This window comes from Sminthopsis crassicaudata, chromosome 1 (assembly GCF_048593235.1).
Source record: "Sminthopsis crassicaudata isolate SCR6 chromosome 1, ASM4859323v1, whole genome shotgun sequence".
NCBI lineage: Eukaryota > Metazoa > Chordata > Mammalia > Dasyuromorphia > Dasyuridae > Sminthopsis > Sminthopsis crassicaudata.
In genome coordinates, this window is record NC_133617.1 from 246,577,149 (window position 1) to 246,680,029 (window position 102,881).

A 102,881-nucleotide genomic window follows, 5' to 3' on the forward strand; every position below is an offset into this window, starting at 1 on the left:
AATATCATTTTCTTGTTGCACAATAAACATTAGAATCCGAAGGTACATGCAACCTGGGCAGACAGATATTAGTGCTAACAATTTTCATTCCCCTCCCAGTGTTTCTTCTCTGGGTGTAGCTACCTCTGTCCATCATTGATCAACTGGAAGTGAGTTGGTTTTTCTTTATGTTGAAGATTTCCACTTCCATCAGAATACATCCTCATACAGTATTGTTGTTGAAGTGTACAGTGATCTTCTGGTTCTGCTCATTTCACTCAGCATCAGTTGATTTAAGTCTCTCCAGGCCTCTCTATATTCCTCCTGCTGGTCATTTCTTATCGAGCAATAATATTCCATAACCTTCATATACCACAATTTACCCAACCTTGAATTACTTTCTATATAAATTTTTTTATTATACTAAACTACACACATGTATTGCAGACATTCTTAAAAGTATTAAAGAAAATAAGCAGATTTTTGCAAGTGCTATTAATAACAATAATATATATATTAGCTAGTATTCACTTTGTACCTACTATCTTCCAGACTTTATAAATACCATTTTATTTGATCCTCAACCATCCTGAGAGGTAAATTTTATTATTATCCTCATTTTATAGATAAAGAAACTGAGGCAAAATAGGTTGAGACTTCCTCAAAGTCACAGAGCTAGTAATTATCTTGAAGTCAAGTTTGATTTCAGATGTTCCTGAGTCTAGGTCCAGTGTTCTATCCACTGTGCTGTCCTGCCTCAGACTACATCTTTATTAGTCACAGAACTGGCTAAAAAATGTAGAGACGAAAACATTTTATTCTTACTTTTTGTTTTTCACAAAAGAACATTTGGTTTGGTAGGAAAAAATACTCTATTGCAGCAACCTTAAAAGGTTTCCTACAATAAGATGTCTTCTATGCACCTATAAAAAATGATATGAGACTCCTTTAAATATATAATAGAAACCTAATTTAATAATTCCCTGATTATTAATATCAAGAAAGGCACAAGAAGGGAAAACATGTACAACAAAATTGTTCACCATCTCCGTGGAAGAGATTCAATACACAATATGAATTGAAGGATTTGTTATAATCAGGTCCTCCAGATGTTCCTTGAATCTAACTCCAGAAAGCTGCTGAGTCATCTAAAGCAAGGATACTTATTGTTTGTTTATTTGTGTGTCATGGACCTCTTTGCCAATGTGATGAAGTCTGTTGACTCTTCACAATGTTTTTAAATGCATAAAACAAAATGCAATGAATTACAAAGGAAATCAATTCTGTTGAAATAGTTACCAAATTATTTTTAAGACAAGTTTGTGGACCCCAGGTCAAAAATTCCTGAAAAAAATCCATAATCTTTTAGAAACTGGTTTATTCACAATTGGTTTATTATTACCTGAGGAAATCCAGGTAAATAAAGAATTCCTGAAAAAAATCCATAATCTTTTAGAAACTGGTTTATTCACAATTGGTTTATTATTACCTGGGGAAATCCAGGTAAATAAAGAATTCCTGAAAAAAATCCATAATCTTTTAGAAACTGGTTTATTCACAATTGGTTTATTATTACCTGGGGAAATCCAGGTAAATAAAGAATTCCTGAAAAAAATCTATAATCTTTTAGAAACTGGTTTATTCACAATTGGTTTATTATTACCTGGGGAAATCCAGGTAAATAAAGAATGCCTACAATTCAGACAATGATTTTAAATTAGGGTCTCTCGGGGCAGCTAGGTGACGCAGTGGATAGAGCACCAGCCTTGAATTCAGGAGGACCAGAGTTCAAATCTGGCCTCAGATTTAACTTAACACTTCCTAATTATGTGACCCTGGGCAAGTCACTTAACCCCAGCCTCAGGGAAAAAAAATAAAAAATAAAATAAATTAAGATCTCTCTTTGTAGCTGAGAGCTTTCTAGATAAGTTGTTATGTTGGTGACAATGACCTTTCTAAATGAATTATTATGTAAGGTAACTCCATATTTTCGGGGAGGGCGGTGGAGTTAATTTACAAGATGATGTGCCCAAAAGAGTTTTGGAAAGCAATTTGAAATGGTTGCTCCAAAATTTACTAAAATGTGTATACATTTTTTATCAATAATACCTAGGCCTATACCCCAAAGAAAAAGAACAAAAGTGTTCATATGTACAAAAATATTTATAGTGGCTCTTTTTGTAGTGAGAAAGAACTGAAATCAAGGGGATACCCATGCTTAATACTGTTATGTGAATTTAATGGTGTTCTATTGTATTATGAAATGTTGAAAAGGATAGTTTCAAGGAAGTCTAGGAAGGCTTTTAAGAATTGATGCAGATTTTGGATTTCCTTCACAGGCTAATTGTACATTATTTTAAAGTCCGATTCTTTTTGTACAGCAAAACAACTGTTTGGACATGTATACATATATTGTATTTAATTTATACTTTAACATATTTAACATGTATTGGTCAACCTGCCATCTAGGGCGGGGAGGGGGGGAGGGAAGGAGGGGAAAATTAGAACAAAAGGTTTGGCAATTGTCAATGTTATAAAATTACCTATGCATTTATCTGGTAAATAAAAATTATAAAAAAAAAAAAAAGAATTTATGCAGAATACAGAGAGAGGACTGTGGGGACTAAATTTGGATCACAACATAGTATTTTTACTCTTATTGTTGCTGTTTGCTTATATTTTGTTTTCTCTCTCACTTTTTCCCCTTTTTGATCTGACTTTTCTTGGGTAGCATTGATGGGGGTTGAGGTCCCTTTAAGATTCCTTTCTAATTGCCCAACCCATGACATTGTGGACATATATATAGAACAATTACACATATTTCACATATATTGCATTACTTGTTGTCTAGGGGAGGGATTGGGGGAAAGGAAGGAGAAAAATGTGGAGCACAAGGTTTTGCAAGTGTGAATGTTGGAAATTATCTTATTTTGAAATAAAAATCTATTATTTTTAAAAAGTAAAATCACAGATGTACTAAAATATCAAAAATATCAAAGCAGCTCATTTATAAGAAAATTTAAGCATTTTAAAGTAGATTTCCCAAAATTGTTTCCTCAAAAAAGAGAAAGCAGAGGGAAATAGTATTGCTTCTACTAACATGGTACTGGTGACTGGAAAACAGTTTTACCTGAGAGAAGAGATATATAAATAAATAAAAATCCCTTGTATATTTGTATTCTCTCCTTAAAAAAAACTGATGCAGAATGAAGTGTATAGAATCAAGACTGTAAATTTGTTTTACTTGACTATGCATATTTGTTACAAGGGTTTTGTTTTTGCTTTTTTAACAGAGGTGGAAAAGAGGAGAGAGAGAGAAAATAGATTTTTAATTAAAATAAGTTAAATTAAAACTATCTAGATAATTATCCTAATCAATGACCAAAGGGTGGCCTATGCACAAATAAAGCAAATATCACAGGTCTCTGGTGGAAATGCTTATAACTTTTCTTTCCCTTTGTATTCTACAGATGAATAATAACCCAGATTCTATAAAGGAAGAAAGGGAATAAATTTCTAATGCTCAAAAGTCCCATCAACGAGAGAAAAGGCCTTAATTATTAATATAGCTGTGTATGAATGTGTCCATTCTTATATATATTATCTATCAATCAATATAATTCCATTTTTATTCTCTAGAAAATAGATGGAACTTTCAGTTGTAAATTTCTAAGAAACAAATACATCCTTATAGAAAACCATAAACCATTCATTATGGAATTGCAGCAGTAACAGTTCAATAAACCCTACAATAGATTTGTAGTTGGAAAGACAATGGATTGGCTTCATCCATCAGAATACATACAAAGAGATAGAGGTATATGTATATATCTTTGACAGACACTGCAAATGAATAAGCTAGGTCAAGGATTGAACAAAAGGAGAAGAGAAAGCTGAATCAATTTTGGGAGACTACAAAGATTTTTTTAATGATCTCAAACATTGCCCTGAAACAAGTTTCATCTTTTAAACATCAATATTATTCCAGTGATAGCCTAGTGTTGTGAGTTATGGACCATTAGAGTTTCTAAAGAATTCCATTTGAGAATCACCAAAAAGATAATGGGGAGATGTGCAATTGGATGGGAGCTGTAATATATTACTATTAATGGATTTGAAGGACAAGCAATATTAAGTATGTCAACAAAGAAATATTTAGGGGTTTGTGTCTGTTTGTTTTACATTTTAACAAATGTTCACATTGAATTGAAAAACTGAAAAAGATGGACTAGCCATGTGTTGAAAATGGCACATAACCAATAGAGAGCCCACAAACTCCAGGGCTTTCCTTGATATGTCAAAGGACTTGAAAGATGGCTTTTGGCAAATTATTCTGACCCCTTGTGGTGAATTTATGGAAAGAAATATACAAAAGTTAGCTGGAACAGTAGGAATGGATGGGTTGTGATCTGCTACACTGGAGGGGAGCATCCACATTAGTGAGATCATCTGTCCATTTGAGTATTGATTTAAGATCTTTCTTTATCTGACCTTATTAGCATAGTTTTTACATAGGTCCCCAAGGCTCAGGCATTATTGATAGCTCTCAGATTGTCTTTGGTTAATTACTAATTATCTATGAATAACTTGTGATTCTGGATCCTACCTCTTTTGTTTCTCTTGCTGACTTCCTCAAGTGCCATGATTTTCATTAGCATCTCCATGCATATATGACTTACAGATTTATATAACTTACATTTATATACATCCTACATCTTTCTCCACAGTTTTAGTCCCATATTACTAACATCTTCCTCCTGGACATTTCAAACCAGATGTCCCAGAGACTCCTCACTCAAATGTCCTAAACAGAAATTATCATCTTCCCATCTAAACTTACTTTCTGCTATTCTTCTCTATTTCTGTGGAGGGAGCCACCTTTTTCATTTCCCAGGTTCATTATCTCAGCATTATCATCCATTCCTCACCTCCTCTTCCTCTCAAGTATATAATCAATGGCTAACTCCTGACATTTCTTCCTTTAAAATACCTATTACATCCATACCACTTTAGTTCCAGCCCTCATCACCTCTGGACTCATAATAGGTTTCCTTAACTCAAATCTTTCCCTCTCCAATCTATTTTTCAGTTTGCTACCAAACTAAATCACTTAGTCAGTTTTATTTGTCTTTTTATTTATTTGTTTTATTTATTAAGGGCTTTACTAGTCACCAGGTATGGTGGATATGAAGAAAAGCAAAAACAGACCAGGATCCCAAAGAGCTCACATGCTCTTTGGACATAGCGGACATGATATCAAAAGATCACTTAGGAGAGAAGGTACAAGCAGAAGGGAAACCTCAAAAGACTTCTTGCAAATGATGAGATTTTAGCTGAAAATTGAAGGAAATAGTGGAAGCCAGGAGCCAGAAGTAAAGAGGGCAAGCATCCCAGGCAAGGACAATTATCAGGGAAAATGAAGAGGTGAGTAATGTAGGATCTTGTAAGAGAAAGAGCAAAGAGATCTATGTCACTGGCTCATAGAAAATGGGAAAGGAAGAGCAATATGAGAAGTCTGGAAAGGTGGGAAGGGGCTAGATTTATGATGAGTTATAAAAAAGATCAAACAAGATTTTATATTTGATTCTGGAAGTAATAGGGATCCCCTGGAGTTTAATGAGTAAGAGGGATTTATGCTTTAATAAAATCATTTTAATGGCTAAGGAATGAGGTGACAATGATCTGCAGTGGAGTGGTAGAGTCAGAGGAGAGAGAAGAAGGGTTGCATTCCAGATACTGCAAAGAGAGAACTGGCAGAACTTGGCAACAAATTAAATGTGGAGGAAGTTAAAAAGTGAGAAGCTAAAACCTACCTGGAAGGATGATGGTGCTCTTGACAATAATAGAGAATTTTAAAAGAGGAGAAAGATTTGTGGAAATATTCAGTATGGAGCATGTTGAGTCTAAGACATCTATGAGATATTAAGTTCAAGACGTCCAAGAAGTACTTGGACTCTCCTCTATTTATTAAACTCTAGTGGTTCCCTGTTGTCTTTGGGATAAAATATGAACTTCTCTATTTTGCCCATAAAGCCCTTCAGAACCTGGCCCAAATGTAACTTTCCAACTTCATTATACTCCACTTCCCTCTCTCTACAGTATAACCAAACTGGCCTTCTTTTATTTCAATTTCTATCTCCATATTTTTATATTGGTTGTCTCCTGTCCCTGAAATGCACCCTCTTTTTGTTGTTACTTCAATGAAATCTCACTTCCTTCAAGACTAAATTTAAATATCACTTTCTATAGGGTCTGGTACCCAATTACTAGTGCCATCTGTACCTTGTTAATTTGTGTTTAATTATCTTGCATTTATTTTTGTATATATGAACTAAACACAATTTTTATTCTAATATACCTATATATGTAAATGTTATTTTTCCTGATATAAATTCCTTGAGCCAAGAATTGTTAAATATACATATATAAATATATACACAGATATGTATATGTCTTTATATTCTTAGAATTCAGTACAATACCTGTCACACAGCAAGTGCTTAATAAATGCTCATTGATCATCAGGTTTGGCAGGTATGCATGGATAGTTTTCTCTCCTCTAACTTATTCTATCTTATTCTCAGTTTCTATATTCAAAGGCCTTGAGGCTTTTTTCTCATTGGCTGCCATCATATATACTTCACCTACATTCAGATCATTCATGTATTTTAAGCCATAGCACAAAAATCCAAATTTTGTTCTCAGATGCTATTTTTTTTAACTTAGCTATTTACATCTTTAATTCATACTCCACCTCTGGGGTCCCTTCTTTTCAACCAGAAATAATAATGAAAACACCATCTTTTAATGAAGAATTCTGGTTTCTTGTCCAGGAGAATAATCCCAAAAATCTTACTAGAAGATTCCTCCTTCACGTAGTAGCACTTGTATTCACATGAATCATCAGGGAAGGAGTTGTCAGGTTTGATAATCAATCATTGGCAAATTGGAAACTTGAAAATCTCTTGAGGTTCTTAAGATTGGGAATTCCCAAGACTGAATTAATCTTAGGAAAGTATGGCATTATAGTGTGGTAGAAATACATTAGATCTGGAGTCACTGGACTTAGATTTGTGATATACATTAGCTGTATGATCTTGGGCAAGTTGAATTCTTCAGGCTTTTAGGTTTAAAAAACAAAAACAGAACACAAATGCACCATTTAGACTAGATCAAAGATCTGAACTACTTGAACTTTCCCTAAACCAGATTAAAATGAAATTGGGAAATATTTAACAAACAAACAAACAAAAATTTAACAAAATAAATAAATAAATAAAAAGAACATTAATTTTTTATATATAATTTACTAAATCAACATGCAGCTGTAGGGATCTTTGTGTAAAGGCTGGTCTCCAAGTTTTCTGGGTTTGACAGCACTGGACAAGATGATTGAAAAAGCTCCTTTCCCATTCTAATTGTTAAAGTAGGAAAATATAGCTCTCTTATGATTTAAGTTACATAACCTTTTGATTGCCTCTCTTGCCCCAATGGCACCATTATCATTAACCATCATCTCCTCTGACTAGTAGAAAACGCCTTCTCATTTGTTGGAATCTGTGAATTTACATACTCAATCCTTGAAACACAATAATAATTTAGGGCATTATGTTTAAACAGTTTCCCCTAACCATCATAAAAAATTCATTTTCCAAATGAAATCTTAAAGCTCAAATAAAAGCAGATTAGAATTTTGAGTAGTAAAATTGTATATGTACATATATACACATATATTGTTCTATAGGGTAATTGGAATGAATAAAAGTAATAATATTTGAGAATGGGAATGACAGTAGTTTGGGGAGAGTAAACAGTATAATGAAGAGTCTTGGATCCAAAAGAAATACATTCAAGTAAAACATGGCTCTGTGAGTATAAACAAGTCAAATGACTTTTCTAAATATCAATTTCCTCACTTATATAAATAGTGCTACCCATGTCATAGGATACTACACAAATATTAAATACCATAAAATGTAATTATTACTACCTAGCATGTAAATCATCTAAGTCTCTAGGTGTACAAGCACTGTCACCTAATTTAGACCCAAATCTTGTCACTTATCAACAATGGGAAAAAAATACAATAAAGGACTCAATGTTTAAATAATGCCTTAATATTTATACTACTTTTTATGTGAAAGCCAAGAAGTAAATATAAAACAACTTGATATACTGAAGTTTATAAGAAGATAGAGATGCATTAAGACCTGGGCAAGACACAATATTTTGATGGCCCCCAGACTAGATCATTCTCTAAGATTGCTAAGTTTTAGGGCAGGCACCTGTCTGCACTGAAGAAAATTTTCTCCCTGGGAGTTACCTATACCAATGAAATCACAAGTCTGGTAATACACAATCTCTTCCTTTTCTCTCTCTTTCTCTCCCTCTTATTCTTTCTTCTTTTTTTCTTCTTCCTCTTCTTCTCTCTCTCTCTCCCCCTCTCTCCTTCTCTCTCTTTCTCTCCCCTCTCTCTTTCCCTTTCCCTTTCTCTCCTCTTTCTCCCTTTCTCCTTCCTCCTCTTTCCCCCTTTTTCTCCGCCTCTGTCTCTCCATATATTAAAAAAATAATAAAATAATAGATGCCAGCAGAACTAAAAACAATAGGACAAAAAACAGATTCTAAGATTTAGAGGTATACCAATATGGACTGGCCCGTCTTAGGAGCTACACGGTTCTCAATACTGAGGTCCTCAAAGACTGGGTGACCACTTCTCAGCAGTGTTGTAGAGGGGCTGTTCTCCACATACAGGTTTCACTAGTTGATCTCTGAGGTTCATTCCATTTGTGAGATTTGCGATCATATGCCTCTTTAGAGATATATGATCAAGTTGAGCTCTTTCCACTTATTTAATTAAAACTACAGATGCAAAGAGCTATTTAGCTCACATTTATGTTATTTTTCATCAGATTATGTACAAAAAAGTTCATCTGGAACTTAGAAAATGAGAATAAATCATTCTGATAACCCAACAAAAAGCATCTGTGAGAAAAAAATTAAAGCACACAAAATCTTTAGAACATTATATTTCATAAAAGACAATGATAAAAAAGTACAAACATTTTCATGAAGAGCAAAATAAAAATCAGAACATGATAGTACACAGTAAGTTCCCAGCATTTCAGTGCATTTTTGTAAAAGCCTTTCACACTTTTATAAGTAAAAGTCTTAAGTACACTTTCTCTTGCTATACACTATTGAATCCTTTTTATTTTTCTTCACTAACACACTCATGATTCCACTGCAACAAGACTAGTAGTTTATTATTTAGTGAGAAAGACAGAAATGAAATATAATGCAGACCAATAAAGGTCAAATAAAATGAGAAACATTTTGCATTCACTTGTCAGAATATCCTCCCCAAAAAGGGAGGAAGTTCTATTGATTTTTTTCCATTTTGTTAAATGGAAATCAACAATTTGGCTAGGAGAGTAGTAGAGACAGTCTCTCAAAAAGCAATCACTTTTCCATGCAAACTGAGTGGATAAGGTACAATCATTAATCCCCCACCCCCACCCCTCCAAATATAAGGAAAAAAAATTTGAAAACTGGATTTTTCAAGTCCATTTCATCTTATATTTGGCATAGGTTTGTTTTACTATTTCTGTTAAGAGTAGAAGTCAGAAAAGATGGAACTTATACTTAAATTGTGAATTAGAAAAGAATCTCAGCAGCAGACAGACCACGTGTACAAAACTTTGCTTACAAGTATGCACACCAGTCTTTACATTTCCTTTTTGTAAAAGGCACTGTGTTAACTCCTGCTATAGTGCAGTGGGCACTAAGGACAATTTAAAATCATATCCTCAAGATAATCTTTTTAAAAGATCCTGGATCAGTATTTAGAGTTTTTCAATTAATGAGCAATATCCTTTATAATCTTTTAATAAGACAAACATGATTTAAGCTTAAGCAAAATTGGCTTGACGGAATTAAGAACATTGTTTGACATGAGTACATTTGTATACTATTCTAATTTCTCTGGTATAAATTAGTTTGTATTTTAACTATAATTAAGCAACTGGGCAAAATTTGATCCACTAATACTGAACCATATCCATGTTCACTACTTAACTGTAAAATTTATAATCTAGACTTTTTACAAAAAGGTACATACGATTTCCAACTATGTGTACCTGAATGTTTTCAAACATTCAGCTTCAAAACTGAAAAAAATTAAAGTCGTGTCAAAAAACATATGTAGTGCAAATAAACATGCCAAGCATGTTACAGTATTATGTTTTCCTTAATACTGCAGCAGATGCATTTAAATGAAAAGACCAAAATGTGAGCAAGTCTCAACTTTTTAAAGTTATATTTTTTAAAAAGCAATTATAAGATTTATACTTCCTTAACACATTCTAAGAAAAAGAAATGTTTCTTTAATGGGAAATAGGAGCCTGCATTCTCTCCATCTGCAATTTCATTCCATAATTATCAGTGTATTTACTAATTATACTTTTTTTGTTCTTAAAAAACAAAAAATTGAGTGTGTTATAGGTCTTAATAAATACTATTTTTTCATCCAGATTCTTTTGTTTTATAACAGTAAGAAAATATATTTGATACAAGAGAAAAATGGCCAGAGAATAAAATTCTCAAAGCATTTTAAACAATCATTTTTAAAAGTTTGGCTGACATTTATTTATGCCACAGAAGGAAGTGAAAAAGAAATATATTAAAAATAAAATTCATTTCTAAGCAACATAACAGAAATAAATTTATCTCATATCCTAATTTTATGGCAAAAAATTTTCTCTTTTATCAAAGTTACAGACAAGCTAATGATTTTTAAGATTTTGGTTATGATCCTTTGTGCTGTCAAGGTTGCCAGAGCAAAAACAACTTTTAAGTTACACTCACAACCTGAGATGACCCAACGATGGATCTTTTCAGAGGAATCCATGAAGCAAATATTCAGTTGTAAATAAGGTTGCACATTTTCTAATTCTACAAATATTTATTTTATCTGACATTCATCATAACATTTAGGATTAAAAAAAATCTTTGGTTTAAGAAATACTAAATGACTATGATTGACACAGCTGTCAAAAGAAAAGATAGCATGTTGGTATAATTTGCTTTAACAATGAAAAGTTCACTTAAAATTTAAACTAAATATATCATATTTCTAAATAAAGCGGGACATTTTTTATTACCTTAGTGTTAGAGACTTGACTAACACCTACTTATGGACTGATTTATATCAGGCATTTTCTAAAAGTAGTTATGGGGGAGAAAGAGAATGGCATAATTTGACTCATCTCTAAATAAATTTCATAACAAGCTCTTTTATGAGTTCTGTCCATGAATGCTCTTTGTTGTTAAATGGAATCAGTAATACCATGTGAGTGATCCTTAAATGATATAGAAGAGGCAGTGTGGTAAAGTGACTCGAGGACTGGACCAATGGTCAGGAGACCAGGATCTGATCTTGATTCTGCCCCTAGATAGATGATTTGGGGCAAGTCAACTCATCTCCATCTGTCCTCATCTGTAAGATGGGCAAGTTGTATTGAATGATCTCGTAGGTCCCTTTCCAGCTATAATTTTCTGAATATATAAAATGTAGACTGAATCAAATTTTGAAAATATGATAATTCCTTCTAATATTTATCTCCACAAAATAGAAAGTTTAATTCTTTATTTAACCCCCCAAACTGATTAGCATAATACAAGCATCACGGTGTTTCCCATAATTCATTTTTAGAAACAAAAACAAAACTATAATGGGTGGTGGTTTTTCTTTGAAACGAAGACTTTTTTTTGGCTCTTTTGGGAAGAATAAAAGTGCTGTTCACCAATAGTAAAAACAAGGAAAAAAAAAAAACCACTACAGTATACAAACACCCAGGAACTTGAGAACATTGTTTTAGGCACAGAATCCCTGACACTAACACTAGTGGCACATGTGAAGACACTTAAAATAAGAGGTCCTTTATATTATGATATATAAGAACTTTTAAGATTTTCTTGGTATTATACATGCAATATGCATAAATGATATGGTTGTGATTCAGCAAAACTAGATGAGAAAGTAAGCAAGGAAATTATCTAAACTTAGCAGGAAGGGAACTACTTAATTTCTTTCCCTTTACCATTAATATCTGATGAAAACTATGAATCTATCCAATAAAAAAGGCTGGAGGCCTAAAGCTCAAAACTAGTATTACAAGTTACTATCATAGCTGGCCATCAATTATTGACAGTTCCTTCATTTCACACAAGGGTTTACCTCTGCTTGGTAACAAATGTACATTGGTTCTTCCATGCAGACTAAAAAAAAATCCTACAAAAAACAAATAAGGGCATGCAGAATTTCAACATATTATTTTTAAAAGCTATTTGGCCACATAAATTTACATCATATATATTTACAAAACATTTTTAAAGGAAATAAAGCATTCACTCAAATTAAAATCATAGTTTTTAGTATAAAATGTTTTTTCTGATAGAAGAGAGCTCTCACTCCTAAGCAATGGTATCTGTTTTCTGCAGTGTTATCCATGTATACAGCTGAGTGGTTTCTTAACACAGAGAATATAGTGAAAGAAGGCTTGGCTGTTAAAAGTTCCATGCTGTAAACATTGAGTATTGGCTGCTGGCATTTCTTCTTTTCGGCAAACAGTGCACTGTCATGTACTTTACTTTCACATATCTCTCAATAGCCAAAGAGCTTCTATAAATATTTCCCACCAGTGCACACCAAGAGTCCAGTCCAACAGTTCATTTGGTCTTGAAGTAAGATCCATATCTTTCAATAATCTTGAACAGGAGCTAAATCTGGAGTGAGGTTTACAGTGATATTTTTATACAGCCTACTGATCAGTATTTTAGGAGTATATTTTAAATTGTTCAACCCATCAATATACTGACGCTCTCTTGAATACCGTAGCAACTTATATCTGCAGGACAAGAAAGTAGAGGAAAATATGGTGAAAAGTTTATAAAGAAATATAGTGAAGAGTATCTTTAGATATATTTTACACTGAAGATATGAGAAGTATTTGATATATTAAAAATCTGTAATAATTAAAAATTCACAAATATTTTAAGTCCAAATATTGTAACTATAAACATTTTGCATTTTTAAAGTTGAAAAAAAAAAGTTGTCCTTTTGCAATGTGATAATTGTAGGTAATTAAATGATTACTATTCTTTCTCATGGCATTAATTTTATCGGATTTACATAGACCCTATAAAAAATATTTATATTTATACTTTTTCCTTTGATTGAAATTTACTTGTTCCTTAACACTCAATACCAGATTGTCTTTTTATTTAGAAACTGTGTTAGTGTCACATGAACTTAAAACAAAAGGAACAGAAATTGGGAACTTTCTCCAATCTTGATTTATAACCTACTCCAGGGGTTCTCAAACTATTGCCTGTGGGCCAGATGCAGCCTTATGAAGCCCTTAGGGTTATGGCAAATGGGCTGAGGGACAGAGACAGAGTGTGAGCTTTTGTTTTTACTATAATCCGGCCTTCCAACAGTCTAAGGGACAGTGAACTGGCCCCCTATTTAAAAAGTTTGAGGACCACTGACCTACTCTAATGAAAGAGGTATACTTTACTTCACACATTCTTGAGAAATCAGGGTACAAGATCAAGTTTGGAAAGAAAATAAGAATCAATAAAGCATTATGAAATTTTTCTTAAATGTTGAGGAATCATTTTCACTAGAAGCAAATTGAAGTCTTTAATAACATGTGTTTTTACATAAAGGGGGGGTATCAATTTTCATTTTATAAATAATAGGAATTTTTAAAGCAAAATCTTTTTTACAGGATTTTATCAACATACCAATAATTCTTAAAATGCTTTATATAGAGTACAGACCATCTAAATGTGAACATTTTATATTCAGATTTCTAAATATGAACTTACCGTCCTAAAAACTGAACTTCTCCTCGATGATGATGAGGAATGGACTTGTATTTTCCTAAGTCTCCCTCAGGTCTGGTAACATTATATCCAGCATAATGAACTCTACAATTCAAAATATGTGAAGAGAGGAAAATATAAGGAAGGCAAACTTTACACATGTGCTCAATTTAAATATATAAAGCAATTCTGAAGACTCTGTTTAAACTTCTGTGAGTAATACTAGACTGACTCTGTATTGTATTTTACTCTTCTTTTTACTAATGGTTCAGAAAGGAGAAAGAAAAAGGCAGTGGCCGAGTCAGGAATCAGTTCATGGCAAAACATTTATGAATAACCACCTATAGAATGAATTCAGAAATACTGCAAAGTCTGCCCAATGGATATTAGGAGACAAAAAGTATAATAGTCAATTACAATCAATTCAACAAAGATTTTATTAGAACACTGTAATTTTATGAACAATTTGGTTCATTCTAATAATAGTCTAATCTGACTTACTTCTATATCTGCTTTGAGCCTTCTGTATGCCATAGAAAAGAACTAGACCATTTGTCTTACTACACCCAACTAATGATTACAGTAATACAAATTCCCTTTATTGAGCCTAAGTCTATAATTTTTTGGTATAGTAAGGAATTTTCATCTACCAATGTAGACAAGCATTTTTCCTACAATAAATAGTCCTAAAGAGATACCCAAGGAACTGTAAGAAATTTAAGTGACTTGCTTTGGGTCACACAGACAGTATGTGTCAGAGGAAGACTTTTTGAACCTTGAGTTTCCTAGTTTCAAAGCCAACTTTTTATCCATGTCTACATCATAATGACTTTCATCTCAATTAGGCCTCTAGAAATTCATAAAAGCAGTCCCAAGAATAATTTAATGAACAAAAATCCTTTAATTTTCCATATTTATGGCTAATTTTCTGTCAAGATAGCCAGTATATATCTTTTTTGCTCCAAAAACATTTAAAATACCTCTTTTTGCAGTGATGAAAAACTAAATACTAAAGAAGTAGCCATCATTAGAGGGACAATTCAATAAATTATGGTATATGAATGCAAGGGAATGCTTTTGTACCATAAGAAACAGCAAAAGTTTCATGGAAACCTTAGGAAGATTCATATGAACTAATGCATAATTAAGTGAACAGAACTAGAAGAATAAATTATACAACTCTGAAAGACAAAAATTCTGATCAATGAAATGACTAACATTGGTAACTGATGATAAACTATGCTACTCACCTCCTTAAATAGAAGTGATGTCTACTTTACTATGCATATTTGTTATAAGGATTTTGTTTTTCTTTTTTTTCTACTAAATGGAAAATGGTTGGAGGGAAATAAAACAAGTGCTCATTAACTGAATAATAAAATGAAATTTTAAGAAGTTATACCAATTTGAAGAAAGAAACTATTTTCATTTTTATATACATATTCCAAGGACTTAATACAAATATCCAGTAAGAGTTGGGCTCCTCCAACTTAATTTTTTATTACACTAGGGGACAGCCAGAGGGAGATCTGACAAATTTCACAACTATTAGTATCCACATACAAGGTCTAGTTCTGTGCTCCTGCTGGGTTGAGCCAGACAAGTAAAGAGGCAAACTTGTAAAGATTTATTACAAGATTTAGTTGTGAACTGACTAACTACACAGAGTAAAACTGAGGTGTGTGATAAGATACTTAAATGATAGAAGGGAACATTAAGTTTTATGCCTTGACAGATCCAGTAGGTTAGGTCTAGCAAGCAGTAACCTATATGAGACAGTCTAACTTTCCTCCTTAAATATTATATTTGATCAAATGGAGAGTTTAGGTAATCATGGGTAATTAGAGGATCACTAATTATAAAGTCTTTCTGCAACTGATTTGAGTATTGGGATGGAAAAATGAATTTTATTCCCTCCCTTCATTTTTTAATGTATTTACTGTTTAAACAATCTCTGGGTATTGAGCCAGGATAAGGATTCCAATGCTTTAATACATTTACTTCTATGGCTTCTGGTTTTTTCTAAGAGTAAAAATCTCTGTATACTAATTATGGTCACAGGCCACCTTTACAGGTTGAGGAGGGGGACAGACAAGAATAATTAAGGCAAGAGATAATGAGATCTGGAACTAAGGATTTTAGTGGGGAATAGAAAAGAAAAGAGACATTTGACTAACAGTGGAGAAGTGTAATTGGCAATATTTAGTATCCGTGCTGCCGAAGCGAGCACTGGAATTGGCAATATTTAACAATTGACTGAATGCATCAGGGTAAATCAGAGGGAAGACTGACTTAGAAATTGAAATGATATATGAGATTCCTAGTATGTGAAAGGATAGAGATACCATCAACAGAAACAAAGAACATGGTCAGAAGAAAGACAATATATTGAGTTAGGAACAGGCTAAGTCTAAAGTGCTGGCAGAATGTCTTGGAGAAAAAAAATCTAATAAATGGAAAAGTGGATCTGGATGTGTGGAAAGAGTCAGAGATGCAAAAATAGGTTTGGAAGATTTTGGAGTAGAAGTGATAACCTGAAGTCAAAATACTGATTAAATTCTCAAAGGAAGAGAAGATAACCAAGGACATAAGAATGACCATATTTAGAATTCAGATGAATATGCAAGGAAGACAGATTATAGAAGTATGATTGTGAAATAGATTTCACATATTATACATATACAGATTTCACAATTATACTTCTATAATCTATCCTATATATCTGCCAAAACAGATAGTGATTTTCATTAAAATACACTTGGGTTTTCTTCAGGAACTCCCTCTTCTCTCCTCTTTCCTATCTCCTATTATTCAGATGCCTTGTGCCTCCTTCCCATGATAAAGTGGCCTTGTTCCTTACCAAAGCGAAGTCCTCTACTGGTTAAGCAATCTCATTCCATCCCATTTTTCCCAAAGATTGTCCCCTCTGTCATTCCCATCTCTCACTCATTTTCAGTCTCCCCCTCTTTACTGGCTCGTTTCCTGCTGCCTACAAACATGCCCATGTTGCCTTCATCCCAAAAAAAATCCAAATCACCCTGATTTGATCCTCCCATTCTTGCTAACTATGGTCCTATATCTCTTCTGCCCTTTGTAGCTAGAAAAGCCATCTACAATAGGTGCCTCTAATTTCCTCTCACTCTCAATTTAATTTACAATCCAAATCCCAACCTCATCATTCCACTGAAGTTGTTCTCTCCAAAGCCATCAGCGGATCTCTTAGATGCTAAATCCAGTGGCCTTTGCTCAATTCTTATTCTCCCTGAGTTCTCTGAAGTCTTTGACAGCATTGACGCTTTGGTACACTATTCCTTCTGGCTCTCCTCCTACCTATTTGACGACTCCTTTTCTGGATCTTCTGCTGCATCTTCTTCCAGATCACACTCTCTAACACTAGATGCTTCTATTCTGGACTTTCTTCTCTTTTTTCTCTATAATACTTCACTTGGTAATCTCATCTCATGGATTTAATTGTAAAATCTATGCTGATGATTGTCACATCTACCTGTTTTGTCCCAGACTCTCTGCTGAGCTTCAGTCTTACACCTCCAAATATCTTTTAGACTGCACTGGATGTGCAGTAGACATCTTGAGCTCATTATGTCCAAAATGGAACTTATTATTTTCTCTCCATATCAACTTTCTCTATAACTGTGCAATCTTCCCAGTCTTTCTAGCTCACAACTTAGGAATTATCTTTACTATTTCTCAACCCTATATCCAATCTATTGCCAAGATCTGCTGATTTCACCACTTCAACTTCTTATGAACTTGATCCCTCCTCTGTCATTGCAATCACTCAGTGCCCTCATCACTAGATTATTATCTAGATTATTGCAATAGTCTATGGGTGGGGCCTGCCTGGCTCAGTTTTCTTCCTATTCTAATCCTTCCTACATTCAATCACTAAAGCGATTTCCCTAAAGTTCAAGCCAATCTTGTCACTCTATTCAATAAACTCCAGAGGGCAAAATATAAGTGCTGTTTGACATTCAAAGGCCTTCATGACCTATCCCTCTTCTATATTTCTAGTCTTCTTATACTTTACTCCCCAACACATAATCATCAATCCAGGGACACTAGTCTCCTGGCTATTCCACAAATAATACACTCCACTCTCGATTCCTGGCATTTCTCTGGCTGTTTCCCATGCCTGGAATGTTCTCCTTCCTCTGCTGTAACTACTGACTTCTTTGGTTTCCTATATCTCATCTTCTACAGGAAAGCTTTTCCAAGCCCTCTTAATTCCAGAGCCTTCCTTCTGTCAATTATTTCCTATTTATGTCAGGTATAGCGCCTTCCTTCTGTCAATTATTTCCTATTTATGTCAGGTATAGCTTGCTTTGTATGTATTTATTTACATATTGTTTCCTCCACCCCTTAAGGGCAGAGACTCTTTTGCCCAGCTTATTTAGCCCAGGGCACATAGAAAGTACTTAATAAATATTGACTGATTGACTTTCATTAAGATAGCGGTCAATGACCTCCAGGAGGATTAAAGAAAGATCATTAAATTTGGTAATAAGGAGGTCATTAGAAATCTTAAAGAAACCAGCTTCTGACCATCAAAAAAGGACTGATAAGTAATTGTGTTGTTAAGAGGAAGCAACAAATAGACTTGCTTTTATGAAACAAACCATTTCTTCATTAATAGCAAAAGAGATTTGAGCCTTTGCATTAAATAAAGAATTTCTATAGTCAAGATACATACCTATTCCAGAGATCATCATCTTCTCCTCCCCATCCCCAGAAAGCATTAGGAAATCCATTGATCTTTTCAAACTGCTCCACTGTCAGTCCACTTACACCACCAAAAAACTCATTATATGGAAGACTGAAAAATAAAGGAGGTAAAATTTCTTCTAAGCATTAAAATTTACCCAGGAATTTTACATGCAAGTAAGAGTTTTCATTTTATAAATGCATAAGTATAACTTGGGGGAGGCGAATAACCTTATTTTCAAGATAAAAATTTACTTTGAAAATATCAGTCTTGGACAGCGAAAGGGCACAATGGATAGAGCACCAACCCTGAAGTCAGGAGGACCTGAGTTCAAATATGACTTTGGACACTTAATACTTCCCAGCTGTATGATAGTGGGCAAGTCACTTAAACCCTATTGCCTCAGCAAAAAAAAAAAAAAAAACCAAGCCCACACACATACACATACATGTATATCTATATTTATAGATATATAGATCAATCTTCATGATATTAGTTCTAGAATAAAAGAGTTGTTAAAATGTCCATAAAAACTATCATTGTCATTCTAACATATAAAAGTTTATGGTATTAAGACATATATAAATTTATAACTAAAAATTATCAATAAATAGAACATTTTAATACTACAGTGAGAGGGGAAAATGCTCTTCAAAAGTACTTGTTAAGTCACAGAAATAGAAGTGTAAAAACTAATTTTTAAAAATTTTAATTTCATTTTTATTTTATGGAATAAAACATTTTCATAACATGGTCTAATAAAAAAGATGATAATACATGAAACTGCAAAGATATTATGTACAACTTGTTATTCCTTTTAAATATATAACAGTTATCATGTAAATTTCTTATTTTCCCCTTTTTTTCCCTCTCTCCACTCTACAGATGGCTACTATTAGACACAATTCTACACATAATGTGTGTAAAATCATTATACACATGCTTCTATTATTATTCTTTCTGTGGATGCAGATAGCATCTACTTTCATATGTCCTTTGGAATTCATTTGGGTTTTGAAAATAGGCAAAATGACATTCACTTAAAAGTTGTTCTTAAAACAATACTACTGTCATTGTATACAATGTTCTATTTCGTCTATTCATTTTGCTCTTCATTATTTTGTACAAGACAAAAACATCTATTTCCAAGGTCCTTAAGCTCATCATTTCTAAGTAATGATGCTAATACTAATATTCCCAACTACTACTAAATAGTATTTATTAAGTACTTATTAAAGGATTCAAACCCAGAGATTTCTGACTCCAAGTTGTCCTGCTATGCCATAATGTCTTTATACAAACTTGAGCTGGTTATTTCTTATTTACTTTGAAAAAGAAATTTTGGAAACAATATAATGAAGGAATTTTTCAAGTGTACTTTAGTGCTTCTGGGAAAATTGTTCTCTATTTCCTCATTATGGCATTAAGGTAACCCTGGGTTTTTCAATTCAATAAATATTTATTAAGGCCTACTACATACAAGACACTAGGGACAGAGAACCCCCCCCGCCCCACCCCTTCCCCCCAAAAAATCCCTGACCTCAGGAAGCTTATATTCTACAGGGTTGACTAAGATGAAAAAGCAAGAGACCAGCAAAAGACTATACATGTAGTTTTCTGAAGGCCAGCCGAACCATAGGTAAAAAGGGCTCATTCCCAGTAGAATGGCTACTATGAGATGAAATTCTTTGGTCACATCAACCCATGAAGCAACACAATGGCTCTAAGTTCCTTTTTTGTTTCTTAAGCCACAGCAATTAAGAATGGCCAGAGCATTTTCTAGCTCTTTGGCCAATCATAAACTGAAGTATTCCCATTTCCTACTTCTTCATTTGGGTGGAAAATGGCCTCTCCTTTATTTTATCAAGTCAAATAAGCATTTAGGCAAATATTCTGCATGGGCAACAAAAATAGAAACTAAGATTCATAGTTGCACACATAGTAGTGACAAAGAAGTTAAAGTAGATCAACTGGGGAACGGATGAGCAAGCCTGAACAAATGTAGTGGGATGTTATTTTGCACTAAGAAATTATTAATATAAAAATTCAGAAAACATGGGAAAATTTTACAAACCGAGAGTAAGATAGAATCAAAATTGCAATAGAAGTGACTATGGCAACATTACAATGAAAAGATCCTTAAAAGGAAACTGAACTCTTAAGTAACTGAAAATCCCCTAATGTTCTAAGAGAAACTAACAACAAAACATAATTCTCTCTCCCCTGCAAAGAGGCCAAAAGCTAGCACTATTTATATTAGACAATATATCTAGTATTTCCTCCTTGATTTTCTTTCTGACAAGTCATGATTCAATGTGGAAGAAAGGTAATGAAGGTATTTCCAAAAGTGACTATTTAAAACAAAAGGCATATATATTTTTAAAACTTAAGGTGTTTTTTTTTTTCCTCTGATAAGAAATTATAGTAGGGTTTTAGTGGAGATGCTAGGACAGAGTAAATGTTTGTAAATTTAAAATGTCTGGCCTTACTTTCCTAAATTTTTCTTCCCCTGCTAGAAATTTGCAATGTATTCTATCCACCTGCACATACAAGTCTTTTGTCCCACTTTGCATCTTGTTGGAGGTTTTTTTCATTTGTTTTGTTTTGGTTTTGCATCTTTTATCATTCTCTCAGGTAAAGCAATGAAAGGCTCTAGGGTACTAGAATTAGTGCTGGAGAGTTGTAGTGACAAGGCTGAATTCAGAGTTATTTGAATTATCAATTATCAAGCCAGGCATCTGACTCCTTTTAAATCATCCAGCATCTTCTCAGAAGGATAAATGGAAACCATTTCATGACATGAATAGTTTATTCTGTTAATATAATAATCATGCATAGTGTATTAAATTTAAAAGTATGGCTTATTCAAACAGTAATTCCACAGTGGCTAAACAAATTTATCTTTGAATATTTTTGCTATTTTTTGGTTTGTGTCCAACTCTGTGTGACCCCATTTGGGGTTTTCTTGGCAGATGCCACTTCCATCTCATTTCACAGATGAAAAATTTGAGACAAACATAATTAAGTGCCCAGAGTCACACAGTTAGTAAATGTCTGAGGCTGGATTTGAACTCAGATCCTCCTGACACTAGGTCTGGGCCACTTCCCTTCCCTTTGAATACTTATTTTTTGTTAGAAAGGGAGCTACAGATTGTTCAATTTCAATAATAAGAATAGGTCACATTTGTAGACAGCTTTATGGTTTCACAAGATAGTCTCCTCAAAAGAACACTATGAAGCAGGCAAAGAATTATGATCTCCATTTTATAAACTGAGGTTTGTAAAGGTTTGGCAACTTACCAATGGCCATTCAGTGGTTAAATATCAAAACTGGAACTTGAAACAGATTTCTTGGCTCTAAGATTCCACTACACACATTTACTACTACACATACACTTGTTCCACTATACCAAGTTGCAATGTTAGATTTATAAACTTAACTGAGGCCCTCAAACATCTGTATTAAAATCACCAAAAACTGAAAAGGATCTTAGACATTCTATCAATACAAATTCCTCATTTGAGAAGCTGAATGATTTGCCCAATTTCATGTAAACAGTAGGTATCTAAGGCAAGAATTCAAGTCCTTTAGTTCCAGAAGGAGTGCTCTTTCACTGCACAAACAGGGAACTGTGCCCTGCTAAAGTATTTCAGTTCAGCTAAAACATGTCATTTTATACAAGCTACCTTGAGAAGCCCTTGTTCACAATGTTAGGTACAACAAAGATCCAAATCTCAAGACAATTATAGTCTAATAGGGAGCCAGTACACATATACAAAGAACTATATTAAAAGGAAAAACATAAATTAAAATTTTAATTAATTAATTAGAAACATAATTAAAGAAAAAGTCGAAGGAATATTCAATGAGAAGTTTGCACAGGGAGGCAGGTTTCAAGGCCCACAGTCTCATAGTCAAGGCTTAAATCCATATCTCCAAGTCTTTGGAGATGCTCTTTCCATATTTGTTTAACAGTTGAGCATCTTACTTATTTTCATAAACAGGAATCACAACACATATGACCTCCATAGAAATGTTTCTTTAAACCCTATTTATTAACAAAGTCTACAATTTAAAAAGAAAAGGGAAATTTTGAACAGAATGCAGAAGAAAATCCCTCTGTAATGAAATGACCAGATAAAGAAAGATTAAAGAAACTAGGACCACGTAGGACCAGTAAGCCTAAAATAATGAAGAATAATGAACAGATAATGTGTGGATGATAGATAACCTGCTAGTCTTCATCTTCAATAAAGACAAGCAAAGGGAGAAAAGATCTAAATTAGATAGGAGGAAGAGCTTTTCTGGCAGAAACTTGCAGAGTCACTAAAATAAGCTCAATTTAATTCAATATTTACTGAGCTTCTAAAATAGCAAAAACTAGATGGTCCCTGCTCTGAAACAGATTGCATTCCACTGGAGGGAAACAATACATAATACAAAAAAAATTACAAAATTACAAATTACAAAGTAATTCACTTGCATGTGAAGCTGTGGAGAGAAAAATTAGAACAGGTTTTCTATGGGAAGTAGCACTTGAACTAAGCTTTGAAGTCTGAGATGTAGAGAGAAGGCATTCCAAGTGTGGTAGATAGCCAATGCAAAGGCACAGAAATGGGAGATGAAATGTTATATATAAGGAACAGCAAGTAATTGGTTTTGCTGGAGCATAAAGAGAACAATAGTGTGCAGTAAATGGAAATGTGGGTGGGAGGCAGATTGTGAAAGACTAAATGCCAAACAGGAGGTTTATTTTATCTGGAGGCAACTGGAGTTTATTGAGTAAGAAGATGATGTGAATACCTCAGGAATACCAATTTGGCATCTGTACAGAGGAACAATTGTTGAAGAGAGACAATGATTTTATATAAATATATATGTATATGTATATGTATTACACATACATATACATAAAAATACGTACATATATACACATATATATATATTCATATATACACATATATATATATTCATATACATAAAAATGCTTTAAGGTTCAGAGCATTTTACAATTGTAATCTTTTCGCAGCTGGGAAACATATAGAATGCTGGACTTAGGAAATCCAAGTTCATATTTTACCTCAGAAACTTACTAGTTTTCTCACCTTTAGCAAGTCACAAACTGTATAAATCTCAGTAAAATAAGGATAGTCATAGCCCCTACCTCACAAAATTTTTGCAGTATTTGGCACTGCCAATCTTCTTGTCGTCTAGACATAACTCTTTTCCTTTTCCTCCTGTCTGTCTGCTGCTTTACAACATTGATATAATGCATGTAATAAATTCTAAATACTTATTGAATTGAATACTCCCTAGAGAATATTGGGGCTCTTTAAGATGGACAATATTTTGGGGAAAAGCGACTCTGCTTAAAAAGTACTACCTATTCACCTCTTAGAATCCCTGATTTTCGAGTAGTAAATAGAGCGCCAGCCCTGGAGACAGGAGGACCTGAGTTCAAATGTGGCCTCAGACACTTAATACTTCCTAGCTGTGTGATTCTGGGCAAATCACTTAACCCCAGCCTCAGAGAAAAAAAAAAAAAAAAATCCCTGATTTCCTTGAAGATTCCTTGGTAGCACCTTATAATATTGACTTTTTCTCATAATTGATGATAAAGGAATTTTAGAATTTCTAGTGTTTTAGGGATTCCATTCTGCATTATTCTTTATTAACTTTAATCAAGTGATATGGCATTCACAGTTTCCACGACCTGTACCAAGTACTGACATCATCTTCTAATGCTTGTCCACAAAATTTAAATAGTTTTTCAAGTTCACATGGCTGCCAAAATCATATCATTCTAAAACAGTAGTGTGATAATATCATTCCCCACTAAAGAAACTCCCATGGCTCCCTAATGCCTTTAGGATAAAACTCCTAGTTGTGTGACTCTAGACAAGTCACTAAACCCCAATTGCCTCATCAAGGAAAAAAAAAAAAAAAGCTAAAACTCCTCTGTTTTCCTTGGAAGTCCTTCCGGGATATTCAAGTGAAGAAAGTAAGCCCTGGAGTCAGGAGAACCTGAGTTCAAATTTGACCTTACTAACTGTACGACCTTGGGCAAGTCACTTAACCCTATTTGTTTCAGTTTCCTCCTCTATAAAATGAACTGGAAAAGGAAATGGAAAACCACTCCTGTATTTTTGCCAAGAAAAACCCAAATGAGATCATAAAGAGTCAGACATGATTCAAATGACTGAAATAATCTTTCTAGGCTTAATATTTATTCTTTTCCTTCACTCATATATACTATATTCCAGTCAAATTAGCCCATTTGTTGCCTATTGCTCATGATCATCTCCCTCTTTATCTTCCCACCTTCAAAAAGTCTGTCCTCTGTGCCTCTTTCACATTCACTCTGAGAATCCCTCTTGAGAGCACAGCTCCAACTCGTCACCCATGTGTGGTTTTTTCTGATCCCTTTATCTCCTAGCATCTACAACACCCAATTACCCTGCATTATTTACCTTGCACTTAATTTGTATGTACATTATATACATATATACAGTACATACACAGAAACACACACATACACAAATATTTACAATCTACCATGCTGTGCTATTAGGTAGATTCCTCTTTTTGGTGGGGGTGGGGAGGTAGGTTAGATAAACTCTAAGGTACCTTCTACCTCTAAGATGCATTGTCTTCCGTGTCTGGACTACTCTATCTTTTTACTGAGATCTCTTAGAATCCCTGACTTTCTTCAAAATTCAACTTAAGCCCAACCTTCTGAAGGAGACTCTTCCTAGTCCCCTGCCCTCAGCTGTTATCTACATGGATTTTCTAAATACCTATTTATGTAAATACTGTCTGCTCCCATTTGAATATGAGCTCCCCCATGCCAGAAACTAAATTTTCTTTTTTCCCAGGACTCCGTATATAGTAAGCATTTAATAAATGCTTGTTTATTTATTGACTAAAGATTCAATTCAAACATTATGCGGACATCTTCTCTATCCCAGTTGCTAATGCCTTTCTGCCAAAGGCTATTTGTCATCTGCTTTGAATATGTGTTGTAGATATCTACATCTCTAGAGTGTCCCAAAAGTCTTAGTATAATTTTAAGTTTTAACAGGTTAATGGATTTCTGAAGACATAATTGTAGGACCTAGAATTCTAGTCCCTAGTAATTGCCTGCTGATTCATCTGGAAGACTCAAGGCTCCTGAATATGCAAAGTGCTGGACAAAAGTCCTAAGTAGATGTTAAAATGTTAATGCCTTTAAAAACTGCACAAAGACTTTTGGGACACCCTGTAAATGTGAGTTCTCTTTCCCATTTGAATATATGCTCCTTATATAGAACCAAAGGGCTATCAAACTGCAAACCTTTTGATCCAGCAGTGTCTCTACTGGGCCTGTTTCACAAAGAGATCATAAAAAAGGACCCACATGTGCAAAAATGTTTGTAGCAGCCCTTTTTGTAGTGGCAAGGAATTGGAAATTGAGTGGATGCCCATCAGTTGGGGAATGGCTGAATAAGTTATGGTATGTGAATGTTATGGAATATTATTGTTCTGTAAGAAATGATCAGCAGGACGATTTTAGAGAGATCTTGAGAGATTTACAGGAACTGATGCTAAGGGAAGTGAGTAGAATCAAGAGAGCAATGTACATGGCAACATCAAGATTATATGATAATCAATTCTGGTGGATGTGGCTCTTTTCAGCAATGAGATGATTCAAGCCAGTTCCAAAAAATGTGTGATGGAGAGCCATCTGCATCCAGAAACAGGACTATAGGGACTGAATGTGGATCACAATTTAGTATTTTCACCTTTTTTGTTGTATACTCGCTTTTTGTTTTCTTTCTCTTTTTTGATCTGATTTTTTGGTGCAACAAGATATTTGTGGAAATGTGAACAGAAGAATTTCACATGTTTAACCTATACTGGATTACTAACTGGCTAGGGAAAGGGTGGAAGAAAGGGAGAGAGAAAAAATTTGGAACACGATTTTGCAAGCATGAATGTTGAAAACTCTCTGCATATATTTTGAAAATAAAAAGCTATTTTTTTTTAATTACAAGATGACTATAAAATCTGAAAAAAAAATATGCTTCTTGACGTCAGGTCTGTTTCACTTTTGTATTCATAAACCTAGTACTCAGACAGTATCTCCTGGTATGTTGTAGGCACTTAATAAATGCTTGTTTATTGTTTGTTAAGAGACTAGGATGCTGTGGAACTGGCAATCAGAAAAGTACATAGTCTTACAAATAGAAAGTGTGACAATTCAGTTTCTTATACAACTTCTACTGCTGAAAGAACAGCTAACAATAAATTAGTTGATTTCAGGGAATAGTGCTATTAGGAGAGTATTTGGCAGAGCATGAAACTAGCCCTTATTTGGAATGGAGGATGAGTGTTACTGAGTATGGAAAGAACATTTTGTGTGAATTGGGGAAGAGATAACAACTGGGAATTATAGGGCAGCTGTGATATTATCCATAATATTTTCTTTGATATACCTCTTTGTAAAGTGATCATTATTAATGGGGTGAAGGGAGGAACAGAAGTAGGGGTCTCAGATAATAGCAATGGTCCAAGAGGCATCTTGTCATTCTACTGAACAATCTCCAATAGTACAGATCAGTGTAGAGTATGAGAGCTATTGAAGCTATTATTTCAGTAGTCTAATGCCTGCCTAAATTTTATCAGTGAAGCAGTTGCAGCTTCCCATGTCTAGGAAAAAATACTAGTAATAGTAATCAATTTAAATGACTTATCTGTCCATTTCCCAAATCCCAAGAGTTCATATTTCTAAGTAGAGAGCTTCCTGGCAAAATAAAACAATGCCATTAAATCTGTTCATGGACTAAATTTATGGCTTAACTCTTCTGAGTCAGTTTTTACCCTTTAAAGCAAGGGTTCTTATTCTAGGTTCCATGGAACCAAGAAGTCTATAAAGTTAGATAGGAAACTAATTACATCTTTATTTCAATATGACTGGTTTCCTTTTTGGTTCTCATGTCCTATAATGTAGTAAACAAATTTTGTGACACAGGGGAAGAAAGAACTAGTCTGGCAGAGTTTAGAAGAAAGATAAGGGAGGTGGATGTCATGAACTAAAGTTTTACAGGAATAAGTAAACCAAAAACGGGAAGTTATCAAGAATGAAATTCTGAAGACTCAACTGTGGGCTAGAATAGTCTCTAGTAGCTGCCTGCTGATTCATTCCACAGAAGCAAGGCTTGTCAATAGACAAAATACTGATCAAAAGCCCTGCATGAAGGTTAATTTCTTTATTATTTTACCTATAAAGTGCTTTCTTAAAGTAACTGTTCTCAACTTCTGGGGAAGCATGAACATATGGTGAGAAACTTAGGGACTACTCAGAAAAAAAGTTTTTACACATGTAAAATTAATTCTAAATAAGAACAAATGAAATTAATTCTATTGAAATGAAGATGTAATTATTTCCCCATCCAAATTCATAGATTCCCTGGATGAATTAATCATAATTCAGTTCTAGGGACAATGACGAGTTCAAGTTAGCTTAGAATCAATTGAAGAAATTTGAGACATTTGATTTGAAAAAGAGAAGGCTCATGGTGAACATGATAGTGAATTTTCAAGTCTGAAAGACTACCATGTGAAAGAGGGATGAGATTCATTCTGTTTAGTCCCAGAAGAAATGGCTAAGAGCAATGAACAGAAATCTCAGAGACAAAAGTAAGGTTGCTATAAAGAAAAACTGGCTTACATTAAGAGCTATACAAAAATGGAAGAACCTGCTTCAGAGCATATAGGGATTCCTTCTTATTGGAGTTCTTTAAGGAAAGGCTGATTGACCATTTTGTCACATAAGTTGTAGAGGAAATTCCCTTGTTAACTAGATGGAAGAGTGGATAGAGTATTGGATTAAGAGTTAAAAGTCCTCACTCAATTCAAAACCTCTCTCAGATACTTTCTAACTATGTGAATCTGGATAAATTACTTACTTAATCTTCTTTCAGTCTCAGTTTCTTAATCTGTAAAATGGGATAAAAATGGCATCTATCTCACATGATCATGTTTGACATAAGGACCAAATGAGATAATAGATGTAAAGTTTTTTTTTCAAATCTCTTAAAGCACATTATAAATGGTAGCTTCCTTTTTATCCCATGTATGAGCTGGACCATTAATATCTTTTCCAACTTGAAATTCTTTGTTACAAGTCAAAAATTGCTATAGTTATTATTAATATTTTATAAATATATTGTCCCAAGGAAATGGTATATTACTTACATGTACATGTATTTGTCCAGCTTTGCTGCAAAATGACGTGGCATTTCCCCACATCCATAATAGTTTCGGTCATTTTCTGGTAAATGATCCACATCATGAAAAATTATGCAATCCCACATCATATCTTTCATAGCTTCTTTAAATCCAACATTAAAGAGCATCGCACGATTAAAAGGTTGAGTGCCAGTCTTTAAGGAGAGAAACCAAAGAGAAGACAAATTATAAGAATAAGAAAAATAGACTGATCTCATCATACTAAAGAGGAAGCAAATTTATTACAAAGTCCCAAGGTCAAGATCTTTATTCCTTGTAAAACTCAATGACATTAAATGAAATGACAAATAGTAAGAAAAGTTAAAAGAGGTGCCACTGATTGAGTGAAATATAAAAATAATAAACACTTTAGAGTATAAATTTTAAAGTACAAGTTAAAATTACCTTTATTATATTTGAGGATTTTGATAACATCAAATGAAATGGAATAAAAGTATTACTGCTATCTGAATAATTAGATGATAATATATATATGTGTGTGTTGTGTGTGTGTGTGTGTGTGTGTGTATATGTGTATATATATATATATATATATATATATATTATATATATATATATATATATATTTTTTTTTTGTAAAGTCACTATTGGGCTCTTTTGAATCAAAATGGAGGGCTTTATTTTCCCACCAAATTTTCCAAAGCATCTAGTTTATTCATAACAGAAATTTTTATTTTCAACTTGAAAGTATAATTAGGAATTAAAAGTGGAATTCTTTTATAACAAAGGCACAACGATTTTGGATTTAATTACTTATACTATCAATAATTACTTACACAATCAATACACTTAAAAGCTAAGATAATTACTTTGTATTATTGAAGATATTTTATATCAGTGAGCATTTATCAAAATTTCAGGGCACTATGTTAAGCACCAGGGATTAAAAAAAAAAGTCAAAAAACGGGCCCAGCTCTTAAGGAGCATTCACTCTAATGGGAGTAGATAACATGAAAATATCCAGGTTCATATAAAACATAAACAAAGTATATGAAAGTAATTTCAAAGAAGTCTCATGTAGAAGGTAAGATTTATGTTGACCTTGCAGAAACCTAGGAAATAAAGAAGAAATTATGAGGGGGCAAATAATTTCAGGGATTGGGGATAGTTTTTTAAAAATGGTACAGAAATGGGAGAAGAAGAAACATGTTTGAGGAGCTGTAAGGAAGCCAATGTAACAGAATGTAGAATACATGAAGAAAGTATAACATTGGATGGTCAGAAAAGTAGGAAGGACCCAGAATATGAAGAGCTTTAAATGCCAAATGAAGGGCTTATTATTTGATCATGAAGCTAACTGAAAGCCACTGAAGTTCACTAAGCAAAGTTTGACATAGTTGGGCTTGTGCTTTAGAAAAGGCAGCTTGGCAGCTGAGCAGAAGACACACTAGAATAGAAAGAGACTTAAAGCAGGAAAACTAGTTGGAAGATTATTGCAGGTAGTCCGGGAAAGATATGATGAAGGTCTGAGCTAGGGTTGTAAATTTCTGAGTGAAGAGAAGGGGACATATACAAGAAACGCTGTAAAGGAAGAAATTACAAGATTTGACAATAAATTGGATATATGGAGTAAAAATCAACTCAAAGTCAAGAATTGTAACAAATTTGTGGACTGGATTACTAGGCAAATAGTAATACCTTTGGCAATAATAGAAATGGGTTTTTTGGGGTTTTTTAATTGCCAAAGAAACATTAAAATATAAATAAAGTGTCCCAAAAGCTTTAATCCAGCTTTAAATTGGGGTAAGACTTTTGGGGCATCTTGTATATTTAGTGGATAATTGGCAATAATATTGTGCTTTAATGATATGCTTTAAATTTTGCTGTAAATTTGCAAGCATTTGGTAATTACAAAATATTGTCCAAAACATTTGTTGAAATATTTGCCCTCATGAAAGCAACATTGTTCAAAAACATTTCCTGATGAAAAATGGAAGAAGTTACAAATGAATAAAATAGAACACATAGTCAACACTAAAATCACTGGACCAAAGCTAAGATACTCACATAAGTTCATTTTGGCTCTTATCACAAATCTGTGTGCCTGGAAGTTACATAACTTTTGTAAGCCTCTTTCTTATAAAACAAAATTGTAAAATGGACAAATGAGTCATACATGATCCATTGTCTAATTATTCTGATAACTTACATATGATAAAGATCATGGATAGAATAAGGTTACATACTACCAGTTAGAGGGTTCTAATGACTAATAGTCACCTTATCTATGTCCAAACAACTGGCTATCACACCTCTTGATTGTTTCTTAAATTATTTCCCAATGTGTCTGAATTGATCACAATGACTGCTGAGTCTCAAAAGGACCTACCTGTATAAATGTAAAAGTTGTTGCAGTAGAAAATAACGTTACCTTGAAATTTCACCTCACATCCTGCAAATTGGCAAAAATGAACAAAAAATGGCAATGGTCAATGGTGGAAGGGTTGTAGAATGATAGGAATGCCATCATATTGGCACTATGAAATGGTAAAAAAGTTTGGAAAAGATATTTTGAATTATGAAAATAAAATTATTTAAATGTCCATACTCTTTGAAATTGAAACTTTATTTAGCCCATAGCAGGCTACTAGGATGCCATAAATTAGAAGAAAGTCCTCAAATATCTGAAATATTTAAAACATCATTTTTTTTTGCAACAGCAAAGAATTGGAAGCAAAGTAGATTTCCATAAACTGGGGAATAGCAAAACAAGATGTAGTATGTCAATGTAATAAAATATTAATATTCTATAAGAAAAAGAAATGAGAAAGAGAAGCAAGGAAAAATCTATTTGAACTTATGAAGAATGAAGAAAATATATATAGTAACTACAACATTGTAAATGGATAGAACTACACACCAAAAATCCAAATACAAAAGTGACAAAATTTTAAAGACCAACAACTTCAATGAAGAGATATGAGAGGAAATTCCCAGCCCACCCTTTTGTGAAGATGAACTCTACAAATGTCACACATAGCATGTGTTTTGGAATTTTTTTCAATTTTTCTTCTTTTCTAAAAAAAACAAACAAAACATGTGTTTCAGTATATACAATGGTTTGGTTTTTTTTGAAAGGAGATGAAGGAAAGAAACTTGGAATAACCATGATGATGTCACAAACAGAAGATATCAATAAAAACTTATTTTAAAAAGCAATGATATAAAGGGCTGGATTTTCAAGAGAAGCAAATAGCAGAGATTGATGAATATGATACAGTATACCGACAGAATATTATGGCTACTTCCACAGCAGAGAAGGAATTGTCTTCCTTCTCTAGAAGGAAATAGACTAGAACATGATAATGGTAGCGATGACTATGAAATGAATGTCAATATTATTACAAGCTGGTTTTGTATAAATAGAAAGATGCGCATTTCATTTGAATTAGGAACACAATTTAAGAAAGAAAAATAAATGTTTGTACAAATAAGGAAGAAGTGATAGAAGACCCTGAGTTTTTCTAGGGTGAAGAATAAAGTTGAAAGATATGCATAAAGGGAAAAAAATAGAGAAGAAAATTAAGTCATGAAGTAGTAGATACTAAGGAGCTTTGTACATGAGAAATTTGAGTTTTTTATTGTTGTGGAGGAAGTCTAATACTAGACAAAGCCTAAAACTTGTGATTTTCAAAGACTGAATGACTGCTTGTCATGGATGATATAGAAATACTCCACTTTTCAAATGAAGTTGTACTAGATGAATTCTGTGAGTTCTCTTCCAGCTCTGAATTTTATAATTCTATCTTTGACAATCAGATTTTGTATAAGAAATAAAAGGTGAGATCAGAAGAGAAGCTGTCCAAAAATTAGAACCAAAAATATCCAGAACACAAAAAGCATTTCTATTTGGAATAGAAATGTACCATTTTAGAAAGACTGTGCTATATTTTAGCAATTGGTAAAATAGTTGGAAGGGAAGAAAAAAATAAAAATAAAAGTTATATCATCACAAAATGGTAAAAACAAATTATAGACAGAGAAAAAATACATGTTTATCTACTATGTTCAAATTCAAGATACTGAACTTACACCATATCTAAAAGGATAGCAGATAGATAGAGTCATGATTCTGGGAAGAAATTTAAGAGGTTTAAAAGCAACTGCCAGATGAATACAGAGAGGCTTGGAGAGACTTACATGAACTGATGCTGATTGAAATGAGCAGAACCAGGAGATCACTATACACTTCAACAACAATGATACTGTATGAAGATGTATTCTGATGGAAGTGGATATCTTCAACATATAGAAGATCTAATTCAGTTCCAGTTTATCAATGATGGACAGAAACAACTATACCCAGAGAAGGAACACTGGGAAATGAGTGTAAACTGTTTGCACTATTGTCTTTCTACCCAGGGTACTTTTACCTTCTGAATCCAATTCTTACTGTGCAACAAGAAATTCGGTTTTGCACACATATATTGTATTTAGTATTTACTAATACTATTAACTATTTACTAATACTATTAACTATTTACTAATACTAAATACTATTGTATTTAGTATTTACTGTAACACATTTAACATGTATGGGATTGCCTGTCATCTAGGGGAGGGGGTAGAGGGAGGGAGGGGAAAATTCGGAAAAGAAGTGAGTATAAGGGATAATGTTGTAAAAAAAAAATTACCCATGCATATGTACTGTCAAAAAATTATAATTATAAAATTAATATAAATAAATAAATAAATGAAAGCAACTACCATGTAAACAATGGGAGAAAAATGTGATTACTCCAGGAGGTAAAAACATAGATGTTGAAAAAAAGGGGATAAAAATTAAAAGGACTAAGGCACCAAAGAAGTGACAGAATCATTACCATAACAGTGAAAGGGTTTATCTGAATAGGGATTGTTGGTGAGAGTTAAAGTTAAATGATATGTCAAAGACAAAGCAGAACATTAAAGGAGATATAATTCTGGAAGTCTGAGAAAATTGAAATTCTTCATTCTGATTCCCTATGTAATCAAAGTATAACAAACCTAAGGGAATGAAAAGCATGAAGAGGGGAGAAATGATTAAGTAAGAAACCACAACTAAGACCAGAAAAAAAGATGACCAGAAAACAAAAAGTAGACAAGTTATCAAACTCTGGAAAAAAAGAACTAGTACTTTTATTTTTTAAAGACCATAATTATGAAATGATACAAGATGTAACTACAGGGCATTGAGAATAGTTTGTACTGTCTTAAGGTAATCAGTTCCATTGCTTTGTCATGCATTATATTACTTGGTTAGATTTCTAAAACAATATCACTTGAAAAATTTCAGACATTCCATAAAATTAATTATGGTCTTTTTAAAAAGAACACCTGCTCCCTAAAAAACAAACAAAAAATGTATATAGTCATTAAAAACATCAAGGTCAATTCAGCTACTACCCATTTTCATAGCTGAAGTCACACTTGCAATAGCTTTGTAAATAGTGTTCAAAAATAATTATACCTTCAAATTGTATAAGAACTCCACCTATATTTATCTGTTCAACTGTCTTCTAATCCTAAATACTGCTCCCCATAATTAATAGGCTAGGAAAATACAAACATCTGCCTACACTGTAAAAAAACCAGAATTCTGTTGTATATCCACAGCATTCCCAGTAAAATAAAATAAAATGGAAATCAAAAGAATAGAAAAAGTACATTAATTCACATTTAAATTGCCTATTATCTGATTTTCATTTGACAAATCTTGAACTAGAAAACAGGTATAGTATTTATTTATATGGATGGTCTATAGCACTCTAAAAAGATAATACATTTTTATAAATTATATATTGTCAAAAATACTTTTAGATAATACATTCTTTCTTTATATGTGGCTATATATGGGGGAACAAATATGCATAATTAAACATACATAACATAATATTCTCCCAGTGATGCTATATGTCTGTGAATGATGAAACACTACAATCTATGAATAATTAATATTGTGTTTAACCTAAAGTACAATGTAAAGAACTAGGTGAGAGCCCATATCAAAAATGGCTTGCTTTAAAGTAACATTAAAGTGCCAAAATGTTTGTGGCAGCTCTTTTTGTAGTAGCTAGAAACTGGAAGATGAATGGATGTCCATCAGTTGGAGAATGGTTGGGTAAATTATGGTAATGAAGGTTATGGAATATTATTGCTCTGTAAGAAATGACCAGCAGGAGGAATACAGAGAGGCCTGGAGAGACTTAAATCAACTGATGCTGAGTGAAATGAGCAGAACCAGAAGATCACTGTACACTTCAACAACAATACTGTATGAGGATGTATTCTAATGGAAGTGGAAATCTTCAACATAAAGAAGATCCAACTCACTTCCAGTTGATCAATGATGGACAGAGGTAGCTACACCCAGAGAAGGAACACTGGGAACTGAATGTAAATTGTTAGCACTAATATCTGTCTGCCCAGGTTGCATGTACCTTCGGAATCTAATACTTAATGTGCAACAAGAAAATGGTATTCACACACATGTATTGTATCTAGACTATATTGTAACACATGTAAAATGTATGGGATTGCCTGTCATTGGGGGGAGGGAACAAAAGGAGGGGGGGATAATTTGGAAAAATGAATACAAGGGATAATATTATAAAATATATATATATAATAAAAAATTATTAAGTAAAAAAAAATAAAATAAAGTAATATTAAAAAAATACCATTAAGGATATATATGATCTAAAAAGAAGATATAACAAAAATATGGGTAACAGAGAGTTCAAGTATGGAACTTTTACAGATGAACCCCAAACATTGGTGACAAATATAGGCTCCAACATGGTAGGTAGATACACTATGAAGGATTTATGGAAGGAGATAAATATGTATTTTATAGGAGAAAAAGACAAAATAAATTCCCCCAGTAGATATACACAAAAATACAGATTTTATTCTGCACCTAAAAGCTATCATCACTTTATAAGCAAGCATGTTTTATCACCGATATTCTAAAATTATAAGTGGTCATTATACCAACAATAGTTGTTACAATTTTTAAAAGTTTTTTTGTTTTGTATAATATTATTGCAATTGTTTAAAAAGTATTGTTCGCCTGCTTATTTCATTCTTGATTAGTTTATAAAGTTCATAAAAAGTCCATTTTTATAATATTAATATTATGGTATAAACTGTTATAGTTCTTCATTCTGTATTAGTTCACATGTCTTTCCATGTCTTTATGAAACCATCTATTTTTTCCCCTCTGAGGCCGGGGTTAAGTGACTTGCCCAGGGTCACACAGCTAGGAAGTAAGTGTTAAGTGCCTGAGACCAGATTTAAACTCTGGTCCTCCTGAATTCAGGACTGGTGCTCTATTCACTGCGCTACCTAGCTGCCCCGAAACCATCTATTTTTTTATAACCTAATAATTAACTCATATACACAACTTATTCAACCATTCCTAAATAGTTGGAAGTCCTCTTAGTTTCCAGTGATCACCACAAAAGGAGCTTTTACAAATATTTCCATACATAATGACCTTTTCCTCTTTCTTTGATCTCTTGGATATAAGTTTAGCAGGGTTTAAAATTAATCAGAGGGTATTATTGTTTACTAAGTTTTTGTGTATAATTCCAAATTGCTTTCTAAATTGGTTGTTCCCATTCACAGGCTTATATACAATGTTATCAATATGCTTATCTAACTACAATCCATTCAATATTATCATTTATCTTTTTTGTTATTTTGCCATTAATGTAAAGGGTGTGAGGTGGAATCTCAGGAATACTTTAATTTTAATTTTCTAATTAGTAATAATTGGAGATTTTTTTTCAAATGACAACAAATAGCCTAGATTTATTTCCCTGATAACTATTTGTTCTTATCCTTAGATCATTTGTCAACTGGAGAATGGCTTTTTTTTTTAATTTATTAATTTGAATCAATTCCTTAAATAAGCAAGACATTTATTGAAGAAATCTGCTATAAATAATTTTCTTGGTTAATTATTTCCTTATTGGCTTATTAGATTTTTCATGCAAAAAAGTGTTTAATCTTATGTAAACACAATTATTTATTTTATCTTTTATGATCCTTTCCATTGCTTGTTTGATCATGAACTTTTCAATCATCTATAAATCTGATAGGTAATTTTTTCTCATGCTTCTCTAATTGTTTAATGATGTAACTTTGTATGTCTACATCATGTATCCATTTGGAGTTTAATTCTGAATAAAGTATAAAGTACTGATCTAAATCTAATTTCTTCTACATTGCTATTAATCAATTTTCCCAGCAGTTTTTGTCAAACACTGATTTCTTAACCCAATAGCTGGGGCCTTTGTATTTAACATATACTTGAATATGACACCTTTGCTTGTTATAAGCCTAATCTGTTCCACTGATTGACCTATTTAATCAGTATTGTACTGTTTTTAATGATTGCTTTTTAGTATAGTTTGAGATCTGGCATAGCTAGACTCCCTTCATTCCTATCATTTCTTTTAAAATTGTTGAACTTTTCCCATACGCATTTCATTATCTTTTTTTAATTCTATAAAACAATACTTAGTCTGTTTAGAATGGCATTGTATAAGTAAATTAATACAGGTAGTACTGTAACTTATACTGAGTTATACTATCAATTGCTCATTTTTCTAATTACTTAGGTTTATATTTCCAAAAAACAATTATTTATAGTTGTTTTCATATTGTTCTTGTACATATCTTGATTATCAAATAATTTATAAATACTGTATTCAATGCTTAACCTCTATTGTATTACTTGTGTCTAGGAGGAGGAAGAAAAATTTGGACAAGGTTTTACGATGGTGAATGTTGAAAACTCTTTGCATGTATTTTGAAAAATGAAAAATTATAAATAAAATAAATTCAGTATACAATGAGAATAACTAAGAGAAAAAATCTTAAGAAGATTAAGACTTTAGGTATCCAACTTCTATAAAGAAAGAAAAAACACTTTGAATTTAATTCTACCCAAAAGCAAAGGTTTTTCAGTAAATGTGGCAATATAACATAGGTTTTTTTAAAGAATACAAATGATGGGGGAAGGAGATAGTGATATTAGCACTACAAGTTAATATTGGCTGTAACTTACAAAGATTGTTTTATCTTAAAATAATATCTAAATAAAGAGTTAGTGATAAAGCAATTCTGCAACTTGGAATTTAAACTATATCTGAAATAAAATTTTATGTTAAACACTATGACCACTAGTTGTCTTTGATAAATAATGTAAATCCTAATCCATTTCATGAACAAGGTCTCAGAATTCAACACATTTACCACTATAAGTAAAGAGTCTCACCTGTTCAATGACATAAAAAGCAAATTCCAATCGCTGCTTCTGTAGCATTGGTATTAGATGCAAGAAAAAAATTGGAAGATGCTCATGGCGATTACGAAAAGGAATGAGAACTGCCACCTACAAAAACAAAAAATAATGAAAATCTCAGGTAAGTATAAAAAAGGTATAAAGATAAAGAATGAAAATTCCCAAATGATTTAATATTTAATGTCTGATGCAAATTCTGCCATTAATGATAATTTTTGAGACACTTTAGTTTAAAAAAGAAAAAAAACAGCTTAAAAGGTGACCCACTTAAATCTATATTCCTCAATGGAACTCTTGATTTATGAAGAAGCCAAAATTTGAGCATCCTCAATATTTGATCACCTTATGCCACACTCATGAATTATCTTAATACACATTAATTTAATTTTGACATGTATGTTATCTTTTACAATTTTTAATTTAAAATTTCTAAATTTTTTGCTATTACTGCAATATTTCAAAGATCTGTGATTTCATTGCTATGAATCTCAACAGAGATTGCCAATATCACAATTTCTCTGACTCAGTAGCAGTCTTCAAAACTTGCTGTGGCAAAAAAATATAAAAATCATCTTCCCATGGTCATTAGAATAATCAGCTTCTTAGAACTTAACTGAGCTAGAGCTCAAACAATAGATACTAGATCAACATCAAAAGCTTTTCTAGGTAGGGTGATCAATAGAACATTGAGCTGGAGTCAGGAAGAATTGAGTAGAAATCCAGCCACAAACATTTCCTAGTTGTGTGATCCTGAACAAATCACTTCATATCTGTTCACCTCAGTTTCCTCAACTGTAAATGGGGATAATAATAGCACCTGTCTCCCAGACTTCTTATGAGTCTATATGAGATAAATGTAAAATGCTTAGCATACTGCCTGACACATACTAAAGGTATTATGTAAATATCAGATAATGATGATAATAATAATACTAATAATCATACTGTCACAACCTCTCTGACCTTTAACTTGCTCATCTATTAAATGGGAATAACTATAGTAACTACCTACCTGGATTGTTGTGATACTAAAATGAGGTGATGTATGATAAGTACTTTTTTTTACAAACCTTGTAAAGTGTATTCTTTTATTATTAAGTTCCACAGACAGTCTATTGGTTAGTAGTTTTTCAGTCATTGCTAACTCTTCATGATCTTTTTTAGGGTTTTCTTAATAAATATACTGAGTTAGTTTGCCATTTTCCAAGGTCATGCAGCTAGTATCTGAGACCAGATTTGAACTCAGGAAGAAGATTCTTTTTGACTCGCCCTTTAATCTACCCACTGCCCCAGCTAGCTGCCTCCTCAGATAGTCACTGTCTAAGAGTTCCTCCTCCAAAAGAAACCTTGGAAAGGTTTGGGGGCAGTGGAATGAGTAGAACATTAACAGGTAAATAGCAATTGCATCTATTTTGGCTAGAAACTCTGAAGGTCACCCCCCTCCCTAACTGATTCTTTTGTGAAAGTTAACCAGGTCATCCTTTGCCTCCATTTTTATCTAATCTTTAATTGCTGAACAGGTGTTGCCTCATATAAACTGGGACCTGTGAAAGACCTTAGCTTTAAAAGGCTAAAGTCTCTTAAGCATTCTGGACCATCACCAATCTTCCTGACCTAAGTCTTGCTACTGGTCTCTGATGACGCTGGAGCTGATGACTTTGCCCAACACTGCATGCCTTAAATCCAATTCATTTGCAACTTAAGACATGACCCTCCTGAGGTCACTGATCTTCTTCCAGATGAAGGATAAACAAAAGAATAATCACACTGATGATAATAATAATATTATCTAAAATCCATCAGAGCTTTCATTTTGCTGTTAAATCCTCTAAAATCCCTTAGTCACCTCTGTGTCATTAAAAAACATCAAAATAGGATTTACTTCTGGATGTTATTAAATAATACATAAATAAAATGTTATTATCTTTACAGACAAATGGATGACTACTTGTATTTATGTATGAAGAAGAGATACAGATAGACAAAAATGTGCAACTAGACACCATCAAACTTTTAATTTCTTCTGTTAGTATATTGCAGCACTGTTGAGATTTCAATAAGAATTATTACTAATTAAGGTTATTAATTGACAAATTCTGGTGAGAACAATATTCTAAACTTTCCTGTTTCCCCCTCCCAGCAAATAAAGCTAGGTTGTTTGCTGGAGGTTTTTAAGAGAGAAGAGTAGAAGAGGGGGGAACAGAAGGAAGGAAGTATTTAAAAAAAAAAAAAAAAAAAACTTCTCCAGATTTGACCACTTTCTGGCCACTTGAGTCAAAAGCAGTCATCAGATTCCAGGCAGTCCCTAGGATGGGCTGGTGGAAAGTTATGAATAACTACAGCAAAGAAGCTTCGCTCAGCTCAATTCATTCAAGGTTTAATATCCTCTTGCTATGGCTAAATAAATGTTTTTAAAACTGCTAAATGACATACAAGTGTCTCATTCTGTCCTAATATCAAACATGAACTATTAGGATCAGGGCTAGGTCAGAAAATAAATCAAAGCTACTACAAGTAATCACTTGCTGTTTCAAATAATTTCATGTAATTGGAAGTCCTATGAGACACTCCTATGTAATCAGAAACAAGGAAAATATAATGTAAAACTACTAAAGTAGCCGCTTTATAAATTTATCAAAGTATGAAATATTCTATTTTTTTAAAACATGCTAATCTTCTTAAATTTTTAAAGACAATTTAAAAAGCCCAAGGCTTACTCAACTTTTTTAATGTACCAAGAAAGTGACCTTTGGTTCTCACAGACTATGATAGCTAGTGAAAATTCTCCCTATTCCAAAATGTTTCAGCCTGAAAAGGCCCATCTGAGCCCTCTGGTACTGACGATCCAAAATTAGCAAATTTCATTTTATCTCAGATCACTTCCTCTGCTCCATCTTCTGGCATTTACTGAGACTCACTTGGCTCTCTTTGGATGAAACTGCATCCCTGGCTCCCCTTTTTTCATCAGCATTTGCACTGTTAACTACCTTTTCTTCCTGGATATATTTTCTTTATACTTGACCAGATCTATATCTAACACCAGTATCTCTCCCAAGAGCCAATACCACATCAGCAATTTCCTGAACTCAACATATCCAAAAAAGACTCATATTTTCCCCCAAACCATCCATCTGCCAAACTTTCTTATTTCTGCTGAGTGCATCAATACCCCCCTAGACACCTAGGATCACAATCTCAGTGTCATCCTTGATGCCTCACTTCTGCTCACTCCATGTATCTAATAAGTTTTACAATCCTATCAGTTCTACCACGTCTCTCAATTGTCCCCTTCTCTTCATCCACATGGCCACCACCCTAGTTCAAACTTTCATTACTTCTCACTTGGACCATCTCAAAAGTCCCTTAATTGGTCTCCCTGCCCTAGGTTTCGCCCTTCTCTAAACCATCTTCCACAATGCTACCAAAGTAGTTTACCAAAAGTGAAAATCCAATAAGTGGAAAGTAAAGAAGAATTTAAAAGCCTCTTGATGAGTGAGAAAGAGCAAATTGTAAATGCTGGCTTGAAGTTTAACATGAAAAAACTAAGATCTTGGCAACTGGTCCTACTTTTCAAGAAAATGGGGGGAAAAGAAATGTAAAAACTATCATATTTCATATTCTTGGATTCAAAGAGAATGGCAAATGATCTTAGCCATGAAATTAAAAGATGCTCCTTTGAAGGAAAGCTGTGACAAATTTGGATTGCATAATGAAAAGCAGAAATGTCATCTAAAGTCACCTAAATAGTCAAAGCTATAGTTCTTCTAACAGCAAGGTATGGTTATGAGAGTTGGACTAAAAGGAAAACTAAGAGCCCCAGAATTGATACTTTCAAATTGTGGTGCTGGAGAAGATTTCTGAAAGTCCCTTGGAAGTAAATCACTCAATACTTAAAGAATTTAATCCAAACTATTCATTGGAAGGACAAACACTGATGCTGAAGCTTAAATGCTTTGTCCACATGAGAAGACAGGATTCATTGGAAGAGTCCTGATATTGGGAAAGACTGAAAGTAGAAGAAGACAGCAGAGGATGAGATGGTTAGATAGTGTCATAGAAATAATGAATATGAAATATGAATTGGATAGGCTATGGAAAATAGTGGAAGTGTTTAACCACAATTAATCAGAAGGAGAAGAATGGGAAACTTGAGGATACTATAAAACTCCTTTGATATCTCCAACTTCTCCCAGAAACAAACATTCATCTTTTTAATAATACTCTACTTTTGGTGCTGTACGGCTATAAATCATAAACTACTACAGTTGCCAAAGAACTGAAAATGAATATAAGACAGACAACAACAGAGATGGGCATAGTGGGTATACACAGGCTTAAGTATATAACAAAAAAGTCGTTTTAAGGAACTAGGGAAATATGAGAGGGAAAAATGTCTTGGTCACATGAAAAAAACAAAGGATCACAGGTAGAAAGCACAAGTGTTCCACAAATGTTTATCTTTGTATCAGAAGACGGTGAGGTTCCCAATTATATACATGGATCTGAGTGCATGGGGGGAAACCAACAAGATTCACAAAGATTGATCAGGCATGAAAGAGTTGTAAACTGCATCACTGGAAAAAAAACATCCAAAGCAAAGAGATTATAGAACTATTTGACAATTTGAAATCTGAATGTGTGAGGATAAAATCTTGGGAAGATAAAACTTATTAGCATCTGCAGTTGCTGAAAATGTAGAGCAGAAATAAGGCCATTGACACTTTGGATTCAAATAGTAACACCTGAAGTAAAGATGGCTTATCAATGAAAATGGCGTTTTAAAAGATGCATTAGCACATAAGCTTTGCTGTTGTGCCCTAAACACCATTAATCCTTTTCCACTCAGTTCAGCTGACCTCTTCTATATGTTGTCTCCCTCTATAAAAATGTGAGTCTCTTGAAGGCAGGAACTGAGTTGCTTTCCCATGTGAATTACCAGCAGTTAGCAGTACTTTGAACATAGTGCTTAGTTAAGTGCGTCTTTTTTTCATTCATACATCCATATGTTTCAGAGATACCTGTAATTTAATTAGCATAAGAATTTCCAAGTAAGAACTCTTAGCCAGAACAGGTTAGCACTTTTTTCTGCAAGTTTCAGTCTTAGAGAGTTCCTTGGGACACTAAGAGGTTAAAATATTTGTCCAGGGTTCCAGAGCTAGGATGTGTCAGAAGCTGGACTATGTCTTTCTGGATCCAAAGTCATAAAGCTAAATTACTATTGATAATAGCGATGATAATAATGATAATAACAACTAGCATTTATAAATGTCTTAAGTGCTTTTTAAAGCACTTGATAAATATATCTCATTTTATCTTATTATTCCCATTTTACAGATGGGCAAACTCAGGTAGATAGAGGTGAAGGTACTTATCCCAGGATCATACAACTAGTATCTGAGTCTAAGTTTAAATTCACATCTTCCCAACTTCAGGTATGGTACTCTATTCTTTGATAGTCAGCTACCTCTAAGTAAAGAATCAAGATTCAAAACCAGTTATCCAAATTTGTTTCACTGTATCAGAGTATATGATCATCATCAATTTACACTAAATCTTTTTTACTAGGAACTTTAAAGAACATGGATAATATTTACAAATATGATTCTGTCACATCACAGCTGCCAATGCCCTTCTCCTATCACATGAAGATAAAGATATCCATTGATCAAAGGAATAAAGATTAATCTGATCAATTCCATGCTTTGAGTCTAACATACTTTCACACTCAAAACATAATAATATTACTATGAAAGAGTGTCTCTCACCTTCCATCGGGGTTTGCAGTCTTTGGGCCTCCAATGACCACCTGGACCAATGTCTAAATCCTTAGAGAATACCTGCTGGATTTCATCTAAACTGATTTCACTCATATTGACGTTGATAAGGCCCCCTAGATAGAAAGAAATGCAAGGAAAACATTTTAATGTTTTTTACAATAAAAAATCAAATATACTAAATATCAAAATGACTGAAAATAAATTCTTTACTTGAATTGAACATTCTTATTTGGCATACTAGATTAAAAAATTACTCATGTTTGCAATAAATATTCTAATGTCACTTGAATATTAATTAAGCACCAGGTGTGCACAGAGCAGATATCATGAACTCATAGTATATGGATCACTTACCTTTCTTTGATTGAGTTAACTCTCTAAAACAATAATCTGCATAACAGTCCTGAATCTTCACTGGCTTAGGTAGTTTCCTCACCAGGAAATACTTAAACCAATATAATGAAAAGTCGGGACCATTCCCTTCTTTGCTGATGGAAAAAAAAATTATGCAACAGAGATACAGGGAAAACAATAATCAATAGGACAAGCTTCTACTTCATATAGAGCTTATTACAATCTAGGAGAGGGATATATACCACATGTACAATTAAAGGCAAGGGAAAAAAAGGACAAGAATAATAAATACTAATCTCTATATAGTGTTTATTATTCAATAGGACCTTGGGAGATAGATGCTTTTATCCCCATTTTTCAGATGAAGAAACTGATTTGTCCAGAGTCACACATAAGAAAGTGTCTGAGGCTGGATTTGAAATTAGCTCTTCCCTACTCCAGCTCTCATGCTCTATCTGTTGTGACACTTAGCTGACTACAGAAGTCTAAAGTGTTATATTCATTAAAGAAGAAAAGATCATTTCCATCTTGAGGATCAGAAAAGGCTTGAAAGAAAGTTTGGCATTTTGAGTTGGGTCTTAAAAGACATTCCATATACAGGAAAGTGTGAGAAAAGGCAAAGGAATAAAAGTACATAAATTGGATAATCTAGATTGGCTAGGAGGTGAAATTCATGGAATAAAGTAATATGAGATAACGCTAAAAAGTAAAGCTGGTGCCAGATAGTGGAGGGCCATTTGAGGAAGACTGAGAAGTTCAGATTTTATTCAGAAGGTATTCAAGTCATTGAAAAGTTTTGATTGGAGAAGTGATATGATTGATCAATTTTTCATAAATATTTATCTGCTGGGAATATGAAATACGAATTGAAGAGAAAAAAAGACTGAAGGTAAAGATCAATTAGGAAAGTAGTCCAATAGCCCATGTCAGTGATAATGAGTTATTTACAAAATTGGCAGTAGTAGAAAGAAAAAAGAAAAAGACGCAAAAAAATACTGAAGAGACAAAATCAACCAGATTTAGCAACTGATTGGGAGTGGGAAGCAGCAAAGATGGAGGAGTAAAAGATAAAGTGACTGTAAATAATAGGGCAAATGACAAAAATAAGAAACTGAGAAGAAAGAACAAGTTTGGAGGGAAAAGTTCAGTTTTAGATATGGTGTAAAAGTGTCCAGCAGAGCAGAGATAGAGATAGAGATATAAAATACACAAGTGAAAATGCTGCTCAAGAACTTGCAGCTATAGATTTAGGAGTTATTTTCACAGAGGTGCTAGTTAAAGTTGTGAGAGATAACAAGATTGCTAAAAGCATAATTTACCATTTAATATTTAGATAGACTTCTGGGTAGAGGACTAGACTTTTCTCTAATACTAACAACCTCATAAATTTCTCTAAGAATCATTTGCAAGAGGTAAAATGATTTCACTTGTTTCCACCATGTAGAATACCACAAACCTAAATCTCTTTTACTAGGAACTTTAAAGAACATGGATAATATTTATAAATATGATTTTGTCACAAGGTAAAACCCAACTACTAAACAGCAGAGAAAGCTAATCTCCAATCCATATGGCACAGCTTCCTCCATTAACTACCATGCTCTGACAGGATTGTAAAAGAATTAAACTCTAACTTATATTTCCCAATGACTCTGGCGAGATTGCAGTGCTCTGCGCTGCAATGGTACTCAGTTACAGAACTGAGGAAGAGAAGGAACTGGAACAGGATGCCAAAATATTATGTATCCACCAGGCTTGTCCAAAAGGCCCAGCACCCAAATGGACCAGTTCTTTTCCCTCCAGGTATATCTTCAGACAGAATTTGAAGTTGACCAAATGTGAATTATCCTGTGTAGGAGGAGGCTTAAAAAGCTTTGAGGTCTAGTCTTCAGGACACTGTCAAAGGGTAAAGTCAGAAAACGAGCAATAAGAGAATATGAGGAAAAAAAACTGAAACTACCAGATATCTCAGAAGGAAGAAAATTCATCAGCTAAAGACCTTGGGCATAAATAGGTAAGTCAATGGAAAGATATAAATAATGGAAAGAAATAGGGTCTCCAGATAAAAAAAAAATCTGATGAAAAAGATTTATGAATAAATATCTGACAAAGAAAAATTAATTGGCAAATGATGAGGCTGGCTGAAGACTTTGTGTATTTCCAAGACAACAGGGACCACAGCAAAATGACTTCTCTTTTAAAGAGTTCAGGAATATTAAGACAGCAGAATTTATGATTTGCACAGCGGAAGTTGATAGAACACCCCTTCTCTGCTCCTTGAACAAGAGACTCTATATCCCAAATCTGGGCATTTTCACTAGCTGTTTCCCATGTCTAGAATATTTTTTCTTCTCATATATGTCTCCTGCATTTAGCCGCAGCTAAAATCTCATCTTTTACAAGAAGCTTTTTATCCAATCCCTTAATTTTAGTGCCTACCCTTATCTCCATTTTATTCTCTATATACTTTGTTTGCATATAGTTATTTTACGTGTCTCCCTGATTAGATTGTGAATTTTTGAGAGCTTTATATCTCCAGAATTTACATAGCACAATGCCTGGCATATGCTATGGGTTTAATTAATGCTTACTGACTGATAGAATAGCTCCCTATCACCAGAAATACATTATACTTGATGAGCACAAATTAAGAAGCCTAAACACCATAATGCAAAAAAAAAAAATATATATATATATATATATATATTAATTTCATAATGATACTGAGAAATTTCTTTGAATCAAGAATCAAACAAATATAAAAACTCAACTCTCCTTTTTCTCTAATCTCAACTAATTTTAGTCATTGCATTAGTTTCACTACCTCTAATATTATTTTGGCATCTGGAGTTTGATTCTAGATATTTGTCTTCTAAAGGTAATCATCTCCTCTTGTTACTAGGTAATCTTATCTTTTGACATAAGATTAAATTACCAATATGCTGTGCCTGTTAGTTTTTTTGAAATATCCCTTTAACAATTATTTTTCCTTTCCTTTCCTTTCAGAACCCAAAATCACATAGAAAACTTAAATTGTGTCTACTTCACACATCTTTACTTGGATCTGACTCCAGGAATCACTGTTTCCTCAAATCAGCACATAGTTACCTGAGTAAGCATGCTATTAATCAATCTTATTCTTTCAAGTACAGTGCTAATATGCAAGCTAATCTGCATTAATACTAAACACTATATTTTAAATATTTCAATTTGAGATGGGATAGTTATTAAATTTGTGGTTGACAAAAAAGCTGGGAAAAAAGTTATCTTCTTAGCTGTAAGAATCAAATTCAAAATTATTTTGATAGATTGAAATGAATAATAAGATGAAATTTAATAAAAGTAAAAATAAAATCCTGAGTTTAAGTTCCAAAAACCAATTTATAAAAATAGGTTGGGAAAAACTTGACTTTTGTCTTTAAATCAGTTCACATGAAAGAGGTTTACCTAGAGATTTTAGTTGACCGAAAGCTCTATGAGAATCAATATTGTATGTTAATTTTATGTTATGTCAATCATAAGTCAATCAAAAGTATAGAGTCCAGATCAAGGAAAATAATATTCCATTGTATTCTTTACTGATCAAACCATAACCAGGAGAGAGTCAATTTCTGAGTACCATATTTGAATAAGGACATTGAAAAATTGAACCATATCCAGTTAAGGGTAATCAGAATAAAAATAATAACTAATATTTCTATAGCAGTTTAAGGTTTACAAAGTCCTTTACAAGGGGAAGCTAGTGCAGTGAATAGAGCATTATCCCTGAAGTTAGGAGGACCTGAGTTCAAATATAGCCTCAGACACTTAACACTTCCTGGCTGAGTGACCCTGGGCAAGTCACTTAACCCCAATTGCCTCAGGGGAAAAAAAGTGCTTTGCATACATAACCTCTCTGATCTTTAAAATAATCCTAGTGTTTGAATACTAATGCAAACAAGATTAGAAGGGAAGTAACAAATTGGGAAAATATTTTTTAAAGTAAAGGTTCTGACAAAGGTCTCAAATATATAGAGAACTGACCCTGATTTATAGGAAACCAAACCATTCTCCAATTGATAAATGATCAAGGGATATGAACAGACAATTCTCAGATGATGAAATTGAAACTATTTCCACTCATATGAAAGAGTGTTCCAAAACACCATTGATCAGAGAAATGCAAAATAAGACAACTCTGAGATACCACTATACACCTGTCAGATTGGCTAAGATGACAGGAACAAATAATGATGAATGTTGGAGGGGATGTAGGAAAACTGGGACACTGATACATTGTTGGTGGAGTTGTGAAAGAATCCAGCCATTCTGGAGAGCAATTTGGAACTATGCCCAAAAAGTTGTCAAACTGTGCATACCCTTTGACCCAGCATTGCTGTTATTGGGATTATATCCCAAAGAAATACTAAAGAGCAGAAAGGGACCTGTATGTGCCAAAATGTTTGTGGCAGCTCTTTTTGTTGTAGCTAGAAACTGGAAGTTGAATGGATGCCCATCAGTTGGAGAATGGTTGGGTAAATTGTGGTATATGAAGGTTATGGAATATTATTGCTCTGTAAGAAATGACCAGCAGGAGGAATACAAAGAGGCTTGGAGAGACTTAAATCAACTGTTGCTGAGTGAAATGAGCAGAACCAGAAGATCACTATACACTTCAACAACAATACTGTATGAGGATGTATTCTGATGGAAGTGGAAATCTTCAACATAAAGAAGATCCAACTCACTTCCAGTTGATCAATGATGGACAGAAATAACTACACCCAGAGAAGGAACACTGGGAAGTGAATGTAAATTGTTAGCACTAATATCTGTCTGCCCAGGTTACTTATACCTTCGGAAGCTAATAATTAATGTGCAACAAGAAAATGGTATTTACACACATATATTGTATCTAGGTTATATTGTAACACATGTAAAATGTATGGGATTACCTGTCACCGGGGGGAGGGAGTGTAGGGAGGGAGGGGATAATTTGGAAAAATGAATAAAAAAAATAAAAAAATTTTTAAAATAAAATAAAATTCTCCAATCAAGAGCAAAAAAATAAATAAATAAATAAATAAATGATCCTAGTGTTTGTGTTGAGAAACTACTTCACCTAAAGTAATATAATATATAATAACATAAAAGTTTAGCTTGGAAAAGATTTAGAGAGGCACAAAAGAGATTTTCAGATATATGTAGAATTATCATATGCAATAAATATGTTTATGCTATATGAATTCAAAAGACAGAACTTGGACGGATAGAAGTTATGGGGAAGAAAATTTGGTTTCAATAAAAATGAAAGACCTTCAAGATCTGGAATGTCTTATAAGATTCTGAGCTCCCTATAACCAGAAATACTAAAGCAGAAATTAGATAATCTTATCTATCCATCAGGGGATAGACATTTAGATTAATAAAGTTATAATTCCACAAAGGTCAGGCTTTCTCTTTCATTTTCATTAGATATTTTGCTATGAATCTTCTACCCTTCACAAGTTCTGCAGTCAACTTTCACAAATACATACACTCCCATGCTATTTTCTTTTCTTTTAGAGTAAACATATATTTAATGATCCTTACCTGGATTGCTTTCAGTTTTCCACAGCAAATTTATTATTGAAAAATTATTCTCTTTCCTTTCTTCGCTAGTTTTGAGTTATTTGATTTGATTTTGAGTTATTTGAGTTATTCCAGATTGGAAACAACATAACTCCTTTAAGACAGAACACTGTAACTCAGAGCTTTGCTGTATTACTCATGTTAGAAATGGTAAACATCTTTAAGGTTGTACACTAGAAAAAGTACTGCCCCTTATGTGACCAAAAAATGCATAAAAACAATTATAAATCAAAACTGAATTCATAGAAAGAATAGGGCCCAAAATGAACTTTATTTGGGTAATTTAAAGATTAAAATTAGGAAAGATAAATTAGGCATTTTAACATTAATTTTAAAAATTGCTTCAAACAATTACACACATTTTTACACCCACCAAAAAATAATTCTAAGTATCTTTTACTTCTTATATCTAGGGAAAAAAACAATTTTTCTATAATTTCTAGTTGGATAGAACAACTTCTTAAAAATGTAATGAAATCCAGTTCAAATTTGACCCTGAAATATCTATAAATATTAAAACTATCAACGATTAATCTAAAACCTTGATATTATTGCTAAAAAAAATTAACCAAATATTTCATCTTAACTTGACCTTGAAAATCAAATTATATTTTGATAGAACTCTAGGGACAGTAGTCACTACTACTCTAGGAAAAATTTTAAAAAAACACGTACTCCATTTTTTCTGTACTACTGATGAAGCTAATTTGAAAATTAACCTGAATAATTCTATTATCAATAATTTCTATTATATATATATAGTATAATCTTCAGAGATTTGTCAATTTTTTTCTGGTTGTTAGAATTTTTATGTAGATATTTTATTATAATGTTCTCAAACAACTCTTAAAAAATCTATTAAACTTTATTTTTTAATGAGTTTTAGCCAAATGTAAAACTTTTTTTATGATAATTTCAACTCTACCCATTTATTCTATTTCTCATGTATTAGAACATCATCAGGGAAAAACAGATGGACAGAGTATTGGGCCTGGAGTTAAGAAGATCTGAATTCAAATGTGGCCTCAAACACACTTAACTTGTGTCATTTAATCCTATTTGTCCTAGTTTCCTCATCTATAAAATGAGACAGAGAAGGAAATGGCAAACCACTACAATATTTTTGCCAAGAAAACTCCAAATGGTGTAATAATTTGGATTCAATTGAAAAACAACTAAAGAGCAATAAAAATAATAAAACGTTATCAAGATTAATTTAGTCTTGAAAACAGATTTGTGACTTGCATGAAGTGACCAGGCCCAGAGAACCAAAATTTATAGAATGCTTAAAGGTCTTGTACTGTTGTGATATCAGAAAAGTTCAGCACAGAATTTGCAAAATTAATTAAAATAGGAAACTCTCCCATACTATATTGGGGTTTCTCTGTCCCCTCCAATATCAGATTTCTCCCCTTCAAGGGCCAGTGTCTCAAGATCTCTTTCTTACAAAACAGTTCCTACTGAACTGTCCCCAGTGCCAACATTACTGAGTATGACCCAAACCAGATTAAAAACTGTAACTGGGAAATAATTAGCAAAATAAATAAAAATATAATAAATAAACACAGATAAACTTAATTTTGGTCTTTGAAGTCAATATGCCATATGTAGACTTCAGTATTCCCCATTTCTATTTAAATTTGACAGAACCACCTGAGAATATAACATTCAAATCTCCTTAGAAGAATCTCACTAATGGGAATCCCATGGTAGCTCATTCTACTTCAAGACAGATCACTTAGAAAAGTTTTCTTTATTCATAGCTGAAATAGGATTCTTAACATTGTAGGGCCATACAGAACAAACCTATTTCATCATTCTTATGGCAGCCCTTCTAACATTCAAATGCAGCTGTCATGTCCATCTTGAGTCTCTTCTCTAGGGTGAATATTCCCAGGTCCTTTGACCAATGGGACTGGAGCATTTCGTGGAGCATATGTGAAGATGGGCTTCCCAACACCATCTTACAAAATAGAAATGGAGCTGAGCCAAATCCCCTTACCTCTGCTTGACACTGAAGGATTCCAAGGTGACTCAGCCTTCCCTTGGTCCTCATGATGGCAGGAGGGGAAAGTCACTGAGCCAAGAGTAGTAGTAGATTTAGACCATCTTAAACTCCCAGCTCTTTCCTACAATCTGTAGAGTGTGGTGAAAAAGGGGAACTAGCCTATTGCTATTCCACCATCTTGATTCTTATCTCCCCTCTACAATATTTGACATCGTGAGTCACCTTCTCCTAAATACCAAGCCCTCCAAGGGTTTTTGTGATACTGATCTCTCTTGGTTCTTTCTTCCTTCTTTGCTGGATCATCATCATCCATATTGGGTCTTCCCTAAAACTGTTCTAGGTCTATTTCTCTTCTCTCCGCATTACAACTCCTATGGCTATGCAAATAACTCCCAGTTCTATGTATCTGATGAATAAATAAATAAATGAAAAAGCATTTAGTAAGCATTTACTATGTGCAAAGTTTGCTCCAAGAACACAAACAGAAAATAAAAGTCACTACTCTCAAGTAATACACACTCCAATTGGGGCACACATCAACATTTAGAAGGTGTTGGGTACAAGTCAAATGAAAAAGTCCAGGGGTCCTTAGGATACAATGGCAAAGCAAATGTTGATGCATTTTAAGATCATCTCCATTAATAAAACCAGTGGTTTCTGATGCGAAGCCATTTGAGAGTAACAAGGATTTGGATGGTGATAATTTTCTTTTCTGGGTCTTCAGTAGATGTGGCACTATATTATAGATATATACTTATATATATATAATGTTATATATATATATTATATTATACAAATAATATATTACACACATTTATAGGTACATATAAACATGTTTATATGTACCTATAAATGTGCATAATGTGTGTAATATATTATTTGTATAATATAATATATAATATATTGTTTTATTTGTACAATTTAATATATTATACACACTCATAAATAAATAAATATATATATATGCTTTAGTATAGTGGCTATAGCAATCACCACAGAAATGATTGCTAAGTCATATCTCCAAAAGGGCTATTCTCCCAGGTAATGGCTGAGAACAGAGAAGGTGGTACATGGTGAGAAGTCTAAGTGCTACTGTTCCCAATACTTGTGAACTAACCTCCCTGTTGATGGTACTTGGTCTGCAACAAGTATTGCTCAAACATTCAACATATCCAATTTTCCCAAATACCTTTCCCCAAATACCTCCCTCTCCATCTTCCAAACTTCTTCATAGATGTGTAGATCATCACTATCTTTCCAGGATCCCAGGTCTGCACCCTTTCTGTTATCTAATTTCCTCAATACTTACACAACCATCACCTTAATACAGGTCCTTATCATCATTTGCCTATCCTATTGCAATAGCTTTCTGATCAATCAATCCTCAAGCATATACTAAAAACTATGCTCTCTTGCTTCTTCTCCTACTTACTTTTCCACTCCTCAGTATCCTTTGCTGGATGGATCTATTTCCTACTCCCAATTCCTCTTATACTTACTCCATAAATCCCAAGATAATGTCCTGAGTCCTCTCTTCTTCTTACCTTATTAGCATTAATTTAATGATCATTTCAACGCAGATCACAAACAGACCTAAAAATAGTTTATCTCTAGTTTATCTTCTGAGTTTAGTATTTTATCATGAACTATTAAACATTTCAAACTGAATATGTTCTATGAACATTTCAAACACATGTCCAAAATAGACCCTTCTTCTTAATTTCCTTATTTCTGTCAAGGTCATCATCATCTTTTTTAGTCTCCCACTCTTTCTTAACCCATGTATCCCATAAATCACCAAATCTTCACAATTCTCCACATTTCTCACCTTCCCTCTTCTATCCATTCACATAGTTACCATACTACGTTAAGCTTTCATAACCTCTAACCAGGGTAACTTTGATAACCTCCTAATTAATATCAAGTACCTCACTCTAATAATTCAAACACTTTACTTATGTCAAAGTGATTTCCCTATTTTTAAAAAAAGTCGTCACATGCTACTACTGTAGTCAATAATATTTCAGTAACTCCCAAGTATCTCTAGGGTTAAATATAAACTCCACTATCTGGTTGATTTAAAGCCTTTCACAACTTGGCTCCAATTTACCTTTCCAGGATTGTTACCCATTATTTCCCTTTTTTTAATGCTCCAGGCTACCTGATTTTTTAATGTTCCTCTATGTGACAATCCTTTTCCCAACTATTTTTCCCCTATACCTATAATGTAGTCCCTCTTCTCATCTGCATGAGGACAGAAATCCCTAGTTCCTTACAAAGTTTAGTTCCACCTTCAATAAAAGGCCTTTCCTGATCTGTCCCAGACTTCTAGCGCTTTCCTAAACAAATTACCATTTTTTGCATATCATCACCTGGTTTTAAAGTGCAATTCTATCGAGTATGACCTGCATGATTTTGAAAAAAAATAATTTCCTCTCTATAGGTCTTGAGATTTCCTTATTTTTAAAATGTAAAGGGTAGAATAAAACAGAGACTGATCTTTTCTTATGCTATGACCCCTTTGGCAATCTGACGAAGCCTATGGATTTCTTCTCAGAACATAGTTTTAAATATATAAAATAAAACATATAACTAAATGAGCTGATTATACTGAAATAGCCTTGGAAGGTCTCGATGCAATTCAATAGAAAGAGCACAGGATTTATCGTAGTATGAATTAGGTTCAAATTCCAATTTTATCCATGAGACACTGATCAAGTCAATTAAACCTGACTTCATCTCAGTTTCCTATTCTGTTAAATGAAAGTATCTCTATTGTGCCTTTCCGGACCCTTTGTGAAGGATCTAAGGAAGAACATGGACAAGAATTATAGAGAATGAGAAGGCATGAATAGATTGCAATTTTCACTGATGGAAGAAATTCCCACAGCAATGAGACAATGGCTCCAGTGTAGCACGAATTGTAGCACAAATAAACATTTCATTGAATTAACATAAGGTTTCACTTACTCATGTAAGGCAGCTTTTCTGGGCATGGATGGTAAGGAGAATATGTGAAGTTTTCTGGAAGATACATTGTTGTTTGGGCAAGATAATCACTTGAATTATTGCCTTCAGGGTAATCTTTGAGGGAAAAAAAAAAAGAAAAATTAGAGTTTTCTATCTCTATTAAATTACTTGATGCTTATATTACCAGTTTTTTAGCATATGTATTATTATCAATGTGGAAAAAAATAAAATACACAGAATTCACAGTAGCAGTCCCAGAAATTATGTGCAAAACTACAGTTAGGGAGAAGGAGATGTAATCACCTTGGATAATGTCCTTAAAGCCACAGGATCACAGATTTATAGCTTGAAGCAAACTTAAAAATCATCCAATCCACCCCCTCATTTTACTGATAAGGAAACTGATGCTAAGAAAAGTTGAATGACTTGCCTCGTGTCTGAATCAGGATTTTAATTCAGTTTTTCTTGAATACAAATCATATGTTCAATATCTGTTCTCTGGCTGACTTTACAAAGATTACTAGGGAATCCTAAAGATAGCATTTAGAAAGGAACGGATCCATTTTCATAAGAACTATTTTTTTGCCTGTCTTATATCCCGATACTTTATTTCTAGATAGTCTAAACTATGGCAAACCAGGGATTTTTGATCCCCATATTCACTTTGTAAAGGGACAAGCAAGTCTACAAATGGTTGGAAATATAGCAGGGAAACATACCACTTAGCTATCACCCCAAACAACTAGAATAGAATATGCCCAAACTCACAATAAAGCTTCATCTATACAATCTATAAAGTGAGTTCCCATATATCATACAGGGTCTTGAAGATTAAAATGAAAATAGTACTTCTTATATCATCTGTAGTAAGTTAGAGTAGATATTTGACACTTTTGTAGATAATATATTAAGAATCTTTTCATAACCCTCTTTCTACTATTAACAGATTTTTAAAAGCATGTGCTAACACAAAGAAACATTATTTTTAATGAGATTTTATTTATTCCCTTTAGTATTTTGGCCAAGTGTATCTACCTCCCATTAATATGTACAATAATCCCAAGACCCTTTAACTACAATAACACCTGTATCAGATGTGTATTTGATAAAATTGCAACTCAATTGTCAGAGAATCATAGTCCTAAAATTATCATAGGAACAAAACAGAATTAGAGATTAATGAGTCTTGAAAGGTTATCTACTCTAAACCCTAATTGGGGAATATAAGTATGAATCTTCTCCTTTCATCTTTACTCACAGGTTAGTCATTCAAAGTGGACTGTAAGAATATTTTCTTATATATTTCATGTGAAATTTTAGGTGAATATTCAAGAATGAAAGCCTTTATATTCACAGAAAAGTATGGCTATAAAACATAAATACTAATTAAGAGACTATTCTAAAAACTGTATAAGTCTGAAAAAAATAAACAAGCATTTATTAAGATACATTCTACCAGCATCATGTACGCAAATGAGGCAGATGCAGTGGGGAGGCCTTTAATACAATATACCAGGAAGAAAGCATGTTTACATATAAATATGTGCAAAAATAAAAAACTAATACAAAGTGGTTTGTACAGGAAGTAACTAGTTGCTGGAAGAGAAGGACAGACATTATGGAGATCATACTTAGATCTGAGCTTTGAATTATAATAAGTATTCTAAGAGGCAGAGGAAAGGAAGACTTAAATTCCAGGCTTGGGGGATATGCTCTGCAAAAGCAGAAAGATAGAAGATGAAATGTCATTATGTAAGGAACAACATGAAAGTCAGTATACATGAAAGGAATGATAAGTGAAAAGTTTGACAGGGTAGTTTGGGGGAAAGCTGTGAAGAACTGAAATGCTGAACAAGAGGCTAATAAGGAAGAGCTGAAGTTTAAGGAGAAGGGGGGTCTGTACTTTAAGAAAATCACTTTGGAAATCATACAGAAGGAAAGACAAGATGGGAGCTCAATTAGGAGTCTACTGCAATACATTAGACAGAAGTCATGAGAGATTGTACCATGAAATGTTATTGTTAATATAGACTCAATAACATATGGTAACTAAATGGACAGCTAAAGGAGAGCCCCTATAAAATATAATGCAGTCATCTCAATTTTTCAGGGAAATTAGCTTTTTCTATTTAAATATAATATAAAGAATTACTTAGGTACAATATGAGTATACTCAAATCAACATAAAAATTTATATGCTAATATATAAGCAAGAGAAAAATAATCACTTAGACATATATATATGGCAAATATCACAGTTATAAACTTTATATACAATTAAAATAAAGAAGGAACTGGTAAAAAAAAACTGAATGGCAACCCTTATTCCCCAGTGGATAAATGATCAAAAGACAATTTATAAAAGGAAAAACAAATTTATAATAATCACCTGAAAAATGCTCAACTTCACAAATAATAATCAAAGAAATATAAATTAAACACTTTCAAGGTACCAGCTTATACAAATCAACTTGAAAAAAAAATAAAAATAAAAAGCTACAGTGATGCTGGGGTAATCATAAAATTTGTCACCACCTAAACTGCCAAAAAATTCTGGAAGTAAACATTGACCCTTCATTGTATGTTATCTCCTCAACAGGGAAATATAAGCAATCTTTTTCACATTTTTTAATAAATTGAAATGACCAATTATTTTTCTGAGGCAATTAGGGTTAAATGACTTGCCCAGGGTCACACAGCCAGAAAGTGTTTAGTGTCTGAGGCCATATTTGAACTTAGGTCCTCCTAACTTCAGGGCTGGTGCTCTATTCACTATACTAAGTAGCTGCCCCTGAAATGTATATTTTAAAGTTAGTCTCAGATGTAAGAAAACTTCATTTATATAAAATTTTAGCTTTTCAACCAGCTGTTATAAGTTTCATAAATCAGTGACGATATTATTAATGATTTTTTAAAAAACTAGGCTCCATTTTATAATTAGACATTTTTCCCATAATGAATATATATTGAATGAATTTAGGATTTCAAACACAAAAGAACATCAAACACATTTTAAACAGTCTACTTTGCATTTTAGTTATTTCTCTTCTAGTACATGTTTTATCAGCCCTATTAAATTATAAGCAACTTGAGGACAAGGCCAGTATTATATTTAAGTTGGTAATCCCATACTAGGCATAATGTTATTTACAACACAGGAACTGAATAAATGGATGTTTAATGTTGTTGCATATTAAGAAATAAAGTAGTTGATCGGTGGAATAGGCTAGATTCATAAGACACAACAGTCAATGACTACAGTAATCAAGTGTTTGACAATCCCAAGACCCTAGCTACTGGAATAAGAACTCACTGTTTGACAAAAATGGAAATTAGTATAGCCAAAATTAGGCATTGACCAACACAACACCATATAGCAAGATAAGGTCAAAATGGGTTCATGATTTAGACATAAAGATATGTCTTTATCATAAGCAAATGAGAAGAACAAAGGATAGACTACCTCTCAGATCTAGGGAGAAGTAAGGAATTTATGGCCCAAGAAGAACTAGAGTATATTACGATAGGCAAAATGGCTAATTTTGATTATATTAAATTTAAAAGGTTTTATACAAATAAAACCAATGCAGAGTAGAAGCCAATGTGATGATTAGAAGGAAAGCAGAAAATTAGGAAAAAACCTTTATATCCAATGATTCTGATAAATGCCTCATTTCTAAAATATAATAAAGAACTGAGTCAAATTTATAAGAATACAAACCATTTTCCAATTGATAAATGGTCAAAGGATATGAACAATTTTCAGATGAAGAAATAAGACCATTTCTAGTTATATGAAAAAAATGTTCTAAATCACTATTGATCAGATAAATGCAAATTAAGACAACTCTGAGGTACCACCACACACATCTCAGATTGACTAAAATGACAGGAAAAAAAATTATGACGAATGTTGGAGGAGATATGGAAAAACTGGGACACTAATACATTGTTGGCGAAGTTGTGAACTAATCCAACCATTCTGGAGAACATTTGGAACTATGCCCAAAGGGCTATCAAACCGTGCATATCCTTTGAGCCAGCAGTGGTTCTACTGGGTCTGAAAGAGATCACAAAAAAGGGAAAAGGATCCCCATGTGCAAAAATGTTTTCAGCAGCCCCTCTGAAGTGGCAAGAAATTGGGAAACTGAGTGGATGCCCATCAATTGGAAAATGGCTGAATAAATAAGGATATTGAATGCTATTGAACATTTTAATTTTAGATAATTTTAGAGCGGCCTGGAGAGACTTACATGAACTGATGCTAAGTGAAGTAAGTAGAACCAGGAGCACATTGTACATAGCAAAAAGATTATATGATGATCAATTCTGACAGACATGATTCTTTTCAATAATGAGGTGATTCAGGCCAGTTCCAAAAGACTTGTGATGGAGAAAACCATCTGCACCCAGAGAGAGGACTGTGGGGACTGAATGTGGATCACAACATAGTTTTTTTTTCATCTTTTTTGTTGTTTGCTTTTTTTTCCTCATTTTTTCCCTTTTTGATCTGATTTTTCTTGCACATCATGATAAATGTGGAAATATGGAATAAATGTACATATTTAGCATATTTTAGATAATTTGCTGTCCAGGGAAAGGAGTAGGAGAAGGGAGGGAAAAAATTTGGAACACAAGGTTTTGCAAGGATGAATGTTAAAAACTATATTTGTATGTATTTTTAAAATAAAAGGTTATTATTTTAAAAAAACAAAATTGGCAAATGCTACAAAAAATTTGTTGTACATGAGTGTAACCCAAGTTTATTAGCCCAGTCTGTAGCATTTTACATGAAGCCTATTAATTGGTGGCTAGTATGTTGATATGATGCTGTGTGATTCATGAGGGAAAGAGTTGAAGGAGCTTTGGAGAGGACAGACATTCTTTTTTCAGAAGAAGTTCAGATATCTTCCCCAATCTTACACCCTCAGTCTTTTCTCTACCAATCAGGTAATTCCTGTCATCAGGAAGCTTAGAGCATAAAGCAATCAATTCTATGCAAGCAAACACTATACCAGAGAAATTTGGAGACAACAGGGAGAAGTTACTGGCAACAATATGAATTGGAAAAGGTTTCTTGCAGAGAAAGGAAATTGTCACTGGGATCTGAAGTCACATCTACCAGATCTTTTAATACCTTATAGGATATAATGTATCTTAGCCTGATAACATAAAATAGAGCTACATTCTCTCCTATTTTCTCCTCACTCATCATAATGATCACCTCCCTATTATCATTTTTTTCCATTTTCTAATTTGAAGCTTATTTTCCTTGGGAGAAAAAACTAAACCAAAACCAAAAAACCCTAAAACTACACAGCAACTTATTAAATCAGCAGAGTATTTTATTTTTAACTAAATAATAGAGTATTCTATTGATCCCAACATCTCTTACAAATCATGCCATGATTCTACAATCCATATAACATTCAAAGGCTGAACTACAAAAATGATTCTAGTTCCATATAGTAACCCCATATTGTTCCAAAGGAAACAGAAAAGATACTTATATTGTTTACAAAAGATTCCCTCTCCCACATTTTATCTACATAGTCTCCCTAAAAGACCAATTAGTAATTCTCCATCATTTAACTGCCAGTCAGTTTGTCAAGTAGTCTCTCTTACCAAAGAGTGAGACAAAGGTAATTAACTGTCTAAGCTTCTAAAGAGATGACACTATAATAAATTCATAAAACCACTACTCTCTCAAGAGATTAAAGAAATGGTGAGATAAGTAAGAGTATTATCTATTAGAATCACAACTTTCACAGAAAGGTATGATGTATGATGGATTATTTGAGACTGATCCAATCAATCAATAAATATTTATTAAGTGTCTTCTATGTGCCAGGCAGTGTTGGAACAGCTGGGAATCCAAAAAAGAGTTTATTAAAGTTAGTCCCTACTCTCAAGGATCTTATAATCTAACTGTTGAAATAACAAAAAACAATAAGTCAATCACATTTAGTAAGTACCTCATTCTTCAGGTACTATCCTAAGTGCCGGAGATAGAAAAAGTAGCAAATAACAGTCCCTGCCCTTAAAGAACTAATAAACTCAGTACTGAGAATGTCTGCATTATATATGTGGATATCTAACTTTGTTCCTTGGAGGCAAGGACATTTTACTTTTGTTTATATTACAAAATACAGAATGCCCAGCACACAGTCCAGTTTAACAAATGCTTGTAGAATTTAAATAATTATAGCACAAATAATAAATAATTCTGAAATATGAGATTCCAGGCAAAAAAAATCATTATTTTATTAATAAACAGATAATTTTCACTTGACATTTAGAAGCCTAGTAATAAAGAATTGAAAAATAATATTGATTTTGAATATGTTTATATTGATGGGATGAATTTAGATCCCAGCAAAAAAAAGGCCCTAAGTCCTTAGTAGTTAAGTAATCAACAGGAAGGAGCATTGACAGGAAAAAGCTTCTATTGAATTTAAGCGGAATTTAAATAAGCAGTGGGCCCTTGTTGAATTCCTTGTTCCAATTCCTTGCACTGACAAAATTATCATGACCTCACCATCACTGTATCCAATCAGAAGGCCAAGTTATAGATATCAACATTTCGGGTCATTTTTCCTCCTATAAAAGAACCTAGGAGTGTCTCACTTCTTCACTAACTCCTTTTAAGAACTTAGCCCACTTACTAAACTCCCAATGGCTAGTTCATTAGGAACTGCCCATCTTGGAGCAGCAAGTTCTCAAGGAACTTTGCCTGAGTTATGGTAGCTTCCTCCTTTCTGCTAGGGAATTTAGCCTGTATCTTTTTCCCTTGTTAGTTGCTAAACTCTTTTTTGGAACTTAGCCTGCTGCCAATAGTGCAATAATATCTTAGCCTCTTAATTTGGAGATAGTGTAAGTCTACAAATTCTTTTGAGAGATCTCATGACACTAATATGAAACCCCAATATATTTTGGGGTTCAACCCTAGCACCCCAGGATTATACACATTCATATATAAATTATCTTCTATATCCTATTTTTCATGGAAATGAATGTTTTTTCCAGTAGGCAGAAACAAGCTTTCTCAAACCAGCTCCTTATAAACCATTTCCTCTCACGAATGGTTTAAATGTCATGCTAAGCTTTTTTTTTTTTTTTTTCAATCTAATTAAAGATATTTATTGCCTGGAATTTTACCTTTTTTGCTATTACACATATGTCTGATTCCTTATTGGGGTAAATTTTTTTAAAGGAGTTCAGAGGAGAGAAAATGAGGTAATGAGAAAAATTGGGGAAAGAAAGTCTAAGAAAACTGATAATTGATTGCTTGACTCTAAAAATAGGATTTAAAAAAACCTAAGCTTGCCAGATTGAACAAAGATTTGAGAAAGGTTTTTTTCAAATAAAATTTTTGAATAAAAAATTATGTATGCTAAAAATAAAAAGAACTCTACAATATATTTTCAGTATCACATACAAGGAAAAAATGTGTAAGAAAAATTCAGGTTTGGAACTCTGCATATGCAGAGTTGAGGCTGCATATGCAACTGTTTCCCACTCACCTAATTGTGAATTTACAATATACCTTTTCCATCCTAGGAAAAAAAAAAGGGGATACTTTCACCTTCACCCCAATCAGACCACAAAATAAGAAATTTATTTATTTAGAATTTTATTGTGGAGAAGGTTTTTCTTGTAATTTCCTAATTTTTTCTAAGCTTTATTAAATTACTTGAAGGAGAAAACAAAAAAAAAAAAACCTATTTTCTAAGATGGTATTAAATCTGACATGCTTGACCTAGGACAAAGCCTACATTTGGCAGAGAAATCTACAGGAACACAAAAGAAAAACCACTGAGAATACCTAAACAAATACCTGCTTCCAAGATTTATTAAAAACACTTGCCCTTCTATCAATAATCCTTTGCTCTAGACACCTAAGTAGAAAAAAAAATTCTATCCCCCTCCCTTTCCAATAAAGGAAAGCCATGATAGCAAACACTATAATAGCAATTTTTAAAATAACAACAATCCATATTCTTTTACTGATTCATAAACTTATTGGACAAATATTTACTGGGCCTGTACTACTGATCAGTAACACTGACAAAGTAAAATGAACTACCAGATACATGGATGATTACTTCCCATTTAGACAAGGCTCCTTTGTTCTTTTACCAATAAGCCCTTGTCTTCAGTGGGCCCTGACTTTCACAAAAGATTCAGATTCTCTAAATAGTACTCAATTATATAAATATGATAATAGCCCAAATGTGTTTAATGGATGTTTTCTTTCCAATTATGTGAATTCTTTCCTCTCAAGAACAGCTGGGAATTTTAAACACTTCTATTTGTTGAACAGCAGTAAACACAATATATAAAGTACTTACAAGCTTAACAATTAACCTTCAATAGAATAATGAAAATTCTGAATTCATCACATTTTTTTCAATTTTAAAGAAAAGTTTAAGTGTTTTTGAAAAAAAATAATCTTCTGGTCACAGAAATTTAAACTGCAGTCAATTACTATAATTTTTTCTCTACTATTAAGAAAGGTAAGAAATATTTGGAAATTTTAATCTAGAAGCCAGAAAGGTGAAGAACAATAAAAAAAATTCTTGCTTTTTGATTTGTTGCATCACAAATTAAATTGGAAAAATCATATTGAGGATTTTTAAAATTTATATGACATATATATAAACATATACATATGTAAAAAGGACAAAAAAAAGGTTTTTCAGACCTTTAATTTTAACAATGTGGGGTACTCCCAGTAAGGAAGAGAAATCTCTCCCTTGAATAAATTGCCAATTTAAATGGAACTCAGAGTCTCAGAGTCACCCAGAGCATGGTAAGGCTTAGTGTTTTGCCCATGGTCACAAAGCAAATATATGACAGAGAGAAGATTTAAACATATTTCTTGCTCTGACATAATGCCTCCCATGAAAATTGTGATAGACAGAAAGATATATGTATGTATATATGTGTGTGTGTGACATTGCATGAAGATTCAATTGAGAGACAGCTGAGTAGTATAGTGGATAGAGCACCAGCCCTGGAGTCAGGAGGTCCTGAGTTCAAATTCAGCCTCAAGACACTTGACACTATCTGTATGACCCGGGCAAGGTAATTAACTGTGATGTGTGAGAGAGACAGAGACAGAGACAGAGACAGAGAGAAAGAAGAGACAGACAGAGATGGAGAAAGAGAGAAAATTGTTTTGAATGAAACCAAATCTATATATAACAAATCCTTAGGATTATCTAACTACACAACTTTAGATCTCAACATATATTTTCAATAGAAATTTCTCTTCTTAATTTTATAGATAATGACTATGGAAAGTTATTGCACTCCAACTTATACTCCATATTCTTTCATAGAATAAGCATATAGGAAACCCACAGCCCTTTGGAAATTATGAACAGAAATATCTTTATGTGGCTAATTCCTTCTTAAAATAATAGGTAAATCAAAATTTTGTCCATATAATGCTTTTATTTTATTTTGTTGTAAGAATTAATATTTTTGTACTTAACATAATCACTTTACTAAAATTTGCCTTCATCTTCTAAAATGCATATGACATACAATACCTAGTTTGGGAAAGTTAAGTTATTTCAAAAGAAGTCAATAATAAATATACAAGAAGATATTTTCAACTTTAACAAATATTCATATGGGGGGAACCTAGAGTTTAATTATTTCAACTACTGCTTACTCTAAAAATAGAAATCAATGTAAAGCAAAATATTCTAAGCAGGAAATATTCTTACCTGTACCATTGAGAGTAGCATTTTTATTTGTGTATAGTCTGATCATATGTCCTATTGTTTTCACATTTTCTTTCAACATTATACCTCGGGCTTGTACCATAAACAGATAGGTGTTGACTATAAAGACAAGAAAAACATAAAATAACATACTATAAATATTGTATTTAATATAACAATTTCTCAAATTGTTAGCTATTACAACCTAAACTGATTTTATCTAGTTTGCTAAAGAGAAAACAAAGAAAAATAAAACACTAGAAAATTACTCTCCACATTACCCAAATTACCTACTTAGTGTTGTTTAAACATAAAGTAATAATGGCAGGCTGACAAATGAGTTCTGATTCAATCAATGAGGGATGGAAAAAATATAATCTCAATCAACCTCAATGATTGCCCAAACCACACCATTCTAAGCACACTTGCTCCTTCTACCACATTTTTAATTAAATTAAAGCATGAAAAATATTTTCTGACTCAATGTAGCATAATTAACATTTTAAAATTCTTGCTTTTTCCTTAAGTCCTTTAAAAATTTCTCACAATTTATAGAGTACTTTATAGTTAGTTCAATTAATTGATCCAGTGTTTTCAGATCACTATTTCCATTTTACATAAAAGTTAAGTCAGAGAAGTTAAGTGACTTGCACAAGATTCATAGAAATTAAATAACTGAAAACACTTAATATCAGCAGCCATTGAGAGAATCAAGATTAAAACCCAAAGTCTTCTGCCTGCTCTGGCTTCTTTCAAACATACAAATATCTACCCTAACCCTGTAAAATACTTTGCACATAATGTTTATGTGTGCATATTGTTTCTCTAATGTAATTGAGGGTAGGGATTGTTTCATTTTTGTCTTTGAATCCCTAATCCCCAGAAAAATGCCTAGCACACAGCAGGCATTATTTCAATTAATTAAAATTATAGATAGAATGAAGATAAACTAGTTGATTAATGACACATAGCATATATATGTATATGTATACATACATATGTATGTGTATATACACATATATATTCCTTTAAATTTGCAAGGTACTTTATATGTTATTTGATCTTTACAACAAACTTGTGAGGCAGGTATTATTATTCCTATTTTACAGATGAGGAATCTGAGGCTGAGAAATGTTAAATGATTTGCCCAGTCAAACTGCTAGTAAATGTCTAAGGCAGAATTCACATAGGCATTCCTGATTCAAAGTTCACCACTCTATCCACTATTCCATGGAGCCGGAAAAATATTAATTTGCTCTGCTTGACCTGCTTACAACCTTCCCTTTTCCACATATTAAATTGAATTTCCCAAAACCCAAATGGGAAAGAGTACAATGAAGTACAATCTTCTTTAAAACAAATGGGCAGCAATGAAAGATGATTAGTAAAGAAACAAAGTTATATGTTTCATTTGCTTTCCAGTCTTTCAAAATGGAAATAAAGAATCTGATTTCAATCCAGTTTTACTTCAGGCATGGACACAATGTTTCTAGAAACCTGAACAGTAAATACATTTTATTTATTCAGACAGGATTTCCTGGTTTATAGAGAGCAGATTTTTCTTCTAGCTCTGGATTTTTTTAAGCCATAGACTAAAGAAAAGGAATAATCACCAAAAAAAAAAAAAAAAAAAAAAAAAAAGCTTCTTCAGTGAAACTAAAAATAATTTCTGCTGAAACAAGTGACTTACGTAATACCACACCTAATACATTCAATTTACAGAATACAGGAGAATTGCACTCCTAAAATAAACTAGCAATGTTTTTATTCTGTCTTCAAAGACCTTTATAGCATTTCGATCGTTCTATTAAAATCAAGCATTAGCTTCTAACTTCTTTATTAATTCACTTCACTTTGTATCTGCTGTCCTGGAACAAGATGTTTCTCCAAAGCTAAGCTCATAACTTCTAAACTCACCACCAGGATGCTAACTCAAGCCTTGATTGACAACACTTCCTCCACCTTCCTCTCCCCCTGAATGATAAGAGTACCAAAGCCTCCCAAAGCTTTCCTTTATAAAGGAAAGTAAGTGGATGCTTAACTCACTCTCTACTTTTCATCTGCTGCCTGATTTCAACCCTAGGAAACAAGATGTCCCCACATCAGATAACTCAGATATCTCCCCCTCCCCTTTTTCTTCCTCTTTTTTGTATGTTTTCTTCACTCCCCCAATCAGATGTCAGCTCCTTGAAAGCAAGGATTGTCTTTATTAACTGCATCTCCTAGTACTTAATATAATAATGTCTGCTATATAATAGGTATTTATTTAATAAATGTTTTGATAGTAATGATTTAATCTTAAAATAGATGTTAAATTATTACTTTGTTTAATATGTGACTGACTCCAAACTCATAAATCCTTCTAAATTCTAAAGAAACTATGAATTTGAACATACACACACACATACACATACCCTTCAAAAATTAAACAATAAAATGATAAAATGTTAAGACTGTTGAAGTTTTATCATACATCCAAACTCTTTTAAAAATCACAAAAGTTGAAAATATTAATGTTGACAAACTAATATAACAATAGTAGGTAAAACTGAATCATCCAACTATTGTATTTTTAATTATAACTACATTTTTTTTCTTTTTTTCTGAGGCAATTGGGGTAAAGAGACCAGGGTCACACAGCCAGGAAGTGTTAAGAGTCTGAAGTTATATTTGAACTCAAGTCCTCCTGGGTTCAGGGCTGGTGCTCTATCCACTGTGCCACCTAGCTGCCCCACAATTACATTTTTAAAAGTGACTAAAGTACCACCTCACATCTATTGGATTGGCTAATATGACAGAAAAGGAAAAATAATGAATTTTGGAGGAAATGTAGGAGAATTGGGATACCAATACATTGTTGATAGAGTTGTGAACTGATCTAGCCATCCTGCAGAGCAAAATGGAACTCTGCCCAATAGGATATCAAACCAAACCTACCTTTTGACCCAGCAATACCATCACTAATACTAGGCCTATATCCTCAAGAGATTAAAAGAGGGGAGGGATCTAATTGTACACAAATATTTACAGCAACTCTTTTGAAGTTTAGCAAAACAATTTGGAAATTGAGGAGAATAAGCCCATTAGGGGAATGTCAAGCTTTGGTATATGAGTGTAATGGAATAATATTGTGCTAAAAAAAAATTATGAGCAGAAAGATTTCAGAAAAACCTGGAAAGATGTATATGAACTGATGCAAAGTGAAATGAGAAAAACCAGGAGAACATTATACACAGTAACAAGAAATACTTTGCAACAATCAACTGTGAATAACTTAGCTATTCTCAGCAAGACAATTGGAAAGGCCTCAAGATGAAAAATGCTATCTACTTAGAGAAAGAACTCATGAAGTCTGAATGCAGCCTGAATTAATGCTGTTTTTCACTTCCTGTATCTCTGAGGATTTTTTTCCTTTTGTTGTCTTCTTTCATCATATAACTAATATGGTAATGTGCTCTGCATGATTAAATATATATAACCTATATAAAATTGTTTACTGTCTCACAGAATGAGGGAGGGAAGGAGGGAGAGAGAAATGTGATATAGTAATAAAAATGATAAACATATAACTTCCAAAAGAAAAAAAGGTTAGAACTGGCCTTTAAAATCACTTACTCCGACCCTATCATTTTACATAAGACAAATATTTGGAAACAATGAGGTCAAGAAATTCCTTTTTTATGTTTCTAAACAAATTCAAGGTGATGTGAGATTATGGCCTAGATGCCAAAATTGATGTGCTAAGTGGGATAGAAGAATTCTAATTCACTGACTTAAGCAAAATAGGGATAACTAAGAAATTATTCATATAAATTAAGACAAAAAGGGAGAGAAATATGTCCAAAGCTATTTACAGTTGTCATGGATGAGATTCAATTCAGAATCCAAATGAAAGAAGGATCCTTTGTAGGAAAAATAAAGTGTTCCTATTTAAGAATGATATTGTGATGACTGCATCAAATTCCCAAGCGAGCCTTAATTACTCAAATGAGTTTAGTCTAACTATCCACATAAATGGATAAAGGTCTATTATTCAGATTATGTGATACAGTTGGACAATTAGAGATATTACATAACTCTTGGATAGACACCACAGAAAGATGACAAACTATAGGCTGTTAGTTGAACAGAAGAAAGAGGTCAGTTGAATTACATCTGATAAATAACAAAGACATTTCAATGAATAGAATTGTTCCCTGAAATAAAATCCCATTTATTTTACATAAATATTCTCCAACAATGTTATGTGGCTACAATATCTAAAAAATTAAAACTGTAAGGAGCTTTTTAACAAAAACAAATTGAATTCTCAAAGTGCTATAAGAGATATAAAACCAATCTGTTATCAGAAAAGGAAGCAGTAAAAGGACAATAGATAATAGATGCACTAATACTTATTACAGTAATGTTAGGAGATCTAGAGAAAGGCTTCTACATTAGGTAGACTCATTCGTATTTATTTATACACATATGGACAAGGGTTGCAAAGAATGAATGGATTACAATCAGAATTTTTGAAGGTAGTATCCATCTTTTAAACTTTTAATATAATAAAACATTGAAGATAAAGTATGGGAAGTTCATATTAAAACCAGAGTTCATGTGATGACAGTCAATAAAGAGCAAGAGAACATGAGAGAAAAAAATTCTTTACAAGGAAGGGAAATTTGGGGGTCTTTTCTGGGTTATCAGCAGAGAATTCCAATTGAAAATTAAAATAGCATCAGTCATATTCTGTTCAGTCTAGATTTTCAATAATAAAAAATATCCTTTAAAATACAGAAAAAAAAACCTTTTACATAAAGTACTATGGCAATATGATAAAACACTAAAATTTTTCTATTATTTTCTAGTCTTCCAGAAAGAGCTGCCTCTGCAATTATGAAAAAAGTGGTCAATACCCTGATATTAACCTCTTTGGGAAAGTAATTTTAATTTAATTCAAATGTTTATTACACTAATAAATGAAATAAGTAGTCTGATGGAAGGGTTAAAAGGCCTTCCCAGGAGTCAAGTCAACTTGTATTAAAATCTATTCTGTAGTAAAATAGTTCTGTAGCATTGGACAAAACACTTAACTTTTCAGTGTCCCAGGAAACTAAATTTTAAGTGGCAAAACAGCTGGAGATCTGCATTGCTAGAGGAAATTTCATCTCTTAAGAGTTTAATACACTGAAAAAAATCACAGGGCTAGCCTCCATTCCCCATCCCAATACCTCAAAAAACATGCGTGTGGATTTGTATAATTATTTGGTTTCCTCCTATGTAAAATAAAATAAAAGGATAAAGTAGACAGACTATCTAAAGTGCCTCCAGTTCTAAATCAATGATTTTAGGATTCTAAATGATAGAGACTTGATTGATTAAATCCCCAATAGAGGAATTCAAAATGATGACCAGTTGTCAAATTGCCTTCATCAAATCTATAACATGAACTTCTGAAAATCTTACCCTTTTTTAATCAAGTACCATTTTACTTACTGTCTCAGGGATTGAATGAGGGATATAGGATCATAGGATCATTAAGACACCTTGGAGATCAAGTTTAAATTTTTATAAATAAAGGAAACTGAGGTTCAGAAAGATTAAGTAGTCTGGTAAAGGCTAAGTTGCAAGGACTACCTAGTTTAAACTGTACAGAAATATTCTCAACAATATAATAGACAAATGGCCATTGAGCCTCTGACTGAAGAATTCCAAGGAAGTGGAACCCCACTAAGTTTTGAGGCAGTCCCCAGATTGTTTTGATTTCTTGCAATTTCCAAACATAATTCCTACATTCTTCCCTATGAGACAGTTTTTCAAATAAAGAGAGCTATCATATTCCTGCTAAATTTTGTCCTCATTAGGTTAGACATCTCCATTTCTTTCAAATGTAGGACTACTGTCACGCAAGTAACAACTTTTAGATGCTATCTAATCTTCTGATATGAAGAAACAGCTAACTAGCACAGTAGATAGAGTGCCAGGCCTGAAATCAAAGAGATGAATCTTTCTGATTGTGAAATTGTTGTGAAATGGAATTGTGAAATGATCCGACCATTCTGAAGAGCGATCTGGAACTATGCCCAAAGGGCTATAAAACTTTGCATACCCTTTGACCCAGTAATCCCGTTACTGGGTCTGTATCCTAAGGAAATTATAAAGGAGGGAAAAGGGCACACATGTGCAAAAATATTTGTATCAGCTCTTTTTGTAGTAACAGAATTGGAAAATGGGTATATGCCCATCAATTGAGGAATGCCTGAATGAGTTGTGGCACATGAAGATAACAGAATATTATTGTTCTATTAAAAAAATGATGAACAAGCTGATTATAGAAAGGCCAGGAAAAATTTACACGAACTCATGCTGAGCAAACAAGCAGAACCAGGAATACATCATACACAAAAATAGCAAGAATATATGGTTTTTATGAAAGACTTGGTTCTTCTCAATGGTTCAGTGATCCAAAATAATCCCAATAAACTTTGGACAGAAAATGCCATCCGCATCCAGAAGATTGAATGTAAATCAACACATGCAATGTTCACTTTTTTCTACTTTTTTTCTCTCCCATGGTTTTTCCCTTTTGTTCTGATTATTCTCTGCTAACATAATTCATAAAGAAATGTGTATTAAAAATAAAATAAAATAAATTTTAAAGGGGAAAAGACGTACACATCCAAAAAAGTTTATAGCAAATATATATATATGTATATATATATATATATATATATACACACATATATATACACAAACATATATGCATATGCTTATATATATATATATATATCATATAAACCATAGAAAAAAATAAGTCTACCCTTGATTACCAGATTCATACAGCTATGTTTTTCAGAATACTGTTTTCAACCCCCATGCTTACATCATATTTTAAAATTTACAAACAGCTTTCTTTGCAACAATATTGCAAGACAGTATTCTATCATCTTTATTTTATAAAGTAAAAAACTGAGGCAAAGAGCAGTTAATTGATTTCCTAAGGGCAAAGTAAGCATCAAACTAAAATCTTTTAATGTAAGTAAGGCTAGGGGCTGTTTTCAATTCAACACACTGGGAAATAAAGGAAATAGAAAATTGTTAAGCTCTGAGCACTGTAGATTTTACCAAAACTAAATCATCCAAATATAGCAGAAAACTGCTGGATAATGGAAATTTGGAATTAAATGTCAAAATCATGCTTTTTTTAATATCCCAAGATGTCAAAAATCAAAAACCGATGAGAACACATGATCTTGAAATCACCTGTGACAAAGTTTTATAATAGTTTCCAATATTATAATTTTTAGAATGCATGGTGAGGTGGTGGATGGATAAAAATGTATCATATTATACCCTTAGAAACCAATATAAAATCAATTAGCTATGTTAAAAATAATTTCCTATTCATTAAACAGCCTTCTTTAAATTATTATCCTTAGAGATCTAATCCCTGAAGGTGAAAAACCATTTGAAAAGACAGATTTCTTAATAAGAAAGTATCAAGAAAAACAGCACAAAAATAATATCTAAGGAAAACAACTAATTCATTATTGTTTAAAAGTGTTTCCATGGCCTATAATTACAACTTAAAATCACAAATCTTGGTTAACCTACCCTTGAGTAATTGGAACTCATAATTAACAGGTTCCAGAAAAAAAGACAGGGCAAAAAAGTGAATACCTAAAATTCTTAAAAGCCATGAGATAACCTGCCAAGAGACATTGCAACTAATAATCACTTATTAAACATCTACTATTTGCCAAGCACTATTTTCTGTCTTCAGAACAAATACAAAAAGGAAACACTTCCTGCCTTCAAGTGAGGAAACAATAAAATGCAGCACAGCCACTGCTGTCCTGCTAGTGCCTTGCTGCTGCCGCCTTCAGTCTGTAGAGGAAGCTTGGTTATACCATGCAGCCCCCCCCCCCAAAAAAAAAGTGGAGCATTTGTTTTTCTTGTTAATTTGTTTTCTTTTATTCTTCTTTGACAAAATGAGCAAAAAATTAAAGCATACTCTAACTATTTATAACTTCTATATGGATAGAGAGCAGACTTTAAACTCTGAGGAGACTAAAAACAGACTGTCTTCAAATGAATCCCCAATGGAGGAAATCATCTGGGTCCTTGGCGCACAAGACTCTCAAAGAAGAAATTAAAAAGGCTCTCACAAGAGAGCTAGAAGAAAAATGGAAAAAGGAAAGGGAAGCTTGGCAAGAGGGTATGGATAAGTCATCCCACTCACTTAAAGATAGAGTGGATAAAGAAATCAAATTCTTGAAAAACAGAATTAGTGAGTTGGAAAAAGAAAACAGCTCACTAAAAAATAAAATTGGTGAAATGGAAAAAAATTCCATAGAACAAAACAACTCACTTAAAAAACTCAATTAGACAATTAGAAAAAGATATAAAAAAAAGTGAGTGAAGAAAATACTTCATTGAAAAATCATAATTGAGCAAATAGAAGTGAATGACTCGAGGAGACACCAAGAATCAGTCAAGCAAAACCAAAAAAATGAAACAATGGGGAAAAAATGTCAAATATCTTTTGGGAAAACAACAGACCTGGAAAATAGATCCAGGAGAGAGAACATAAGAATTATTGGACTCCCTGAAAAATATGATGAAAAAAAGAGCTTGGACACCATTTTTCAGGAAATTATCAAAGAAAACTGTCCAGATGTTATAGAAATAGAGAGTAAAATAGAAATTGAAAGAATTCATTGATCATTTACTGAAAGGGACCCTAAAATCAAACCACCAAGAAATATAGTGGCCAAATTCCAGGACCATCAGATGAAGGAAAAAATACTGCAAGCTGCTAGGAAAAAAACAATTCATATATGGAGGAGCCACAATAAGGATTATCCAGGATCTAGTAGCATCCACATTAAAGGATCGAAGGGTCTGGAATATGATATTCCAAAAGGCTAAGGAACTTGGTATGCAGCCAAAAATAACTTACCCAGCAAAAATGAGCATCTTTTTCTAGGGAAGAAAATGGACATTCAACAAAATAAGTGAATTTCATCTATTTTTGATGAAAAAAAACCAGAACTAAACAAAAAGTTTGATCTACAAATATAGAACTCAAGAGAAACCTAAAAAGGTAAAAAGAAATCTTGTGTAAAGAATGTATACATTGTTCTAGAAACTAAAGGTGGAAAGGAAATTATACCCAGAAAAGGGTAAAATGGGGGTAATACATCTCACAAAGAGGTAAAGGAAACCTATTATATCTGAAAGAAAGAATGCAAGAGGATGAACATAGTGTGTATTGTACTGCCATCAGAATTGGCTTAAAGAGAAAAATATTAGAAATATTCGATTTATGGTGAAACTTCTCCCACCTCATTGAAAAGTGGGAGAGGAAAAATGAAAAGGGAAGGAGTATATTAAACAGAAGGGAATACAGAAATTGTGAGGAAAAGGGATAAGATGGGGGGAATAACTCTAAGTGGGGAGAAAGATACTAAAAAGGTAGAAGCAAGTGGTGCTCACAAGTTTAATACTGGGAAGGGGGATAAGGGGGAAGGAGAGGAGAAAAGCATAAGCAGGGATTAACAAGCTGGCAAGTAATACAGAATTGGTAATTTTAACCATAACTGTGAATGGGGTAAACTCCCCCATAAAGAAGAAGCGGTTAGCAGACTGGATTAAAAGCCAGAATCCTACAATATGTTGTTTGCAGAAAACACACCTAAAGCAGGGTGATACTTACAGAGTAAAGGTAAAAGGTTGGAGCAGAATCTACTATGCTTCAGGTGAATTAAAAAAGCAGGGGTAGCAATCTTCATCTCAGATCAAGCAAAAGCAAATTGATCTAATTAAAAGAGAAAAGGAAGAGCACTATATCTTGCTAATGGGTAGCATAAATAATGAAGCAATATCAATATTAAACATATATGCATCAAGTGGTGTAGCATTTAAATTCTTAAAAGAGAAATTAAAAGAGCTGCAAGAAGAAATAGACAACAAAACTATAATAGTAGGAGATCTCAACCTTGCACTCTAAGAATTAGATAAATCAAACCACAAAACAAATAAGAAAGAAGTCAAAAAGGTAAATTGAATATTAGAAAAGTTAGATAGGATAGATCTTTGGAGAAACCTAAATGGAGACAGAAAGGAGTACACTTTCTTCTCAGCAGTTCATGGAACTTATACAAAAACTGAAGCGAATATAATAAAGATGACATTACTCCCTAAACTAATCTATTTATTTAGTGTCATACCAATCAGACTCCCAAGAAACTATTTTAATGACCTAGAAAAAAATAACCACAAAATTCAAATGGAAGAACAAAAGGTCGAAAATTTCAAGTGAATTAATGAAAAAAAAAAAAAAATCAAATGAAGGTGGCCTAGATGTACCTGATCTAAAACTATATTATAAAGCAGCAGTCACCAAAACCATTTGGTACTGGCTAAGAAATAGACTAGTTTATCAGTGGAATAGGTTAGGTTCACAGGACAAAATAGTGAACAACTATAGCAATCTAGTGTTTGAAAAACCCAAAGATCCAAACTTTGGGGATAAGAATTCATTATTTGACAAAAACTGCTGGGAAAATTGGAAATTAGTATGGCAGAAATTAGACATGGACCCACACTTAACACCACATACCAAGATAAAATCAAAATGGGTCCATGATTTAGGCATAAGGAATGAGATCATAAATAAATTAGAGGAACATAGGATAGTTTACCTCTCAGACTTGTGGAGGAGGAAGGAATTTGTGACCAAAGAAGAACTAGAGGTCATTCTTGATCACAAAATAGAAAATTTTGATTACATCAAATTAAAAAGCCTTTGTACAAACAAAACAAATGCAAACAAAATTAGAAGGGAAGCAACAAACTGGGAAAACATTTTTATAGTTAAAGGTTCTGATAAAGGCCTTATATCCAAAATATATAGAGAATTGACTCTAATTTATAAGAAATCAAGCCATCCTCCAATTGATAAATGGTCAAAGGATATGAACAGACAATTTTCAGATTATGAAATTGAAACTATTTCCACTCATATGAGTGTTCCAAATCACTATTGATCAGAGAAATGCAAATTAAGACAACTCTGAGATACCACTACACACCTGTCAGATTGGCTAAAATGACAGGAAATAATAATGATGAATGTTGGAGGGGATGCAGGAAAACTGGGACATTGTTGTATTACTGGTAGAGTTGTGAATTAATCCAACCATTCTGGAGAGCAATCTGGAATTATGCCCCCAAACTTATCAAACTATGCATACCCTTTGATCCAGCAGTGCTACTACTGGGCTTATATCCCAAAGAAATACTAAAGAAGGGAAAGGGATCTGTATGTGCCAAAATGTTTGTGGCAGCCCTTGTTATAGTGACTAGAAACTGGAAAATAAATCAATGCCCATCAATTGGAGAATGACTGGGCAAATTGTGGTATATGAATGTTATGAAATATTATTGTTCTGTAAGAATGACCAGCAGGATGAATACAGAGAGGCTTGGAGAGACTTACATGAACTGATGTTGAGTGAAATGAGCAGAACGAGGAGATCATTATACATTTTAACAATGATACTGTATGAGGATGTATTCTGATGGAAGTGGATATCTTCAACAAAGAGACGATCTAATTTAGTTCCAATTGATCAATGATTGACAAAATCAGCTACACTCAGAAAAGGAACACTGGGAAATGTGTAAACTGTTTGCATTTTTGTTTTTCTTCCCAGGTTATTTTTACTTTCTGAATCCAATTCTCCCTGTGCAACAAGAGAACTTGTTCGCTTCTGCACACATATATATTTATCTAGGATATACTATAACATTTAACATGTATATAAGACCCCCCTTGCCATCTAGGGGAGGGGGTAGAGGGAGGGAAGGGAAAAGTCGGAACAGATGTGAGCACAAGGGATAATGTTGTAAAGAATTACACAGGCATATGTTCTGTCAATAAAAAGTTATAATAAAAAACTTTTTAAAAAAAGAATAATCCATACAGCCTGAATAAAGGCACAAAGATATTAAATTGCCTTCAAATACTTTTTTTAAAACTCCCAATCATTAAGTAGAGTTTTACACACATTCATTATAACGATCAAATAGAATACAGCATAAAATTTCATGTTTCATCAGAGAAAGTTTAAGGAGATCCTTGTTCAGCTTCCATACCCACAGAAAGCTAATTTCAAATCAATAGGAAATATTCTTACCCCTGCCCTTTGGATGAAGAAGATTGTCAAATCTCTTCCTACCTCAAACTCTATAGCTCCTAGGGACTAGTGTGCACTTAGCTTTTTAAATTCCCCTTCCTATCTTTCCATACCTTATACCTTACACACACACACACACACACACACACACACACACACACACACACACACACACATATTCTATAATCCAGTGATTCAGGTCTCTTTGCTCATCTTAAACATGACTCTCCATCTACCCAGCTCTGCATTTTTATGTTATTCCTAGCTAACACCTCACTCCCATGCTAAGGATGCTCCCCTTCCTCAATTCTGAATTATAGCACCTTGTCTTCTCTGAAGCTTTACCTAAAGTCTCATTTTACAAGAAGCCTCAGTCTTCCTTAATCTTATTGCTTTTTCTATAAGTCTACTCTCAGTTTATTTTATGTATACCTTATTTATTCAAAGCTTCACACACACACAAACACACACACTGAAATTTACTGATTCCTGGGAATGACTGTTTAGAGAAATTCAAGGTAGGAGACATTGGAGTTCTCTGGGTTATTTTGTAAAGTCCACTCATGTAAACCGACCAAGATGAAAGGAATTCCTTTTTGAACAACTACAATATAAATTTAGCTTACTTTAAACATGGTATTTTATCAAATTTTCAACTTGTATGAAACTACTGCTCTAACACATGAAAATTTATATATTATTTAACTAAATCATTTATTTAATTATGTAATATGTTTATGTTATATATATATATAGTAATAATTAATCAAATAATAATCAAATACTTATTTAAATAAATTATTTAACTAAAATAAACCACCATAAAATTTAGTGTATAAATGGGAATAAACTAAAAAAAGCCTTCCTAACAAAATCATAAGTGAAACAAGTATCTCCATTATCATCATTATTATTTAATATTGTATTAGAAATGCTAGGTATAGTAATAAAAACAAGAAAAAGAAACAGAAGGAATAAAAATCAGCAATGAGAAAACAAAATTATCACTCTTTGCAAATAAGTATGCTTAAAAAACTCTAGAAAATCAGCCAAAAAACCTAATAATTGACAACTTTACCAAAGTTGCAGGCTATAAAAGAAATCCACTTAAATTATTAGCATTCAATATATTACTAATAAAACCCAGCAGCAAGAGATAGAAAGAGAATTTCTATTTAAAATAACTACACACTTAGAAGTCTACTTGCCAAGACACACAAACAGAACCAGAAGAGCACAACTAAAAAAAGCTTTTCATACACAGATCTAAACAATGGAGAAATATTAATTACTCATAGATAGACTAAGCCAATAAAAATAAAAATGATCATTCAATCTAAATTCATTTAGTTATTCATTGCTATACCAATCAAGCTACCAAAAAAAATTTTATAGAACTAGAAAAAAAAAATTTATCCCCCCCAAAAATCAAGACTATCAAGAGAATCAAAACAAAAATAAAAAGGCATCCTAGCAAGATTTCAAATTATATTAGAAAGCAGTAATCAACCAATAGGAGGAATACAGAGAGGCTTGGAGAGACTTACATCAACTGATGCTGAGTGAAACGAGCAGAACTAAGGGATCATTATACACTTCAACAATGATACTGTATTCTGATGGAAGTGGATATCTTCAACATAGAGAAGAGCTAATCCAATTCCAATTGATCAATGATGGACAGAATCAGCTACATCCAGAAAAGGAACACTGGGAAATGAGTGTAAACTGTGAGCATTGTTTTGCTTTTGTTTTGTTTTGTTTTGTTTTTTTGGTTTTGTTTTGTTTCTCTTTCCAGATTATTTTTACCTTCCAAATACAATCCTTCCTTTGCAACAACAACAACAACAAAATTCAGTTCTGCACATATATATTGTACCTAGGATATACTATAAGATATTTAATATGTATGGGAATGCCTGCCATCTAGGGGAGGGGGTGGAGAGGAGGGGAAAAACTCAGAACAGAAGGGAGTACAAGGGATAATGTTGTAAAGAAAAAAAAATTTATCTATGCATATGTACTGTCAAAGAAAATGTTATAATTATAAAAATTAATAAAAATTTTTTTAAAAATTTCCCTTAAAAAAAAAAAAAAAAGAAAGCAGTAATCAAAACAGTCTGCTATTAAATAAGAAACAGAAGGGCTGATTAGTGGAACAAATTAGGCACATAATATATAATAAATGACTATCATAATTTAGTGTTTGATAAACCCAAAGATCTAAGCTTTGAAGGCAAAAATTCATTCTTTGACCAAAAAGGAAAAAAATAATAATGCTTAGAAAACTGGAGAGCAATCTGGAAGAAACTACTTAAGACCAACTTCTTTCACCATATCCTGAGATAAAGGTCCCATTTCTCAAATGAGTCAAATTTGCAAAAATAAAAACTATTTTCCAATTGAGTCAAAGATTATGAACAGACAATTTTCAGGAGACAAAACCAAAGCTATCAATAATCACATGAAAAAATGCTCCAAATCACTACTGACTAGAGAAATGCAAATCAAAACAATTCTGAATTACCACCTCACACTCATCAGATTGGCTAAAACCACAGAAAAGAAAAATGATAAATGATGAAGGGAATGTGAAAAATGGATATGCTAGTGCACTCTTGGTAGAGTTCCATTCTGGAGAACAATGTGAAACTAGGCCCAAAGGGCTATCCTTTGACCCCACAATAACATTATTAGGCCTGTACTACAACAACATCAAAGAAGAAGAAATAAGACCTATATGTATGGTGGCAAAGAACTGGAAAATGAGGGGATTCTCATCAAAAGGGGAAGGCTAAAAAAGTGGCATATGATTGTAACAGAATATTGTTTTATAAGAAATGATGAGCACGATAATTTCAGAAAAACCTGGGAAAACTCGTATAAACTTATCCAAAGTGAAGTGAGAAGAACCGGAACAATCTACAAGGTAAAAACAATATTGTAACAATAATCAACTGTGAAAAACTTGACAACACTGATAAATTAAATGATCCATGACAATTTGTGAGGGACTCATAAAAATGCTATCTACTTCCAAAGAGAGAACTGATAAACGACAGGTGCAAAATAAAGCATATTTTTCCACTTTATTTTTCTTGGGGGTTTTTCTAGCAACATGACTAATATGGAAATATGCTTTTACATGTCTTCATAATTACTTGTTTTCTCAATGAGGAGGGGAGAGATTAGAGAGAAAAACCTGAAAATGAAAATTGAAAAATAAATGAATGATAAATATATTAATTAGTTTTTTAAAATAGACTATTATATAGAACATCAGTGGCCTTAAAAGAAATCTAACATCAAAGATTAAAAGCAACTCTTACTGATTTTAAAATTAGATTATGAAACCTAGGAATAGATTAGAGAATCAGGGGAGAAAAGGCTGGTAACTAAGAAGATTAAATATAATCAGTTAAGAAACTTACAGTAAGGGGGGCAGAGCCAAGATGGTGGAGAAGATACACGTGAATTTGTAAGCTCCCTTCTTCCCTCATTACCAATTAGTTAAATCAGCCTCAAAAATAACCCTGGACTGATAAAAAAAACGACAAGGATTAGAAGCACAACTTACCAGCTGAAGAGAATCTGGAATTTCAACAGAAAAGGTCGGTTCCGAGGGGAGGGGAAAAAAAGGCCAGCACAGACAAGTTTAGGTGGTAACACACTGTGCCGATCAGGCTGGGGAAAACTCTGGGATCAAAGAAGCCACTGAGATAGAGGGATCTGACACAGGGTGTTAACTCTTCTTTGCTTATAAAATAGCAGTTCAGAAGAGAAATCAAGCCACTTTAAAATATAAAGCCAGATCCTAGAACCACCCCAATCCAGAAGGGACCTAATAGATCTTGACATGACTGTGCAGCCGCCTTCTGCTGCCTGGGGCTTCTCCTTGGGGTAGTTAAGAGCCTGAACAGCGGGGACACAGCCCTAGGCAGCCTCTAATCCACAAAGTGCCGGGCTCAGCCTGAGGCAGTGGAATTCTAGCAGCCAAGGAATTCCCAGAGAAGCTGAACCTTTGAAATGGTTTCCGGGCACACACTTCCAGTTTGAGTGCAGGGGCTTTTCACATCAGCTGCTGATATCCACGCCCCACAGGAGGCATTGGCTGGGGTTTGTGACGCTCTCACTGTTCAGCCTTAAACCTCAGGGCAGTAGCTAGGCCCCACAGTGGGGTCCTTCACTGGGCACTCCTCACAGCGCAGCAATACTAACCACCTCTGAGGCATTTCTGGGGAGGGGGGAAGGGAACTCTCTCCCAGAGCTCTCTCTTAGCTCAGGCACAGGACTCTGCATCCATCCTGTCTGGGAGGAAGCTGATAAATAAATAAATAAATTTCTTACCCCAAGGGCAAACCCCAACAGATTTTTAACAGTAAGAAGCTGAAGAGAACGACTGACACCTTCTACACAGAGAAAGAGCGGGTATCCAACCCCAAGGAAGCTAACAGCAGACAGTCTCCAGATAACACCCTAAAGGGGAATGATCCCTGCCCTCCATCACATAACTCTCTTCTAGAAGAGACTATTAAAAAGTTAAGAGAGTTTGAAGAAAAATGGGGAAAGGAAAGAGAAGCTATGACAGAGAATAACAACGTCCTGAAATTTGGGTTGGAAAAAATAAGGAATTCACAGGAGATTTAGGGAAACAAAATTTGTGAATTAGAAAAGGTTAAAAAATCACAGGAAAGTAGGATTTCTGAATTGAAAAAAATAAAAAAGTCTCAAGAAAGTAGGATTTCTGAAATGGAAAAAGAAAATAATTCACTTAAAAAAATTAGTGAAATAAAAAAAAATTCAACAGAGCAAAATAATTCATTTAAAAATTCAATTGGGCATATACAAAAAGAATTAAAAAATGTGAATGAAGAAAATAATTCATTAAAAATCAGGACAGAACAAACAGAAATGAATGATTCATTGAGAAACCAAGAATCAGTCAAACAAAACAAAAAAAACAAAAAAAAAAAAAAATGAAAAGTTGGAGAATAATGTCAAATACTTACTGGGAAAAATCTATACACCTGGAAAATAGATCTAGGAGAGATAATCTGAGGATCATTGGACTTCCCGAAAACTATGATCAAAAAAAGAGCCTAGATTCTATTTTACAGGAAATCATCAAAGAGAACTGTCCAGAGATAATAGAAACAGAAGGGAAAATAGGCATGGAAAGAATTCATCGAACACTTTCGGAAAAAGACGCTAAAAAAAGAACTCCACGGAACATTGTGGCTAAGCTGCAGAACTACCAAACTAAGGAAAAAATATTGCAAGCAGATAGGAAAAAACAACTCAAATATCAAGGTGCCACAATAAGGGTCACCCAAGATCTGGTTGCCTCCACTTTAAAGGATCTAAGGGCCTGGAACCTGATATTCCGAAAGGCAAAAGAACAAGGATTGCAACCAAGAATAAACTACCCAGCTGAGTTTAGCATTTTCTTCCATGGAAGAAGATGGTCATTTAATGAAACAGAGGAATTCCATTTGTTTCTAAGAAAAAAACCAGACTTAAACAAAAAACTTGATCTACATTCACAAGACTGAAGAGAAGCAGAAAAAGTTAAAAAGAACTCTTGAGAACTGTATCTCTGTTGTGGATATACAGAAAGTCTGCAGTGATAATTTGATTTTACTGATATAATATTTAAAAAAGGGGGAGTAGTAAAGGGAAGGGGATACTATCAGAAAAAGGGGAAGGAGTGATAAAAAGAGGGAAACTACATCCCAGGAAGAGGCATAGAAAATCTACCACATTTGAGGGAATTTAGAGAGGGGGAGAAACATTGTGTGAATCTTACTCTCATCAGAGTAGGCTCAAAGAGTAAATAATTGACATATTTGTTTTTCAGAGAATTCTCTCTCACCTCATTAAAAGGGGGGAGAGGAAAAGGGAAAAGGAAAAGGGGAATAAGGGAAGGGTACAAGAAAGAGGAAGGGACTTAAAAGGAGGGGGGAGGGATACTAAAAAGGGAGGGCTGTGTGTCACAAGTGGGGTATATAAATTAAATACTGGGGAAGGGGTTCAGGGGGGTAAAGGGGGAAAAAAACATAATCAGGGGATAATATGATGGCAGGAAATACAGAATTAGTCATTTTAACTGTAAATGTGAATGAGATGAACTCTCCCATCAAACGGAAGCAGATAGCAGACTGGATCAAAAGTCAGAACCCTACAATATGTTGTTTACAGGAAACACACTTAAAGCAGGGAGATACAGAGTAAAGGTAAAAGGTTGGAGCAGAATCTATTATGCTTCAGGTAAAGCCAAAAAAGCAGGGATTGCCATCCTTATCTCAAATAAAGCAAAAGCAGAAATTGATCTAATTAAAAGAGATAAGAAAGGAAACTATATCCTGCTAAAGGGTAGCATAAACAATGAAGCCATATCAATACTAAACATATATGCACCAAGTGGTACAGCATCTAACTTCCTAAAGGAAAAGTTAAGAGAGTTTACAAGAAGAAATAGACAGCAAAACTATAATAGTGGGAGATCTCAACCTTGAACTCTCAGAATTAGACAAATCAAACCACAAAACAAATAAGAAAGAAATTAAAAAGGTAAATAGAACATTAGAAAAACTAGGTATGATAGACCTTTGGAGAAAACTGAATGGTGATAAAAAGGAATATACTTTCTTCTCAGCGGTTCATGGAACCTATTAAAAAATTGACCATATAGTAGGACATACAGATCTCAAAATTAAATGCAGGAAGGCAGAAATAATAAACTAGATAGATCGAAAACTGAGAAAGAAAACTATAGACCAATTTCCTTAATGAATATTGATGCTAAAATCTTAAATAAGATATTAGCAAAAAGACTTCAGAAAATCATCCCCAGGATAATACATTATGATAAAGTAGGATTTATACCGGGAATGCAGGGCTGGTTTAATATTAGGAAAACTATTAGTATAATTGACCATATTAATAATCAAATTAATAAAAACCATATGATCATCTCAATAGATGCAGAAAAAGCATTTGATAAAATCCAATATCCATTCCTACTAAAAACACTTGAGAGTATAGGAATAAATGGACTATTCCTTAGAATAATCAGGAGCATATATTTAAGACCGTCAGTAAGCATAATATGTAATGGAGATAAACTGGAACCTTTCCCAGTAAGATCAGGATTGAAACAAGGTTGCCCATTATCACCATTACTATTCAATATTGTATTAGAAATGCTAGCCTCGGCAATAAGAGTCGAGAAAGAGATTAAAGGAATAAGAGTAGGTAATGAGGAAATCAAACTGTCACTCTTTGCAGATGATATGATGGTATACTTAGAAAACCCCAGAGATTCTAATAAAAAGTTATTAGAAATAATTCACAACTTTAGCAAAGTTGCTGGATATAAAATAAATCCACATACATCCTCAGCATTTTTATACATCACCAACAAAATGCAATAGCAAGAGGTACAAAGAAAAATTCCATTCCAAACAAATGTTGAGAGTATAAAATATTTGAGAATCCATCTACCAAAAAAAAGTCAGGAATTATATGAGCAAAATTACAAAACACTTGCCACAAAAATAAAGTCAGATTTAAATAATTGGAAAGACATTCAGTGCTCATGGGTAGGCCAAGCAAATATAATAAAGATGACAATATTCCCCAAACCTATTTATTTAGTGCTATAACAATCAGACTCCCAAGAAACTATTTGAATGACCTAGAAAAAAATAACAACAAAATTAATATGGAAGAATAAAAGGTCAAGAATTTCAAGGGAATCAATGAAAAAACAGTCAGATGAAGGTGGTGTATGTAGGTGTACCTGATCTAATGCTATATTATATAGCAGCAGTCACCAAAACCATTTGGTATTGGCTAAGAAATAGACCAGTCGATCAGTGGAACAGATTAGGTACAAAGGACAAAAAAGGGCACATCTATAGCAATCTAGTGTTTGACAAACCCAAAGATACCAACATTTGGGATAAAAATTCATTATTTGAAAAAAACTGTTGGGAAAACTGGAAATTAGTATGGCAGAAACTATATATGGATCCACACTTAACACCATATACCAAGGTAAGATCAAAATGCGTCCATGATTTAGGCATAAAGAATGAGATCATAGATAGATTACAGGAACAGAGGATAGTTTACCTCTCAGACCTGTGGAGGAGGAAGGAATTTATGACCAGAGGAGAGCTAGAGATCATTATTGATCACAAAATAGAAGATTTTGATTACATCAAATTAAAAAGCTTTTGTACAAACAAAACTAATACAAATAAAATTAGAAGGGAAGTAACAAATTGGGAAAATATTTTTACAGTTAAAGGTTCTGATAAAGGCCTCATTTCCAAAATATATAGAGAACTGACTCTAATTTATAAGAAATCAAACCATTCTCCAATTGATACATGGTCAAAGGATATGAACAGACAATTTTCAGATGATGAAATTGAAGCTATATCCACCCATATGAAAGATTGTTCCAAATCACTACTGATCAGAGAAATGCAAAGTAAGACAACTTTGAGATACCACTACACACCTCTCAGATTGGCTAAGATGACAGGAAAAGATAATGATGAATGTTGGAGGGGATGTGGGAAAACTGGGACACTGATGCATTGTTGGTGGAGTTGTGAAACAATCCAGCCATTCTGGAGAGCAATTTGGAACTATGCCCAAAAAGTTATCAAACTGTGCATACCCTTTGATCCAGCAGTGCTACTATTGGGCTTATATCCCAAAGAAATACTAAAGAGGGGAAAGGGACCTGTATGTGCCAATAAATGTTTGTGGCAGCTCTTTTCATAGTGGCTAGAAACTGGAAGATGAATGGATGTCCATCAATTGGAGAATGGTTGGGTAAATTATGGTATATAAAGGTAATGGAATATTATTGTTCTGTAAGAAATGACCAGCAGGATGAATTCAGAAAGGTTTGGAGAGACTTACATGAACTAATGCTGAGTGAAATGAGCAGAACCAGAAGATCACTATACATTTCAACAACACTGTATGAAGATGTATTCTGATAGAAGTGGATATCTTTAACATAAAGAAGATCCAACTCACTTCCAGTTGATCAATGATGGACAGAAACAACTACACCCAGAGAAGGAACACTGGGAAGTGAATATAAACTGTTAGCACTACTGTCTATCTACCCAGGTTACTCATACCTTCGGAATCCAATACTTAGCGTGCAACAAGAAAATTGGATTTACACACATATATTGTATCTAGGTTATACTCTAACACATGTAAAATGTATGGGATTGCTTGTCATCTAGGGGATGAAGTAGAGGGAGGGAGGGGAAAATTTGGAAAAATGAATACTAAGGATAATGTTATAAAAAAATTACTCATGCACATATACTGTCAAAAAAATTATAATTATAAAATTAAAAAAGGAACTCACAATAAGATTTCCTATTTTAAAAAAATCAAACCTGAATGAAAATTCTAAAAAGCTTTGAACATGTAGATTTTAGAGTTCATAAGGTTGAAAACAGAAAGACAGTGCATTCATTTACGCATGAATTCTGACTGGAACATATTAAGAAAAATGAAAATAAAAAGAGGTCAGAGCATGGAATACGACAATACTGAAAAACTCAAAAAAATGTTTTTTTTTTCCTTACTATAGCATTCTAATTGAATTTCAGCATAATATTAATAGCATGTTTTTAATCACATGTAAATGAGAAAAGCAAAAATGGGGGCATTTGTCTATAAGAAAGAAACCCTTAAGATTTAAATCAGTAAACAAACCATTTAAATTTTTTCTAGTTTTATTTTTCTGATTTTAAGAAACAATTCACATTTCTCTGGCTTTGTGTCACTCTAAACTGGACTATACTTCTAGCTCAGAACAGGTAGAATCAAATATAAATTCCTTCATTTAGTGGGCCTTATATACTGGCCCCTTGACACCAATCTTCTCACACCTCTCATATCCTTCACTCTATGGTCTAATGCACCCTCTACCAAGCACATACTAAGTGTTTATTAAATGCTACTTGACTGATCACTAGGAAAATGCCTATGGTAACCATATGAGTTGAGCCCTAAACTACAATTGATATACTCAAGGAACCTAACTTGCTGCTTCTTTCCCTAGAGAAGGAACCAGAGAGACAAGACCTTTATCAGAAATAGCATGCTGGGGAGCCTCATAAGTTGAGTGTTAAATCAAATTATACTCTACTGAAAATCAAGTGAAGGCTCTTGAGGATCCTATGATTAGATAATGATTACTAAGATTCAAAATCTCTTAAGAAAAAGAATGATCATGGTTTCCTTTCCATCCTCTTCCTTACCTTGAATTTTAGTATCTCTTGTAGCTAACTACTTGAATATCTATATTAATAGAAGTTCCTAGAAGGAACTTTCTCTCTCTAATCCATGCTTCTTAAGGGGAAAAGGGTTAACACTGGCCCTAGGGTCCTTAAATATCCTGAGCCCTTAAACATTCAACCTGTAAGGAAGGAAAATGGGAAATGCCTAATGCAGTACAATAGAGTTAATAATTAGTACAGACAATCTAAAAGCAATTGGAAAAGTACCCCAATATTTGTGCAAACTGACCCAACTATGCTATTAAGCATATATTCCCAAAAGATAAAAGAAAGAGGAAAAGACATAATACATATAAAAATATTTAAAGCAGCTCTTCTTTTGTGTTAGCAAGCAATTTAAAAGTAAGGAACTTCCTTCAATTGGAGAATATCTGAACAAAAAATATGATATATAAATGTAGTAGAATATTATTATGCTGAAAGAAATGGTGAAGAGGACAGTTTCAGTGAAACCTCCAAAGGCTTGTATGAACTGATGCAGAATGAAGTGAGAGCACTACAAGAACAACTTATACAATAACAACATTATAAAGTCAACAAAATGTGGACCCACATTTAACACCACCTACTAAGATAAGATCAAAATGGGTCCATGATTTAGGCATAAAGAACGAAATCATAAATAAATTAGAGGAACATAGGATAGTTTACCTCTCAGACTTGTGGAGGAGGAAGGAATTTGTGACCAAAGAAGAACTAGAGGTCATTCTTGATCACAAAATAGAAAATTTTGATTACATCAAATTAAAAAATTTTTGTACAAACAAAACGAATGCAAACAAGATTACAAGGGAAGTAACAGATTGGGAAAACATTTTTACAATTAAAGGTTCTGATAAAGGCCTCATCTCCAAAATATACAGAGAATTGACTCTAATTTATAAGAAATCAAACCATTCTCCAATTGATACATGGTCAAAGGATATGAACAGACAATTTTCAGATGATGAAATTGAAACTATTTCCACTCATATGAAAGAGTGTTCCAAATCACTATTGATCAGAGAAATGCAAATTAAGACAACTCTGAGATACCACTACACACATGTCAGATTGGCTAAAATGACAGGAAATAATAATGATGAATGTTGGAGGGGATGTGGAAAAACTGGGACACTGATGCATTGTTGGTGGAGTTGTGAAAGAATCCAGCCATTCTGGAGAGCAATTTGGAACTATGCCCAAAAAGTTATCAAACTGTGCATATCCTTTGATCCAGCAGTGCTACTACTGGGCTTATATCCCAAGGAAATACTAAAGAAGGGAAAGGGACCTGTATGTGCCAAAATGTTTGTGGCAGCCCTTTTTGTAGTGGCTAGAAACTGGAAAATGAACGGATGCCCATCAATTGGAGAATGGTTGGGTAAATTGTGGTATATGAATATTATGGCATATTATTGTTCTGTAAGAAATGACCAACAGGAGGAATAGAGAGAGGCTTGGAGAGACATCAACTGATGCTGAGTGAAACGAGCAGAACTAGAAGATCATTATACACTTCAACAATGATACTGTATGAGGATGTATTCTGATGGAAGTGGATATCTTCAACATAGAGAAGAGCTAATCCAATTCCAATTGATCAATGATAGACAAAATCAGCTACACCTAGAAAAGGAACACTGGGAAATGAGTGTAAACTGTTAGCATTTTTTGTTTTTCTCCCCAGATTATTTTTATCTTCCGAATCCAATTCTTCCTCTGCAACAACAACAACAACAAAATTCGGTTCTGCACATATATATTGTACCTAGGATATACTATAACATATTTAATATGTATGGGAATGCCTGCCATCTAGGGGAGGGGGTGGAGGGAAGGAGGAGAAAATTTTGGAACAGACAGGAATACAAGGGATAATGTTGTAAAAAATTACCTATGCATATGTACTGTCAAAAAAAAATGTTATAATTACAAAATTTAAAAATAAATAAATAAAAAATAATGTCAACAAAATGAATCACTCAAGAATTCTATCAAGGCAATAATCAACTATGATTCCAGAGACCAATGATGAAAATAATCATCATCTCCTAATAGAGAAATGATTAATTAAACATGCAGAATGAGACACGTTTTTGTTGTGTCCAATATGGGTATTTATTCTACTTGACTATACATTTATTACAAGACTTTTTTTTCTTTTTTCAATCATCTGGGGGAAGAGGCTGGGAGAGAAAATAAATTCTTATAAATTAAAAGATTAAATATTTTATTATTTATTATTAATAATAAAAATAAATTTAATTTTTAAACATAGGAATGGCTATTTCATTTTCCACAACATTTTAGAGATTTAGAACTTTAAAGATCTAACCAAATTCCTTCATTTTGTAGACTAGGAAACTGAGGTCCCAAAAGATAAAGTGATTTAGACAGTAAGATAATAATAGAGCCAGGACTAGGACCCAAGGTTCCGGTCTACTAATTTAGTATTCTTTCCAAAATACTTTGCTTCTAAACTGGCACTATGAGTCAAACTAGCCTGTTTCATCCAGTAATGATACTGAACAATAGTGATACATGGTTAAGACAGGAATAATGAAGGATACTGTTTCTCTAGGAGCAACTGTCTCCCCTCCCCCACCATACAAATCAATAAATCAAATATTTAATAGCTACTATGTGCCAGGCATTCTGCTAAGTCTAAGGATTCAAAAAAATGCAAAAGACAATTTTTGCTCTTAAGGAGCTCAAAGTCCAACGATAGATACAACATGCAAACAACTATGTATAAACAAGCTATACATAGGACAAGTGGAGATAAAGACTAGAATTAAGAGAATTAAAAAAAAAAAAAAAAAAAAAAAAACCTTCCTGTGGAAGGTAGGGTTTTGAATGGGATTTGAAAGAAGTAAAAATATGGCAAAAAAAGAGAAAGAACATTATACATAAATGGACTACAGCCAGTGAAAATACAGCCTTGAGAGATGGGATGTGCTGGTTTAAAGAACAGTAAGGGGGATAGTGTCACTGGTTCACAGACTCCATATAAAGACAAAAAAGATGTAAGAACAAATTATGGTGGTCTTTGAATACCAGAGGGTTTCTGATTTCCAAAAACTCATCCCTCCCTTCTCTGCCAGATATACCAGATGCTTAGGGTATCCCCAGTTCTGAGTACCGTGTCCAGCACAAAATGTTCATAGATTGACAGAAGTAATGCCTTATTATACTCACATATCACAATTGTGTAACTATTCCCAGTCCAGCATATGGATTTTGTTTCCGACTGTTTTCTATTAGAAGCTCCGATGCAAATACTTTGGTGACGACAGGACTTTTCTCATAAGAATTAATAACTAATAATTAATAATCCATAACAATGGATCCAGACCCAGTGTTAAATACAACAATATGAAGAAAAACAACTGACAGACTTAACAGTTCCAATTAAGGCAATGATTAACTCCAGGGAATTGATGATGAAACCTACAAAATGAGACATAACTTTTCTGGACATGATCACTGTATCCATTTGTTTTGCCTGATTAATGATTTATAATAGAAAAGAGAGTTTTTCAATGAGGCTGCAGGGAGAGGATAGTGATAATGATGCCCAAAAGGAAAAAAATAGTTTCAATTAAGTTGTTGTTTTTTTGGGGGGGGCATTATGCACAGAAGAGAACTGAATAAATTTCAGACAAAAATAGTCTACAAACAAGCGGGGCACCTCTGGCATTAATATATTGAATTTATGGTATTTATTTAGCAACTGATTTTATGTTTTATTGTAGAAGTGATAGGGAGCCAACAGAATTTAAAGAGGAAAGTAAAAAAATCCCTTTGCCAACTAAATAGAATAGAATGGGGGTAAGACAACCCACTAGCAGGCAATTTCAACAATCCAGGCAGAAGGTGATGAAAGCCTGCACCAGAGTGATGGCAGTATTTGAGATGAAAAGAAGGTATTTCTAAGAGATGCTAAAGAGATATTGTCAGGTCTTTGGCAAGAGATGGAATAGGGAAGAAGGGAGCAAGGTTAGAACTACTAAGGAGTTAAGGATGTGAGCCCAGGTGACAGGGAGGAAAGCATTGCCCTCCACAGTAATGGAAAAGGCATAAGGGGGGAGGGTTTGGGGAAAAGATAACCAGTTTGGAATATATTGAGTCTAAGAAGTAAAGTAGAAATCCAGATAGTTGAAGATGCAATTCTCTGGCCAAATGTGACTTCCTTGGACAGGCAGTAAAAAAGCAAGTAACCTACATATAAGGCAAGTATGGCCAATGTGTTGATGTGTTTTAACTGTATTTTTTTATTACAAGGTAAGGATCTGGTGAGTAGGATAGTCACTGGGAAATAAGTGATATACAAAGTATCAATATAACATTTGGAAAAGTTTTTTAAAAAGACACAAATCTTGGAAGTGATTAGAAAGAAAGGATAGAGTCTGAACAAGCCTTTCATTTGACACCAGGTGTGATGTTTGATTTCACCTCCATCATCATCCTCATCTTCATCAAGCCCCATGGAGGATAAAATCATCCTGGAGAACCACTTGAGCTTTGCTATTCACATCTCATTCAGTCACCTCAGTTGCATCTGCCTTTCTGATTGAAGAATAGAACAAAAAACTCCCCTGTATTCTCCCTTTATAAAGGGCTCAAAATGTCAACCATGTCTTCATCTGCCACCAGCAGAAACTCCATCATCATCATCATCTTCATTGGGACCCTGCCTTGTACCCTCCGGTATTCTCCCCTTTAAGCTTCTTCTTGTGTGCTATCTTCTCCCATCAGATTGATAAGTTCCTTGAGCTCCTTCTTAGAAATTCTCCTTATTTGTATCTCCAGCACTTAGGACAGAGCATAGGATGTGAAGTGTTTAATAAACACTGTAATAAAAAAATAATGTTTCCTGTATATGCCCAAGAAAGATTTGCCCCCATAAAAAAGTCTCAGTTTGAGTATCATCTCTTCTATGGAAAAGACAAAAACAGTTCTTAATTAGTTTAATTCATAAGTACATTTTGACCCTCTCTTTTTATAATAATAATAATAATGATATATGTATATATATATCCATAGAATTTTCATTTATAGTATCTATATATCTATTAGCAGAGAGGCAGTGTTTCAATTCATGGCAGCAAGGTGGCACAATGGATAGAATAGTGGGCCTTAAGTCGGGGAAAAAACCTGAGTACATGTCTGATCTCATATGCATACTACCTCTGTGACACTGGACAACAAAGTTTGTCTCAGTTCCTCATCTGTAAAATGGGGACAACTACCTCCCAGAATTGTTGTAAGGATCAATGTAGCACAGTGCTTGGCTGATAAAAGGCACTATATAAAATGTTAGCTATTAACTATTACTATCATGTTGTACAGTGAATAGAAAGCCGGTCAGTAAATCAGGAAGACCTGGATCCTTGCAGGCCCACCTTTGAGACCTACTAATTGTGGGAAAGTAACAACCTCTCACTGCTCTAGGAAACTGACCAAATGCTACTGAAAGGGGCTGCCCTGGCCCAATCCTCATCTCTATGCTATCATTGCTGGGATGTCATTGCTAGGACATAGTATCATTACTAGGATGAAGCATATAAACAGTAAGTTTTCAAAAATGTTGAAGGCCATCATTAATTATATTTTTATTGCAAACAATGAAAGTCATATCCTGTAAGTAGACTATCAGAATGATTTTTTTTAAACTACTGTAAAGGCAGATCAGTAATACAAAATTTTAGTCTAAACATAACCTTGCATAAATAACAGTGTCAAGCTAATTGCCATTAGTGACCAGGGAAATTATTTTGAGTTCACAGTTCTGCATCTTATCAAATGATTCAGAGGAACAAAATTATATCCATTCACAAGTTATAATATTACTTGTGACTGCTTTTAAATGATGATGACACATATTAAAACAGACCATGCTTTATAAAACTAATGAAGTCTAATGGTCTTACTATACAAGAAGTCTAATTCCAGACTTTGGATAAATATCACATTCCAATGATAGTAAGACTAAGTCATTTCAACCATTTCAAGTTGGGGCTATCAAAGTTTTTATGGAAGTAAATAAATTGATCTTCTATTATACAATTATACACATATAATGCATGTTCAGAGAAGGATGATTAATAAACTTCTGAGTCTTTTTCTTACAATGGTTTTCAGAATAATTAAATTTTGAAGTCATATCCATAATATTTAATGTATTTGTAAAACATTACATAAAAATATAATAATTAGTAAGTAGTTAAAACTACCAATTCAAAGAAAAAGGTAGATGAGCATAAAGGATCCTCAAATAAAGTGACTAGGTTCAATTCACTAATTTTTCATATGGCTTGTAAAGAACTTAAATTGCTTTCAAAAAATCTGATTGTTGCAAAATGCTATTAAATGAATAATATTGTAACTTAAAAATTAGATACTTTTTCTTCAAGGTTTCAAAAATTAGACATCCCCTAGAAAAAGGATTTTAAAGAATCAGATCACAAAGCATAGATTATTATAGATTTTGAGAAACTGATTTGTTAAGATCCAAAAAATGACAGATTTTTAGGAATAGAAAGCTTACTATGGTTTTTGCCTTATAAATTAGTAATTAATTCTACTGAGCTTTTTTTTTTTTTTTTTTACTGCTAGTGAAGTCAATGCCACAGGATTTTCATTTAATGGAATTAGCTCAGCTGAGACTGGAGTCAAGTGCAATGAAATGGATTATGATTGGGTGCCTAAAATTAGAAGGACCCGAGTTCAAATCTAAACACTTCCTAGTTGGAACCTGATCGTGTTATTTTACCTTTCTCTATCTAAGTTTTCACAATAATAATAATACCTCCTAAAGATAGTGTAAAACACTTGGCACATGGTAGGACTTTAATAAATGTTTTACTTCATTTCAGAAAAACAATTATAGTGCTACGTCCAAACTATGTCCAAAAAAAAAAAAAATTAAGATACATCAAACTTCAGCGAAATTTCAGGTTTGCCAGACATCAGATTTTAATGTTTTTTCTATCCAAGAAAAATAAATATCAAAAAAAAATTCCATTCTCAAGAATGTTAATACTCCCTGCTTTCTGTGAGACTACTTCTTCCCCTACCCCTCATCACTCAAACCAACCATAATTCAAGACCCTAGAGTCAGGTTAACCTGAGTTCAAATTTTGCCTCACTTATTTGGTAGATGTATGATCCTGTAAATCACTTAGTCTCAGTTTCCTCATGTGAAAAAGAAAGATAAATATACCTTACCTCCCAGGCTTGTTGTAGCATTAATATAGCACAAAGTGCTTTGAAAATTTCAAAATCACTCCATAAAAGCACATTATGGTTTCTAGTAGATTTCTAGTTTTGAATTTGAGGGCAATCTATAATTTTTAGGACTCAAAAACTTGTAAGTTTAGGTGTTTTCCAAATATATATATATATATATGTTCACATTATATAGTTGATGGTTTTTAACACATGTGATGGATAAAATAGAAAACTTTTAAGTAAGAAATAAAATCAGCAATTGGAGAAATATAGCAAAACTACTTAAAATACATTATGTATGGATTCCCATAAACATTACATTCTCCCAGGTACCAGCCATAATGCTAGAATAAAACAACCCTTGAACAATATGATAGATAGTCAAGCTTGTGGAGGAAAAAAAATCCTACGGAAATGACCATTTAAAACATTAAGTAAGCCATTAGTTCTGTATATTAAATTTAGTGTCAAAGAAGCATGAGTCTGTAATATGAATTTTAATATATCAGTGGTTCACTAATTTTTAACACTGTTCTGTTAAACAGGTAGCAGGTGAGAAAATCTATCACTGAAAAGCAACATAGTTACTATCTCCACAAGGAGTAACTGTGTTACCTGATGAAGACAGATTATGGAATTCCCCCTTAAATCCACACAGCAGAGGAATACTGTCATCTGATTTCATTTTGGAAATGCAGCAAATACATTCCAAAACTCTCAGCTACCTAAAAAACCAATTCCTTAGGATTGATTCCTCCTATTTTACTCCACAGCTAAGGAACTAGAGGGTTTGGGGGTAGCACAGTAGTACAACACAATCATGAACACATAAAATAGGTACAGAGGCATTCACAGTGAATTTGTCTATTTGAATCTAGACTCTGAATTTACTTCCTTGAAATTGTCTTATTTCAAATCAACAAAACTGTGACACACACCATATCCAGTGGTAGAAAGTTTGAAGTAAACTACTTCCTAAAGACCCTTACCCCAGTAATAACCAAATTATCTTCCCTATCTGATTTTGCTGGGTGCGAGTGCATGCAGATTTATGACTTCTGGTCTAAGGAGGGAATGCCTTAGCGCTTACCGATTCCTGGGGCCACATAGATGAAGTATAGACAAGACGACGAGAGGCAGAAGAAGAAGATGAAGGCGAGCAAAGAGCGATTGGAGACCCGCAGCAACCACTTAAGCAGAGACATCTTCCTCCTCCTAACTAGCAGAGCAGGATGCTCAACGATCCCGAGCACTAGGGAACTGTCCAGGCCTTACTCTCCCATGGACTGTTTTAAACCACCCCGCAAAATGCAGAGGGGAAGCCGAAGCCGAGAAAGGGTGAAAGGAGCGATCGGAGAAAAAGAAGCTGGGAGGTCTGAGTGATGGGTAGACACAGAGGGAATGAATGAACTTGGCGGAAGGGGAGGGGAAGTGAGGGGACAGGATGAAAGCTAAAGTGGCTGGGGAAAGGGTTTAGAAAAGCGAAGGTGGAAAAGGTGAAAAAGCACTAAAGAACACGAGAGGGAGACGAATGAGAAGGCGCAGGGACGGAGGGAGTTTCTATCAATTAGATACTACGGGGCCGGAGCGCAGGTGGGAAAAGGCAGCGGCGGGAGATCGGTGTGGGGTGAAGCGCAGGAGGTGAGCCCCGGCTTAGCCTTCCCTGCGGAGAAGGGGCACCAAACTGCAGCACGACCCTGCGTAGCGGCGGTGGCCCAGGCGCCACCGCCTCAGATGCTCCAGCCTCGCATCCTCATCTCGAATCCGGGGCAAGGCGTCCAGTTCCCGGGAACTGGAATCTCCAGCTCGGACAGTCGCCCCCCGCCCGGGCTCTCCCGGTTTCCCGCAGCAGCAGCCTCTGCAGCAGCCGCAGCCTCTCCTCCTTCCGCCGGTTTTTCTCTTATCACCGACACTAAAGCAGAAGCCCTGGCCGCCTCCGGCAGGCGCGATGCTCCGTGGCCGGGGGCGTCCCTGGGGGCCCGGGAGGTCTCGGCTGGCCGGTGCTGCGTCTCCTCATGCCTGGCGAGGCCCCGGCGCTCAGCGGCGGCAGCAGAGACCGAGCGACAACGGGGAAAGCCCGGAAAGCAGCGAAGCTGGAGGAAGAATCCCTCTCGGGACTGGCGCACAAGCTAGTGGTCCTGCAGCAGCCGCTACCACCGCTTCCTCTTCCAGGTGCTGTCCCGGCCGCAGGGGCAGCAGCGGCGGCGACGGCAGCATCCCCGCTTCCCAGCGCCGGGGTAAGTCGGCTGGGCCCCGGCGCCGCCCCCGCACGACGCGCTGGCAAGTAAGGGAGAGATGTGAAAGCGACGGGGAGACAGAGGCTGCGGGAAGTGGGGCTCCTGCTCGCAGGAGGAAAGGAGGGTGGGGTGCGAGGTGACTGGGCGGCGCCGGAGCCGCGCCTCTGCAGGAGGGAGGAAAGCGCTGGAGCAGGGGGAGGGGGCGAGCAAACCGGGAAGACTAGCGGACGCTCGCGGTTCCCCTGTGGGACTCCCCACGTGCCCCCTCCTCTCCGCGACTCTCTGCAGTGAATTTACCGCGGAGCCGGATCGGGGGTCGGGGCCGAGCGCACCACTCAGTAGAGAGGGGGGAGAAGGGGAAAGAGTACTTGATCCTCATTGGTAACTGCGGAAAACCAAAGGTCTGGCACAAACACCGTAGTCGGTGCCATCTCCTATCTCAGCCCAGGAAAAAAAAATGCCCTTTAATTTGCCAAACAAGCCAGCCCTTTCTTTAACCATCCCCCTCTCAACTTCCGCCCCCAATTCGTGTTTCTGGTCTATTCCGCGGGAGGGAGGGGAGTCGAGGGGAGGAACCCGCGTCCACCTCGTGCGTCACCGCCCAGCTGCCTCTGCTACCACTCCTCTCTGCCCTTGGGGTCGGTCAACCCTCTTGGGGCCTGTAGGCGGAGCTGCCCCCTTCTTGGCTTCGGGTCTTTCTGAAGCTAAGTATAGGGTCTTGAGTATATTATTGCTGTGGTACGGAAGGGCTCTGGGTCACAGGTGATGCCATGGAAGTAGTGCTCTGTAACACTGCTGGGCACCCCGGCTCCCGTTCTCCACGTACACTCCTTATATTAATACTAGATTTAGCAGGCTTGCAGATGTTCGGTCTACAGGTCAGTCTGAAGAGGATGTTACAATTTAGTGGCGGTCAGTAGCCCCGACTTTAGTCCTCGCTGAAGAGATCCGTGTACTTTGGCAGGCCTTTCGGTGCTGCACTCCTTCAATTTGCAAAGCCTCCAATTGTTTCCAAGCCACCTAGGGATCTGCTGTCAGTTTTTTATTTAAAAGGCACTCTTTGCAGATCATCTGGTGTCTAATGACCTGAATATCACATTGTTTCAAATAGTAGTTTATTTTTTGCTGTTACTTATTTTGATGCGATTTTTTCGAGAGATACTGAGTTTGGGAGGATACTGAGTTACTCTTAGGGTCATAAATTTACAGCTAGAAATGGGGCCTCTAGTCGTTTATTAATCCAACACCTTCATCTTATACATGAGAAAGATCCAGAAAGGATCTGACTTGCCTTGTTCACACAACAAACAGTAAAATCCAAATTGGATGCATTCTGATTCCTAGTGCAGCATTTTTGTACTATCATTCACTCTCTGGTCTCTTCAGAGCTATCTGGACATTGCTGCCGTTTTTCTACTGCCAGTGCCTTAATCCCAAAATCTTTATCACTTCCATACCACCAATCTGTTTACTTTGTCACCAAAGTATCAAATTTCATGGGTTATCTCACCACTAGACAGACTCACCAAAGTCCATTTTTAGGTTTGTTTTGGACCTCAATGGAATGAATGTCTAATTAAATTGACTAATCTCCCTGGATGATGCCATCATTGTTTAAAGGATTGTTGTGAAAACTGATGAGATTTTGTAAGAGGCTTTAATTTTTTTATATATATAAAGATATTTTAATATACCTATATTAACTTATTAAATAAAAAAGGAAATAAGGACTAGATCTATGATTTATTAAATAAAATACCTATATAAATAGATTTATTTTAGAATGACCATTTTATACTTTTTAAACAATTCTAGGTAAAGATCTGAGCTTCATTTTAAAAATAGTATGTTTATTATTGTTACCTTCTTTAAACAATGGAATATAAGCTCTTCAAAAGGAACAACTTTCATTTTAATATTTTTATCAACCTAGCAAGTGCCTTAATAGGTATTTAATAAATGTCCAATTGGAAAGCCATCTTTACAATCACATAATTTTTTTTGGCAGGCATTAATAAAACCAAAGCCTCCCAATGAAATTTACTATTTAAAAAATTTGTTAAAGTCTTCCTTTTGATTTCTGTTATAAATATACTGATGTTCTCTAAATTAAAACCACTAAAAAGAAAGCAAGATAGGGGATAGTCAGAAAGAATGAATCTTGATTTCAATGATGTACAAAACTCCCAGGGAAGGAAATTTTTTCTGCCAATACAGGTCAACCACCTTCTCTGAAACCCATCATCTTAGAGAGTTGTCTGGAATAACGGTATCAAACTCAAAAAGAAACGGGGTCCCTAAATCTTACATAAGAATCCTTACAGGTAGCATATTGACTTTAAAAATCACTTATTATGTAATTCATTTTATATTTTTTAATTTTGTTAAATATTTTCCAATTACTTTTCAATCTGATTTGAGCTGAACTCCAGGCAAACTTTCCACTGGCACGTGCAACCTTAAGTGAAACTATGAAAATTTCAGTGAAGTCTTCAGTTTTCACTTGTTTTTCATTTTCTGTGTAGTTGGTTGAGTCAAATGGTTTTGAGTGAGTACAGATCTTTTCCAAGGTCTCTTACATTATTCTGGGATTTGTCATCAGTAAAATAAAAAAAAAAATTTGCAGTTTAAAATTTTTGCAGTTGATTTTCATTTTTATTCTGTTTATTATCCTTCCATTTTCATTGTTAAATGTCTATCCTTAGATAGGAATCTGACTAAGCTTTCTTTAAATTTGTTTTATCTTACACTCTTGCTTAATGAAAATTTAGGCAGTCACTGCTCCCAGGGAGCTTCCAGATTAGTATAAAACACCTTCTGTCTCTTCTTCCTAGACTTCTAGACTAGTAAATGAACCTGGTACTGCAATTTACTACAATACATCCTGTCAAACATTTGATCACTGAACTAACACAAATCACTTAACTTGAACTTTCTGATTTTCTGCCTTTAGCATTGTTGCTTACTGCCTAAACTCATTCTTCAGTGACCCTCTTAAATTCTTTATCCTTATAATAATCCCTGGCTGCTAAAGAACAAACCATCCTTCCTAATCTCAGTTGTCTACTCCTTGAGTCACAACCCCCTCAACTCCACCTTTCCCTGACTCTTCAGCTGTCTGTATTTGGCATCTTCTGGAAAGATTTCTCCATAATTTAACAAACATGCTTTTATCTCAAACTTCTTCCTTTATCACTTTCATTTTTTGCTACTCGATTATCTGCCTTCCTTCAGATCCAGCACTGTTTTCGTCCCTTGCCATCCTGTCCAGTACTAATTACAGTCTCATGTCCCTAATTCACTTGTTATGGTGTTGGGGTTAAAACTATTTCTTGCTCCTTATTCTCACTTGCAAACACTCCCCTTATCCATTACTCAACAATCTCTCCTTCTTTGTGATTGTATCCCCCAATGCTGTCAGTCACCAGTATACTAGGGCATTCTCCCTCCTTTCTTGCTTCATTATGTATGACTCCAACATACATGTAGATGTTTCTTAAATACCCTAATTTTCCAGTTCCTTAATCAACTCCCATGACCTATTCCTTTACCACACCTCAGCTATACTCAAAAGTTGCCCACAAATGTTTTTTTCTTTCATTTCCAAAAATTTTCTTTTTTCATTTTCTTTTGTCTGATCACAATCTTCTATCTTTCTATCTTTCCCTGTGCTTCACTCCTCTTAAACTTATTTCTATTCTCACCATTATCTGCAACTCTTCAGTACTATCTCAGATCATTACCCTTGATCAACTCTATATTATCCTCTATTCTCGAATTGTTTTTCCCCTGTCCTAACTCTAATAATGTCTTGCCAAATCCTAGCTCCAGTTGACTCCCACTAACCATCTCTGTTGTTCCTATTCACATGCTACTGAACAGAATTGGAGGAAATCCTAAAATTTATTATTGGGTCCATTATAAATTCATGTTACCTTACTTCAAATGGGCCCTCTCTAAGGTAAGACAATTTTACTCTTCCTTTATTATTGATTGCCTATTTTGCTTAACTATCACAAACCATTTTTTCTATCCCTAAGCCTCTTACACTATTTTCTCTCACCAATCTCTCTGTTGAAGACCTTGTCTCATTCTTTACTAAAAAAAAATGAATCTGTTTACTAAGAGTTCCTTCTTTTCTCCTCTTCATATCACTCAAATACCTCCCCGCTTAAAACTTCTTCAGTCCAATTTCTTATACTAGGATCCTTCTTTCTGCCAGGACCATCCCTCCCCCACCAAGTCCTTTTGATCCCACCTTCATTCTCCTTTAGTAGATTGCCCACAATCTGTTTTAATCTTAAGTATCTTCCTTTTGACTGTTTCCTTTCCTGCTGCATAAAAACAAGGCACTCTCAACCATGAAAACCTCTGATTAGATGCTACCATGTTCATCAGCTCTCTTCCTCTCTTCCCCTTCTCTGCTAAACTTTAAAAAAGCTATTTATAACCAGTGCCTCTACTTTCTGTCTTCTCAGTTTCTTCCAAACAATCTACAAATCTAGTTTCTGACTTTATCATCCAACAGAAATTCCTCTCTCAAAATTAATCAGTAATCTCTTATTTGAAGATATGATCTCTTCATTATACTCATCCTTCTAGGACTCTTGATAGCTTTGACACTGTTTTCTTTTGGTTTTTGTGATTCTGCTCTCTTGGTTCTCCTACTTTTCTGACTATTTCTTTTCAGTCTCTTTGCTGAATCTTTAATCATATCACATCCAATACCAATGGGTGTCTTTCCAGGTTCTGTCCTAGATTCTTTTTCCTTTTATATATATTATTTTACTGGATGATATCATAAGCTCCCAGAAATTCAATTACTATTTCTATATAGATGATTCAGATTTATTTATCTATTTTTTATCTATTATTTATTTATCTAGCCCTGGACTCTCTTCTAGCTCCAATTATGCATCTCCAAGTACTTAAACATTTGGAACAGAATGTCTAAAACTCAACATGCCCAAAACAGAACTCATAATTTCTCCCTAAGATTCTGTACCTTATCTGTTACTGTCAAGGGCACCAGCATCCTTCCAGTCACTCAAGCCTAAAACCACAGGGTCATTCCCAAGTCCTCATTTTCATTTGTCCTACATATCCTATCCATTACCAAGTCTAATGATTTCTTTCTCTTCAAGATCTATTCACGTTGGCACCAATGTAGTTTAAGACTTCATCACTTCATGTTTAAACTATTGCAATAACTTTTCATTGGCCTTCCTGCCTCAAATCTTTCCCCATTCCAATCTATCCTCCACTCAGATAATAAAATGATTTTCCTAAAATATAGGTCTAAGCCCCTCACCACCATCACCACCCTCCAGCCCCATCAATAAACTACAGTAGTTATCTATTGTCTGTTAAGATAAAATATAAAGCCCTTTAGCATTTAATAGTTAGTCTTTACAACTCACCTCTTTCTCCATTTCCAATCTTTTGATATTCTGCTTCCTTCTTTACCTCTTTGGTTCAGCCATACTGGACCATGTAGTACTTCATGTTTCTCACATACATTATTCCATCTCCCATCTTTATCTTTTCACTGGTTATTTCCAATTCATAGAATGCTTTTCTTTCCTTCCTTTAATGCTTTAAATTATGCTCTCTCCCTTTCTATAAGACTCAGTTCAAAGGTCTCTTCCTCCAGGAATCCTTTTCTGGTCTCCTTAACCAGTCAACAAATATTTATGAAGCACTTACTGTGTGCCTGGCACTGTGGCAAATTCTGGAACTACAATCACAAAGAAAGATCGTCCCTGCTATCAAAGAGCTTAAGGAACTGGTGCCTCCATCAAAAAAAGTTTTTTTTATTGGTGTTTTTCAGTCATGTCTGACAGTTCATGATCCTATTTGGGTTTTCTTAGTAGAGAAAATATAGCAGTTTGTCTTTTCCTTCTCCAGATTATTTTATAAATGAGGAAACTGAGGCAAACAGGATTTAAGTAAAATCTTTTTACAAGTATTGTTTCATTTGATCCTCATAACAATACTGTGATGTAGGTGCTATTATCATCCCCATTTTATAAATAAAGAGACTGAGTTACAGAGAGGTTTAGTGATTTGTCCAGAGTCATACAGTTACTAGGTACTTGAGGCTGGATTTGAAGTCAGGATCTCCTGGCTCTGAGTTCAATGCTCTAGAAATCTAAATTTCAACTACTTATCTACCTATTAGTCTGTAAGCCTCACTTAAAGTTTGTATATCTCATCTCTAGCAACACACCTGCTGTTTAATATTTATTCAAACTATTTGTTGAGAAACAT

The 102,881-nt window shown here is 33.9% G+C and overlaps 1 protein-coding gene across 1 annotated transcript; it reads right to left on the reverse strand.

Annotated features, from left to right (window-relative positions):
* Positions 1-8,992: 8,992 nt before the first annotated feature.
* Positions 8,993-96,894, reverse strand: B4GALT6 (beta-1,4-galactosyltransferase 6). Its single transcript, XM_074277204.1, has 9 exons — positions 95,465-96,894; positions 64,629-64,745; positions 54,892-55,005; positions 43,938-44,062; positions 38,146-38,262; positions 28,827-29,014; positions 18,578-18,700; positions 13,870-13,971; positions 8,993-12,884 (listed from the first exon to the last, which is right to left on the reverse strand). Exons 1-9 carry the CDS (start codon positions 95,577-95,579, stop codon positions 12,737-12,739), a joined length of 1,149 nt encoding a protein of 382 aa, XP_074133305.1. The 5' UTR covers positions 95,580-96,894; the 3' UTR covers positions 8,993-12,736.
* Positions 96,895-102,881: the final 5,987 nt, after the last annotated feature.

Excerpts from the sequence above, each read along its gene's own strand:
- B4GALT6 (XM_074277204.1), bottom strand. The coding sequence starts at position 95,579 with ATGTCTCTGCTTAAGTGGTTGCTGCGGGTCTCCAATCGCTCTTTGCTC. Across the intron at positions 64,746-95,464 it reads CTATGTGGCCCCAGGAATCG|TCAACACCTATCTGTTTATG; the intron begins GTAAGCGCTAAG and ends TTGTCTTTATAG. Across the intron at positions 38,263-43,937 it reads ACTGCAAACCCCGATGGAAG|GTGGCAGTTCTCATTCCTTT; the intron begins GTGAGAGACACT and ends TTGTTTTTGTAG.